Source organism: Salarias fasciatus, chromosome 15, assembly GCF_902148845.1.
Source record: "Salarias fasciatus chromosome 15, fSalaFa1.1, whole genome shotgun sequence".
Lineage (NCBI taxonomy): Eukaryota > Metazoa > Chordata > Actinopteri > Blenniiformes > Blenniidae > Salarias > Salarias fasciatus.
In genome coordinates, this window is record NC_043759.1 from 6,697,026 (window position 1) to 6,831,076 (window position 134,051).

General features: G+C 43.8%; 5 protein-coding genes across 5 annotated transcripts; 2 read left to right on the plus strand and 3 right to left on the minus strand.

The window, feature by feature from the left end:
• Positions 1–27,235: 27,235 nt before the first annotated feature.
• On the minus strand, positions 27,236–30,155 carry insm1a (insulinoma-associated 1a). Its single transcript, XM_030109842.1, has one exon. The coding sequence runs from the start codon at positions 29,790–29,792 to the stop codon at positions 28,419–28,421; it is 1,374 nt and encodes a 457-aa protein (XP_029965702.1). The 5' UTR covers positions 29,793–30,155; the 3' UTR covers positions 27,236–28,418.
• A 4,041-nt stretch (positions 30,156–34,196) lies between these two features.
• cfap61 (cilia and flagella associated protein 61) lies at positions 34,197–81,683 on the minus strand. Its single transcript, XM_030110789.1, has 24 exons — positions 81,533–81,683; positions 80,630–80,780; positions 80,430–80,506; positions 80,163–80,230; positions 79,952–80,072; positions 79,542–79,668; positions 77,483–77,614; positions 77,012–77,094; positions 76,407–76,446; positions 75,677–75,807; positions 75,397–75,520; positions 73,008–73,085; positions 72,239–72,445; positions 70,965–71,093; positions 54,365–54,492; positions 45,961–46,053; positions 44,460–44,628; positions 44,139–44,316; positions 40,590–40,882; positions 39,213–39,540; positions 38,356–38,436; positions 38,073–38,286; positions 34,496–34,589; positions 34,197–34,370 (listed from the first exon to the last, which is right to left on the minus strand). The coding sequence occupies exons 1-24, from the start codon at positions 81,673–81,675 to the stop codon at positions 34,197–34,199; spliced, it is 3,363 nt and encodes a 1,120-aa protein (XP_029966649.1). The 5' UTR covers positions 81,676–81,683.
• A 1,243-nt stretch (positions 81,684–82,926) lies between these two features.
• crnkl1 (crooked neck pre-mRNA splicing factor 1) lies at positions 82,927–89,500 on the plus strand. Its single transcript, XM_030109839.1, has 14 exons — positions 82,927–83,102; positions 83,627–83,779; positions 83,925–84,016; positions 84,216–84,374; positions 84,505–84,671; positions 85,049–85,227; positions 86,191–86,361; positions 86,473–86,664; positions 87,032–87,091; positions 87,246–87,326; positions 87,635–87,874; positions 87,943–88,044; positions 88,119–88,367; positions 88,657–89,500. Exons 1-14 carry the CDS (start codon positions 83,055–83,057, stop codon positions 89,365–89,367), a joined length of 2,604 nt encoding a protein of 867 aa, XP_029965699.1. The 5' UTR covers positions 82,927–83,054; the 3' UTR covers positions 89,368–89,500.
• On the minus strand, positions 89,492–92,729 carry naa20 (N-alpha-acetyltransferase 20, NatB catalytic subunit). The gene is made up of 6 exons (XM_030109851.1): positions 92,641–92,729; positions 91,982–92,006; positions 91,734–91,824; positions 90,922–91,057; positions 90,578–90,723; positions 89,492–90,263 (listed from the first exon to the last, which is right to left on the minus strand). The coding sequence occupies exons 1-6, from the start codon at positions 92,691–92,693 to the stop codon at positions 90,178–90,180; spliced, it is 537 nt and encodes a 178-aa protein (XP_029965711.1). The 5' UTR covers positions 92,694–92,729; the 3' UTR covers positions 89,492–90,177.
• cd109 (CD109 molecule) lies at positions 92,694–114,661 on the plus strand. The gene is made up of 34 exons (XM_030109830.1): positions 92,694–92,776; positions 93,366–93,561; positions 94,804–94,970; positions 95,088–95,116; positions 95,978–96,220; positions 96,951–97,076; positions 97,865–97,904; positions 97,999–98,080; positions 98,172–98,265; positions 98,390–98,480; positions 99,298–99,404; positions 99,592–99,867; positions 100,617–100,718; positions 100,878–100,940; positions 101,127–101,300; positions 101,811–101,963; positions 102,741–102,830; positions 103,258–103,324; positions 103,409–103,514; positions 104,343–104,460; positions 104,568–104,681; positions 105,754–105,972; positions 106,335–106,476; positions 107,393–107,569; positions 108,345–108,426; positions 108,528–108,756; positions 108,952–109,123; positions 109,649–109,839; positions 112,314–112,469; positions 112,586–112,651; positions 112,762–112,910; positions 113,419–113,575; positions 113,726–113,831; positions 114,207–114,661. Exons 2-34 carry the CDS (start codon positions 93,497–93,499, stop codon positions 114,389–114,391), a joined length of 4,338 nt encoding a protein of 1,445 aa, XP_029965690.1. The 5' UTR covers positions 92,694–92,776; positions 93,366–93,496; the 3' UTR covers positions 114,392–114,661.
• The last annotated feature ends 19,390 nt before the right edge of the window (positions 114,662–134,051 follow it).

The window sequence follows — 134,051 nt, forward strand, 5'->3', positions numbered from 1 at the left end:
CACTATTGTTTGTGACTGTTAAAAACTAAACGAGGAGGGGAAGGAGTTTTTTGGATTAAATTGGAACTTTCTACAGTGTGACCTTTAAGAGGGCGCAGCAGCTTCCAGACACTTTCCTCCGGTCGTCACGGACTCACAGCCGACCTAAAAACCTTGAAAACTGCAACACTTTCCAGGTTTCTTTGCTCTCTGCCACTTGATTTCTCCACCTCCTCCAGCCGCCTCTCCAGAGTTCACTTCCCCTCTGAAACACCACTTTCCTCATGACTTCAGATGCTTTTCCTGAAGGGTCTGCAGGACAGATCTCTGTTCTGATTAAAGACTGAGATTAAGGAAGCCGGTGACCTTTTGTTATCGCGGCCTCGTCCTCCACGCCTCCCCAAATCAATAGGCGGCTCGGTGGGCTCTCACACATCCATCTACTCTCGCAGATCAATCCCCCCACAATCCTCTTCAGGCCTGGGCCGGAGCGCCGGGGGGCTTTTAGGGTGAAATTACGTGGTGGGGACTGCGCTGCCGCCGCAGACGCCGCCGGATCAGAGGAAGTAATATGTCGACTTCAGGGCTTTCTCATCGCTCCAAAATTGCTGCTGGTATTGATGCCACTATTAGCGCTACCCCGGGCGAAGACCGGCGCCATTAGAGCCCGCGGCCGGCGCGGCCCGAGATTGGCGGCGGTAATGGCGCCGCTGTGAGCCTATTAGAGCCCAGTGTGGTTCAACCGCCGCCGCTGCAGGTGAGCCGAGGGGCGGAGAGCCAGCACCGCAAAAAGAATCCACCCCGGGAGCTCCTGGAGGATTTAACGGCCGCTCCCGTCTGTCGGACGGATTTCTGAGAGAATATATTCTGCCTGTAAATCTGCGTAGAACGTGTGTGGTTTAATATAAAGCAGGGGTCTGTTTGAAAAACTGAGTTCAAGTGGTTCAAAAAATATTTTTATTTCACCAAAGAACTGAAAACAGAAGCACAACTTTTTTCTTTCTCTTTCTTGAATAACTAATCAAAACCTTGAAATTATCAATCAGCTAAACCAACAACCCTTTCAGACTGGTGTACCGAGTCCAACTTCTGTTCTTCTTCTATTCTTGCATCGTTGCAGACAAGTGGGAGCATTGATCTAAAAAAAAAAAAAAATAAAATAAAAGATGTTTTTAGGATTTCAGTTTTAGGAAGTTCCACTCTGGGAGTCATTTTCAAGAAGTTCAGTATCTCCCAGGACTGTTGTGTAAAAGAACCCTCTCAATGCAATGAAAGTTAAAAATGCTGCATAAACAGGATCCAAAAAGCAAACGTGTGACACAAGGTGCTCAACATTTGTTCAAGTCAACCATAAGACGGGTATTTCAGATCTGCAGCGTTTAACGTGTTTGAAGGCAGAAAGAAAGGAAAAAAAAAGAGCTCCAAGTGTTGCAGAAGTTCCAGTTCTGACCGAAGCGGAGGGGGTCTGGTCTGATGGATCAGGTTTTGGGTGGTCGGGTTGTGTGCCGGCACCAGGGTGCATTATGGGGGAAATTCAAGCTAAAGGAGACAGAGTGATGATTTGGTCAGTGTTCTGCAGGGAAACCTTCAGTTCTGCATGTGGATGTTATCAAGTACTAATATACTGTAGATATTATCGTGGGAAAAGGATGGATGGATGGATGGATGGATGGAAAAAGTATTCCTCTGGCCTGTTTTCATGCATCCTGACACAAACCAGGATGGCTTGAAAATGAACCAGAACTCTTTTGGCAGTAAAAAGGTGAATAATGCAATATGACACAGGTGGTTCTGTTCACGGCTAATCAGAACAAATCTATTTCTCCAGAGCGGTTGAACAAACTGAAAATATGAGAAGTGGCTGCATCAGCATGTGTTCTGGAGGGACGAAGAGGGTCTGAATTGAATCCTGCAGCTTCGCCTGGATTAAATATCATCCTTCAGTCACTTTAGAAGAGCACAAAGAGTCGATTTAAAGTGGAAAATAGAAAAATAAACCAATCTCTGCTTTGCTGAAAGCAGCGTTTTGATAATCCAAGCATGACTGACTGTCTTTCATCCATGCTTTAAGCCTCGATATGGAGATCTGGAGACATACCTGCAGTATCTGGTGTGCAGTTGTCGGTTTGAGGAGAGGGGGGTGACGGGCACGGTGGCGACTGTCCTCCTCCTCCTCCTCCTCCGTCCCTCTCACGCCTCCTCCTCTCTGCTTTCCCTGCTGCCTGGCTTAAACTAATCCCATTATCAGTGAGGCGGCCTGACGCTGATGTGGCCTGCTAACTGACCAGCTGCTCCGGGTCTGGCCACCTCCAGCTCGCTGCACGAAACGGCGGTCAGCTCAGGTCAGGGACGCAGAAACACCAGTCCGACGCGACACATCTGCAAGAGAGGACCAGTTGGTCTGTTTATTCACGCTGCACATTCAGAACGACAATTTCATTCCTAATGATCCGGGAAAATAGCATAACATGACAGCAATATGAGAGCAAAGCAGAAAGAGACGTTCAGTTTAATGATGCCAAGTATAAAACTTTAACAGAAAAACAGACAACAGATATTTTAAATGACTCAAATAAATGAAAAGTTAATTCATCAAAATAAATGAAAATAAAATAATGTATATATGAGAATTTAAAAAAAAAGAAAAATAATTAAAATCATTTTTTTAACTCACTGTAAATCGATCAATGCAGCTTTTAAACTCATTAAAAGACACAAACTTGTAACTTCTTGCAGAGTTGAAGGTAATTTCTCACAGTGCCTTGGCTCAGGGGCCCGTCAGCGTGCCAGCCCCGCTAGCTAGCTCACTAACCCGGAGAGCAGCATGTGGTGTGGAAGCCCATTGGGGGGGGAAGAAGAAAGAAAGGAAAGAGAAAAGGAGCTGGAGTTCCTCGACGCAGCACAATAACGCCGAGTCACTCGGAGCGCCGCTAATCTCGCTTCCCAAACAAAGCCGAAGGCCCTCGGCGGGTCAGAAGGCAGAAACGGTGACCTGGAGACGCTTGGATGAGTGTTTGGTGAAGGAAAGTCCCTGATGGTCAAACATCTTGTCTTTTTTCTTTGTTTCAGGGCAAAATCAAGTGAAGTTGTTCATGTGCAAAAACAAATTCCCTCCAGCATCACATTCTAAACCGTTTTAAGCATAATTTCAATGCTCGTCACACTTGCGGGGCTGATTTGGTGGTTGTGTATTTTTGGCTCATGGATTTCGTCTCATCATTTGGACGTCCTCGTCTTTCATGCTTCCTGATCCTCTCGTGAAGCTGCTGCAGGAGTTCAGCTTCCAAATCAAACACAGGAGAAAGGTAAAAGCACCACCTCCCCTCTGCCCTCCACTTTAAATCTGATCAGCTGTCCACCGCGGTACTGGCTTTACCACAGCATTCGGTAAAATTCGGACACTGAGGAGTTCAGTCTCTGACTTTGTTCTTCCCAAACCAGACGCGAAACCCGTTTACATGACGACAGCACTTGGATCCCCGGAAAATGCAACCAAGGTCTTGTTTAAACGGGGGAAAATGCACTTTTTAAAAACACTCACTATTGCTGCATTTTTCCAATGTCCATTCATGCGTGCATTCATCTAGATTTTCATCCATTCATCCATCCATTCCAATTTCACTGTACTGTCATCAAAACCTTATATCAACAGCTGTATTAAAAAACAAAACTAAATCTGCTTTATAATTCCATAACTTTTACAGCCTTTTACAGAAAAAACTGTTTTTCAGGACATCTATAAAATCCTGACTTGTAGAGGAATTAAATCTTCACCCTGATTTTCAAACCTTGTATTAAAAAGTGACACAAGCCCCCGTGTTGGTCGCTCTTTTCATTTTCTTCAGTTGCAGTGAGCCGTGCTTTCTTTCCTGGTTTGTCTTTTCTTGCAGCGCTGATGTCTGCTCTAAACCAACACTGATTAATAATTTATGGATCCTCCCATTATGCCACTTTACACAGTTCAAAGGCGCCACATTTGCATCCCAATTTGTTCACTGTGGTATAAAGACACGCTCAGCCTTTTTGCATCAGTATTTCTCTTATAAATGGAATTTGTGACGGTCTGTCCTCACATCAGCGGATAAAGAAGATTAAAGTGTGGGCATCCTGAGTTTTCTCCTCCTCCTCCTCCTCCTCCTCCTCCTCCTCAGGGCTTTGATGTGTCTCCTGATCTTTCTGAAGAAGGCAGACAAGATATATTTTTTTAAAGACAGACTTCACTCCATCACTGAAGGCAAACAAAATGCAAGAGGGTTTCATAATTCATTCCTTAACATTGATTGTACTTTGCTTTAATTATTTGGAAATGTAGAATTTCTGTCAGGGAACATTTTTGAGATCTATCATGAGTCCGTCTTAAAAAGGCAAAATGCCTTTTATAGGTTTCAAACCTCTGCTGGAACGTTTGATGAAGATCAAAATAACTTAAATTATAGGTGAAAACAAAAAAGGCGATAATGATACTAAACATTTTCTTTGAAAAAAGTGCCTTTTGACTTATTTATTTATTTCAGGAAAATTTTTCATTAACAGTTAGTTAAGTATGTAATTACTTTCCCCGTAAATGTTTAACTCATACTGCTATTTTTATTTTTTTTTTAAAAGTTTTCAAGTGAAAAATGCACAACTGTTGTAGTGTTTTGGGTTTCTGCTTAAAAAACAGCTTCAGCTGGAACCCAACTTTCTCAAAATGTTTAACAAGGTGGAACTTTTTGAAAACACACAGAGTTCCAATTTTAACTTGAAATGTTGCCGTGGAAACAGTTATTAATCAAGTTATTAACAAGTATTGCATGATAACAAGTGCCACTCAATTTACTGGTTATGAGTACAGCGAGTTGTTGGTACAGGGATAATGAAGTGCTCAGTCAGGAAACAAGAGTTCACTGAAACAGTAACTGTCGAGACAATAGCTTTTGGCTAAAGCTGAAGACATTGAGTGACAGCAGCTCTGCAGATGTTCAACTCACATCACGAATGAAAAATGTTTTTTTAAAAAAAGCTGAGTTACTCTGAGTTACTATTTCTATCCGAGTAATCATTTCCAAAGCAACAAGTTGCTCATGAAATAATTACTCCCCCCGTATTTATGAAAGCTGACAACTGTTAACCTTTGAAACAGTGAAAAGAGAAAGTTTAATGGAGCATGTGTGAATACATGGACGTTTAGGCTTCTATTTAATGGTAAAGCTCCTGAGCTTATTGTTTTTTATCAAGAGATGCATCCATACTAAGCTTCCGTTTCCTCTAATCTTGCTACTTTAGGTTGAAATAATAAGGAAAATAACATTATATCACATTTAAAAAAAAAAAATCTATTTCCTTCTGAAAGTGTTACCTAAAACCACCAAAATGTTCTCCTTGGTGAATCGATGATGACAGTTTCCTGCAGCAGGTGACAGGCAGCAAAGCAAAGAAGATGAAACTTTTTTTTTTTTTTTTTTTTTTTTTTTACCCCAAAAATAAGAAAATCAACAACAAAAGCAACAGGAGGTAAGTGTGGGGACGCAGCATTAACCTGCGGCTGAAAGGAGGCCGAGCTGCATTAAATGTCACTGCATACATCTGCTTTCTGCCACAAATGACTATTGATTGTGAGCCTGACACTTTGGGCCCAGAATGCTTTTATTTACAGGTTTTCAGGCTGTTTTTTGTTTTTTTTTTGTTTTTTGTAGTACGACAGCGCTTCGTGGCCAAACAAAAGCCCGTGCTGGCTGCGGCTCAGTTTTTGTTGAATCCCTCCACATCCCCAGTATCCGGGCAGATATGTACAGTCTCCCTGCCCGTCTCATTTCAATTGGCCTCCATCTGTTTTGTCTATCCATGAAAAGGTCTATTATGATCCTCTGCTCTTTGTACAAATGGACTGCTAAGCGGATGGGGACCCCCACCCCACCCCGCCCCCCCTCCGGCGCCCCCTCCCTTCCCTGAAACGTTAGATTCCAAGGAGCCCGCACCGCCGCCGCTTTAATTACCCAGCGCCCGTCGGAGGGATCTTTAATTTTAACGAGTTTTAAAATGCTCCGTCTTCAGATTCGCCGCGGAGAAAGAAGCGGAGGGGCTGGAAAGGGGAGGGCGAGCGGGCTCTTTATTAACCCTACAGTGACTAGCTAATGTGATTGAAGTGGAACCACCTGGCGGGGGGAACTGTATAGTCAGCTGCCACTGAAGGCCGGCGAATGGGGAGGACCAGGTGCTGCGCTCCAGCCTCTTAATTGTTGCCATGTAATAGCTTGCTTCAGTGCACAGTGCGGCTTGGGGCTAGGATTAAAAAAAAAAAAAAAAAAAGCTGTTGCTGCTAGCAAGCACACACAAGTCCATTTTCTTCAGTATCCCCCCCCCCCGAACCCTCTCCACTTAACCCCCCCTCAATGCAAGACAGACATACGGACAGACAGTCCTTCGGTTGCAATGAAAGAGAAAAGGATGAAAGCAGGGCAGAAGGGGCTGTTTCCATTCGGCCATGAGGCCGGAGGAGGCTATCTGAGGTGAGCAGCCACGGCGTCCCGGGGCTTCAGGGGGGCATCTATCTGCTGCCGGACGACGGCGAGGCTTTAAAAAAAAAAAAAAAGCTGCAGAATATCCACCGCGGAGTTAAATCTGACTCCTGAGAGGCGGCGGCGGACCAAAGCCGTGAGCCAAGAAATCTGTCGAGCACCAGGAAGCTTCTGTTGGAACGCAAAACTGCTGGTGGCGGAGTGAAATCCTCCGAACGTCCACAACCTGTGGTCCAGCGCCACGCAGATTCCAGGGCGGCGATGGGATTGGACTGCTCAGGGACAGTCCACGTTTCGCACATGTTAAAGTCACCATAATAACATTCTCTACAGAATATAAAAGCGGATTTAGAAACGGCTTTGTTGGCATAAATGTTTGTTTGTGTTCAGTGTAATGTTGTGGAAAATCGGAGATCACAGAGGACGTCCGGAGACTTTCTTAGAGACAATCATGAGGACTTCAAGTAAAAAGACTTGGAGCCACTCACAGTCATAATCATATTTACTTTGAAATATCTGAAAATTTAGGTTGATGAACCTCAATACTAAAGGATTGTCCTTTGAATCTTATATATACGTATATTTGTTGGATTTATCTTAGATTTATAGGTATATATTTTCATTGCTGTTGGTTGATTGATAAATTTGTTGGTTGTTTCATTACCTCACTGGATGGTTATTGGTTGGTTCGTTGATTGATCAGTCTGTCCATTGATCAGTTGGTTGGTTGTTTCATTCTTATTTGTTGGTTGGTTGATTAGTAGGTGAGTCGGTCAGATGGTTGGTCTGTTGGTTGGTGTATTGATTTCCTGGTTCATTCATTGGTTGGTCAGTTGGTTCATTTACTGGTTGGTTGTTTGATTTGCGCAAGACCTGGATCTTAATCTGGATCCAACAAGTCTTCATAACAGGGCTTCGCTTTAAGGTAGTTACCCCAAATAGCAACCAAAATAATTGATTCATTAGAAGTTTGAAAGATGGACGGCAAACAGTTAAAAAGAAAACTTTTAAAAGACAAAGACAACAATCTGTCAATCTGATGGTTTCTTTTAGTCAAACTCACGGCCTGCGGGCCGAATCTGGTCTGGTCTGGTCTGGCAAGAACTTCAAAAGCATATAATTGTGTTAAATTACTGCCGTATCTTAACACTAGATTACCATCTTCTTGATTTTCTAACAGGCGAAACAGACCAACAAACTTTATGCGGATGAAATAAAGTTTATTGAAAGACGAAGAAGGACAAAATCTGGTTATAAAGAAGGAGAAACACTGGGTATGACTAGTTTAAGTGTCGAAGTAATGCGGGTCATGATGGCATTTTGGAAAAAAACACAGAGCTTGATTTAAACAGACATTGAGGATATCTGTGTTTCAAAAAAAGAGATTTTCTCACATTTTTATATAAACAGTCAAGAAGGTAACTGCAGAGGCATTACGCAAAGGAATTCTGTGTTATTTAAAAGTCACAACCTTTGACAATAATGAAGTTTTCTTGATGTAAATAGCAGCTCTGCTTTAAGAAGCTCTGGAAATTTAACTAAGTTGCTCCATAACAATATTTTGTTGATCAAAACTCTTAGAATCAATCCTATGTGTTTAGTTTATGAGTGCATGATAGAATATTCTGCTGTATGTACGGTTATATTCTCTGTGTGTGTGTGTGTGTGTGTGTGTGTGTGTGTGTGTGTGTGTGTGTGTGTGTGTGTGTGTGTGTGACACGCTGCAGATGAAACATAATCTCTCTGAGTGCGGCGGCGGCCGCAGATGGAGCTGATGCAGCGAGGAGGATCAGCGGGAAGAGGCTGAGTGCTGCTGCGTTCAGGGACCTCGGGCCTCCCCCGCTGCGCCGGCTGCCAGGTAACCGTCCACAGGGCCCAACCGGCCCGATCTGCTCCGGAGGCCCCCGGGGGCCGCCGGGAGCCGGCAGGCAGCAGGAGCCCGGCTGGGATTTCAGCAGCAGGATTATTGCACTCAGAGACGACAGGATAACATCATCGTGGAGATGTGTTTTGTTTTCAAGAGCAAAGCAGAAACTGAGATGCAGAACCAGACTCAGCGGTGGAGACTTTCTCCAGAACCAGGTTTAAAAGCACTGAGCGTGTCAGCAGGTGTTGAAGAGATTTCAGCAGTGTTAAAGTGCTTCCTCCCGTCACATTCTGAAAGATGAGGGCTGCCATGTGAAGGTGCTCCACCTCCATCAGCTGCAGTAAGAGCTTCGGGCTCTCGACGGAGGAGAAACTCCTCAAATAGAGTTCTGGACACATAAAAGGTTCTTTCGGCCCCATTCATACAACATTTTTAGAGAGTTTTAGCCTGGACTGCATATAAAATAAGCAAAAACTGTATTTTCCACATATAAAACCTTTCTTTCTTCAGTAGTGATGGACGTGTCAGCCTGACCTCTGAACATGAGACCAAAACGAAGTATTTTCGAGACGAAGTCTGAGCGTGTTCAGAAAGTTGCGTTTTCAGTGGCTCGGAGCGCCGCTGGAAGCGGGATGCTGTTATCTTCAGAGCTCTTTCAGAGACATTCGCCGTTGGTTGAAGTGCTCTCCCAGGCACTTCTGTCATGTTGTGCAGAGCATAATAAGGAATTAATTTGCTCTCCTGCTGCATCCTGGTACGACACACATGACAGCATTTAATCAGAGAGTGTAAGAGGAAGGGGAAAGGAAACAAAGCACAGTAGCCGTAAAAGAAATTGAACTTGCAATCGTCTGGTTCGACCCGAGCGTCGTCTGTGTGTGTGTTTGCTAATGGATGAGTTGGATATTTGTAGTTTTAAGCCTGCATCATCCTGCTGGTACTCAGCTGCCTCGAAGGAGAATGTCTCCATGTAATCTCTCAGTTTAGTTTTAGAATTGTCCAGAAAAAACAGTTTTCCCCAAATGGTAAAAGAAATATTTTTAAAAATCAAAATTTTGTCCTTTTTCTTCCAGTGATGATCGAGTCTGTGACTGGAAAGCATTAAATTCACCATCACATTCTGACCCAAAACTTCACACTTTTACTCAAAAATCTATTTATATGGCAAAAATTAGTCTAAAATAAAGGTTAAAACCATTCACAAACAATTTTAAAACCATTCTCAAACTATTGTAAAACCAACCCAAACTGGTGGAAAACTAGTCTAAAATGACTAAACAAGTTAAGTTGCAAGAGAATTGAATTCAACATATCTAGAATAAATATTCCAGGTACATTTTCACAGATTTGCATGAAAGTCCCAAACTGGATTGAGTCTCACACTTGTCCACGGTTCATTTACAGCTGGTTGTGATTGGCTCAGAGGACTCAAGAGGCCAACCACCACAACACACACAGTCCAAAACTAACTGAAAACAACTAAAACCAGTACAAAACTACATCAATAGAAGTCTGATACTATGCCAGACTCCAAACAATTCAGAATCAGTGTAAAAACAGCCCAAAGTGGAACTAAAGCACATCCAAAACAAGAAGAAGTAGACAATTAGTCTGGATACACGCTGGAAACAGCCTAAAACTGGAGTGAAGTGAATCCCACACTGGAGTGAAAACAGCTCAAAATCCCATTAAACTGAAACCATCGAGCTGCTTCTGCAGGACAGTTTCTGGTTGGTGTAAAGTGATCGCTGCAGAGGCAGGTGTGTCTCTAAATCCCCACCTCGTCACCAAACATCTCCTCTGCCAAACCCGACTGAAGTAAAGTGACTCCAGAAGAGTGCAAGAGGATGAAGGAAAAAAAAAAAAAAAACGACACAGAGCAGAGTAGCGGACATGAAACCAAACTTCAGATCCTCTTGTACGACCACCGTGTTGCTGTTTACCAGCGGATGAGGGGAATATTTGCAGCTCTAATGCCGGTTGAGCCCGCTTCATCCTGCCGGTGCTCAGCTGCCGTGGAGGGGAATGTATCTGTAAAACGTCTCGGGGAGCCGTCTCTCCATTTGACGGCCCTCTGGGAGAACAAAGGCTCAGCGCTAATGCAGCCCAGATCAACCGCCTGCTTTTCTATTGAGCAAGGTGCCAAGATGCGCAGGCTTTTAATGCCGCGGCGTCCGACTCCGGGCCGCGAGGGACCCGCCTTCAAAGCCTAATGCAAAGTGAGTCATCCTCCACTCGTCTCATGATCAGTCCTCCTTTAATTTGCCTCCCTTTGGTTAATCGTTCGCCATTTTGTTTTACCCGTCTGAGCCTGTTGTCAAGAATCAAGAAAAGGCTGGTTTCTGGCGATCGGGAGGACGACCTAAAAGCACAGCAGCCCGGAAAAATGTGATACGACGCGGGGGCCGTGCAGCCATCTGTGACCCCCGCACCTCGCCAAACGTCGACAGCTAGCAGGTCCCATATGGCCGGCTGCGATCTGCCGGGTGTCACCCTCTTGTTGCTATTTTGTTGTTGTTATTTATTTACAGGCGCGGTCAGATGAGACGGCGGAGGCGAGGGCTTTGCTGCCGGTGCCAGAAGCAGCCAGGAGAGTCGCTCTGCCTTGCTTTTTCTTTTTTTTTGGGGGGGGGATGGCTTGGCAGCGCCGCGGCGTCCAGCAGAGAGCTGGTACAGCCAGAGGACAGAGGGAGAGCGAGGACCGGGCCATCTGGGGGACAGACATGGTAGACGTCCCCCCAGCTTGTCTGTTTCTGTCTCAGCCGCTGCCAAAAAGACACGGCATTGAGATTCAGCTCAACCGGACTCACGCACGGTCACAGGTTTACTAGAACCAACTCGTCACGGAAAAGTCGTCACAGGCCTCAAATGGACAAAGAAATCCAGAAAGTTGGAGACTTTCTTCATTCTTCTTAAGTTTAAACCATTCTGATTAAAATTTGCTGTCAAACCAGTCCAAAGGCCCCCTCACACCAGAGCAAATCAACTACAAAACTTGTGCAAATTCAATCTAAAATCAGTCCAAAGCTCATTTGTAACATTCCCAAAGTTGTTCTGTATTCAGAACAAAAGTTGATCAAAAGCTTGTCAAAAATTACCTCGGATCTTTTCTGAATTTATAATTGCAGCGAGAGTAAAACTGAAAATCATGGCCAGGCCATTCCAAATGTACAAAAACAAGAAAACCCCTGGAAACCAGGCCCAAAACCAGCCTCAAATGAGACAGATGTTCCACTGGTTGAACAACCCTCAAAGAACCGTTCGTCATCTTAATACAACATTTGAGATTGGGAAGAATATTTGGTTCTTGATCAGAAACCTTCCACGCATTGCTGAAGGGAGATGAGGGATCGTACCTGCAGCCTTCTGATTGACACATGCCGTTCAGGATTACTGCCGCTGCTACATGCGGATACTTGGAACGGACGTGAACGTCATCAGAAGGCGATAAAGTTGCTTGTGTTTCTCATTTAAAGCCGAAGACAGGTTGACTGTGTCAACGCGAGGGAAAACAACACGTGAAACCTCGCACGAGGCCGAGGGTAACTTCAGCAGAGCAGAATGCTGATGTAGAGCGCCAGAATGTCCCAGAGGTTCAATTACTCGCCGCCACAGGTCCTCTCCGCCTTCATTAGCCGCCTGCTGGAACAGGCGCTCCCCCAGCGGCCCGGCGAGGCCTCGCTCCGCTCGCCGCTCCCTGACGATCACACCCCGACCTGTCGGAGACGCCGGAGGAGCGGAGCGGCGGTGTGCCGTTATGTGGTTGGTTAATGCGGCGTGGAGGGCCGCCTCGCCGGCACGCGCCGTTCCCGCTGCTCCCACCTGAGCCGGGAGGTTGGCGTGCCCGGACAGGGCGGAGGCTGGTCGGCGCTCGGCGGAGAGGAGGGGGTCACGCAGACCTCCGAGGGGGAAAACGTAGCGTCACATATTCAGCTAAAAATCACCAAACTGGACTGGAAATATTTCTGGCGCACATCTTTTGGTGAATCTGCCACATTTTCTGTTATTCGTGAGTTTTGTTGAAGCTGGAAAAAATGCGTTGAGCTGCAGATCCGCTGTCACGTTGTGGTTCGCTACAGAATCAAGCAAAGCAACTATTTGGTTTTTTGTTTAAACCAAAAGTTGCTGTATCCTTCTGTCTCATTATTCAAAACTGCTACCTGATTTTCATCACTATTAACATCACCAATTGTTGATATCTCTGCTTATTATGTTCATTAGGCCTAAACCGCTCACGCTTTCCACCAAAACCCAAATTCTCTTTTAAAAAATCCAAAACAAATGAGTTAAATGAATTTTTCACTCATTAGTTTTCAGAAAATGCCGAAGTAGGCGCAGCATGAGAGGCACAAACAAAACTAAATTCCCCTGTTGCACCACGGCGGAGCATCTTCCCTGGGAAACAGTGACAATCACATTTAGCAGCAATCAAACCTCATCTCTGTTACTGCGCCGTCTTAATTTCCTAAACCCTGGATGCGGGTGAAAATTTAATCTCCTCACTTATTTGGGTAATGGATTTAGAAATTAGATTACGGCGTATCTCAGAGCCGAGCCATCTGGGAGCAGAGTGATGCTCGCGGCTTTCGGGGCTTCGCTTCCTTCACCGCTACGGAGGTCGAGGAGAGGACGGAGGGGGAGAGAATTCCTGGATACATGGAGGAAGCTTGACCACAGCACTGCTCTCTTATGGTTGTTTTTATTGAGAGATAATATTCTGACCCAGTTGCCCACAACGTTCCTAGAGGAACCGCAGCCACGCTGTAGACACGATCGTCTGTCGGAGCGTTGACGTCCAGGTGTGATGATCTGGTGTCAGGAGGCAGAAGCGGGACTGTTTGCCTCCACGCCGCACCGCAGCGAGCCCCCTGCCGTCGGCCTCATATTTACAGGCCAATTATCTCTCTGAGGGAGGGTGCGCCCGACCGCAGGCCTCTCCAGCGCGCTACAGGAAGGTCAGCGCCGCCGGCTAATTAAGCTAGCGTCGCCGGAGAGTGGCAGTCGAGTGCGACCCGCCTGCTTTTTCGCCCATCAGAGGAATGTCTGGCTGCTCGACTTCAAGGACGTCTCCGCAGAGACCGTTTCCTCCAGCGTACTCGGTTCCCTCTTCAAACCCCCCCCGACTCCCCATCCCCCGAGGAATCTTCTCCTTCTGATTCTTTCTACTCATGTTGAAAGTGTGCTGGAAGGAGAGCGGGGGCAACTCAAGGTCAGAGGAAGACGCTGCGCTCCCGCCCCACGAGCTGCTGGGAGATAATGACCTGTCAAGAGGCGGGACAGTGTGCGTCCCCGCATCATCTTTGAGGTGAGGGACTTCTCGTCATGGTCTGCCATCGCGGTAATCCCCTCGCCTGCAGCTCCATTAGGCAATGGAACAAGTTGTCCGACTGCGGGGCCGGAGGGGGTTAATCCGGCCTCAGCTGCCACCGTCCCAGCCTTTTCAAACCTCTGTCAGTTTATGGGGACTTCAGACGGCCTCTTCTGCCTGACCCTTATTGATCGGGGTCCGCACCGAGCCCCCCCACCCACATGCTGCCTGCGCCGAGCGCGAGCCCTGCAGCCACCGCAGCACCGGGGTGCCGTAATGTTTCAATTACTGATGCCAGTCATTGTTCGGGCTGACAGCAGAGGCCCTTTTGAACAGCGGGACTCCTTTTTTCAGGGGGCAAAACTCACCAGTGAAGCATTGTATCTCAGGGTATTGAACCGACGCCCATTGATTTTATTTTAAATAATCAAAGATTGTTTGCGTGCAGCTACATTCTGCATCTAAATGACAAGAAAGCCAGCAGCTGAATTGAACAATTCAGTGACAAATTGACAGAATATGTGACAAGAAACTGATAAAGTCTTCTGGGGAGGTCTCTTTCTTCTCTTTCTTCTCTTTCTTCTCTTTCTTGATAATTAAAGCTGACATATTCTGAAATTTTTCAACATTCAAAACTAAAAAATAAAGTCCAACACTACATCAGATCTCTACATATTTTCACTCAAAATTGCATCTGGAGATGCAGATCTAGTTGTAGTGACAAAAAAAAAAAAGTCTTCGTTTCGCTCATTGTCCAGTGTGTTCCTGATTGGTTGATCATTCAGGCAGCGCTCTGCGATCAGTTCACAGGTGAAATTCATCTCCCTCAGTGAAGCTGAGGAAGTTTCCACTGGAAAACAACACAACCAATCAAAATTCCTGCAACATCCTTTGTCACCCAACTAAGCCCGTTTGCATTAAATAAAAAAAGTACAACAAAATTTGAAGCTCCTCGTTAAATAATGTTGAAATATCAGCATAAAGGTGTGAACCTTCATCCCACCTCAGCGTCAACACTGATCCACAGCAAGATTATCAAGTGGCTCCATGACCAAGTGGTTTAAAGGTGTAATACAAGATTTTCTATTTGCTTTGAGTTCCGGGTGGATCACCTAAATAACTGGTGGGTTTGTCAATCATTCTGACGAGCTGCTTTCGTCAAGCCGTTGTGTGCTCGCTCCCAATAACATTCTACGTATTGCGCATGCGCATTCAGAGTCTTCATGTAGCCGGTGAGCTTCCGTTTCAGCTAGTACTTACCGATGGCGAGTCTGACATAATGAAACTGTAACTGTTTCGGAAAATAAGCTTCATGAGCGAGGCCGATCGCAGAAACTGCAAACAGAGCCGTGCACGCCCGGAGAAGACGAGGACGCGCTCGCACGCTTCCGCCATTATAGGCGTTTCCTGGGAGAAGCAGCAGAGCCGGGCGGATGGTCTGGCGCATGCGCATTTTTCAAAAAGTCAGTAACAGACGTTTGGCTTCGTCTTTTCAAGAAAATCCTGTATTACACCTTTAAGATACGGATCGTATTCTGGATCCAGGATCCAGAGAAACCCTGATTCATCAGGCTGATTGAAGGGATTTCATTCTGGATACCAAGGTCCCATTTACATGGCGTTTTCAAATAAAAGTGGAAAACTTTTGTTGCGTTTTGGATGCCCACTTCCATGAATGCAACTTTCTGAGAAGAGCCCTCGAGGTGCAACTTTTTGAAAACACACTACTTCAACTCAAACTCTAAGGAAACAGGTCAAAATGCAACTTTTTGAGAATGCTCAAGCTCCATTTCTGTGTATACGGCAAAAACACTGCTGCTAATTGTTCTGCACATGCTCAGTAGACAGACAGTAAGAACAACGTTTTCCTCCAAAGTGTCTTGACTCCCAGTCCAGATCCTGCTGGTCCTGGTTCCAGTCCAGATCCTGCTGGTCCTGGTTCCAGTCCAGATTCTCTGTTTTCAGGCGTCTCTGCTGTTTCCATGTGAACGGTCATTGTTTTTTGAAGCGCTGCTGTGTAAATGTGAAACTTTTCACATGGAATTCATAGAGCGTTACGTCACAGCTCCATTCACACACATCTGAGCTTCGCTCTTCTTTGTGCAGAGGTCAAAGGTTCGACGTCTCGCTCAAGGTGGCTTCAGATGAGCAGGCCGGTGCTTTGTGGATTCAGAAAAGCTCCTCGAGGTCGTTACTGGAACTGCTCCTCCAGCTGCTCTCTCCACGCCAACGTGACTCGAATGCCTCGCGATGCGTTCAGTGCCTCCGCTCTCTTTCCGATTGCCTCCATAACCGACAGTGAGTCATTTCTGTGAACCGTGAAGAGCTTCATTCCTCCGGATCCAAAGTGAATCACTGCAGCTATTCAGGAAAATTATTTTGCGGCGCCGTTGTTATTTTTACAAAACAGATGGTCCAGAGATGGAAACTGAAGGATGTTGTTTAATTACAAAGCTCTTAGGATGAATCAGAACGTGAAAGCATCCTCCCATAATGTGCTTTCAGTTTAATGCCAGCAATCATTCTGTTTGGAGTGGGTGTCAATTTTCTGAAAATGGCTCTTTGTAACGTTCGTCATTTAGGCTTTCATTATAATTGCGATGAAATGCTGTATGTTGTGGGGAAAATGTGGGATTTTTCCGACGAGCGTCGAGTTCCTGCGGCAGGTGAGTCGGCTGTGTCACGACTCCGGAGTGTTCGGCGGATTGAATGTGGAGGAACGCATTCACAAACAGAACAAAACCAGAGACTCTCTGGTAACGATGATATTAAACATTTTATGGGACATTTTCTGTGGGTCAAAAACACCACAAACAACTGATGAGTCAAACACAGCCCACCTCTCCTTCCATCAAAGCTCCTTTTACAGTCAGCTCCACCAAAACTTAACTAGTCGGCAGGCGAAATGTGTTTTCTTACCTAAAAAGTGACAAAGTTGTTGTCAGGTGTCACAGAAGTCAGAATCTTATTTTCAACTGAAAACAAATTGTTTTTTGCTTTTTCGTTTCAGAAATGTTTTGTGTTTACACGGCAATGTTTTGAAAGTGACGCTGAAATTCTGAAAACCATGTCGTTTCTTGTAATGCCACCAGTAGGGTTGTTTTTGTAAAGAAAACACACACAAGCACTGAGGAACATTACCAAAGGTCTGTTTTTGTTCATCTAGAGAGCGAATGTTTTCAAACATTCTGTTACGGGACGTTGAAGCATCTTTCTATGTAAATTTCCACGTTAGTGAGCTGAAAAGCAGAAACTCGCATGAAGATCTCAATCTGATAAATATGATGAGTTGAGTGTGTCTTTGTTGCACTTTAATGAGACAAAACTTGATTTCTGCTCCCCTGTTGGCAGTTCTGATGACAACATTCTGCTTTCAGCGTGAACAGACCTTTCAGACCCCCCCCCCCCTCCCCCCGTGGCTCAGGTGTTTGTCTGCGCGGCCTCGTCGAGGTTTCTTTCAGAGATTCGTCATGCCTCGGCTGGGCTGCTGCGCCGGCATGTGCCAGCTCGCAGAGGAGGGTCGCTCCGGCTCGCCAGACGGCCGCTCGGCTCCGACAGGCTGCCGCTGTCAGCCAGGGGCCCCGGAGTCTCCGCCGGCCCTGGCAACCGGCCCCTGACACCCCCCACCACCCCCAAAAACCCAAGAACAAGAATAGACTGCACCTAAAAACGCCAGTGATCTCAGGCCTCCTCCGTCCTGAGTGCTGGACGCCCTGGCCAAAGGAAAATATTCAATACAATATACCAGTACAAAACTAGAGATATTGTTTCATAAGGAGAATCTCAACCCTTTACCAGGCACTCAAAGGATAAAAAGAAAGACTGAATGACTCGAAGGGTAACAGAAGGACATTCAATAATGTCCAATCATTAGCTTTTAGCATTACTGAAACAGCTGTGTTTCCAGTAAACTTCACCTCTGTTTCCATTTCACTGAACTTCTGTTTAACACTCGATTGATCCTGAAGTAATTCAGCAACATGAACAATGTGATTATCATTAGCATTGTTCATTAGCATAACATTAGCATCAGCAGACAACTGAATCAGCTAAAGTTGTCATTTTAACTGTTGCTGAAGGAGTGAGGACGCGTTCTTCTGTAATTCGCTAAAAGCTGACGTCCAGATTTAAAGAGCATCTTCCTCCCTCTGACAGGGGTGACTTAATTTTAAATAAATATGTGAGCTGCCTTTTTTCCACTGATTCCTTATGAAGAAAGTTTCTCATGCTGCAGATTTCTGGTTAAACTCGGCTCATCACTTCAATCGCCACTCATTCATTTATTCATCTTTTGGTAGGAATTGATTGACAGTTGCGCAGATTGGCAGCACTGGAAGGTAATTTGCATAATTTACATAATTAAGCCTTTGCTTCCTGCAGCGGTGAGGAGAGGAGCCACCGTGACCTCTGGTGACCTTTCATCAGCTGCTCGGGGACTCGAAGACGTTCGCAGCCAAAAAGCTCGACCAGGACGCCTGACAGTGTCCTCAGCAACAGAGATGAACCACAAGCTGCTTTATTTTCTGTTAATCCCTCTTTTGTTGGGAAACATTGAGCCAATATTCACACTGTCTGGTGGCAGCGAACATCAAGGACGATACGAGGACACAAAAGTAAAAGAACTGTTTTCTTTCGTGGGTGTGAAATTTCACACAGATTGACGTTTTTTTTTTTTAAAGAGAGATTGTCTGGGATCTGCTTTTAAATCAAAACTGTTCAATGCAAAATTTAAGTAATCATCCCCAAATGAACTTTTCGTGTCTCATGAAACATGGTGGAGCCTCTTCGACATCACTTAACAGACCCGTCTTTCTAAAAGACTAAAACTTTTCAGTCCTTCAAACATCTGAAAAGTGAAGCCAAAACTGTTTAAAATCAGTTGGAAAACCTATTCATAATAAAAAAATAAATAAAACAACGTACAACACGTGCCCCAGTTGACACACACACACACAAACAGACCAGAAAGACCTGAATTGGTAGGTAAATTAGTCTCAACATTTAAATAGAAAATGTATCATTTTTGCATTTTCATTTCAGGAAAGTGTTGATTACCAAGTGATGTACTTCTCATGTTGGGCCACTAGTGGGTGCTGCTGTTTCTGTGTCTGTAACGAAACCACGCAAACATCAATATGCTATCAGCCGTGAGGTCGCCATTTGTGACGAAAAATCAATCAATCAATCAAATCAATTTTGGCAACCAAAAATCACACTGAATGCTAATATTAGTCGATATTCGTAAAGTTGAACCATGAATCATGTGATCTTCATGGCCAGGGCTCAGTGTTAACGCTAGTCTGATCATTGTGGACGAGTAAAATCCCTCTTCAGACAAGACAATATGCCGATCAGCTGATCGCGCTGCAGAGGCAGAAGACGGTTTTGACAGCATGAGGAGGAGATTGTAAACAAACAAGTTGGGCACATGTGTTGACCTGTGGGTGGAGGTGATATAGAGGGCGTAGTGGCTGCTGACCGGGTGATCTGGGCAGGTGGTGAATGTGATAAAATACACTAAACATCAAGACACACAGACAAATGATGGCGCATTTATTTCACACAGGACACATAAAGCAGAATTTATATTTGTCGCTACGAAAGTTTAATTTTGGCTCCGAAAAAATGACTAAACTGACACACGTTGGTGAAACGGCCTCTCAGCGTTACAGAGCTGTAAATGCTCACAATGGTGAGTACACAGACATTCGACTATAAAGACGTCAGAGTTGGATTGCTAATAAACTCAGACCAGTAGGAGAACCAGTCTAAACCCTACAGCAGATTCCATCTGGTTCAGTTCCAAAGCCAAACCAGTTCCCTCGGTAAAAAACTGAAAATTGAAGCAGGCACGTTTGTTCAAAATCAAGTGTAAAACCAGAATTAAATTTAAAATCAAATTAAAATCGGAGTCCTATCAGCATTTGCCCTAAAACTTTAAACCTTTTTCAGTCATTCATGAACTACTGGCATTATTTGTTTGTTTTTACTTCATTCTATTGGTCTCTTCAACCACAAGTCACAGAAACGTATGGCTCTCAAGTCAGTTTTGATTCTGTACCAAAAACATCCATGACGTCATAAATGAATTTTAATTTTATTTAAATATCGCAAACCTGAGATCACAACGAATACTTGATCCTGAGCACTGAGGCTTGTAATCATCAGATTATCTCCATGTCAAAACTGAACGTCGCCCTCAGACTGCCTGTTTCTGTTATCCATCACTGTTGGTTCTCACACACACACACACACACACACACACACACACACACACACACACACACACACGTTGGAGCCGGGATGGTGAACAGGAGCTGGATTTAGACCGGACCAGAACTGGGTTTCCAGCGGCGAGGGGCTTCGGCGCGCTCATTGCAAATTCATTCTGAACAGCTTGTTATTATCTTTGGCCTCTGGATGTGTGAATAGATTTACAAGCATTAGGGCCGGGGCATTGTGCGGGGCATGTGTGGAGGAGGTCCTGGCCCCCTTTGTGTTGGCCAGGACCCTCGAATCAGCTGCCCCCACCTCCTCCTCCTCCTCCTCCTCCTCCTCCTCCTCCTCCTCCCTTGGCCCCACCCATTACCTCAGCCACGCCGAACAAAAGCTGACAAACACACTGATGTTTCGAGGGATTTTAGGAATTACAGAACAGAGTGTGCTTTCAACTGCAGCAGATGTAAAAAAAAAAAAAGAAGAAGAAGAAAAAAAAGCTGATCCCCACTTTCCACCGCAAGGTTTTCATTTATTGTGACAGTGTACAGATCATCGACTCTGAAATCCCACAGATACAGGAGAAACCATCCAAGGGAAGGTTTATTTGACAGCTTAATTCATTAACGTTGGATTTAATGGTTTGTTTTGATGTTCTAATGACCCCAAATCAGTGAAAGTACTGAAGCATGTCTAAACATCTCGTCAAAAATTGTCAAATTCAGGCCCCAAAACACCAGATCAAATCCTCATTGATATTCGGCCTTAAAATGCCAAAAAGTAGTTCTAATAACAGACCTGAATACAGTCTTATACCACAGTAAAACTTAACCCAAAACAAGTGAAAATCAAGCCTAAAAACTCACCAAAGCTAGCTTAAAAGAAGCCAGATATCGAGCCGCAAAAGATGTCAAAATCTGGCCAAGACCAAGTTTAAAACCAGTCCACCACCTCTGGAAGAAAAACCCAAACGAAACACGTATTGATCGAAGCCCAAGACAGGCAGAGAGACAGAATCCAAAACAGATTCCTAAAATAAGAGCCGATCCAGAGTGCTCCGAGGGAGCACCGAGGCTCTTAAATGCAACATCAGATATTGATTTGATTAAGTTTGAATGATCTCCCTCATTAAACAAACACTATTGAAGGCATTATTTTCCAGAGCACTCCTTACTTTAATTTGCAATGCGACTGAGACTCCTCTCTGTGTCTGTGCTGATGGGTCGGCTTAATTAGCTTTCCCACTTCGAGAGCCTTTCAAGTCAACAAGGCGATTAAGGTCCTACTGGAGCTCTGCTAATCAGAGGGGAGATGGGTATCAGAGCCAGCTGTATCCTGCCCTGCAAAGCCGATCAGGCCTCATCTGCAGACCCTGACCTTGGAAATGACGTAGGACCGACTGGCTGAACCAAGGAGAGGAAGAAGGGAAAAAAAAGAGCCTTTTCAGTCTGAAGTTTGTTTTCTTTGATGTTTCCAGTCATGAGTGAGCTCGGCTATGAAGAAGCCCTTTAAATGATCACAGCAGTTTGAAGTACGTCAGGATGGAGGGATGAAGAGATGGATGGATCAACAGGTAGAATGAATGAACAGAAATAACTGGAGAAGTCTATGTTTAAATGAATGGAACGACAGATGGAAGATAAGTAATGACTGGCAGGATGGGGAGATGGATGGACGGATGGATGGATGGATTCAATGGTTATTTGGTGGAGGTGAAGACAGATGCCTGGACAGAGTATAGTACGTCTCTCATGAGAGACAAAAAGAAGGATCAGATGTAAATAGATGGTTGGATGGAGTGATCAGTGGATGAAGGACAGAAATGTGATGGAAATGATTTAAACTGAATAATAGTTGAATGAATGAATGAATGAATGGATGGATGGATAGATGACTGATTAGAGGGATAGATGATAATGAATTACGAGATGATGGATGGATGGATGGATGTTAGACGACAGATGATGGATGGATGGACATATCAATGGATGATGGATGATAGATGGTTGCATGATGGATGGATGGATGGATGGATGGATGGATGAAATGGTGGATGGACGGATGGGTGAATGGGTAGATGGATGGATGGATAGATGAATGATAGATGGATGATAGATGGATGGATTGACAGATGGACGGATCATTTGATGGAAGGACGGACAGACGGATGAGTGGATGGATGGAATGATGGATGGATGGACCAATTTACAGATGGACTGATGGATGGATGGTGAATATTGAATGCATGAATTTATACATCAAGGGAAGCAAAGACTGATTCACTGTGTGAAGATTTCTGAACCCTGAATGAAAAGCCGTGCAGTGGATCAACAGAGGCCGTGCAGTGGATCAACAGAGGCCGTGCAGTGGATCAAACTGAGAGTAAAGTTCACATTTTCACCTCGTTACTCAGATATCTCCATCACAAATGAACTCATGGTGAAAACATTAATCTGCAGTGAAAATCTGCCACTCCCGTGTTTTGATGAAGACCTCTCGCCACTTGTTGACTCTGTACGCCTCGCTCTCCTGCCTCTGACACCAACACCTGCCGGCCTGGAAAAAAAAATACCCCCCGGGTTTGTTTGCCTTGCCTCGGCCTACGCAGAGAGGCTGTGTTTACTCTGCTGTGCCTGCTCTTCCTTTCTCCTTTCTCTTCTGGTCTTTGTTTGACAGCGATGAAGATAAGAGGAGGCGCGTGCGGCCGTCAGCGTGGAACAGCGAGAGGTACAAAGGTAAAACGATGGCAGGTGATGTAAGACGGGACTTTGAAAGCCGAAGCAGCTGCAGCAACCTAACGACGACTCTCCCAGAACAGGAGGAATCACTGATTCACTGATTCACTGATTCACTGATTCACTGTCACAGCAACACTAATGAAGTTAGTTCTGGAGAGAACAGCTGGTTTTATAACAAGTCTACAAAGATCCTGAACTGTGGATGGATGGATGGATGGATGATGGGATGGATGGATGGATGGATGGATGGATGGTGGGATGGATGGAGGGATGAATGGATGGATGGATGGATAGATTGGATAGGTAAATGGATGGTAGGATGATGGATGGATGCATGAATGTATAGATGGATGGGTGGATGGATGGATGGATGGATGATGGATGGATGGATGATGGATGGATAGATGGATGGATGGATTGGATGGATGCTGAATGGGTGGGATGGATGGATGGATAGATGATGGATGGATGAATGGATGGATGGATAGATGATGGATGGATGGATGGATGGATGGATGGATGATGGATGGATGGATGGATGGATGGATGGATGGATGGATGGATGATGGATGGATAGGTGGATGGATGGATGGAAGGATGGATGGATGGATGGATGGATGGATGATGGATGGATGGATGATGGATGGATAGATGGATGGATGGATTGGATGGATGCTGAATGGGTGGGATGGATGGATGGATAGATGATGGATGGATGAATGGATGGATGGATGGGTGGACGGATAGATGATGGATGGATGAATGGATGGATGGATAGATGATGGATGGATGGATGGATGGATGGATGGATGGATGGATGGATGATGGATGGATAGGTGGATGGAAGGATGGAAGGATGGATGGAAGGATGGATGGGTGGAAGGATGGATGGATGGATGGATGGATGGATGGATGATGGATGGATAGGTGGATGGAAGGATGGAAGGAAGGATGGATGGAAGGATGGATGGATGGGTTGGCAGACAGACAGATGACACAAGTGGTTATCAAGAACAAGAGATGGACACAGCGAGAGAATGACAGAAAAATGAACTAAAATGTGGAAAGAAGAGAAAGATGGAGATACTGAAGGATGGATTTTACTGAAGGATGGATTCTAATGGAATTATGACCTCAAGAAAGAGAAGATGGATGACGGATGGATGAAGCAACAGGTGTGCAGACGGAGGAATGAACAGACAGACGTGAAGCTGTGAATCAACACAGTGTAAATATAGAAACCGTGAACACAGGCAGTCAGACGCCGACGCGCTTCTGTCTTTTGCATCATAACTGTGTTACTGCAGCTTTTGATCAAAGTAACAGCAACATAAAAATACATGTGCCATTTACCCGGTGTGTGTGCTGGAGGTAAACAATAAACACACTCATCCGTCAGCACACAAACACACAGGGAGTAACATGACCGCCCGTCCGGCCTAACCGCGTTACGGAGCCGTGGACGTCCGATTAAAGCCGACAAATCCAATCACGGCGTGTCGTTTTCGTGTCTCATAACAGGTCATGAAGAAAAACACACGACGGCAGCGAGGGAGAGAACGCTGGCGGCAAATCTGATGCCAAATACGAGACACTAACCGGCAGGATGCGTGATCGGTGTTTAATTTCTACCTGGAGGTGAGAGTCTCTCCAGCGTAGAGGTGGAGGTCGTCTGCAAAGGATAAAGATCATCAAATTCCTGCTCAAACAGGTTTTAGTCCTGACCTTTGGTCATCTTTTCACCAGTGGATTATCATTTGTTTGAGACCGGCTCCTGGATAAACCGGACTCGATGCCCGTTTATGCGACGTATCACGTGAAAACACATCATTCTTGCATTTTTGCTTTAGAAAAGTTTTTATGTTTACAAGGCAACGCTTTGAAAATGCTCTCCGTTTCTACGGAGACAGCAGGAGCACCGAAAAGATGCAGCTTTCATGCTGAGCCACTAGTAGGTGCTGTTGGTTGTTTTTGTATTGAAACTATCAGGGAGGTTCAACCTGCAGATGGCGCTACAGCTCCTGTGTAGCAGGTCCGTGAAAATTTCAGAATGTCACGTGAAAAAACCTTTATGTTCATTTTCATTTTATTTGTGTTCCACACTGATTCAGAAAAAAATGATTGAATCTACAGGATGAAAACAGCTAATTAAGGTAAAACAGTGAAGTCAGCCATCGCTATAAGGAAAAAAACAAAGGAGAAAAAATATGGAAAGAGGGAATAAAAAATTATTAAAAAAGACAAACATTAAAAAATAAAAAGAAAAAAGGAAAAATAGTAAATAAGAAAATAAGAAAAGGAAAAGAAATCAAAAGAAGAACAAAAAAATTTACAACCTTTGGGAAATGTACAGTGGAGATAAAGAGATAAGACGTGGCTAAAATAGCCAAAAATGGCTAAAGTGGGAAAATCCATGAAAAAAAAAAATCTTCACAAATCTCCTCAAAAGCTAAAATATAATCAAACATATCTGAATTATACCAGTGGCACTTCATTTGTTCAACCTTGAAATCTGTATGTTCAGCAGCTTTTTCGCTGTCTGGATGATGGATGGATTAAGCAACAGGTGTTTGGATGGAGAAATGAACAGACGGATGTGTTCATGGAGAGACAGAAAAATATAACCTGTTTTTGCTCTTAAAGTGAAATCTGCTGTTTAGACACGATGGATCAGCGGAGCTGTTTTCAGGCTTCAGTGGAGTCAAATCAGAGTCTGTTTGGAGACGGACGGGCAGCGAACGCAGCAATCAGCGCTGTTTGAATCAGACTCGGCCCTCAGAGACCAGAAACCTTGATGCTGCGTGTGAAAGCACGCCGTTTCCTGGTGGACGGGCAGCCTGACGTTTCCCGGTCGGAGCGGGGTTTGAGCCCCGCGGCTCCGGCAGCTGCTGCTTTCACCGCAGACCTCTGAGCTCTTTATTCCTGTGGAAACGCCGTCCTGGAGCTCCATTATATGAAGTGTGTTATCTGCAGCTCTTATCTGCAGCCTGCTCTCCAGCTGGCTTCCACCTGCCCCGGCCCTGTGTGTGTGTGTGTGTGTGTGTGTGTGTGTGTGTGTGAGAGAGTGTGTGTATATGTGTGTGTACGAGAGAGAGAGACTGAGGGCTAAAGGTGAAATTAAAGGTTTCCATCCAGATGCTGTGAGAAAAATATAAATAAAAACCTTTTTCCGCAAAAAAGAAGATTCCGTGTTTATTTTTTCAAAATAATTCCAAACTGAATCAGTATTTGCATCTTTCATGCATGTTTTCACAGTTTAAAGTTCTTTATGTGTTATTTAAAAAGTGATATAAAAGGTAAAAACAGGCGAGGACAAGACAAAAAGCAAATAAAGGTGCAACTTAGAAGAGATCATCATCTGTACGAGCAAATGAACAGCGATATGTCTTCATCGGTAAATGGGTTTAATTAAAGTTGAAAAGCTTTTTAATTAGTCAAACAATCACATTGTGAATGCAAAGCCATTAAATTAGCTTAAATCTGTTCCAGCTTCAATTATTCAAGTACTTTACTGAAAGAACTTTTCCCATTGTATGAACTGAGCTGTTCTTTAATAATAATCTTTATTCTCTGGATGCTAAAAATCAAAGGTTTTCGTTTTCAAATACAGTATGTAGTAGAGGAAAATAGAGCCTGGTATACTAAAAAAAATATATTCTTTATTTAAACTTTAAAGTCTTCCTCTGTTGTGATGCATAGTGAACATTTTGAAAATGTCTCTATTTTCACAAAGCCAAACGTTTAGTATTGAAAATGAATCTCAACATAAAGTCCAGAAAAACTTGTCTGAAAAAAATTCTGTGTGTTTTCTTAATCTCCCCCTGACAGCATAGCGTTGAGGCTAATGCTAGCTAGCTCGCTTTCATGGCAACATCTCTAACATCTCAGCTCGAGCCTCGGTGTTGTGTTGCGTCGTTACTCTTCAGAAATTTCTTAGAAAATCTAAGTTTTCTGTGGGATTTTTACAGTTTGTTTGGTGGTTTGACCGGATTGGAGCCGCTTGCTGGCCAGTTTTGGCCCAAGGGCCTCATGTTTGACACCCCTGGTTTAGATTATGACTCAAAACTTCGACACAGGTTGAGTCTTTTGGCAGAAAGAGGAGAGGTGGTGAAAAACCTTTTCTTGTAAACACTTTTTCAAAAAATCTTGAGCAGGAATGAAAGGGCAGATGGGATTTCTTTTCCTTCAGAAGGATAAGCTGGTCCAGCCTCTGTACTGAAGAGCATTTCAAAGTGAAGATTCGGTCTAGTTTTTCACCTTTGATTAACCCTGCAGGATTCACAGTGACTCAAAAACTGACATTTTCTTTGACTTTTAACCATATTTAATGCAACTTAGTCTATTTTAAATGCATCACCCTCTGCATCTTCAGCTGTTTTTTTATCATTTCAGTGTAACTCTGAATTATAACCAGACAGTTTTAAGAATGAGAGGAGGTGAAAGTTTAAATATCTGTCTTTAAATGGAGGGGGAGAAGTAAAAAAGATAATCAGAAACACACTTAGTGAAGTACAGATATCTGAAAATCAAGTATAAATGTTTGCGATGAGACTTTTTCTACCACAAAAAGTCACAACATAACAAAAATCCAACAGTTTCAGTTCACAGATGACAACAACTGTTTCTCAGTTTGGTTTTTATTGGTTTTTGGACATTTAGCAAAATACTGCAGAAACATCCAAAGCAGTATAAGAGCTAAGAGTTACAAAGAAAGCAACATCCTTAAAGAAAAATAAATAAATAAAATGAAGAAAAAAAAACATGATTGCATTTGATTTTTAGTCTGGATAGGCTGAGAAAAGTCATTGATTGCTATAAAGAAACGAGCCGTATCCAAATAAATTAAAGAAAATTTGGCTACTTCATGAAAAGACACAGCAACAGATCACGGGTTTGACCACACAGAGCAATAATTTACACAAATAATTTAATAAATACATAAATAATAGACAAAAAAAAAAGATTAGATATACTGTATATCGGTAATACAGAAGGCTTTGTAGAAAACAATAATCATATACCCAGCCAGTGATAAATAAGTGATCAGAAAACAAAACAGAAAAACAATCAGTTGGGTTTAAGGCAGTTTTACAGCAGGAGTTTCTAATCCAAAGGCATTACCGGCTACACTAGTCTTTACTCTTTTGTGTTTTCAGGCGACAGCTACTGATCCACAGATCCACAAGCTATGTTAAAGCTAATCGGAGTGATGAGAAAAGGTCAGCTCAGGCCTGTGAACTCTGTTTCCGTTGGGCCACAGGCACAGGTCGCGCCCTCTCTTAGGTCTAGGAGCTAATAGCACTTGTGCAGAGATGCTAGAAAAATAAATTAACAGTCTAATGCTTTTTTTCCTCATCATTTTGAGTGGCGTCAAAAAGATCCTTCAGACGTTGGGTTATAGGCTGGGGCTCAAGCACGCACGCGCACGCAAACACACTCAGAACCTGCAAGGCACTGACTCCCTGCCAGCTGCACGTGAAGGCTTGACATTTCTGACTTTTTTTCTGTGCTTAAGGAGTTACACTGCAAAACTTTCGACTTTCCTCCCAGTGAAGCACAAGAAATCGACTTTATTTTTTTATGATTTTTTTTTGTGCTTTGATGTGTCAAAAAGTTCTGCAAATGTGAAGAAACCGGATGGATTAATCAAATCAAATGATATTCGACCAATTAGGCGCAACCGCTTTGTAGAAAAGTACTTATTTTCTCTTCTGTTTGTTTGTTTACAGATGCTGATATTTTTGCAGTGCAACACCAGTGTTGTCCCAGAAGCAGTGCTTGACTGTGAATCCTGAATCCCGGTCAGTCCCGGATCAGCAGGCGGGGCGCAGCGGCATCTGCAGCAGGATCACCTGCCGGTTCTCGGACGGGTGGCATTTGTTGATGTGCCTGGTGAGTCCCGGGGAGCTGTAGAACACGGCCGGGCAGTACTTGCACGGGTAGACCTGGGAGGAGTGCAGCAGGCGGATGTGGCGCTCCTGGCTGCCCCTGCTGGTGAAGCTCTCCCCGCAGACGGGGCACAGGTGGCAGGTGGAGGCGCTCAGGTTGAGCGGGGCCGCGCTGTGCGCTGCGCTCTGCGGCGCGCCGTGCGCGCAGCCCGGTGCGTCCTCCTCCTCCTCCTCCGCCGCCGCCGGCTTCGGGGAGCCGTGCTGCGACGCCAGGTGCTTCCTCAGGTACGCCTGGCGCTTAAACCTCTTCCCGCAGTGAGTGCAGTCGTACAGGCCGTCCTCGGACCCGGACTCGGACGGCTCCGGGCTGGGTGTGTCCCTGTCGCTGGAGTCCTTGGACTCGTCGGGCGCAGCTTTGCCCTTGTCGCCGCTGTCCACGTTCTGCGGCTTGGGCTTGTGCCAGCGCCGGTGAGAGGCCAGGTTGGCCGGGCAGCTGAAGACCTTGTCGCACTCGGGACACCTGTACTCGACCCGGACGATCCGGGAGCACTTGTGCTGCGCCAGAGCGAAAGGGTCTGCGTAAGCCTCCCGGCACAGCTGGCACACGAAGTCCCCGCGCGGGACGCGGTCTCCTCCGGCGGTCTGCGGTCTGGCGGGGTTCTGGTCCACGGGCGCTTCTTTGATCTTCAGCCCGAGCACCGGAGACGTGGTGACATCGTCCTCAAAGTGCAGTTTCCGGATCGCTTTGGTTTTCTTGGAGGGCGGCTTGCCTTTGCGCTCAGTGTCTCCGGACGCGCGCTTGGAGCCGCCGGCGGCAGCGGCGACGGCGGCGGCGGCGGCCGGCGGGAGGCTGCCGCTGGATGCGGCGCTGCTGCTGGAGGCGATCTTCAGGTCCACCGGAGCGAAGATGTGGTCCAGAGCGGTGAGACCGGCCGGTGTGGGGAAAGACTCCGCGGACACCGGCGATCCGAGGTTGAAGCGCCTCTCCAAGTAGGAGCGGTCGTGGTCGCGGCTGACGGGGCGGGTGGGGCTGTACAGCGCTTGGTACACCGCCTCCGGGTTCCCGAACTGCATGGGTCTGGCATCCGGCTCTGGAGCCGTGGCCGCCGCCCCGCAGGTGGGCGTCGGCGTCTGTGTGCGCACCGGCACGGAGGAGATGGAGGAAGAGGAGGAGGAGGAGGAGGAGGACCGCGGCGGCGCGTCAGACACCGCTTGCTCCGCATCCTCGTCGTCTGAGCGGACCCGGTACGACACCGGGTTGATTTTCTTGTTCCTTTTCACCAGAAATCCTCTCGGCATGTTTGCGTTTGGACGGAGAGCTGAAGGCACTTTGGACGCTGCTGCTGCGGGGAGAAGGAATCCACTTTCAGCCGCTCGCGGACGCGCACATCTGATGCGTCTTTTTTGGTTGTTGTTGTTGTTGTTGTTTGCTATTGATCCCGTGTTCTCCTCCCGAGGTGCTTTCACCACAACATAGCTGCACTCTTTTTAAGGCGACATGATGACATTGTTCCCGTCCCCCCCTCGTTGCCTCATCCCCGACCAATCAGAAGGAGTCGAGGTCCCCTGTGGATTTGGGGAGTGGGTGTGGGAGGATGGAGAGAGGTTTGGTGGAGGGGAGGGCGGTGGAGGGGAGGATTTGCAGATTGCAAAGCAGATGTACCTGAGGGTTTTTTATTGTATCCCCCCCTCCTCTCACACCCACTCTCTCTCTCCCTGCACACAGACACACACTCACTCTCCCCTCCCTCCCTCCCTCTTGTCTCGACCCGGGCACACGCCAGGAGCCTCCTGCTTTTACGGTCTGATAAGTTTGTATAGAAATCTACACGTGCCTCGGCTTTATGTGTCTCCTTTGGGGTGGTGCGTGGTGGGAGGGGTGAGGGGGGCTCTGGTTTGTCCAAAAGGAGACATCCGGACACATAACGCCCGAAATTAACAACAAGAAGATGAAACTAGGAGTTAAACATCTCTAACACCAATTTGACAATTAAATAAAAAAAAAGTGCAAATCATTTATTATATTTAGAACAAGAAAACACGATACAAACAGAATTCAATGAACTGTTTTCATGAACACACAATATGTGACCTTAATCCATTTTTCCAACTCCGAAAACCGAAATTGGAAGCGTTTTTACGCACGGAACGAGCTGGCGAAATCCGGCCATAACATCACACGAATAACTAAACATCAAACGGACAAAACGTCCATTTGAACGCGCCGCGGCCCTGCAGCATGTGCGCTGGCGTGACAGTTAACTCCGGACATATGAATCCGTCATTTTACGCATACATAATTAATAGCGAGAGGAGGGTTTCCTGCTTTGCATCACAATGGCTGCGCTTGTGCAAGCTGTAGACCCGCCGTGATTGAAAAGGAAATTGCACAGTTGAGGGAGGAAAAAAAAAAGCAGGGAGGGAGGAGATGAGAGGGGGAAAAGAATAAGGAGATGAAGGAAAAGAAAAAAAGCAATCTGGCCCCCAGTTACCGTCGGCGCGTGCTGTGCGTAATCAGTGCGCTCTTTCTGTGTCTCCAAATGGGGCAAACCGAGATTATCAACCGGCTAAAACACGCTCGAACCCAATTCCTGCAGGTCAAATGTGGCCTGTCCGGTGGGGACGTGTGTCCGTCCTCTCACCGCGAGGGATGATGGGATATCTCACACTTCAAGGAAGGCTTTGAAATGTAAGTGTGAAAATGAGCGAGTGGTGGTTTGCGCGCGCGCAGGCGGATGTGGAGATGTTTGGAGAGCAGCAGGTTTCAGTTCATCATTCATTCATGAGAAGAAACGTTTCATCATAAGAGTGGAAGGAAGCCGTGATCAAACACTGATCAGATTTTTAAAAAGTGTTTCTGAAATCATTAAAATAACATAAAAGTTCAAAAACACGTGAAAGATTTTATATTTAGCAGATTACCAGCTTGACTATCCTCTTAAAAGGGTTCATCTAATTTGTATGGAATGTACACCGTATTTCATTAATGTGCTCAAAAATTGCATTGAAAAAATACTGCACTTGTATGACAGTTTATGAATTAAGTCACAACGGAAAATATTCCATTCCCAAAATAGAAATGGACTTTTGCTGCAAATTTTAATGTATAGAAAATAATTACAAAATTTTTCTTCCATTTTCTTGTAGATAGCTTTGAAAAGAACAGAATCCAAATTAGAACTGTTGAATTTCCAGATTTGATCACTTAGAATCAGTGGTCGACTTTGAGTATATGTACATCATGATTACACGGTGTAAACACACACAATGTTCTTTCAAAGGATTTTAAAATGTGTATAACTGTTAGTATTAAAATGCATCATTTTAAAAAGCATTAAATATACAGTACATCACTACAAAGCCAACCTTTGTAAAGGTTTTAACTTTCCATTTTGTTTTTTCTTTTACAATTCATTTATATATATAACCTAAATGAAAAAAGACGTCTCGCCGATTCTCACAGTCCATTTTGTAAAAGATTATTATTCTGATTTTAGAAGATATATACACATATCATGTGTGTGTGTGTGTGTGTGTGTGTGTGTGTGTGTGTGTGTGTGTGTGTGTGTGTGTGTGTGTAATTTAAAAATTAATGGTACCATGAACTCATGTAACAGAAGCTTGGAAGTTATCATGAATTATAAAGAATTTTAAATCCTAAATTCTTGAAGTGTTGGAAGAAAATGTAACTTTGTGGGTGAAAATCAGCAAAAAACTTTTTTTTTTTTTTTTTTTTTTTTGAACCATCAACTTTGATTTGATGTTCATGTACATTTTTTCAGCCCCAAGAAATTTCATAGTAAAAGTCCAGTTTTATTTTCTGTTAACTCCTGAGGAAAGTGCCCCGCTCACTTTGAGATTTGGTTGTAACTTGTTGACCTGGAGTTTGGTTTCGTCAGCGTAAAAACTCACAAATTCAGGATGAGTTTGAGACTCCTTGACCTCTGTAGAAATAGATAATAATGGATAGTATAGAGTGTCAAACATAAGGTCCGTGGGCCAAAACTGGACTGCAAAATGCTCCAATCCGACCCAACAAAACACCAAGAAAATTTCAGGAATTTTAAACAGACTGTTTATCTTTTTAACAAATTTCTTAAGCGTAGTGGAAACAACACGACGCTTCACCAGAAGGTTCGATTTAAACTAGTCATTTTCTGGAGTCACTGTTGAAATCTTGAGAAACGTGAGATTAAAGGTCTCTGGACAGGAGCCTTCTGTGATCCGCCGACATATTTTGACACCAGCACAGTGTGGCAGGGAGCCCGCGGGCCGTGGTGTAAGTGTGGACATATGTTGTTGTGTGTGTGCGGTTATTTTACCCGACAGGCTTCAGCTCGGGCTCATTAGCATACAGCTGTAGAGTGACACCCTCCTCCTCCTCCTCCTCCTCCTTCTCCTCCTCCTCATTCAACCCCCCTCAATGCGAAAAGCCACACGTCCACTTTCATGTGCAGCCTCCGCACGGGGCCGTGTGATTGGTCACGCTGCTGCGGAGTCACTGAGACGGGAGCTCAGACTCCGGCTTACAGTTGGCACATTGTGGAGGGGGCCACGCTGCAGCTGGAGCTGGAAACACACGGAGGATCAACCAGGATGCTGGAATGAAAACTATTTGAAAAGAAAAGAGCTTTGAAAGTATTGATTGCTATATAGCTGTATATGTGGGATACCCTCACATGGATGGACCTTTTTTTCTATAAAAACAGCTCAAACATGCGTCACTGTTGTCTCGTCTGTATCTGTGGCAGAGGCAGCAGATGGCGGGGATTCCCTCCACCTCACTTGTGCGTCCAGCTCATCCCACAGATGCACGATACGGGACTGAAATCTGCAGAGTTTGCAGCCCAACTTAACATCATGAATCAGGGGTGTCAAACATAAAGCCCGCGGGCCAAAACTGACCCGTGAGAGGCTTTAATTCGGCCTGCCAAACCTTGAAAGAAATTGTTAAAATATTTGAAAGAAAATGTTGATTTTTTTTTTTTTTTGATGACTCACGAGATGCAGAAATAAAAAGAGCGGCGCTGCAGTGGTGTGAGCGACAGCAGCCTCCCAACGCCATCAGAGGATGCTGTTGCTTGTTCTTGTTCTCTGTCTATTCATGCACAGCAGCAGCATTTTAGGAAAGTTGTGCTTTCGGCCATCTACATGGAAACAGAGTCATTTTCAAAAAGTTGTGTTTTCCATGGCGATGGGAGTCAGACCATTTTTTGTTTTCAGACACTCGGCGTGCTGCTGTCATGTGAATGGACCCCTAAAATGCAACGAAAGTGTTCCGTTTTCATTTGAAAACATTGAAGGAGAGAAGTATCTCTAAATTTTGAAGTGCTGATTTAATCAGTTTTTTTTTTTAAAAAGAAACAAAGACCATTGTGCTCCAGCTTTATGTTGGAAAAACAAGATGAAACTGTTACAAATGAAGTCAAACACATCACGTTCACTTGCTGCCTCATCTATCTCCTCTGTACCAACAGCTGCTATCAACTATGTTCTTTCACTGGTCTTATTGTTCTGGCCGATGGCCGTCTCCACCTTTCAGTGTTAGTATGACAGAAACATGAGAGTTCACCGAGCATGGGTTAAACTTTATTTCCTCCTTTAGTAACGACTCCACGTCGAGTCTGAATGGACTCTGAGAGATCTGAGTTTCCTGAACATGACAGTCAGAGAGTGAGTCGGTGCTGATGTGGTTCTCAGGCCTCACAGCTCTCCCGGACAGGCGAACATGGGCAGCAGGTTCCGGTTGTAGATCAGGTACTTGACGGCGTTGGTCCTCAGAGCCGCTCGGGTCTCCTGGTCGTCCAGGGCGTCTGGAGGGACGACGTCTGCGGCGCCGTCCTCGGCCGTCAGCTGCAGGGAGACGGCGGTGAAGAACTGAACCGGATGTTAGGGTGAGGTCAGGGTCAGGGCGAACCCGAACCTGAACCCTACACCCGAACCCTACACCCGAACCCTACACTGCTCATGAGAAGGAGAGATCTGAACACGGAGGAACAGACCTGCAGCTTGGTGGAGATGATCTGTTTCAGCTCCTCCTCCAGGTCGGAGAATCTGTCGTGGAAAACGGCCAAACAGCTGCTCTGTGAGAAGAAACTGAGAAAACACACACACACACACACACACACACACACACACACACACACACACACACGGAAATGGGGAAGATGCAACTTTTAGAAAATTCTTCCACTGCATGTAAATGGGGGAAAATGAACTATTCTTCTGCAGGCGCTCAGTCGATGAACAGAATGTGAAGTGTGTATATATGGATGGTGGGAGAGACGAGTTTATTTTGTATTGATTTTAAATGCTGTAATTCAGTTTGTGTTGCTTTTAACTGTATGAAATGTGCTTTATCAGTAAAGATTGAATTGATTTGATACTTAATTGTATGAAACTTGCATCAAAAGTTGATTTATTTTATTTCAATATCATAATCGGTCCACATTTCTCCAGAGCTGTAAAGTCATTTTGAGAAGGAAAACACTCTCTTTAGGAACAACATTAGGAACAACATTGTATTTAGTATATTTGACTGTATCATAAACAAATGGAACTTTTCACCACATCATACAAACATGACAAGTCATGAAAACAGCCTCATGTGCTCAACCTGTAACTCTCTCGGTTGGAAATACTTTTAAACCCACCCAGTCGCCCACACGTGTGTTCCATACAGCACCAGAGAGCAGGTTCTAGTTACGTTCAAACCCTGGAAACTCTGAAGGTTCCAGCGCCGAGCGTGGCGCTCAGCTGTGCCGGCTGAACGCGGCCTCCCCCCCCCCCCCCAGCCGCCGCACGGCTCGATCAATTACTTCAACGGCCCCCGATGCTCGGCCGGCCTCCACAATGACTTTACGAGTCAGCTGAGCGGGCGGCGTGACGACGGGCCGGGGAGGCGGCGGCTTTGTCTGCCTCCCTCCCGGACAGATTGGGGCGCTGCATAAACAGATTAGGAGGTGGAGGGGGTGTGAGGAGGGGGGGACAATGGATGTCCATGTCTGGGGGTCATTTGTGTTGAAACCTCAGAAGCAGGTCACCCGCTGTTTGACACACACACACACACAGACACACACTGCAAAGTCACACCAGCAAACAGGGAGATGACAAAAGACAGTGGAATATCTCTCTCTCTCTCTCTCTCTCTCTCTCTCTCTCTCACCCACTGCCGGTGAGACCTGCTTGATGAGGACTTAATATTTAAGTGCGACTGCTTTGGAGAGCCTGAATTCCCCTAAATCACAGGTAAATGGTAAATGGACTCTGCCTCATACACACTCCAGCGCTGTCAAACCAGCCGAGTCACTCAACATGGGCTTTCCTGCAGACTTGATCATGAAACGGACTCATGGAGTGATTTTTCACAAAGTCAGTCGCATGAACTCCTTCACACGCTCGGACCGATGGCGACGGCCGCCGTGCAAGGCGCCGGACCCCCGTCGTGAACAGTTTGGGGAACCGAACCATCAACCTTCCAACTGGAGCACGACCTGCTCTGCCGGCAGAACCACGGCGGCTCAGTGAGAGGGAAAAACTACTGTTGTTGGAAAAAAGTATCGAAGAAAAGTATTTCGCGAAAAACCTCTCAAAATTTCAGCCGCCGTTCAGCCGCATTTGATCGCACTGGAATTCGCTCAGTTCACCTGTATAATAATATCTGTCTGCAGGAAGCGACACTGCATCTCTCAGACACGCAATATTGCAAATTAAATGTGTGTGCGTGCATGCATGAGTTTAAATATACACAAATATAGCTGTAAAAGTGAATTTTCTCCATTAACAATAAGCTTTATGGTTATAAAATATATATTTTTTCAATTTTCTTCTATCGATACAGTTCCACTACTTAATTACAGTCGTGAATTTGTACATAGACTCGAGTACCTGCTTATTTCCAACACGGATATCCAAAAACTGTGAAACAGCAGCTTCTAAGACATAGAATTATACTGCAAAATAATAGACAGAACTGTGCAACAGGAAGGAGAAAGGAGGAGAGCTCTGCTGAAGATGCTGTGCTTCACAAAACGGGTCATTTCTGGCAGCCGGCTGAAAGTCTGAAGCAGTTTGCTCTGTTTTCCTCTCTGGAGACTGAACGTGTCTCTTTCGAAACTGTTATTGATGCCAGAGACTCGATTTCGTACCTGGGTGCAGCTCGGGAATGTCTGAAAATGACAGGGCGTCGGGATTCTTTCAGTTCTTAAACACAGTGGAGCTGACAACAAGTTCCCTCAAGTTCAGGAAAACATGCGTGGAGAAGAAAATCACAACAAACAAGTCACCCAAGCCGTCCGTCTTCTGAAGAGGCGGCGTGACGACGGATACACCGCTTTCAGGACACACGGTCGCACTGACGTCGTTTTGAAAACGACGTCAGTGCGACCCTGAGTCCTGAAAGCGGTGTATCTTCGGTTGCGCGAGACGCTAAACAAAACGGCCCGCTTTCAGCCCATTGTTTTCCGGCCGTTCAGCCCGGACCCGGGGATCCTCGGCGCCCTGGCGGCGTCACGTTCAGCTGCGTCGGGCACCTGTTCTGCATTAAAAGGCTCTGAAAAAGCCCCACTGTACACCATCTGCCCGACGCAGGCCGAGGCACACGGAGAATGCGGCAGCTGCGAATCTTTACATTTCGCCCGGGATGCGGCGGAGAACAAACAGGGAACAAAAAGGGAGCAAAGGCTTTGATGCAAAGAGAAAAAAACCAGGGGGCGGGGGGGGACGTTTATTGTCAGTGTGTAGAAAAGGTTCTAAATATCTGTCTTACGAATTAAATTGAGAACGTGAGTAAGTCCAAATAATTCTTTGTCTCTGGCTCCAGGATCGGGCGTAAATCAAGGCATGAATCCATCTGAAAAAGAACCAATCAGAGCAGCGAGCTCCTTTCTATACATTCTCCAGTCGAAGGACCGAGGAACACAAACATCTCGCGGGGAGGAGAAGATATTTTTGAAACACAAAGAAAAGGAGCTTCCATGGTCACAGTGAAGCTGGATGACATGAGTCCATACACTCCATTACTGGGTGGGTTGTGAACCTGAAGTAAAGAAAATATCACTGTCTTGCTTTGTAGATAAAGGCTGAAGGCTGCTGCCTTCATCTGACCTTCTATAAGCTCATATGCTACTTTAACCTGAGTGTCATTCACAATACTCGCTGGGCGCATTCAAAGAGCTTCTATAGAAACGAGGTCCAGTTTCTCTTTGAGTCCCGTGTTTTCGTTATTTTATTTTATAGGCAGTAATATGGATTTAAAATCAACTTTTTTAAACATTTTTATAAGGAAAGATTTCTGCATGCGGCAACACTCCGGTTCGTTCGATGTGGTCGCACAGCTGCTGTCTCTCAAACATGAGACGTCACTGTTCATAGAAGAGCTAAAATTAGACCAGCAAACCAAAATCGGTCCATGTCCATCGACTGAGCACGAGCAGAACTGCTGTTTGCTACGCCTGTGGACACTCAAGAGGAAATGAAGGTTTTCTGTTTTCACTTGGAAACGCTGCCTGAGCTCCACTGTGGCCAATAAGACGGCTGTGCTGTCGTCTGATGGATAAAGGCGTGTGCTCTCGGTCTCACCTGTACAGGTCCTGGATCTGGCCCTGCTGGTACCGTCTCAGCAGCTGGCCCAGCAGCGCCTGGTGCTTCCCGTACAGACTCAGGTAGTTGGAGACGGGGATGGGCTTCAGGGAGAAGCAGGTGAGCGTCTCCACCATCCCGTGCTCGTCCAGCTCCAGACGGAAGTAGTTCCCCGCCTCCACTCGTCCGGTCACGATTCCGCCGTCCTGTTTGCACAGATGAAGAAGCGTTTGGTTCATTGCCGTGTTTCCTCTGTGGTTTCTGGAGCTTTCCAAACCTACGTGTTTGACAGGACGGGAGGTCAGGCTGGTCTCCACTGGTTTGGTGACATGCAGGTAGTTAAACCCTCCGGGAAGCTTACCGCCTGCAGAAACAAGTTACACCACAAGTTACTCATCTCGTTTTGTGATGTGGCCAACAAGACGAATAGCTGGAAAAATAGCTAGAAAATTAGCCACTCATCATAATGTGGTGATGTTTTTCTTTAGAAAAAATACTTGATTATCTGGACTCTTTATGAGTTTCAGTGCTGAAACCCAGAAACAACATTACATGCATCCAAACGGCGAGCGGCCGCCCACGCCGTCAATGAACTCGGATAACAGCCGGCGATGTGGCATCTCCGGGCTCCCTGTGCATTGAAATCCTCCTGAAAAGTTCACGTGCGTTTCATCTCGGCGAGAAGGGCGAAGCCGAGTGGCTGTTGTGTTTACGTAACCCGCGGAGTGGCCTTGGGCGGCCGGTGAATGCGCCGCGGCACAATGCGGCATTGTTCCGCCCCGCCGCGGCTCGAGTGTCCGCCACAATAACGTCGGTGGGCGGGCGGGCGGGCGTGTGTGTGTGTGTGAGGAAAAGATTGGAGTGCGTTTCACAACAGTGTAATAAAAATACCTCGGCTGTGTAAATTCTCCCGTATAAAAGCAGACGAAAACATAAACATCAGGCGGAAGGACACAGAAGAAGAGAGCGGTGGACGAACCACGAAAATGTATGGAACTCATCAAACGTCTGCTTTCTGTGAAGGAATTCTGAATTTAAAAAGAAAGAATTTGCTTCAATTGGTCCATTGATGAATCACTTTTACTGACCAGTTTGGATGGATGGCTGTAGTGTGTAGCTACGGTTCAGTAATCTCCGCACCTTGCACGGTGGCCTGCCTGTACTTGGGCACCAGCCGGTCAGTTCCAGGCGGCAGCTCGGCCGGCGGCTCCAGCGTGGGGTCGAAGAGGGGCAGCAGCGAGGCGGCCAGCTCCTGACCCACCTCCTTGGAGTTGAAGTTGGCGTGCGACCACTCCTCTGAGTAGTAGCGCCGGGAGAACTTGGTGAGCGGCCCGGCGCCGTAGACGGCCGAGTCGTTGGTGTGGAAAGCCGAGTCGATCACCAGCCGGCCGTCGAAGACCAGGAAGGACCCGCTGATGCTCCTGAAGATGTCGTAGTCAACTCCTCTGTTGGAGAAGTTGAGGAAAACCTATAGGGAAGGAAAGATGTTTCAGTTTTCCCAGAATCCAATATATTCCTGTTCATCCGAAATCATCCCCTGTTTACAGTATGGGATTTAGACCGTAATCCTTAGTTTGACTCAGTTTAATCCTTAAATTGTCCTTGATCTAACTCTGACCTGAGCTAATCCCAGATTTAATCTCAGATCTGTCACAGGTAGATTTCTTAACCACCCAATTTTTTTGTCAGTATGTTAACGTATCTCGGTATGGCTTCATGATTCTCACTGTTCAAGGATGGTTTCTTCCAGAGAATTCCTGCAAATCTTCCCAAGTTAATGGACCACTTTTTTTTTAAAGAAAAACCTGAGCTGAGAGATCGGTGATGCCTCCATTGAAGCTATCAAACTAGCATTAGCTTCAAAGCCGTGCTGTTAGGGGGAATCTGCAAAAACATGAAGAATGCAGCAGCGATAGGAGAAGGTTTTTTGGACATTTCTCTGTAATTTGCACCACAAGGTTTCATTAAAAATGGCTTTACTTTGAGATGTTTGTCATTTTCTGTATTAATCATTTGGTTTTCAGAAAATATTGACATTGTCATCACGTATGCTCTGCGCCACAGCAAAGAAACATTTTAAGTTCAGATTTAAAGGTTATTATGAAATTATTTTACCAGCAATTTATATCTATCCTTTCTAGTCAAAAACATTGAGAGAATCATTCAGCCTTTACAAACAGTTGGAACATATCTCTTCCCTGAGAATAGTGGCAAAACTAGTTTTTTTTCCCTCCTTTATAACAATGTAAAAATACAAAGACAAACTAAATGGCGAGACTAAATGAACATGTTGTGCCTGAAACAATAGGAAAACCAGAATTGGGAAAAACACCAAAATCATTTTGTGCCTCCAGGAGGGAAATTAACACACAACCAACGGACAGAAAGCAGGAAATGCATTCCCTCTCCTGCAGACACCTTGGCCGGCGACACACCATTGTCTGGAAACATCTTTAAACATCTTTCTCTGTGAGAAAATAAAAAATGAACATGTAAAAATGCGGAACTTCCACTCACGCCGCAGCGCAGGTGGAGAGGCTCTGCGTCGGTGGTGAACGACGCCGACGCGACGCGGTCCGAGGTCCTGCCGTCGTTCATCTGAGCCAGCACGCAGTTGACGTGGACGTGGACGCCGGCGCCTTCCAGGCTCGCCGTCACGGCTCCGTCCACCGCCGAGTCCGCGAGGCAGGAGGCGCCGGGCTCAGGGGGCGGCAGGACGAGATGGACGCGGGACCCACGGACGCCCAGACTCAGCAAAGTCTCCACGGCGGTGTAGACGTCGACGCTGCGCCCGTAGACGATGGCATTTTCTGGAGAGGAGCCAAGTATCGTAGACAGAAAACTGTCAGGAAAATGAAATATGGAAATTCTGCTTGTGTTCATATTATGTGCTGTTCATCATTCCTGAAGGTGTGTCTTTGGAAAAATGTGAGTTTTAGTTCAAACAGTCTTTACAAAATTCAAAACTTTTGATAAAAATATCTGTTATCAGAGAAATATTGCTATATCAAGAAAATTAAGGCACTTAAACTAACAAAAACTTGAAGATAACACTTTTTTTACACCTCATTCTAAAAAAAAAAAAAAATCATTAAAATCCTGAATCAGTTTGTTTTGGAAGTTCTATATTTGTTTTTTCCCTGCATGTTTTATTTTTTGCAATTTTTTAAATGAAACATTTAATAAAAAAAGAAACTGAAAACATACAGCAGTGAATTCATCTGTAACAAGGACAAATTGAAATGAAAGAAATAATCAATACTGGGCAACCAACTTTAAAACTGTGACATTCCCAGTGTGGAGTCAACACTAGAATAGACGATTTGACTTTATTTGGCTAAAAAGATGTCAAATAATTTTCCTCTTTGCAAACCACATATACAGCTGGGGAGCTCACCCCTCAACAGTGTCACCAGTTAAACAGGAATTGAACAGAGTTTCCAACAGTGTGGCTAGATCGCCCTGACATTAAGGCCTTAACGCTTTGAGTGAATACAGAGAACTTGTGCTACATTTCGCAGGTCTGTTTAAATAACGGTGCTCGGAACCACTGAAAATACAACTTTTTGAAAACGGTGCTACTGTGCATGTGCAATGAAGGTGTAGTAAATAGTTCTGCACGTGCTCAGTAGACGGACAATAAGAGCGTTTTCCTCCAGAGTGTCATGACTCCCAGTCCAGATTCTCCTGGACATGGTAGCTTTAGAGTTGAGAGTCACGGTAACGACGATCCAAATCGGTCGTCTGTCCATACAAATGTCTGTTCGCCCACACACAGCGCTGTATTTATGCGCTTGTCAGAAACAAACACTGCAACGCAGCTCAAATGTTTAGAGAACTTTTAGAGGAAAACATTTGCACAAAAGCGTGACGACGACTGCAGAAGGCAATGGTGGCTGTATTTAAGTGTCACACAGCGGGAGTTTTTCTTTCTAAATTATAATAATCCAGACACAAAAGAGAAACCTTCAATTTGGAGAAAATGAGTAGTGACCATGAAACGATGATTTCTCAGACAAGAGAGTGTAAAACAACAAGAAAGAAAGAAAAAAAAAAACCCACCAAGAAATAAGCCAGAGCCTGCAAGGATACACTGCATTCATGCAGCAGACGAATGGTATGAATAAACAATGACTCAGTTTGCTCTGGCTTTCCAAAAAGCCTTGGAAGAGTGGAACGAATCCCTTCACTCCCCGCACCAAACACGAAAGAAATATCAGGGATGGCAGACAAGAATATCAAAATCAAACTTCCAATGTTTATTCTTCAGGTCGGAGAAACCAGACAGACTATACGCCATCTGTACAATGGGAGGGCACCTCTTTACGCCTGTGAATTTTCATGCACATCGCATGACTGGTAGCAGTTCAAGATCTCTGTCCATGGTGCTGAATGAGGGGAAACTCAAGCTGAAGTCAGTCCGTAGGTTAGAAATATGGATTTTATTCATTTTTTTTTAAGCTCTGGCATATTGCATGACACCATCTCTCCTCAGATCCTTGTCTAAGGAAAGAAAACTTTCCAACAAGAAGCCAATTAAGACACTTCAGCAGAAGTATTCCTAATAAATCTTCTATATCCACTTTAACTGGTGTTGGGTCTGTTTTACTGATGTGGATTAGTAAATGTAAGAACACAAACCATCAGAACGGTAAAACTAACTTAATTTATTAGAGTCTAAATCAGGGGTGTCAAACATAAGGCCTGTGGGCCAAAACTGAGCTGAGATATTGGAGATGCTGCCATGGTAGCAAGCTAACTAGCATTAGCCTCAAAGCCATGTGGTCAGGGGGAGTTTTTAAAAACTTGCAGAATCTAACAGTTTTTGCTACATTTCACTGTACTTTTCACCAGAAAGTTTGATTAAAATTGGCTTCATATTAAGGTTGTCATCATTTGGTTCCAATAAGTTTAAATTTTGACTGCAGGAATTAATCAGTTTCCTGATGTTCATTCATTCCTACTTTTTGCTCCCACGTGTTACATTTATGTTATTTGCTTGATTCGTTTAAAGAAGTTGAGCTGAGTCAACTACTACTACTACTACTGCTTGAACAAGCAGACGCCATACTGATTTAAACGATTCAGTACTTATCATAAATAAATCCAAGTCAGAACTGAAACATGCAACCGAAGTGAGAAACACTGCGTTCAAAGTTCCAAACTCCAAATAATGTATAGTAAAAGTCATCACGCTGCAAACAGTCTGACTTTGGGAAACGGGAAATTCCGTTTAACACAGCCTTTATGAATACACTTTTTCTATGTTGTACTTCTGTGATGAAGCAAGCGAGCAGATTGCAATAAAAGAAAACAAAAAGAAAGTGCAATTGTTCAATATGTGTGGATGAGAAGCTGCAAGATGTAAAGGAAACAAGGGACAGAAACAATATATCATGAGGCTGACTTGTTGGCCTCTTTCCACTTTCATTATAATACGAAAACTCAGTTATTATGCCCTGTTTATACAACATTATTTTCAAGTGAAAACTACAAGTGTTTTATGTTTCTTTCAGGTTTTTGATCAAGAAATATATTCTTCACTGCTGAGGCAGAGGCGACACACAATATCAAGAACAGCAGAATTTACATAGGCTTTCCTTTTCCTTGTGCTTTTATAATTAAAATATGGAAATAAACATGGTATCTGCAGAGGTCTGCCACTGCAATTTACATGCATTAATGGCTTTTCTTTATGACTAGGATCGGCTAATTAGCATGTAGGAAAGCTGCACTCCAGACCGCCGCACAATTCCTTCAGAGAGCAGATTAATTTCGCTTAATGACACTGTGTATTTTGCCCGGCTCTGAAAAGCCCGGCACTTAGAAAGTGATATGATAATGGAAAATGGATGGAAGAGGCCGACCTGATTCACAGAGATGAAAGATTTCTCTGCAGCTAATTAGCTGCTAATTATAGCGGGGCACTTCAGTGATGACTGGCTGAGTAATGACACGCTACCACAGATTCATTTCACCAACTTCTGTGTGTGTGTGTGTGTGTGTGTGTGTGTGTGTGTGTGTGTGTGTGTGTGTGTGTGTGTGTGTGTGTGTGTGTTCATTTACCCTCCAGCTCCACAAAGTTGGCAGACAGCCAGCGGCGGGCAGCCACACAGTCATGGAGGTGGTTGAGGGTGAAGAGGTTGGAGGGCGCGGGCGCGGGGTGTCTGCCGCGGGTCGCCGAGGCCGGCGGCTGGCTGTTTGTGATTGGCTGGCTCAGGTCTACTCCAGTGGGACAAGGCGCCTACAGCAAACACACCACGTACCAACAGATCCGGCAAATATTGTAGTCTGCATCTCAAACAGTGGCTCCGATTGTGAACAGTTCAGACCACAGGTGGGCGACTCGCTTTGAAAAATGAGCTCAGACGGATCAGACAGCCTCACCCTGTACTGGAGGCCGGTGCAGAGGATGAGGTGGTCGTACGGCACCTTCTCCCCGCCGGACACCAGGACGTATCTGGACTTTCTCCTGATGGCCACAACCTTCCCGGTCACCACGCGGGCGTGAAGGCGGACAGGCATGAGAGCGAGGTCTCTGCTGCTGTAGGCGTGACTGTGGCGGAGCACAAGAAAACAAAAAACAATATTTAGTTCAATCAGACTCAGACGCTGATGTCGACCTCGTACCAAGCTCTGTCCTCGAAATGTGACCCAGAAAACTGTTTCTGGGACTGTGGCAAACAATGACTGAACAATTAGAATTTTGACCATTCTGAATGTCATGAAACCAATAATATAATGAAATCTCAAATGTTTATTTTACGACCATGATTCAGTGTTAAATGAATAAATATGATGACTTTTCAATCCACTGTCCTCATTTTTCAAGAACAAATTTGAAACGACTTGCTTTAATTTTGGAGAAATGCAGCCCTGTTTATCTTTTATTCCATTACTGGCTGAAGATGTGGCATTTTGGAAAGACTTTTTGACGCTGTTTCAATCATGTTCTGACGTTACCGGCAAAATATTATTACTCAATTGATCAAACATCCTATCATCTCTATTGCATTATTGATTTTATTGCATTGAAAAAAGTCAAAATCATAACATGATTGCAGGTGTCAGATTATTGGTTACATTGTTGGTTGTTTCAGGGTTTTTTCTTCATTGATTCTTGACGTAGAGAACAGAGGAAGTCAAACTGTGACGGTCCTGCTGCTGTCCTCATTGCTTCTGATGTGCTTCAGATCTTCTTGTTCTGATCACGTTTCTGGTTCCTCTGCAGTATTTTCAGTTGACTGGCTGGTTTCTGGGACCAGATCGGAGTCTCATGCGGGCTGTTTTGGCCCAGGGGCCTTATGTTTGACACCCCTGCTGTACACTTTCTCTCCCTTCATCTCTTCTTCCTGGTTTTCCAAACCCTCATGTCCTCTGTGCTCCTTTAGTTTCCCTGATCAGCTTTCACTGTTCTCTCCTGACTCATTCTGTAGATGTGCACATCGTCCACATCGTCATTTTCTCCTCACCAGTTTTTCCTCGCTTGTCCTTCATTCTCTGTTTTCCCCTTTGGGTTTTGATTCAGCCTTGTCAATTATTTGTTTGTTTGTTAATTATTTGTGCGAGACGCCCGTTTCTTTTTTGACTGTTTCGGCATTTTGGGTCTTCTATCCATGGCACAAATACCTCAACCGTGCCCATCTACGGTAATACTGATCACGCTTTTAAAAACCTAATCTGGAACTGATTTTTCTTCAGAACACTCATCATTCACCGCAGAGCTCCACAGCAGACTGGACATATTTGCGACTAAATTGTCTTCCAGTACAACTTAAACTCAGATAATCGGGCATGCTTTAAATACACCTGCAGCGCTGGGCGGATGTGAAATGCCACAACATGAATTTTTTCATTTCCACGCCTGATATGATTTCCATCCGCTCACCTTGTGGACAGAAAGCCGGCGTCCTCGTGGCGGCAGTCGCCGGGGAAACCGTGAGTCGAGACGAGGGTCAGGCTGTTGAACCTCAGGTGAGGGCTGCCAGAGAACAAACAGCAGTGGGGGGAGATTAAGAAAAAAAAAAACTAGCATGAGTGGCTTTTCCGCATAATGCAGCCGACACACACAGCTCACGGGGTAAGAGGAATGTTTTCTGCTCAGAAGGACTTCAATTTCTGCCGCAAGTATTTTCTTTGTCCACAGATGTGTAAAAGTATTTAGAGAAGCCGGGCTGATATCAGACATGAGGATGAAAATAAGGAAGATGGAACCGCCGATTGATATGCACACACACACACACACGCAGCTTTTGCACTCTTTAGATATCAGTGATTGCAAATAAGATTCTTATTGAGAATAATAGAAGCCGAGAAGAGAAATTCTGAGACGCCTCGTGAGATCAAGGACTGGGGACGGGAAGATTTCTGATTGTACATGCCTGAATCAAACTATTAGCAAATTGCTGCATACTTGCTGGACAAGCGGATGTCTTCGGGTTGGTAAAAAAAAAACAAAAAAAAAAAAAAAAACAACTGGAAAATTGTTAAGTGTCGAACAAACTGAGAAAAGCTGTGAGGCGTTCAGAGTCCTGAAGACCAGAGTCCACTGAACATCACACACAGGGCAGTTCACAGTGCTCTACAGGGACATGCATTAAAACAAGGAGATTAGGATTATGAAAAACATTAAAACAAATTGATAAAAAAAAAAGGTATAAAAAGGAGAAGAAAGTAAAAACTTTGAGATAAGGTCATAAAATGAAAACTGACTGTTAATGCCTCTTGCAGGTCTTTATGTCTTTATGTCAGGGAGGTTGGTCAAAACAGAATTATTCTGTAATTTTGAATGGAAATATATTTTAGTCTTGATTTATCAACAGTCTATTTTTCTCCTCTCAGTTGTGTTTGTGATTGTTTCATGCATTTCTTGCAGCATTGCATGTCTTTGCATTGCTTCTTTTTCTGATGAAATTTTGTCTTTATTTAGTCAATTTCAACAGTTTTCTGGTCTTTTGTTTTCCTTTTCAATAGAACTCAGTGCCTCTTGTAGGTTTTTTTGTATTTATGTCATGCATTGTGCTCTAACAGCTCTGTTTTGCTGAATATATATATTTAATGGAATCATAACTTGCATATTTTTCATTGTAGTTTTTGTCTCTTTGAGACTGTTTGCATGCATTTCTTGGAGCATTTCTTTGGGAGAGTCAATCCCTGTCAGCACCATGCAGGTTACTGTAAATCTGTAATTTACTAGCTCTGAAATATCTCATACAATATGTTCATTTACTTCTTCTTGAAAAAGGAGTGAAGTGGCGACAGGAGTTCTTGCAAATAAAAAGTATCCTCTGTTTTTCTTTCAGTGGAGTTGCTTTGTAGTTGAACTTTGCTTTTGGCTGTAATTTTCAGCCAGAAGGCAACAAGGTCGGAGATTTAAGTGTCCGCAGCTGTTCCACAGGAGCAGGAGAGGAGGCTTTCACTTGAGCCCCTTCGCTTTTCTTCTGTGCACAAGTGTGTCGATGAGAGTGAAAGCAACTAGCGGCACAGGTGTTGACAGACCCGAGAACACGTGCAATATGTGCACGTATAGGAGATTTGCCAATAGTTTAGAATGCTCCGACCTTGATTTATGCATACGCGTGACTGAAACTGTTCATTCAGTTGTTTGCATAGATTTTCTTAAAAATTCAAGTTTCTGTATTCTGAAAGTGAAGTTTTGCAACTATTTGATCATAAATTACCAGCTAACGTTTTCAGTCGCGCTCCAGGGAGGTTAGATTCACCACACTTCTGCCGTTCACCCTGACATTTACCTTCAATGGGGCACTCTCCAAAATGCGTCTGAATAATTGGAATATTCTAACTTCAAGTTTCTGAAAATTATTTCTACAGTTTTTTTAACTTCTTAAATTCACATTTCCATTCAATTATACAAACGTATCTTGCAAAGTTGCATAAATCACAGATATATCACCACTTCTTGTTGAAAATGCGGATAAAATGTCTTATAAGATAAAGGACTACCTGGCAGTGGAGATATATTAATAAAGCAAACAAGTTAACCATACTGGTGTTATAGTGATGCAGAAATGACTGAATATGTCATGGTCCTGTTTAGTCCTGTCTGTGCTTGTGGTGTTTCTAACATCTCTGGTTTCAGGCTCTGCAGCTTCCCCTCCTCATGTCTGATTGCTGTTTCCTGCCCTGATGTCGATCACCTGCGCCTGATTATTCATTGCCGCCGCCTGGTGCTCTGGGCTCATGAGGGGTTCCCTGGCCGTGTTCAGGTTTTCGAATCGTCTTGTCTCCTGCTCGTGTCTCTAAGCCATTTCTTCTGTGAGAGTTCCAGTGTGTCCCATCAGTCAGTATCATAGTGGGAGCTTCATGCTGAGCTCCTGCATGGCGGTCTGGGAGTATCTTTTCCCTGCATCCCTGCCCTCTCTGCTGCAACAGATCTGTGCATTCCTTGGTTTGCTTCTCTTTGGATGTTTTTTTGTTTTGTTTGTTTTTTGGACTTTGAGTGATTTTTGGGGTTTTGTGAATGTTTGTCTTCGGTCCTCCTCCATGACTCCTTCCCCCCTCAGCCATGACCAAATACGGTCAAATGCTCAATAAAGGGTTAATTGATTTGATATGAAACTAGAATTTGGCAGCTCAAATCAGTCACCAACAACAATAAAAAAATCCTGGATCCAGACAGTGATCCGGATTATCACCAAAATTTAATGGATTCTCAGTTAGCCCAAGACCCACCTTTCACAAAGTTTCATGAACTTTCCGTCCATAACTTTTTCCGTAGTGTTGCCAACAAACCAACCAACAAACCAACAAACCGAAGTGATTACATAACCTCCTTGGCAGAGATAAAGACAGAGGAATGCTATAACTACTCGTATCATAATTTAAACAGTGACATCTTTACATCCTTCTACAATACTGGATGAACATAAAACAAATGATTCTTCTATATTTGTAAGTGATATTATTGAAAATAGACTGATACATGATGTCCTTATCAAAACACTGATGTTCCTGTGTTTCAGACCTTGTTTACAAGACAAGGCTTCAAGTGAAAATGCATCATTTTTGCGTTTTCATTTCATTAAAGTTTCACGTTCACATGGTGTCAGTTTACACTGAAAGAGTAGAAACATTAAAAAGTTAGCATGTTGGGCCACTACTTGGCGCTGCTGGTTGTTTTTGTGAAGAATTCATTTGTATGGACTGTTAATACTATTATTGATCGGCAACTCTAAAACCACCAAGTCCCAGGAGCATACGGGCTGGAGTCTCGACTCTCTGGAGGCCGCCGTGCTCATTATAAAGCTTCTGTTGTTCTGTTGTTGTTGGACACTGGTTGTTTTGTTGACTTGTATTTTAAATGTGGGCTATGCAGCGCCAGATCTTCAGACGAGCTGCAGACGCTCCTCTCCATAACAACAGCGGGGGAGATTGGGCGGTGCGTTTGTTGCATTTTTCACTGGATTTAAACTGGATTCACAGATAGGTTTTAATACATTACAATAATGAAGCCGTGCTGTTAAATGCTGAATCCACGCTGGAAGCAGCGTCCGGTGGAAGTTCTCCAGCCCGCTGATGCATCTGTGCTTCCTGAGCATGAAAAATCCTCAGCAGCCCTCCTACCGACTCCTGCCAATATGAGCCCATCTCTTGTGATGCAAATGGCCTCCTTTGTTGCGGCCTACAGGACATTACGCGGCCGATAACAGCAGCCCTGGGCTCCTACGCTCGGTGAATGGCGGTGCGTGTACCTCGCAGCATCCGGCCTTATCGCGGCGACACTCTGATCACCTCCTGCTCTCTCCTTATCTCGGCTTCCTGCTAAATTAACGCCCAGCGGCACACACTCGCAGCGCCAGACACCAAAATGCTGGTAAACTGATTATAGCGGGACTGTTGTTGTGTATCAGTGACTGTTTGCACCCCTGGAAAAATACAGTGAGGAGATATACTGTATGTGAACTAACAGAAGAGAGAGGAAAAGCTGCTTGTATTGCAAGAGCTTATTAGGTTTAAAGATAACTGTGATAGCCTACTTTGACTTCTCACTGACTTCCCCATGTGCTTCTTTAATGTCCTAATATTACTGGGAAAAAAAAAAAATCCCCAACATGGACTGTTTGATTGTTGTCTACTTGTATTATAAAGTCAACAAAGAGATGCCACCAAGATTTCCACGTGATTTGTTCTCACTGTTGGAAACTCTGATGACGTTGTGGTGCTTCATTCACTTTTCTGTATGGTACGATGATACTAACTTGTAATTTTAATAAACCAGATACGGGTCACTACGAGACTGGGTTGGTTGTCATGATGAGATTCTGGGTTAGTTTAAAGGTTCAAAGTGTCTCAGTTTTCATGGAAACGTGAATTTGAAACATTTAAACTGGTAAACATTAAAATAATGGGAACAAATATATGAAATAAAGAAAAAATATATATTTTTGAAAGTCTAATGAACCAATTTAGATTTACTTTATTCTACACCCTTCACTTTTTAGGCTCATCAGTGCCAGGGAATTCAAAATTCATTCATCCATCTATCCATCTGTGTCTAAACTGGCCGATGACAGAAAAATGTTGCAGCCAGCCACCAAGAACTAATTGGAATGAAAAGCTTGTTCCTTGGGCTGTGGGGGGAGGGGGGGGGGGGGGGGGGGGGGGTGTAGTTAGAGAGAAGCCATGGGCACGGAGGGAGAACATGCAAACTCCACACACACCTGAGCTCCTCACTCTGAGGAAGGAGTCCTGACCACACTACAACTGATCCAAAAACTGAAAATCAATATGAGGCATTGAACAAGCTCCAACAGCCTGGGGCCCTGTTCCAGGTGAAAAGGTGACGTTTTTGTTATATTTTGAGTGTAGGTTTGCATGACAACGACGCTCAGAGTAATTGAAAATGCAACTTTTTGAAAATCCTCCGACTCCATCACCATGGAAACGGAGGAAAATGCATCTTCTGTGATACGCTAACATGTGTCATGACTCCTGGACTTGGAAGTTTTAGAGTTGACAGTCAAATGTTTGTGTTAATGTTTACAGCACATCGTTGTCTGCGAATGTGTATGGTTTCATTACAAAAGCAAACAACAGTGCCAACTAGTGGCTCTGCATGCTAACTGCATCGTTTTCAGCCTCTCTGTTGTTTTGCTGTAAACAGGCGTCATTCTCAAAAATGTTGTCGTATAAACGCAAAGCTGTTCTGAAACGAAAAAGCAAAAATAATGTTTTCACTTGAAACATCACGTAAACAGGGTCTCATGACTATTAATAGTGCTGTCTGTAGCTCTGGTCATCTTCAAAATGGAAAAAAACTATAACTTTGATCTGATAAATAGATTAAACTTGCAGCTATAATGGCACACAGTTATTCATATCTTTGCTTTGTGTCATCACTGGTTTGATCCCTGATTTTTTTTGACACGGACATCGAATAATAACCACAACAACAACAATCAGACAATGACGGCAGCGGAACTTCGCTGGTAATCTGTGCCAGTTGATGGATTAATGTCGCAGCACAGAAGCGCTGGGGCCCGTTATTGGTGTCTGGCCGCGACCGCATCAGCAGCCCCGGATTTGCCGCGTTATCAGCCGGTGACAGACGGCCGCCGTGACCCTGCAGCCTGACCGCGGCGAGCGGAGGGCCGGGCCTCCGCAGAGCTCTTTATCTGTCTGACCCTCTCCCCGCTCGGTAAACGGGCTGGGAAGGGGGCGGGGGGTGGAGGTTACACTGGCGCTGCTGGGCTGGATTCAATGAGCACAAGGAAATCAGTGTCGGGGTGGATGGGCGAGGGGGAGGGGGGGGCGGACATTTGGGCAGGGCTGATAAGGGGGGCCCCAGCAGGCCGAAACTGACCCATCTTTCACCCTGTGAATGCGCGGCCGCCTCGCCATTAGTTCGGCGGACACTAACTGCCTCATTAGTCAACTCATTAGTGACAGCAAACACAGATCGCTGCTGCAGATCCCTGACAGGGGAAACAGTGGAGTGGCTAATTAAAGGGGGCCGGGGCTGGCCCTGCCGCACGCCAGGCCGCAGACAGCTGCGCGCGCCGCCGCCGTGCCAGCCTCGTCGGCTCCGTGCGCTCCCTCGCCCTCGCCCTCACGGAGCAACAACCCCGGTTGCCTGGCAGCTATCGCCCGGCTCAGAATCAGCAGCCCCGCACCTCTTATTATTCGCCGGAGCAGTTAATCTCACAAAGGCGAGGACGCAGGCGAACGCGCGAGCTGAGCTGTCCGCCCCAGAGTCAAGTGACATTTCCAGGGGCTGGATTCCTGGAGTAAAATTCGATAAAGGAAAAGGGAGAGGAGATTCTGGCGTGCGGCGACTCTCGTCAGGTTGGGGATTACTCAGACACATCAGTGACAGACGTGATCGCTCTGAACAGCTGCCAGATGTGGATTGCAGCTACTGCCCCAGCCCTGCACTCTTCATGGGGGGGGGCTTTCCTTTGCTTCAACCACATGTGGCGTGAATCTGCTGCTCCATTCAGCAGCAGGTCGAGATCACAATGACACTCTGAACTACAGATGCGTGCGATTAAACGAAACGGGAGTGGGTTATACCTCAACGCTTAACCGTCATGCAGTCCATCATCGCTAGTTGGTGCTACAGAGCCAACAGAGAGCAGACCCCCTTCCTGAAACAGAGGCTGAAGTACACTAAAGGTTTCTAACAGTGCAGTGAAAAGACATCTGGTTAGAAAATGGTTTCTTAGTCAAGAAAAGATAAAAAAAACAAACAAAACAAATCCCATTCAACTCCAGTATTTTATAGATACAGGATATAAGGCCTGTTTCACATAATTTGCCCAGAAACGCTGGCATCCAGCTCGGTGTGAGACGATAGCCCAAAACCTGCTTCCACTGGGGTGAAGGCAAAGCTTTCAGGAGGTTAATGGAAGAAGTTGAGTCTCAACACACCGTGCTAAATATTAACTGTAGACTGACTTTGACTTTTTTCAGGCCTTGTTTATGCAACAACTTTTTCAAGTAGAAAAAAAAGCAGGGCCTCTGATAATGCTAATGCTAATAGCGTAACGCCGGGAACGCACTGGACGCGGAAGCGTAGCGGAGGCGCCGCGCGCGCCGCGCGCGTCTCCGCGCCGGCGCTTGGCTGTTCGCACTGGAGGCGCCTGCGCTCTCCGCGCTGGTCACACATCGGCTGCACTCGGCTCGCTCCGTCAGCTCTCGGTTTTCACGTTTGTTCCCTGTTCCCTCTGTCTCGCTCTGCCAGTATGGATGTGTGTGTTCTGGTGACCTGTGGAGAGACTTTTTCTCCTCCTGTCCTCTTTTTTTCTGCATCACGTGAATGTCTGTCGCTGTGTGTGTGTGTGTGTGTGTGTGTGTGTGTGTGTGTGTGTGTGTGTGTGTGTGTGTGTGTGTGTGTGTGTGTGTGTGTGTGTGTTTGGGTGCGTACATGCTTTTGTCTGTTTGTGTGTCCATCTGTCTTGTGATTAGACCCAAGTGACAAATTATAGACGGACGAGCAACACCGTCCGTAACTAATCGTTATTTAATTTGTTATATTTTGAAAATTGACCGGATTCTCTTGCCTTTTCTGTTTCCGACTTCCTGTCTGGTCCGATCTGCTTGATCCAGCTTGACACATGGCGCTCCCGGCGCTCGCGGCTCGCGTGAAAAATAGAACGAAGCGGAGCGGGCGCGCTGCAGAGCGCGAGCCGCGGCGCGCGCGGCGCTCCACTGCGCGTTCGGTGCGGCCGGTTAGATAGGTTAACATGGGAGGCGATCAGAAGCGCAGTGCGCGGCGCTACCGCGCGCGGCGCTTCCGCGTCCAGTGCGTTCGGGCCGTTAGAGCAGTTTTTCAGCTCAGTTTTCACCTACAACAACAAAAAAAAGAATGAATATAATTCTTCTAATATTTTACTGCCAAAAGAAGTGAGATTGCAGTGATATGTTACTTATTACTGAGTGAGAAATCATAATATTTGTAGATTTGAGATGACAAAAAAAAACCCACTCACTCCAGGGTTAACAACAGACTGATGCTTTTACACTAAATGATGCACAGAAAACTCGGACCGAAAGTTTAATTGAAGTGAGTTTCTGTGCAGATTATCGAGCCGCCCTGAGGCGTGCGCTGTGTGTTCTCGATGGGAGCTGGGAGATGATAAGGTGCATACACAACACACAGATGGTGAGAGGTCTGTGTGAGGGGGCTTAATAGGCGCCCGAGCAAATTTTTTGCCCCGGGGCCTCAGGGAAGATAATCCTGCCGAGGTGCTGCAGATTCATACAAATGATGCGGCGTGTACGCCCTGTACTGTACGTCCAGGACGAGGATTACACTGACGCCTTTGACTCACCAGAAACAAAGCGCCTCCAGGAAGGATAAGCCCGTGTCTGAAGCCCCCACCACCACGATGCTGGCATTAACGCTGACCTTTGGCTCCAAAGTTAACTTTCTGCTGATGAGGCTGAGAGCGAACGGCGCCTGAAAGAGCCGGAGAGAGACAACGGTCAGTCACATTCACTGGATTAATGACGACGCTGGAGACAAATCACCTGATGCCATTTCCTGCAAATTAAATCACTCCGCAAATGCATGTACCATTAATTACAAGCCGCGCTAAAAGCACGGTCATTTCTCCTTTTTTTTGGATTTTCACAGCCTGAGACAGGAGCCTCAGCTTTCAGGAGAGATCCTTTATCATCTGTAACGTTCACAGGAGGCCGTAAAGCATCGACAACACCTTCGCTGAGTAACACCTAATGAAAGACACCGGCCGTTTTTAACAGGGTTTTCAGAAAATCAGGACTTGAAAAAAAAAAAATGTCTGAAAGAGGGGATTCAAAATGAGTCTGAGGGCATCTGATTAGAAAAAATACCCCAGTTATTCATCCACCCATTTGTGGTTGATTTAGGCCGCATTTACGCAACATTTTCCAGTGAAAACATAAAATTACTGTTTTGGGTATCCGTTTACACGACAACAGTGTTCAGAGCCACCAAAAACCAGTAAAACATCGCTGTCTCCATGGAAACGAGGGAAAACAGAAGTTTTCAAAAATGCACCAACTCCATTTCTGTGTAGACGACAGAGACCTTCATGTTTCCACACGTTGATGGAGAAAGGGTCAAGCACAGTATCTGCACTGGTTGTCTTTTTCAAAATTTTCAAGTTTTTGATAAACGGGCTTCCTCCAAAAACAAGTGGGTGTGTCCTGCTGTCATCTCCACCCACAATCAGCTGGAATCAGAGTGATATACGGAATTTGTTGCATTCAAACAACATAAATAAGCACGATTGGAGAAATATTTAAAAAACGCCAGCTTCAAAAAGGCGAGACGGAAACACAGGGATCGAATATGTGACCTGACACTTCACGGCAATAATTACCAAAGCATCCCAAAGGCATTAGGAGCTCTAATTTCCCCTCAGTTCCTCCAACGCCGATCGTCTGTGGCCCGCTCACTGAGATCTGACGTGGCTAATGTCTCCTTAATTTTCTATAATTAGGCAGATTGGCCCCACAATGCACCTTGTTGGATGAAAACAGCACTGAGCAAAAATAAGGGGGGAAACCCAAGGGTGGAATTAACCTTTGTGTGATATTCAAATAATTTCCATGAGTGCCTAACATCTGTCACATGCACGGGGAGGCTCCGATGCAGGGTTCAACTATACGGGTAGGAAATAAAGGAGCTTTTAGCTATTTTTCCAAGCATACACACAGCCTATAGTCACAATTTAACATCCCATTACACTCTGATAACCGAATGTACAATTAATGCATTTTCAAGTACCTTCAAAACAACATGCAGGTGATTTCTGGCCATCTCCTCCATATCAGAGAACAAAGAGCCGTAGAAAATAGTAGGTTGCTTTTCAGAAACAGGTGGAGGATTAATAGCATTTAAAACTAAGTGAAAATATTGAAATTATTTAGTATATTGTGAGCTGAAACCTGTAAACATTCAGTGGTTCATTTAGAGATATGAGGTCGATCGGGAAGGATTCAGCCATTAACTGTCTTTTATAAAGGGTAATACTTGATATATCAGATACCCGTCAGCGCTATAAGTTGGGAGCTTTATATACGTCACAAAGTGATGTGCTGCAGGAATCGACTAAACTGAATGAAAGCCTCCTTGTTATTTCAGGAAATAAATGTTGCTAATTCCACATTATCTAAAAGTAAGAAAAATGCAACCATTTTGGGTAAAAAACAAAATTTAGTTGAGTTTGGATGAGCACCCTAAATGTGAGCTGAATTTACAAACTAAACATTTATCCATTGATTTTAACATGTCGGGTCATTCAGGATGAGTTCAGGAAGCAGGACAACTATAAGATTTAATTATTAAATATTGGGGAACAAGGAGGAGTGAATAAGTTTTTCTGCTTCCGATCCCTTTTCCAATATGTTCACTTACATATGTGTGTATGAAATGAGTGTACATGTTGAGATGGGTGTGTGTAAATTGTATATAGATTTTTTTTCTTTGTAAAAATTTGTAAAACTGTTTCTCTTTTTGTGTGCATCTTTATTTTGAATATGTTTAGACATCTCTGGAATGAGTTGATGATAAGGAAAGCTTGGACAAAAAAACAAAAGCAGCATTGCCAACTGTACTGTTTTTGTTATTGTGAATACACCATATTACCAAAAGAGTATTTGCTCACCGATACAAATCAGGTGTTGTAATCATGAGGCCTGGCCACAGGTGTATAAAACCAAGCACCCAGGCATGCAGACTGTTTGACAAACATTTGTGAAGAATGGGCCGCCCTCAGCAGCTCAGTGAATTCCAGCGTGGAACTGCCATAGGAAGCCACCTGTGAAACAAATCCAGTCGTGAAATTTCCTGGCTCCTAAATATTCCACAGTTAACTGTCGGCGTTATAAGAAAATGGAAGAGTTTGGGAACAACAGCAACTCAGCCACGAAGTGGAAGGTCATGTAAACTGACGGAGAGGGGTCAGCGGATGCTGAGGCGCATACTGCAGAGAGGTCGCAGACTTTCTGCACAGTCAAGTGCTGCAGAGCTCCAAACTTCATGTGGCCTTCAGATCAGCCCAAGTACAGTTCGCAGAGAGCTTCGTGGAATGGGTTTCCATGGCAGAGCAGCTGCATCCAAGCCACACATCACCAACTGCAGTACGTTTCGGACTGCATTGTGCCAAGTGTGGAATTTGGTGGAGGAGGAATCTGTGCACCAGTGCACAAAGAAGGTCCATAAAGACATGGATGGCAGAGTCTGGTGTGGATGAACTTGACCGGCCTGCACAGAGTCCTGACCTGAACCCGACAGAACACCTTGGGGATGAATTAGAGCGGGGACTGAGAGCCAGGCCTTCTCGACCAGCATCGGTGTGTGACCTCACCAATGCGCTTTCGGAAGAATGGTCAAAAATTCATATAAACACACTCCTCGACCTTGTGGACAGCCTTCCCAGAAGAGTTGAAGCTGTCGTAGCTGCAAAAGGTGGACCAACATCATATTGAACCCAGTGGGTTATCAATGGGATGGCACTGAAGTTCATATGTGAGTTAAGGCTGGTGAGCAAATATTTTTGGGAATATAGTGTAGATCAGTTTGAATGGCTGCATATATAAAGCATAAAGTTATAGCTACTTTAATAAAGAGGGGAGAAAAAAATAGGTGATATTCAAATAACTTCCATGAGTGTCTAACATCTGTCACATGCACAGAGAGGCTCCGACGCCATGTTCAACTGTACAGGTAGGGAAAAAAAGGAGCTTTTACGTAGCTATTTTTCCAAGCATACACACAGCCCACAGACACAATTTAGCATCCCATTACTCTTTGGTAATTGAATGTACAATTAATGCATTTTCAAGTATTTTCAAAACAACATGCAGGCGGTTTCTGGCCATTTCCTCCATATCAAAGAACAAAGAGTCGTAGAACATAGTAGGTTGCTTTTGAGAAACGAGTGGAGGATCAAAAGCACTTAAAAAGAGGTAAACAATATTCAAATTATTCAGTTTAATGTGAGCTGAAACGACAGAATAAACACCTGTAAACATTCAGTGGTTCATTTAGAGATATGAGGTCGATCGGGAAGAATTCAGACATTAACTGTCTTTTATAAAGGGTAATACTTGATATATCAGATACCCGTCAGCGCTAAGTTGGGTGTTTTATATATGTCACAAAGTGATGTGCTGCAGGAATCAACTAAATCGAATGAAAGCCTCTAATTTATTACAGGAAATAAATGTTGCTAATTCCACATTATGGAAAAGTAAGAAAAATGCAAGCATTTTGGGTAAAAAAATTTTTTTTACCGTAGTTGAGTTTGGATGAGCACCCTAAATGTGAGCTGAATTTACAAACTAAACATTTATCCATTGATTTTAACATGTCGGGTCATTCAGGATGAGTTCAGGAAGCAGGACAACTATAAGATTTAATTATTAAATATTGGGGAAAAAGGAGGAGTGAATAACTTTTTCTGCTTCCGATCCCTTTTCCAATATGTTCACTTACATATGTGTGTATGAAATGAGTGTACATGTTGAGATGGGTGTGTGTAAATTGTATATAGATTTTTTTTACTTTGAAAAAATTTGTAAAAATGTTTCTCTTTTTGTGTGCATCTTTATTTTGAATATGTTTAGACATCTCTGGAATGAGTTGATAATAAGGAAAGCTTGGACAAAAAAAACCAAATGAAGCAGCATTGCCAACTGTACTGTTTTTGTTATTGTGAATACACCATATTACCAAAAGAGTATTTGCTCACCGATACAAATCAGGTGTTGTAATCATGAGGCCTGGCCACAGGTGTATAAAACCAAGCATCCAGGCATGCAGACTTTTTGACAAACATTTGTGAAGAATGGGCCGCCCTCAGCAGCTCAGTGAATTCCAGCGTGGAACTGCCATAGGAAGCCACCTGTGAAGCAAATCCAGTCGTGAAATTTCCTGGCTCCTAAATATTCCACAGTTAACTGTCGGCGTTATAAGAAAATGGAAGAGTTTGGGAACAACAGCAACTCAGCCACGAAGTGGAAGGTCATGTAAATTGACGGAGAGGGGTCAGCGGATGCTGAGGCGCATACTGCAGAGAGGTCGCCGACTTTCTGCACAGTCAAGTGCTGCAGAGCTCCAAACTTCATGTGGCCTTCAGATCAGCCCAAGTACAGTTCGCAGAGAGCTTCGTGGAATGGGTTTCCATGGCAGAGCAGCTGCATCCAAGCCACACATCACCAACTGCAGTACGTTTCAGACTGCATTGTGCCAAGCGCACAAAGAAGGTCCATAAAGACATGGATGGCAGAGTCTGGTGTGGATGAACTTGACCGGCCTGCACAGAGTCCTGACCTGAACCCGACAGAACACCTTGGGGATGAATTAGAGCGGGGACTGAGAGCCAGGCCTTCTCGACCAGCATCGGTGTGTGACCTCACCAATGCGCTTTCGGAAGAATGGTCAAAAATTCATATAAACACACTCCTCGACCTTGTGGACAGCCTTCCCAGAAGAGTTGAAGCTGTAGTAGCTGCAAAAGGTGGACCGACATCATATTGAACCCAGTGGGTTATCAATGGGATGGCACTGAAGTTCATATGTGAGTTAAGGCTGGTGAGCAAATATTTTTGGGAATATAGTGTAAATCAGTTTGAATGGCTGCATATATAAAGCATAAAGTTATAGCTACTTTAATAAAGAGGGGAGAAAAAAATAGGTGATATTCAAATAACTTCCATGAGTGTCTAACATCTGTCACATGCACAGAGAGGCTCCGACGCCATGTTCAACTGTACAGGTAGGGAAAAAAAGGAGCTTTTACGTAGCTATTTTTCCAAGCATACACACAGCCCACAGACACAATTTAGCATCCCATTACTCTTTGGTAATTGAATGTACAATTAATGCATTTTCAAGTATTTTCAAAACAACATGCAGGCGGTTTCTGGCCATTTCCTCCATATCAAAGAACAAAGAGTCGTAGAACATAGTAGGTTGCTTTTGAGAAACGAGTGGAGGATCAAAAGCACTTAAAAAGAGGTAAACAATATTCAAATTATTCAGTTTAATGTGAGCTGAAACGACAGAATAAACACCTGTAAACATTCAGTGGTTCATTTAGAGATATGAGGTCGATCGGGAAGAATTCAGACATTAACTGTCTTTTATAAAGGGTAATACTTGATATATCAGATACCCGTCAGCGCTAAGTTGGGTGTTTTATATATGTCACAAAGTGATGTGCTGCAGGAATCAACTAAATCGAATGAAAGCCTCTAATTTATTACAGGAAATAAATGTTGCTAATTCCACATTATGGAAAAGTAAGAAAAATGCAAGCATTTTGGGTAAAAAAATTTTTTTTACCGTAGTTGAGTTTGGATGAGCACCCTAAATGTGAGCTGAATTTACAAACTAAACATTTATCCATTGATTTTAACATGTCGGGTCATTCAGGATGAGTTCAGGAAGCAGGACAACTATAAGATTTAATTATTAAATATTGGGGAAAAAGGAGGAGTGAATAACTTTTTCTGCTTCCGATCCCTTTTCCAATATGTTCACTTACATATGTGTGTATGAAATGAGTGTACATGTTGAGATGGGTGTGTGTAAATTGTATATAGATTTTTTTTACTTTGAAAAAATTTGTAAAAATGTTTCTCTTTTTGTGTGCATCTTTATTTTGAATATGTTTAGACATCTCTGGAATGAGTTGATAATAAGGAAAGCTTGGACAAAAAAAACCAAATGAAGCAGCATTGCCAACTGTACTGTTTTTGTTATTGTGAATACACCATATTACCAAAAGAGTATTTGCTCACCGATACAAATCAGGTGTTGTAATCATGAGGCCTGGCCACAGGTGTATAAAACCAAGCATCCAGGCATGCAGACTTTTTGACAAACATTTGTGAAGAATGGGCCGCCCTCAGCAGCTCAGTGAATTCCAGCGTGGAACTGCCATAGGAAGCCACCTGTGAAGCAAATCCAGTCGTGAAATTTCCTGGCTCCTAAATATTCCACAGTTAACTGTCGGCGTTATAAGAAAATGGAAGAGTTTGGGAACAACAGCAACTCAGCCACGAAGTGGAAGGTCATGTAAATTGACGGAGAGGGGTCAGCGGATGCTGAGGCGCATACTGCAGAGAGGTCGCCGACTTTCTGCACAGTCAAGTGCTGCAGAGCTCCAAACTTCATGTGGCCTTCAGATCAGCCCAAGTACAGTTCGCAGAGAGCTTCGTGGAATGGGTTTCCATGGCAGAGCAGCTGCATCCAAGCCACACATCACCAACTGCAGTACGTTTCAGACTGCATTGTGCCAAGCGCACAAAGAAGGTCCATAAAGACATGGATGGCAGAGTCTGGTGTGGATGAACTTGACCGGCCTGCACAGAGTCCTGACCTGAACCCGACAGAACACCTTGGGGATGAATTAGAGCGGGGACTGAGAGCCAGGCCTTCTCGACCAGCATCGGTGTGTGACCTCACCAATGCGCTTTCGGAAGAATGGTCAAAAATTCATATAAACACACTCCTCGACCTTGTGGACAGCCTTCCCAGAAGAGTTGAAGCTGTAGTAGCTGCAAAAGGTGGACCGACATCATATTGAACCCAGTGGGTTATCAATGGGATGGCACTGAAGTTCATATGTGAGTTAAGGCTGGTGAGCAAATATTTTTGGGAATATAGTGTAAATCAGTTTGAATGGCTGCATATATAAAGCATAAAGTTATAGCTACTTTAATAAAGAGGGGAGAAAAAAATAGGTGATATTCAAATAACTTCCATGAGTGTCTAACATCTGTCACATGCACAGAGAGGCTCCGACGCCATGTTCAACTGTACAGGTAGGGAAAAAAAGGAGCTTTTACGTAGCTATTTTTCCAAGCATACACACAGCCCACAGACACAATTTAGCATCCCATTACTCTTTGGTAATTGAATGTACAATTAATGCATTTTCAAGTATTTTCAAAACAACATGCAGGCGGTTTCTGGCCATTTCCTCCATATCAAAGAACAAAGAGTCGTAGAACATAGTAGGTGTCTTTTCAGAAACGAGTGGAGGATTAAAAGCACTTAAAAAGAGGTAAACAATATTTAAATTATTCAGTTTAATGTGAGCTGAAACGACAGAATAAACACCTGTAAACATTCAGTGGTTCATTTAGAGATATGAGGTCGATCGGGAAGAATTCAGACATTAACTGTCTTTTATAAAGGGTAATACTTGATATATCAGATACCCGTCAGCGCTAAGTTGGGTGTTTTATATATGTCACAAAGTGATGTGCTGCAGGAATCAACTAAATCGAATGAAAGCCTCTAATTTATTACAGGAAATAAATGTTGCTAATTCCACATTATGGAAAAGTAAGAAAAATGCAAGCATTTTGGGTAAAAAAAATTTTTTTTACCGTAGTTGAGTTTGGATGAGCACCCTAAATGTGAGCTGAATTTACAAACTAAACATTTATCCATTGATTTTAACATGTCGGGTCATTCAGGATGAGTTCAGGAAGCAGGACAACTATAAGATTTAATTATTAAATATTGGGGAACAAGGAGGAGTGAATAACTTTTTCTGCTTCCGATCCCTTTTCCAATATGTTCACTTACATATGTGTGTATGAAATGAGTGTACATGTTGAGATGGGTGTGTGTAAATTGTATATAGATTTTTTTTACTTTGAAAAAATTTGTAAAAATGTTTCTCTTTTTGTGTGCATCTTTATTTTGAATATGTTTAGACATCTCTGGAATGAGTTGATAATAAGGAAAGCTTGGACAAAAAAAACCAAATGAAGCAGCATTGCCAACTGTACTGTTTTTGTTATTGTGAATACACCATATTACCAAAAGAGTATTTGCTCACCGATACAAATCAGGTGTTGTAATCATGAGGCCTGGCCACAGGTGTATAAAACCAAGCATCCAGGCATGCAGACTGTTTGACAAACATTTGTGAAGAATGGGCCGCTCTCAGCAGCTCAGTGAATTCCAGCGTGGAACTGCCATAGGAAGCCACCTGTGAAGCAAATCCAGTCGTGAAATTTCCTGGTTCCTAAATATTCCACAGTTAACTGTCGGCGTTATTATAAGAAAATGGAAGAGTTTGGGAACAACAGCAACTCAGCCACGAAGTGGAAGGTCATGTAAACTGACGGAGAGGGGTCAGCGGATGCTGAGGCGCATACTGCAGAGAGGTCGCCGACTTTCTGCACAGTCAAGTGCTGCAGAGCTCCAAACTTCATGTGGCCTTCAGATCAGCCCAAGTACAGTTCGCAGAGAGCTTCGTGGAATGGGTTTCCATGGCAGAGCAGCTGCATCCAAGCCACACATCACCAACTGCAGTACATTTCGGACTGCATTGTGCCAAGTGTGGAATTTGGTGGAGGAGGAATCTGTGCACCAGTGCACAAAGCAAGGTCCATAAAGACATGGATGGCAGAGTCTGGTGTGGATGAACTTGACCGGCCTGCACAGAGTCCTGACCTGAACCCAATAGAACACCTTTGGGATGAATTAGAGCGGGGACTGAGAGCCAGGCCTTCTCGACCAGCATCAGTGTGTGACCTCACCAATGCGCTTTCGGAAGAATGGTCAAAAATTCATATAAACACACTCCTCGACCTTGTGGACAGCCTTCCCAGAAGAGTTGAAGCTGTAGTAGCTGCATAAGGTGGACCGACATCATATTGAACCCAGTGGGTTATCAATGGGATGGCACTGAAGTTCATATGTGAGTCAAGGCTGGTGAGCAAATATTTTTGGGAATATAGTGTAAATCAGTTTGAATGGCTGCACATGTAAAGCATAAAGTTATAGCTACTTTAATAAAGAGGGGAGAAAAAAATATGTGATATTCAAATAACTTCCATGAGTGTCTAACATCTGTCACGTGCACAGAGAGGCTCCGATGCCATGTTCAACTGTCCAGGTAGGGAAAAAAAGGAGCTTTTACGTAGCTATTTTTCCAAGCATACACACAGCCCACAGACACAATTTAGCATCCCATTACTCTTTGGTAATTGAATGTACAATTAATGCATTTTCAAGTATTTTCAAAACAACATGCAGGCGGTTTCTGGCCATTTCCTCCATATCGAAGAACAAAGAGTCGTAGAACATAGTAGGTTGCTTTTGAGAAACAAGTGGAGGATCAAAAGCACTTAAAAAGAGGTAAACAATATTCAAATTATTCAGTTTAATGTGAGCTGAAACGACAGAATAAACACCTGTAAGCATTCAGTGGTTCATTTAGATATGAGGTCGATCGGGAAGAATTCAGACATTAACTGTCTTTTATAAAGGGTAATACTTGATGTATCAGATACCCGTCAGCGCTAAGTTGGGTGTTTTATATATGTCACACAGTGATGTGCTGCAGGAATCAACTAAATCGAATGAAAGCCTCTAATTTATTACAGGAAATAAATGTTGCTAATTCCACATTATGGAAAAGTAAGAAAAATGCAAGCATTTTGGGTAAAAAAAAAAAAAAAAAATTACCGTAGTTGAGTTTGGATGAGCACCCTAAATGTGAGCTGAATTTACAAACTAAACATTTATCCATTGATTTTAACATGTCGGGTCATTCAGGATGAGTTCAGGAAGCAGGACAACTATAAGATTTAATTATTAAATATTGGGGAACAAGGAGGAGTGAATAAGTTTTTCTGCTTCCGATCCCTTTTCCAATATGTTCACTTACATATGTGTGTATGAAATGAGTGTACATGTTGAGATGGGTGTGTGTAAATTGTATATAGATTTTTTTTACTTTGAAATAATTTGTAAAAATGTTTCTCTTTTTGTGTGCATCTTTATTTTGAATATGTTTAGACATCTCTGGAATGAGTTGATGATAAGGAAAGCTTGGACAAAAAAACAAAAGCAGCATTGCCAACTGTACTGTTTTTGTTATTGTGAATACACCATAGTACCAAAAGAGTATTTGCTCACCGATACAAATCAGGTGTTGTAATCATGAGGCCTGGCCACAGGTGTATAAAACCAAGCACCCAGGCATGCAGACTGTTTGACAAACATTTGTGAAGAATGGGCCGCCCTCAGCAGCTCAGTGAATTCCAGCGTGGAACTGCCATAGGAAGCCACCTGTGAAGCAAATCCAGTCGTGAAATTTCCTGGTTCCTAAATATTCCACAGTTAACTGTCGGCGTTATAAGAAAATGGAAGAGTTTGGGAACAACAGCAACTCAGCCACGAAGTGGAAGGTCATGTAAACTGACGGAGAGGGGTCAGCGGATGCTGAGGCGCATACTGCAGAGAGGTCGCCGACTTTCTGCACAGTCAAGTGCTGCAGAGCTCCAAACTTCATGTGGCCTTCAGATCAGCCCAAGTACAGTTCGCAGAGAGCTTCGTGGAATGGGTTTCCATGGCAGAGCAGCTGCATCCAAGCCACACATCACCAACTGCAGTACGTTTCAGACTGCATTGTGCCAAGCGCACAAAGAAGGTCCATAAAGACATGGATGGCAGAGTCTGGTGTGGATGAACTTGACCGGCCTGCACAGAGTCCTGACCTGAACCCAATAGAACACCTTTGGGATGAATTAGAGCGGGGACTGAGAGCCAGGCCTTCTCGACCAGCATCGGTGTGTGACCTCACCAATGCGCTTTCGGAAGAATGGTCAAAAATTCATAAAAACACACTCCTCGACCTTGAGGACAGCCTTCCCAGAAGAGTTGAAGCTGTAGTAGCTGCATAAGGTGGACCGACATCATATTGAACCCAGTGGGTTATCAATGGGATGGCACTGAAGTTCATATGTGAGTCAAGGCTGGTGAGCAAATATTTTTGGGAATATAGTGTAGATCAGTTTGAATGGCTGCACATGTAAAGCATAAAGTTATAGCTACTTTAATAAAGAGGGGAGAAAAAAATATGTGATATTCAAATAACTTCCATGAGTGTCTAACATCTGTCACATGCACAGAGAGGCTCCGACGCCATGTTCAACTGTCCAGGTAGGGAAAAAAAGGAGCTTTTACGTAGCTATTTTTCCAAGCATACACACAGCCCGCAGACACAATTTAGCATCCCGTTACTCTTTGGTAATTGAATGTACAATTAATGCATTTTCAAGTATTTTCAAAACAACATGCAGGCGGTTTCTGGCCATTTCCTCCATATCAAAGAACAAAGAGTCGTAGAACATAGTAGGTGTCTTTTCAGAAACGAGTGGAGGATTAAAAGCACTTAAAAAGAGGTAAACAATATTCAAATTATTCAGTTTAATGTGAGCTGAAACGACAGAATAAACACCTGTAAGCATTCAGTGGTTCATTTAGATATGAGGTCGATCGGGAAGAATTCAGACATTAACTGTCTTTTATAAAGGGTAATACTTGATATATCAGATACCCGTCAGCGCTAAGTTGGTTGTTTTATATATGTCACAAAGTGATGTGCTGCAGGAATCAACTAAATCGAATGAAAGCCTCTAATTTATTACAGGAATTAAATGTTGCTAATTCCACATTATGTAAAAGTAACAAAAATGCAAGCATTTTGGGTAAAAAAAAAAAAAAATTTAGTTGAGTTTGGATGAGCACCCTAAATGTGAGCTGAATTTACAAACTAAACATTTATCCATTGATTTTAACATGTCGGGTCATTCAGGATGAGTTCAGGAAGCAGGACAACTATAAGATTTAATTATTAAATATTGGGGAACAAGGAGGAGTGAATAACTTTTTCTGCTTCCGATCCCTTTTCCAATATGTTCACTTACATATGTGTGTATGAAATGAGTGTACATGTTGAGATGGGTGTGTGTAAATTGTATATAGATTTTTTTTCTTTGTAAAAATTTGTAAAAATGTTTCTCTTTTTGTGTGCATCTTTATTTTGAATATGTTTAGACATCTCTGGAATGAGTTGATAATAAGGAAAGCTTGGACAAAAAACAAACAAATGAAGCAGCATTGCCAACTGTACTGTTTTTGTTATTGTGAATACACCATATTACCAAAAGAGTATTTGCTCACCGATACAAATCAGGTGTTGTAATCATGAGGCCTGGCCACAGGTGTATAAAACCAAGCATCCAGGCATGCAGACTGTTTGACAAACATTTGTGAAGAATGGGCCGCCCTCAGCAGCTCAGTGAATTCCAGCGTGGAACTGCCATAGGAAGCCACCTGTGAAGCAAATCCAGTCGTGAAATTTCCTGGCTCCTAAATATTCCACAGTTAACTGTCGGCGTTATAAGAAAATGGAAGAGTTTGGGAACAACAGCAACTCAGCCACGAAGTGGAAGGTCATGTAAACTGACGGAGAGGGGTCAGCGGATGCTGAGGCGCATACTGCAGAGAGGTCGCCGACTTTCTGCACAGTCAAGTGCTGCAGAGCTCCAAACTTCATGTGGCCTTCAGATCAGCCCAAGTACAGTTCGCAGAGAGCTTCGTGGAATGGGTTTCCATGGCAGAGCAGCTGCATCCAAGCCACACATCACCAACTGCAGTACGTTTCGGACTGCATTGTGCCAAGTGTGGAATTTGGTGGAGGAGGAATCCGTGCACCAGTGCACAAAGAAGGTCCATAAAGACATGGATGGCAGAGTCTGGTGTGGATGAACTTGACCGGCCTGCACAGAGTCCTGACCTGAACCCAATAGAACACCTTTGGGATGAAATAGAGCGGGGACTGAGAGCCAGGCCTTCTCGACCAGCATCGGTGTGTGACCTCACCAATGCGCTTTCGGAAGAATGGTCAAAAATTCATATAAACACACTCCTCGACCTTGTGGACAGCCTTCCCAGAAGAGTTGAAGCTGTAGTAGCTGCAATAGGTGGACCGACATCATATTGAACCCAGTGGGTTATCAATGGGATGGCACTGAAGTTCATATGTGAGTTAAGGCTGGTGAGCAAATATTTTTGGGAATATAGTGTAAATCAGTTTGAATGGCTACATATATAAAGCATAAAGTCATAGCTACTTTAATAAAGAGGGGAGAAAAATATATATGATATTCAAATAACTTCAATGAGTGTCTAACATCTGTCACATGCACAGAGAGGCTCCGACGCCATGTTCAACTGTACAGGTAGGGAAAAAAACGAGCTTTTACGTAGCTATTTTTCCAAGCATTTTCCAAACACACAGCCCACAGACACAATTTAGCATCCCATTACTCTTTGGTAATTGAATGTACAATTAATGCATTTTCAAGTATTTTCAAAACAACATGCAGGCGGTTTCTGGCCATTTCCTCCATATCAAAGAACAAAGAGCCGTAGAAAATAGTAGGTTTCTTTTCAGAAACGAGTGGAGGATTAAAAGCACTGAAAAAGAGGTAAACAATATTCAAATTATTCAGTTTAATGTGAGCTGAAACGACAGAATAAACACCTGTAAACATTCAGTGGTTCATTTAGACATATGAGGTCGATCAGGAAGAATTCAGACATTAACTGTCTTTTATAAAGGGTAATACTTGATGTATCAGATACCCGTCAGCGCTAAGTTGGGTGTTTTATATATGTCACAAAGTGATGTGCTGCAGGAATCAACTAAATCGAATGAAAGCCTCTAATTTATTTCAGAAAATAAATGTTGCTAATTCCACATTATGTAAAAGTAAGAAAAATGCAAGCATTTTGGGTAAAACTAAAACATTACTTGAGTTTGGACGAACACCCTAAATGTGAGCTGAATTTACAAAATACACACGTTTCCATTCGTTTTAACATATTGTGTCATTCAGGATGGGTTCAGGAAGCAGGACAATTATAAAATTTCAGTCATTTCCAACATGTTCAATTAAATATGTGTGCATGTAATAAGTATACATGTTGAGAGGGACGTGTGTAAATTGTATATAGATTTTCTTCTTTGTAAAATTTTTCCATTTTTTTTTCTCTTTTTGTATGCATGTGTATTTTGAATATGTTTAGACATCTCTGGAATGAGTTGATTATAAGGAAAGATTGGACAATAAAACAAATGAAGCAGCATTGCCAACTGTGCTGTCTTTGTTATTGTAAATAGTTCAATTTGAATGGCTACGTGTATAAAGTATTAAGTAATAGCTACTTTAATAAAGGCGTAAAAAATTTCTAATTAAGGACCAAACTCGCATTTTGATTAAAAAAAAAAATCATTTTTTATCAATGTGTGGAAATCAATTATTCGATCGAGCATTGCGTTTTATTAGTTTTCTTCTGGAGTAAATGACATGCCTGCATGCATGTGAAGTGAATACTGCAGGAATTGGCCAGACGAGGCAATGAGCTGAACAAAGCTGCTGTCTCATCTGCATGTGAGGTGGAGCAGGTGCAGCGGCTCTTATCACTCCAGAGAATCCTCACCTTTCCCCGACACAATGAGCGCAGCTCAGAGTAACACGATCTGCTATTGACGGAGAGGGAACAGGTGCTTTAAATTTGATTAATGGTCCCGAGGCCGGGCTCTTATCTGCCGGACGGCATGGAAATCGTGACTGCGGCGTTACCCGGGAGAAAGAGGGCGGTGGGAGGGCCTCTGGGGTTTGATGGAGTGGAATTAACATGCGATGCCTTGGGTCTTACACGCGGTAAATATTTGAAGAACGGGACGCTGAAATGAATCATGGACGCATTAAGGTTGAGCTCGGAGGGTTTAGGAGCGGGACATGAGTCACGGTCAAAGAGCTGTGATCATCGTCACACAGACGTCTCCATCACTCTTTACTGTTTTTTTTTTTTCTTTTTTTCTTTGTACATTTAAAAAAATAAAAAAAACTGCAGCAGAAAATGAAAATCTGATTGAAAGCAATGAAAGAGGAACATACTGAGTAACTGAAAACACTCAGAATCTCATGGTCAAGCATTTATCATTGAACTTGAGCTGCCTTCCATTAATTTACTCATGTTTATTTTTTATTACAGTAGTTCATAGTCCTTCAAAAAGTCCTTCAAAAAGTAGTGGCATTACTTTATCAGAGGCTGTAAATGAAAGACAGCTACTGTTATCCCCTTTAAACCCTTTCCGGTGCGTTCATTGTGTCTCATATTTGGCTAAAACTGTTTGCTGATGACACGATGCTTTTTGTCGCTCATTCAAACGATTCTCTGGTCAAGGATGCTAATCTGTCTATGCCAGGGATCTCAAACATATTTTACTTCAGAGGCCACAAACAGTCTAATTTCATCCTGAGTGGTCCGGACTATTAAAATAGTGCAACAATAAGCTTTGAACTTACATATTCAATTTTCTCTTTGTTGTGGTGAAGAGTATACACGATGGAAATATCTACATATTCATAAAACCAAACAATTACTATAAAAAATGAAAACAAACGCAACATAAAGCCAATTCTAATGAAACTTTCTCATGCAAAATACAGTGAACTGCGCCCCCCCCCCCCCCCCCAAAAAAAAAAAACCTACTTGTGTTATGCATCTTTTTACAAACTCACCCTGACAGCATGGCTTTGAGGCTAAAGCAGGTTTGTTAGCAACAAGTTAGCATTGTTGATATCTCAGGTCTCAGCGTTGTGTTGTGTCTGCTAGTCTTGAGAAATTTGTTGAAATGGAGAAAAAAAAAAAACTACGAAAATGGGGTTTTCTGTAAATTATTTCAATTTGCTTTGTGGTGTGAACGGCCGGCGCGAAGCTTCTTGGAGGTCAGTTTCGGCCCACGAGCCTTATGTTTGACATCCCTCATCATTTCTCAAAGGGAAACATTGTTTTGTGAATTCAGATGCAGTAAGAGGGAGAGGAACAGCTGAGAATGCTTGTTGCTGAAGGATAAATTCCGTTCCATCATTCTTTGTTTTTCATGATCCTTCAGTCACCTGAGCAGCTGGAGGTGACATTCCAGGCTGTTCCCCTTTGAAACGGCGCCTTCTGGTGGCGACCCGCCTGCCCTGTTGCTGCTGCTGCTTTCACATTGAGGCCCTCAGCTGATCTGCGTTCATTCCCTGGCAGGCTGCCTCCTGACGACCCACCTGGTTGTGCGTGAGCCGCCTGGACGGCGCGTTGATGCCAAGCTCCTCCAGCGGGTAGAGGATCTGGCGTCGCGGGCGGACGGGGACGGCGCAGTCGAGGACAGAGGCCAGATGGTGGATGCAGGAATCCTGAGTGCAGAAGCGAAGAGAGCTCCGATTAAAATAAATAAATAAAGATCAAATCCCCTCTGAGATTAACCGGCATCAGTAACGAGCTCCGGTGAAGAGGTTGGATGATTCCAGCTCTGGGCCGCCGACTCGGGCGGACACCTCGCTCCGTCAGCAGGGCTCAGCAGCTAATCCTCTGGTTCTCTTCTGTCATTATTCTATTTGCACATCATCAGCCCCCAATCTGCTGCTTGTTTGTGGAAGGTAATTAGCAGAGGAAGTGGAGGCCCCTACATGTTGAGGAAATGTCTTGTTGTGGCGTGGAGAGGTGGAGCTGGCAGCGCTGCCCACACCTGCTGCCCCGACCGCCGGGGACAGGAGGCTGCTGAGGGCCGCACTCTGCAAGAAGTGACCTGCTGACGGCTGGAGAGCGATCGCCTGGCCGCAGCCCACAGCTACCTCCATCGAGCGGGATTAAACGTTTTCTTCTTTCCACTCCTTATAGAGCACAATGAAGAAATAGATTTGTTTTCTGTTTGTATTGTTGGATTTAGTTCTACGCAGGGCTTCTGTGTTTGTCATAAATATTTATTTACTAAAAAAATGAATGAATGCAAATTCAAGATAATGGTAAAAACAATGCAACTCGATTTCTTTTGTAAGCGTATGGAAATCAGAGTTGGAGGGCCGGCTCTGCCTGCATCCAGCTGCAGTTTGCACTGTCGGCCCTAAATAATGATTATATGATAACAAACAGCTCAATAAACAGATTTTACAACCTCCTCCTCCCAATAACTGCAGTTTCTTCATGAAAAATAGGAAACTTTCATCGTGTTTGCATGACAACAGTGCTTAGAATCACTAAAACGCCACTTTTTTGAAAATGCTCCACTTCTGTCTCCATGGAAACGGGGGAAAACACTGCTACTGTGCATCCACACCACATGTGTGAGTAGATGGAGATAACACCTGGTTTATTTTTTAATTTTTAATGTGTGAGAAGCGGAAAAAACTGAAATCAGCTCATGTTGGGAAGCGGACGGGCATTTTTTGCAGCGTGTGAAACGAGGCTCATTACACTAATGACGGCGAGTGTCTGAGCAGACATGCACGCTGGCTGGCAGGGGCTGGCAGGGCCGGACCGGAGGTCCCCGTGCACTCACCGCCTGCTGGCCGCCGCCGGGGGGGCGGACTCGGAGGTACAGGCAGGATTTGTGCGCCAGCCGGAGGACCTCCTGAAACAAGTGGCGGGCGAGGTGCTGCAGGGAGGGCTGCAGGGCGAAGTGGAGCATCTGAGCGTGCTCCTCGTAGCCGTAGTGGCTGAAATAGATGAAGTTCTCGATGTTGTAGTGGGCGCGGATGTACTCGATGTCCTGTTCAAAGACAGAGGCACATTTCATCCACAGATGTTTGATAGTTCACATTTTCCTACTTTAACACTCTTGTGTTCAACCCAGCTCCATGTGAAAATTCCTTTTGGGCATGTTTCCAGGATGAAGCCTTTATCTGGCAGTTAATGTGGGCCTGACTATATCCTTCTCCACGCTGTTTTTGGGCCGCAGGCCACATATTTGACACCTGTTTCATTGAAATCCAGTAAATTATGTATCATATCAAAGGGATATCTTGAGCCAAATATGTGAAATAAGAAGGATTATGGTTCATTTTTCAATTTCAAACAGATTTTGAACATATTTAGAGGGCATAAATGTTGGAGAGAAACTTCAAAGTAAAAAAGTACCAAAAACAACTCGGTCTTAAAATACTAAGAGTCGCATGAATTCCATGTAAAAGATGAACATAGGAGCACAAATTTGAAAAAAAAAAAAGAAAAAAAGACAAGAAATCATGGTGGTACTGACACCAAACTGTACACACACACACACACACACACACACACACACACACACACACACACACTGGTAACTTTGATACCTGCTCGTCTCTGATGATGACTGTCCCCACAACCCGCCCGTCCACATGGGCGACGAAGGCCTGCAGAGGCACGGCTTCCTGACATAAACAATAAAAAAAACCCACTAATGACAGTAATAAACATCATGTTAATGTTTTAGTTTGATATGGAATAACAACATTTCAAAGGGCTTCCCAGCAAAATGTAGTGCAGAATCAATAGAGGCTGTAAAATGACGATAAAAAAGAACATTAGTTACCAGTGAAGTGAGGCTTTAATTGGGATGATTTGTCTACTTTATTGCTGTCTGGGAGCAGTCTGGCTGTGGGATTCCTGTTCAGTGTGAGCTCCTGTCCTCTGGGACAACATTCAGGCAGCTCAAGCTTTAAAATTCCTTTGTCCAACAATAATAATAATAAAAAAAAGACTGTTTAAACATGACTTATGTTTTTACAATGGTTGGCGCTGTTAGGGTGTGGTGCAATGGATTAGCTCAGAGTCTTTCTGCATTTGTCCAAAATACGGAACCAAGTGGACTAAAGGTAGTGGGGAAAGCACCGGAAGGGGGAAACTGGAAAAAAACAACAACAAAAAAAAACAGTGAACCTGACTCACATGGCTAAAGTCGCTAAAACTGCCAAAATTGTGACTACAGCAGTTGAGGACGAATTGGCAAAAAGTGCAAAATGGAATAATACAATGTCAGTGTTTCCTCACTGGGATGTTTAAATTTCAGTTTTTTTGGTAAGCATAATATTTTTACAGTGATGGAAACATCCGGTTTGGTAAAAAGTGAGTAAAAATGTCTCTTTCCTGTGTTGTGTGTTGTGAGTGGAGTTCGCAGATGTTGTATTTAGTTAAACAAGGACAAGGAGTTAAAATAGTCAAAACTGGGTCAGAGCATAACCACAAATGACAATTTCCCGGATCCCGGGTGAGGGGAAGGTGCAGATCTTGGAAAATTCACAACATGTAAAACATGTAGGTGCGTCTGCTGCGCTCAGCGGGGGGCCGAATGCACTTTCCTCGTCCTCGCCGGGTCTGGAGCCCCGAGCGCGCACGAAGTGGCTGCATTCTCCAACGAGAAGTAATTATCAGTCTTGGAGCGGCGGCGGTGACAGCTGGGGTGTCAGTCAGAGAGGAGGATTCGTTCGGCTGAATTCTCACCAATCTGTTCCCTGGCATACGTGCGATATTCCTCGTTATATTCCAAGACAATCACCGCGCCGGCTCCAGTCGCACTCCGCCGCCCAAAATAATCACCGTCTCAATTTAAAGTGGAAAAATGAATCCTAACCATGATGTTTTTGGTGGGTTCTACGAGCCAATTCCTGCTCCGACAAATGAAAACGAATAACACTGGAGGCAATTACACTACATCCAGTGTGTGGTGGCACATTGGTACAGTGGTTAGCAGGCCCAGAGTCATGTTTATTGGATAATTGTTGTCTGAATTGGCAGGTTGTGAGAATGTGTGTGTGTGTGTGTGTGTGTGTGTGTGTGTGTGTGTGTGTGTGTGTGTGTGTGTGTGTGTGTGTGTGTGTGTGTGTGTGTGTGTGTGTGTGTGTGTGTGTGGCTGATGGTTAGGTTCTGTGTTGGACTGTCTCAGGTACATCTGGGCTCTCTGTCGTTACAAACCACAGACCTGCATGTTTTGGCTTCAAGGTGATGGAGATACACGGCGAAACACCGATCGATTCTCAGATGTGAGGACGACATTAAAACAGGGGTGTCAAACATATTTTAGTCTGGCTTCCACCTGCAGCCCAATTTCATCTTGAGAGAGTCGGACCAGTAAAAAAGTGCCATATTAACAAACAAATCCAGTTCCTGCGTCTTTTGTTTCTTTCTTTCTTTCTTTCTTTCTTTCTTTCTCAAGTAACTTTGACTCTACAGCTTTAAAAACATCAGCATTTTAAAGCTTTTTCATTATATCCATTTCTTCTCAGGCTCTCATTAAATAAATCACCTTGGCTCACTCAGGGCAGCCATCTTGGAATATGTGCGCCATCACGACGGGGCAAGAGAGCAGAACGACTGGAATTCACTTGAAGTGCAATGAAGGTAGACATGATTGAGGAGTTATTGAAGTCTGCTTTAAAATCTGAATAATTCAGCCACTTTATTGGCCACTGGCCATTTTCAATCAGAATTAGGTGTTTACAAAACCATTTTTAGATTTTTTTTAAATGGATTAAATCAATCAAGCTTTTATTTTAAACATGTATAAAACAAAAAGAAATAAAGAATAAAAGAAAAAGATTGAATCATTCAAACTCCCGTCCTGTTTAAACGATTGTGAACAGGGACAGGCTGAGAGGCTGAATCACGGCCCACAGAGGACCTCAGACGACCTCAGACCTCTACAGCCTGCTGGATGAAGCAGTTTGGAGCCGTGTGTGAACTGACCCGGTCACTGCGGGCTGCGTAGAAGCGGTCCAGGTCCTGCAGCAGGGACTCCTTCAGACTCAAGTCCTTCACCAGAGCAGAGACGGGGGTTCGGTCTGCAGCCACAGCCGGCCTCACCCTCACACTGCAAGCACAATCGGAAATACACAAACACTGATGTGGCCACTAATTAAGAATTGTAAATTAGCGCTGTCTGGGTCCCCCGTGGTTTAGTTTGGAATTACAGGTTCTCTAAATCAGTCACTTTCTGTTCTTCACAGTAAAAGTGGACGGCCGCTACCTGAGTCCTGCCCGGTGGAAGACGTAGAGCTCCCGGTTCGACGGGCTGGCGGGACGCACCCTGACGAAGTGCTGCAGCAGCTGGAGGTCGGAGGACGGAGAGGGAACCGTGATGACGCAGAAGTTCAGGTCCTGTGACAAACAACAACAACAACAACAACAAAGCAAACTGTACAATCATGCTGTATTCTCCACTCAAAGTAGACATTTCCTACCATCCAAAGAGAAGTTTCTGACATATCATGAACTCAGGATGAACTGTTACCAAGCGTCTGGTTTCAAACGTCGTTTTGTCTCTGGTTTGTAGCTGGTTTCAGATTCTGTGTATTTTTGGGCTCTGCTGTGGTATTGTGGCTAATTTGCATGATCTCCCCTGCATGTGTGGCTTTTCTCAGTTTTTCTCAGCTCTGACACAGTGTATCTGTCTACACTTTCACCAATACGTCTTCGGTGCACCGCTCCGTGCTCTTCTTATTTTCTTCTTGATTTCTGTATTTTCCCCACCCCTGTACAGGAACCAGGGTTTGAATCCCTCCATATAAATCTGTCTGTACCTCCATTTTCTCTTATTCTGTCCCCTCAATCCAACCGGAATAGCAGAAAGTCTGCTCCCCTGAGTCTGGTTCTGCAGAAAGTCTCCTCCTATTTAATGTGCATCACAGTTTCCCGACCGCGGGAGAGTGTGTTCGTGTCACGCTCATGGCTGATCTGAATGCAAACGGGACACTCACAGGGAATTGTTGGAAAACATACGGAATGAAGTCCATTGATCTGGAAAAGAGAAGACAAAAAGTGTGAGTGGGGTGGGGGGGGTGAGTGGAAGTATTTGTCTGTGCCAAGTTGGTGATCACAACAACTGGCTGACCAATCTGCTCGCCGCTTCCAGCCCAACTTCTCGCCTTCAGCTCTCTGTCACTTTAAGCGCGGCTCTCATTAATAACGTGCTCACTCTCGGCGGGGAGCGACCCGGCTCCATATTCAGGAACAGCTGGGAGGCAAGGCGGTGGCGAGGGGAGGGGAGGGGGGGGCTCAGCGGGGGCCAAGTAACAGTCACTCTCCCCGCTTTAACACAGTGGATGACTGACAGCGGTCTGGACGGCCGCCATCACTGCTGCTGAGTCACCGCCTCGCAAACGGACCAAAGTCAGGAAAATCTTTCACTCAAACAGGAAAACAGGAGCCTTCCAAGATAAATGAAAACAACCGCTTCCCCAGATCCGTGCACACAGACAGGAAATCCTTCTGTTTTCTCTTCAGTAACTCATAAACTAGTAACTAATCCAGTAAAACAGGCTTTCAGAAAGAAATAGTAAGTATAGAAAGCTTTGCTACTTACCTCATTTCATATCTTTTGTCCATTGCGAAGTGTCGAACGCAGAACGCATCACTTTTCTTTGAAAATGTGTCATCAGACCGAGCCTGACAGAGCAAAGCAGCACATTAGAGTTTAGGTTGTACTGCTTACCTGTTCATATATCACCTGCATAATATCTCACAGTGATCACTCTGATAAAATGTTTGTATTGTTTCATCTGAAATTGATTATTGTAATTACAAATTCTTCAAATGGGGGCTAAATAAATCTTGTGATTAATGGCACAGAAATACACTGATACTGAATCCCACAACGTTTTGAGTGAAAATGCATCATTTTCAGAAAAGTTTTGCGTTTGCACGGCAACGTTTTGAAGACGACGTGTTCAGCAGTCACCTGCTCTGAGGTGGAAGTGTCTTCATCCCTGTCCTGGTCCGGGTCCAGGTCCGGGTCCAGGTCCGGGTCCGGGTCAGGGTCAGGGTCAGGGTCAGCAGCAGGAGCGTCTGCTTGTTCTTCTTTAATTTTGTACAGACCATCAAACTCCTTCAGCTCAAAGTTGTCCTGAAGCCAGTTTGCATCGACGGTGGCAGTGATGCTGATGAAGCCGACCACGACCCCGTTGGTCTGAGGAGGAAACACACCACACGAGTCAGTCATGGACACTTTCTGTGTGTATCGGTTTCCAATTAAAACACAACTTTTGTGTAATGCACCTCAAGACCATGGTGAATAATTCTTCTGCATATGAACAGTAACAACAGCGGCATCCTGCAGACTGACATGACTCCCAGTCCAAACTCTCCTGGAGAGCTGACCTCTGCACACGTGTGTGGTTTCATTCCAAAAACAAGCACCAGCGCCAACTAGTGGCCCACCACGCTCACTACATATTTTTCAGCGTTTGTGCTGTTTCCATGTAAAGGGGCACCATTTTCAAGATGTTGATGTGTAAATGTCAAACTTTAGCAGATGCATTTTCACATGAAATGTTGTGTAAATAAGCCCTGAAATTGTGTTTCTGTATTTATATACATTCGGGCTAGCGATTATTTTTTTTTTAATCACATTGTTAACACGATTAATCTCGCTTTGAATTGCATTTTTTACATCTTTGTTTTGCATTTCATGGCAGTTTTCAGCCCATAACGTAAAGCATTCATCAGTACAATTAGTGCAAAAGTTAAATTTAAAGTCACTTTTGAAGTTTTCAGCAAGGCGACTTCTTACCAGAGAGTCTTCATTGGGAATTAAACACAGAGAAAGAATTTCCTTTTCGACCTCGTTGGCTTTTCTTTCAAAATAAAGACGAAATTAATACAATGTCTATGTTAAAAATATAGTTTTCATCATATATCTATCACACACACTCAAATGTATTTTTACTCAACAAAGAAAAACTTTGAAGTTTAAATTTAAACCTGTTATTAAGACTCTAATTCCCTTGTTCAGCTCACTGAAGATGAAACTGGGCTGTACGTGACCCTTGAACTCAACTGCTACTGTATGCTGCCTAGAAGCTGCTCCACATGCTTGCTGGGCTCTCTTTCTCACCGAGCATCTTTTTCTTTTTTTTTTTTTTTTTTCTTCACTTACCATCCGGTCCTTTGGTTAGAGCAACTGCAGTAGCAGTGATTTCACAACATGGTTTCACACACATGAACTGTTCAGATTCTATCTTACAGGAGCAGAAAATACTTTTACAGGGGGATAAATATTCAAGCAGCACTTTTGGTAGCTTCAGAAATGTTTGGGGCATGTGGCGGCCTGAACGGCGGAGCCCTCTGGGACGATGTTGAATTGTTTGTTTTCGGAGTGCTGAACATAATCAGACAAAAAGCCCAAAATGCTTCAGATGTCTGGACACAATATGTTCAGTGAGAGCATGTCTTGGCCCGGCATCAGCTCGTATCTGCCATATGCCGCCGTGAACACATGTCAGCTTGACTGGTGGGCAGGAGGAGAGGAGGTCTGCCGTCTTCCAGGTCCCGGGGGAGCAGATCCCAACGGGGCTCCTGACAATCAGGCAACGCGTCGTCTGCATGCTGCTTCGGCATTATTTCACCCAAATATTAACACAGAGAGGACGTGATTTGTCTAATCCGGGCCGCACAAAGGAGGACCAACATATGGATTTGTCATTTTCGTGACTTCTGCTGATCACTAATGCTTTGTTTATTGACCTGCAAACACACCAGTCCAGTTTTCTAATTCTGGGCAGTGTTTGCAGGGCGTTATACGTGAAAAGATTCTTACATTTTCATTTAGAAAAGGTTTACACAATGTTGTAAAAATGATTTCTATCTCACTGGATATCAGAGTTCTCCTCCCTTTAGAATTAAATGATGTGATAAATATTCATGGAGTGAAGAAATGAGGATTAAATTTTACACCTGTCTCTGAACTCTGGATTTGAAACAATTTTGGTTTAAAATATACAACAAATTAGTGAAAACTGAGATCATGTAAAATGCCGTGATTTGTAGGAATTCATCAGGCAGAAGGCAAAAGTTCCAAAACTGTGATGAAAAAAGGCCAATTAGTGTGAGCAAACCTCACAAACGGCGGCGTGCTCGTCCTCATTCCGGCTCTGAACGACCTCCTGCAGGACGGAGGTTTGGACAGACGGGAGCTTTGTCTGCTCTTTAAATATCTGTGATATGTCATCAAGATCTTCAATCCTGTAATAAATAAAAGACAAAAGGCATCAGGTTAAAGTAGAGGTTCCCATCCAGGGCTCCAGAATGACAAAAGTCACAAATTACACAAGAAAATCATGAAACCACACTTCCTACAATCTATGCTTTCTTTCACTTTGAGGGATTCTTTTCTATTTGTTTTTTCCTGTAATTTTTTTTTTTCTATAAAATATTTGGAAAATAGATCAGCATCCTTTAGAGGCAAACTGGGGGGCAAGAAGAAAGTACTATAAACAACATTTTACATCATTTCACATGAGCTCACCTGGCTCGGCGGATCCGAAGCCGCGGGCAGTGTTCTCGTCTGTGGGTCATCAACGCCAAGCACTGAGGCCCAGGGTCCGTCAGGCGCTGCATCGGCTTGAATATCACATCCAGTTCTGGCTCTGAACACACAAGACACACGTCTGAGTGTCTGCACGGGTCGTTTGCACATATACGATTCATTTAACACCGAGGTTGAACCTTTTAGTCACCTAAAGGACCGACGTTTGGGCTGACCAGGCAGATGTACTCAAGCTCAGCCACAGTGTTAAAGACAGCCCTGTGAAAAGAAGCATAGCGGTTCTTTGAATACAATTACATTGACCTTCATTCCATGTTTATCTTTGTGATTTCTCTTTTTTTATGTGTGATGGGGTCATGTTATCATTTTTAATCTCCAGATGAGATCTCGCAGCAACCTGAGTAAAGTTTATTACACTTTAAAAGAAAATGGAAGCAATGTTTTTTTTTTCCCGTACCTCATTATCTCTTTGACACTTGCTGAGGCAAAATCTGACTGCGCCACATAGAAGTGGAGGAAAAGTGTGTTCCTGGGCTGCAGAGAGAAGATGGAACAGCTGATTTCTCATTCAAATTTCATATGGTAGTTTTTAAAGATGTCTGTTCTAAAATTAATCATTTTGATTCTTCTCTGTGTGACGGAATGGCTGAAACGCACCGAGCATGTTTCAGCCCCGAAGTGTTTGTGCAGGAACGGTTCCCAGAGAGCCTGATCCACCAGGTCTCCAATGGGGTGATCGAAGAAGGAGGCGTGAGCCAGGATGTCGTCCTTCTCATTGGCCAGAGTCACAGCCAGATTGGCCTTCTCTCTGAAAGAAGAAGAAGAAGAAGCAGGGCGTCTCAGAGACGGTTTCTTTCATAGAAGATTAGCAGACTGTGTAACTGTGGAAGAGACAGAAGGCTGAAGTGAAGGTGGTGGAGATCTGTTCCTCCCAAAACTCTGCTTTTGTGCCTCCATCTCTCAAATCTATTCAGAAACCCAACAACTTCTCTTCCATTTCCATTCTGCCACTTTTCTCAAGGATTATGAAAAAGAAAAAAAAAACAAAAACTGGAACACCTCATTCACTGTCACCTCTCCAACTTATCAGTCTGGTTTCATTCCTGCTGGAAACAGTCCTCAACAAAGTGACCAACAACCTCCTAATTCCGCCTGACGCTGGACTGTTATCCTTCACCCTTCCTCCTAGATCTGAGTCAAGTTTTTGACACCATCTGTCACTCTGTCCTCCCCCAAAGATGAGCTGTTGAACACACCTCTGGATTGGTTCACGTCAAAGTCAGTTGATTCAGTTAAATTCTTTTAGAACCGAGGCATCTCCACTCTCCTCCGGTGTTCCCCAGGGCTCTCTCCTGGGCCTCATCTTCTTCATTATCTATCTCCTCCCCTTTGGCCATGTTTTCCATTAATATAATTTTCAATTTCACTGCCATGTGGATGAAATTCCCACCTCCTCCACTGCTACTCCCACATTCTCAGATATGCTTCTGCTGTAAGATTCTGCCTCCAGCCGGCATCACCACATTAGAAGCTATTAAAAAGCAGACATATATTCCTTACAGAAGACGAATGACATTGACCCGTCCAAAAACGGCCTGAGCTTCGGGGCTGATGAGGCTGTCGATCTTCTGAGCGTCTGCTGACTCGCTTCTCTTCACCATCACAGTTTCCCGTCGGCCACTGGCTGATATGATCGTCTTCATTTTCACTTGGATTAGATACAATGGAGAGACAGAGTTATGTCAGATACTGTATAACAATATATGGTTTGAAGCGGAAATCATCTTGAAATATACATCTTGAGGCTGAACTGTGGGTGAGTATTAATGAAGTGCAGTTTCTGATCACACAGTATGAAAAATGAACAATCTCAAAATAAAATGTAAAGTTTTATCTATTTATTGAGCTCCCTCACCCCTTCTTTTTAGCTTTAAGGCTACATATTGTATCTATTGCCTGTCATGTGACTGCTTTATATTTCTTTATATTTCATTTATTTTATACATATGCCAGGAAGCCTCAAACATATAAGCTAAACAGAGTTAAGTGATACAGAAGTGAATTTTACAGAAGTGAATATAGCAAGAATCTAGCAAGAATTAAGGGTTTTCTGGTTGATTCAGAGGATTCAGAGAAACTTCTTCCAGCATTTACTTTCAGTATGTTGGATTATTGTTACAGTGTGTTTGCAGGACTCAGTCAAATAATCTGTTGTGGACAGCTGCAGAGCCTCCAGAGTGCTCACCAACACAAAGGGAGTAAAGATCATCACACCTGAGCTTCAATCTCTGCACTGCCTGCCTGTATGTCAGAGGACCCACTTCAAAAGCCGACTTCTGGGCTATAATATAAGGCCTTGAAAGGTCTCAGGCCTAAATATATTGAAAATTTACATGCAGAATATGAACCAACCAGAACCCTGAGATCCTCAGGAAGAGGTTTACTAAAAGTTTATTTTGTCTCAACAATTTTTTTTACCCTTATTTATTCTCATTCCTCTTTCCTTTCTTAATCTCTTTGTTTTAATGTTTTTGATCATCTTAATCACGTAAGATTAAAAGTCTTAATCGCCACCAACTAGGCTCGAGTAAAAGAGAAAAGAGTGCAAGCCCTGAAATGTATGCAAGTACAAAAGAGAAAATTCATAAGGTGAGATCTCAAAGAAAATAGACAAGTATTTTATAAACGTGAGGAAGAGCGCAAGCTAACCATTGGGCTGAAGGCTACATTCTATTAAAGTACGTTTTAAAGAAACACAGCAGTTATTACTGACCTCTGACGAATTACTTCCCGCTAACATCTGGCTTTTCGTCCTTATTTGTATACTGAGCGTTCTCTACACTTGCAGCTGTTATCGTCGCCATAACGACACTGACTCTGTTACCATGGTGACACGCAACCACCGGAGGTTACGTGATATCGTCAGGGAGCGAGGCATTGTGGGTACTGTCATGGCGGCGCGCATATCTTGAAAGCAGAACGTTTCTTTAGCATTTAAAAAAAAAACATTCACCGGTCTATTGTTTAAGTGTTTCAAACCTTTTTTTTTTCTTTTTCAACTTTGGTTGAACCTACCGGAATAATGGCGTCTACCGCGGCAGGCAAGCAGCGGATACCGAAAGTGGCGAAGGTAAAAACAAACCCAATACAACGCGGTGGTTTGCGGCTAGGCTAATGCTAACAGTGAGCGCCAGAGATTCACTTTTAGCAAAATATTGAAATTAAACTCAGTAGAGAGTAGTTTTAAGACTGAGATACATAGAGCCCAACTGAAAAGTCAATATAATTCAAAACAACATTTTTTTGAATTGACGTGGTGTTCTGTTCTCAAATAAAAAAAGTTAACACCTTGAGCTCGCCACAGTGAGGTACTGCAGACCTTCATTCTGCAAACACTTCCCCGTCACCAAAGTTCCAGGATGTGTCTTTTTGATTGGTTTGATTGTTGTTCTATGCCTTAACTTGATCGGGATTGTCAAATCGTTTTACTGTCTCGGGATCTCCATCAGTCAACAACTATTCTTCCTTCTGGGGCCCAGAAAGCCGTATATTTGTTAATTCTGTGGTTCCCAGCCTTTCCGTTTTTAAAAAGTAGCCAGTATTAAACCTTCTGAGAAATGGAGAATTTAAAAGGTTATTTTACTTGGTATTCAGGTGAAGAACAAAGCTCCTGCAGAGGTTCAGATCACCGCTGAGCAGCTGCTGAGAGAAGCCAAAGAGAGGGAACTCGAACTTCTCCCACCACCTCCGAAACAGAAGATCACAGACAAGGAGGAGTTGAATGATTACAAACTGAGGAAGAGGAAGGTGAGTGGTAATGATTTCTGTGCATTTTCATTTTAATGATGTGGCTGTGTTCTTCCAGAAATGTTTTGATTGCTTTAATGGGACAGGGTGTGATGTGTTACTGTATGTGTCACTGTAGTGAAGTGTGATTCTCATTTTCTTTCAGGGGTTTGAAGACAACATCAGGAAGAATCGCACTGTCATCAGTAACTGGATTAAATACGCACAATGGGAAGAAAGTCTGCAAGAGGTCCAGAGGTATTTATCTTGATGCAGACATATTTACTCAGTTCAACTGCATCTCTCCCCTCTGTGCAGCTTCACATGAAGTATGCTGTGATTATTGAAATGTTAGACATGATTTTGCTCTAATTTGTTCCTTGAATGAAGTCTTCTGAGCCTGTGACCTTGTGTCCTCACTCGCTCCACCTTGTCCTCTCTTTCTCTCTGCTATAAGGGCTCGCTCTATTTACGAGCGAGCGCTGGACGTCGACCACCGCAACGTCACTCTTTGGCTGAAGTACGCCGAGATGGAGATGAAGAGCCGCCAGGTGAACCACGCCCGCAACATCTGGGACCGAGCCATCACCATCCTCCCACGAGTCAACCAGTTCTGGTACGCATGATTTCACAGTGTGGACCTGGAATGTGTTTCTCTGGTCTGGATTCAAGATGGGAAATTCAATTTCAAATCAGTTGTGTTTCACTGAAATGCAGAGCATATTTTTTCGGCATACATACAACAGGTACAAGTACACCTACATGGAGGAGATGCTGGGCAATGTGGCCGGCTGCAGGCAGGCGTTCGAGCGCTGGATGGAGTGGGAGCCCGAGGAGCAGGCCTGGCACTCCTACATCAACTTCGAGCTCCGCTACAAGGAAGTGGACAAAGCCCGCTCCATTTATGAGCGATATATCCTTTTAGATGGTCTTTCACTCTGTGTGGATAACAGGGTATATACATCTTTGAAAACAAGCAAAACAATAGTCCTGGACTGAAAATCACATGCCAGCATTTATCAACACTTGGGCCCCATTTAAATGACAGCATTTCAAGAGAAAATGCTGATTTATACGTTTTTGTTTTACATCAGTTTCACACCATACTGGTAAAGCTCATTACTTCATGGTGGTGAGATTATGAAGCATCAGAACAGTGTAGAAAAACACTTTTGTTCCCCCTCCACGTCACACTGCTCGCTCATGCTTTATTCAGCTTTGATCAGACACATCAGGGCAGGCCACTCTGGAGATAATGTCTCTTCACGAAGATTCCTTGACTGTTTGCACTCGTCATCGTTCATCCCGAGGTGAAAAACTGGATCAAGTACGCTCGGTTTGAGGAGAAGCACGGCTACATCGCCCACAGCAGGAAGGTGTACGAGCGGGCCGTGGAGTTCTTCGGGGAGGAGTATGTGGATGAGAACCTGTTTGTGGCCTTCGCTCGCTTCGAGGAGACGCAGAAAGAGGCAAGTGAAGTCCAGACTTCAGGACTTTCTTCTCTGATTTCAAATTTTCTGTTAGACATAGGAATGTTTGTTTATTCTATGAAGTGAGCTCTGATTGGATGGTTTCATAATATACTGTCAGTAAGCAGTGTTTTGTTCTTTTTTTTTATGCACAATATGTCAATTATTAATGCTTACTGGTTGCTTCTTGAAAGGATAGTGATTACTTTGTGCTCATCTGTCTCAATAATATGCTGTATTGTGGTGAAACTGTGACAGATGAGCTGAGCTGTCAGTACTGTTGGAGTCAGTTTGACAACTGATTCGAAGTTCCACTGCTGACAGTGGATCAGCTAGAAGAGGCTCAATAATCTGCATGTTAGCATAAAATTACATCAACTGGATGGAGGAAGATGCTCCAAAATCTGCATGTTTTCACTTCTTCAAAGAAACAAATTATTGAGCCAATGACAACATGAAGCAACAGTTGAGATAAACTCCCAACATACAGACAGCGTTCAAAAGGGGAAGCTCACATTTATTTTTTTTGGCAAGTTGAACATGTTTGGTAAATTTACAGTCACAGAATCTGAAGCTAAATATGTGCACTGTGTTAAATAAAACATGCTGTTGTGGGGTTAAAATACCATTTCTTTAGGTAATTTCAAAAAATCATCACAAAATGTACATGTTCACGAGGCTCTACATGGTGAGAGGGAGCTGATCCTTCCTAATAATAACATCCCTGCACAGAAATTTACTGCAATGGAGGCACATACTTGATTTCCATTTAACTGTTAGACTGATGCTGATATCGGTGGCTGGAATATTGATATGATTTTAAATATATATATTGATATGTGTCTAAGCATTTCAGATGATAGCAGCCACTGTGTGTTCAGGCCAATGATAAAATTCCACAGCGTGTTTGTTGCTGCTGAGTTACTCATTCGGGATTATGACACCGGCACCTTTCCTCCACAGTTCGAGCGCGTTCGGGTCATCTATAAGTACGCTCTGGACCGGATCCCTAAACACCAGGCACAGGAGCTCTTCAAGAACTACACCATGTTCGAGAAGAAGTTCGGAGACCGCAGGGGCATCGAGGACGTCATCGTGAGCAAACGCAGGTTCCAGTACGAAGAAGAAGTCAAGGTACGGACGGATAATGGAAAAACTGAGCTCAGACGTACTCCGTCATTTATCTATGAAGGACCACTGTGGGACGTTTGAGTGACATGGTAATAATTTTTCCTGTACCTTCAGGCCAATCCACACAACTACGACGCCTGGTTCGATTACCTCCGCCTGGTGGAGAGCGACGCCGACCCCGAGACGGTGAGGGAGGTGTACGAGCGAGCCATCGCCAACATCCCCCCGATCCAGGAGAAGAGACACTGGAGACGCTACATCTACCTGTGGATCAACTACGCCCTGTACGAGGAGCTGGAGGTCAAGGTGGGCTCGTCCTCTGACCTCCTGCAGCAAACTTCTCCTCCTGCTATTGTCGTTTTGTGCAAATGACTTTTTCCAGCCCTTTGTTGCCCGCTTCCAACTGTTTTGTGATGCACTGCTGGCATCAGATTCAAACTCAGCCGATGTTTTAAACTAGAAAGTCTCAGGAAGTCTGTTATCAATAAGTTTGATTAATGAGGATGTCGTCAGACCATGTTTTAATAACACAATTTTTACAAAACGATTCTGCTCACAGACCTGCCAGTCGGAACTGTTCTTAATTTATTTGAGTATTTAAGCATTGAGCTTCTTTTAACCTCCTTGGGTTTCGCAGTGAACCGACAGTAACGTCTGATTCTTTTTTTCACAGGACACTGAGAGAACGAGGCAGGTGTACCAGGCCTGTCTGGACCTCATCCCTCACAAAAAGGCAGGTTTTCACCACGTTTTCTCTCATCTTCCTAAATCTCTTTCTGTGATGGATCACTGTCTGGCATCAAGTTCAGAAATCATGGATCCCCTGTAGGATCTCGCTCTCATTACCTGATCTGTAATGACAGTTATTGTTTTTATTCTTCTTTTAGTTCACGTTTGCTAAGATTTGGCTGCTCTGCGCTCAGTTCGAGATCCGGCAGAAGAACCTGCAGGGAGCTCGAAAGATCATGGTGAGATTCAGGTTCTTGGGTCGAGATCAGGGGTGCCAAACATAAGGACAGTGGGCCAAATCTGGCCTGCAAGAGAATCCAAGCCGGCCCACCAAACCAACAGGGAAATTGTAAGAAATAGGATATGACATAACACAAGGAAACACAAGGTTTATTAAAACTGGCTTCATGTTGATATTGTGATAATTTTCCATTAAAGTCACATTTTCAAGTCAGACCTTGAAAACGTCAGGGTTGATGAAGAGATCAGTAGTTATTCTGACCTCATCCAGACTTCCTGTCTGCTCACGCTGCTCGTCCCCCTTCAGGGCACGGCCATCGGCAAGTGTCCGAAGAACAAGCTGCTGAAGGGCTACATCGAGCTGGAGCTGCAGCTGCGAGAGTTCGACCGCTGCCGGAAGCTGTACGAGAAGTACCTGGAGTTCACGCCGGAGAACTGCACCACCTGGATCAAGTTCGCCGAGCTGGAGACCATCCTGGGCGACATCGAGCGCGCCCGGGCCATCTTCGAGCTCGCCATCGGGCAGCCCAGGCTCGACATGCCCGAGGTATCCGTCGCCGCCCTGAAGCACCGCCTTCCACTTTTCCCGTGTTTTCATCCTGATGTTCTTCGCAGGTTTTGTGGAAGTCGTACATCGACTTTGAGATCGAGCAGGAGGAGTTCGGAAACACCAGAAATCTTTACAAAAGGCTGCTGCAGCGGACCCAGCACGTCAAGGTGAGGTGGAGTTACCCCGCTGAAGCAAATCAGAGGTGCTGTTGGTCCTCACATGTATTTGTCTGTCTGTCCAGGTTTGGATCAGCTACGCCAAGTTCGAGCTGTCCATCGACGGGCCCGAGCGGCTGCAGAAGTGCCGGCAGATCTACGAGGAGGCCAACAAGGGCATGAGGAGCTGCGAGGAGAAGGAGGAGCGCCTGATGCTGCTGGAGTCCTGGAGGGACTTCGAGAGGGAGTTCGGCTCCGACGCCACCAGAGAGCGCGTGAGGAAGCTGCTGCCGGAGAAGGTGAAGAAGAGGAGGAAGCTCACGGCCGAGGACGGGGTAAGAACCGCCCGCTCTGCTCAGGGTCACAGCTGCTGTGGAGGAAATGGACCTTCATATTGTCCAGTCTTGATCTGAATAATTTTTTGTTGTGAATATGCCAGTTTTAAAGCATCTGTTTGCTCGCAGCCCACCTCCCTCCATAGAGACAAAGATCCTGAATCACTGAAGGATCAACCAGAAATTTATCGCGATCACATGATTGCACCACCTGAAGATGTCAGCATTGCAGCTCTGCTAAGAAAACATTTCCGTGCTCTGACCGCACCTCTTGTCTCTTCCTCCGCAGTCGGACGCAGGCTGGGAGGAATACTACGACTACATCTTCCCCGAGGACGCCGCCAACCAGCCCAACCTCAAGCTGCTGGCCATGGCCAAGATGTGGAAGAGGCAGCAGGTGCAGGAGGACTCTCCCGCCGAGGAGTCGGAGAGAGACCCGGCGGCCGAGGAGACGACTTCAGCGTCGCCCGAGGAGCGTCGTCCTGCGGCGGCGGCGGACGACGAAGAGGAGGGCGGCAGAAGCAATGCGACCGAGGCGGAGCCGGGAAACGCCTACGACGATCGAGACGACGACGACGACAGCAGCAGCAGCGAGAGCAGCAGTGATGAAGAGAAGGAGGAAAAGAAAAAGGAACGCCGCCGCCGCAACAGTGATGAGGAGGAAGAGAAAAAGAAAAAGGAACGTCACAGCAGCGATGACGAAGAGCAGAAGAAGGAACGTCGCAGCAGTGATGAAGAGGAGGAGGAGAAGGAGGAAAAGAAAAAGGAACATCGCCGCAGCAACAGTGATGACGACAAAGAGAAGAAGAAAAAGGAGCGTCGCAGCAGTGATGACGAAGAGCAGAGGAAGAAAAAGGAACGTCGCAGCAGCAGCAGTAGCAGCAGCAGTGACGACGAAGACCAGGAGAAGGAGCGCCAGAGCAGCAGCAGCAGCGAGAGCGGCAGCAGTGATGAAGATGAGAAAGAGAAGAAGCAGCGGAGCAGAGATGATAAAGAATAGATTCCAGATTCAGAGACATCAAATAATCTTTCTACCCCTTTTTTCTGTATTTTTTTAAAGAAACGGCAGCGATCCTGAGCAGTCTTTATTGTGTTTGCTTTGTTACATTACACACACGTCGACTTCCACGCTCTGGTTTTCGTGTTGTTTTTAAGCAAATGTTCATGGAGTAGTTTACAGGTGATCAAACCATTTGTACAGCCAGTGGCTCTCTGAGGAGTGGAGACGCTCTGGGGCCGATGTAGGAACAGAACGACGTGTAGAAGTCTAGCGGGTTTTTTCTGCCCTCAGCGCTGACTCACAGGCTCCTTCTCATTAGACAAGCTCTGAAAATGAGCCTCACTTTGCGCTAAATTGAAATTCGGCTGCATGTGGCATCTGAACTGAAATGGGTTTTCTAGTTTCCTCAATCTTTCACTTTATATAGATTCAAAATAAATAGTTATATATTTGTAAACCTGGTTCTAAGAGGAAACTGAACTAAAAAGAGTTGAACACCTCTGATATTTTATAGCCTTCATATCCAAAGTAGTACTGTGGTTCGTTCAGTCATTTCAAATACAATACAGCACCAAGGCTGAGTAAAGTGAGCCTGTAAATTATACTGAGGGCAAAGAAAACCCAGGAGAGACATTTACTGGTCCTTACAAGATGAATGTAACTTCTCAATATTCATCTATAGAAACGTTTACAGTCATTCTGCTCCTGCTTGAGCTCCACAGTCATCAGTCTGTGCGGCGAGTGAAACTATTTACAGTGCCGCCGATCTCGAGACGGCGGCGTGCCGCAGCAGAGAGCCACGGTCTACTGTTATTCGATGTCCTCTGGTCTGACGGGGTGAGGCAGCGGGATGATGGACTTCTTCTCCGTGTCTCGGGACAGAGCTTTCCTCATGTCTGCAGGAGAACGCAGAGGGAAGAGGGGTTCTCGTTAGTCAGCCCTGCGGCAACAGCGCCCTCTTCTGGTGGAGTTTGATATTAAACTTTCAGTCACTGTTGCACTCTGGGAACAGGTGCAGTAGCAAAGACAGGAAGTTGAAGGAGTCAGGGCATCAGGCCCCGTTTAGACGATGTTTTCAGGTGAAAATGCTCAACTTTCATTGTGTTGCGACATCATGTAAATGAGGTGTCAGAGTTAAGAAGTGTTCCAGCTAGTTTGTGTTTAATCCCCTGTGCATCGTGTGGATTCTGCCCCCAGAGGAGAGTCTGACCGTAAGCGTCTTCGTCGGGCTCCCCGTTGCTGGCCGAGTAATACTCGATGACCGTCCTGTAGACGCTGTAGCCCAGACGCTTGTACATGTTCACCGCCACCTGGTTGGACACGCGCACGAACAGATCCACGAAGAATCCCCCCTTCCTGCGGCACAGAGAGTCACAGTGACGAGAGGTGAGCCGATCACTGGAAACTCACCTGAACGACACTCACATTTTTGTTTTTAGCCATTTGAGCTTCTTAAATAGTTTTAATAATTGTTATTTTTAATGTAATTTGTGGAAACTGAGAAGTAGCAGCGGCAGGGCGGTATTTCAGATTTCCCACAGCGGAGGAACAAACCTCTCTGAGATTTCCTCCAGCATCTCCATGAGTTTGGCGGCGAGGCCGAGGCGTCTGAACTCCGGGGCCACGGACAGAGCGGTGACGTGGCCGTGCCACTCCTCACGGGCCACGGATCCCTCCGCCTTGCCCATGACTGCAACACAGACACGATCGTATGTGCGCTTTTAATTTTACCACAGCACATGTATGTGTGGTCCAGTTGGGACCCTTTAACATGAAATCTCTGTTCAGTTTCAGTTACAGACAGATCGGGAACAGGCCAGTGTCAGACAGCCAAGATAACCACACAACACAAACTTAAAAAGGCACAAAGTAACCACAAACTAACAAGAATGTACAAAATTATCACAGACACACACAAATTATAAATAAAATGTAACCTCATGATTACAAAAATATCCAAATGTAGATGAGAAGAAACAGCACTGCAGGAAAAGCTCCCACAAAATGACTAAAATACCAGAATCATAACAAATGACCATGAGGTCATAGAAAATGCAATAAACAGGCACAAAATGAGAAGATTAGACAGTTCAAGAACCATAAATGGAAGCAAAAAAACTGAGAAGCAACAAGAAACACTCAGAAGGACCAGAGGCAGGGAAAAACACAAGAAAAAGATCAAATACCAACTGAAAACAATCACAGAGTTGTACATAATCACCAAAAGTGACACGAAATGAACAAATACAACCAGAAACGGATTATAAAGTAAGATAAAGACTCAGGTTAACAGAGACACACATGAAACAACCCCCATAAGATTCAGAACATGTTCAGGGAATGTGATGTGAGGGAGCAGGACTCACTGTAGCCCATCAGCTCTCCTCCAGGAGCCTCAGCCACGATGAAGTACTCGGGCCAGTGAGCCAGGTACTGCAGGTAGAATGGGATCCCATACTGCAGTCAGAGGTAAAGGAAAACTACACATTCCTGTTATTAAATCGCACCATTATTGAGATAATACATATGAATATCACTCTGAACAGAGATCATTTACTATTGTAGTAATGTGTGATAATAAACCACATGAGATGTCCGATCAGGTGAAGGATACAGTTTCTGTCAGAGGATCTAGATTTCTGAGGGAAAAAAGAAAAACAAGAGATTAGCAATTTTGAATATTAATTTAAAACAGCCTAACTTTTATAACCACATCGATGAACCACCAGGCATCGTTTGAAGAAACATCTTTAGCCTGAACCTAACTCGAAACTATTTGAACTGGGATTTTGTTTTTTTACTTTACATCATTAATATTTATAGTACTCCAACAAAAAATATGCGGCTTATCTGTTACGACAAATTAATTCATTTTCTGTTTAAATTATGCCATAATTATTAATCTACTACAGCAGTGTAAGCTCGCTCACAAGTTCTCTAAGTGGGCTTATTTTGTTTTAATAGTCGAATTATTTTCACTTTTGAGGAAGCCGATATTTCCAGGAGATACTACTTTAACACATGTTTGAATACCATATTTTGAAACGGTGTCTTTTTCCCGATATGAAAGAAATCACGAAATCACACATTTTTTAGGTTGAGCTCTGTAGAGCTCCTTTCCGTCAAGAATCAACGAGTTAGCCGCATTAGCTTTTAGCCTGCTAACGCTGCAGCGCCTTAAAACACGGCAGACACAGGCCAAATAAACGCCGAACATCCCGGCGATAATGCTAAATGCTGCTCCTTTGGTGAAAGAGGCCAGATTTTACTCACATGTTGTTGAATTTGAACAGATCGTCGCAGGTGAACGGCCGCAGTGTTGTCATCTTGGCTCGGAAGTGGATTGAGAGAAACAATGCAGATAAATGAAGACAGAAAACCAGTATCGCCCCCTGCTGGCCAGATGCAGGTACTGCCTTCAGTTTAAAAATTATTACATGTAGGATGTGCTGATGACATAATCATAATAATGATAACGATCATAACTTTTTGCTTCTTTTTGTGGTTATTAGATACTCTGTCTTTTTCGTCTGCATGTTGTGTTGTTGTTTCTAATGCTTAGTATTACATGTATTTAATGTTGTGGTAACGTCAGTGTTGAGTGTGATGTTGTCTACATTTTGTTTATTTTGTAATAATGACAATACATTTTTATCATTAGTGTATTAAAATGTTTAAAGACAGTTGAAGTTATTAAGTATTATACCAGATTTTAGTTGTTTTTAATTACTTTTTCTGTTTTTTGTTGTCTTCATTTTAATTCTCATGTATTTTGTGGTTGTTTTCAATGCAATTAGGAGTATTTTGCTGTGCTCTTAAGGCTTTTAGTGCATATTTCTGTTATCATTTTGTTTCATTGAGGCAATTTGTCTCATTTAACCTGCAAGAACATGCGTCATATTCTTGATATTGTTTTCATGAGTGTTTTTCCTGAGTCAGAGCAGCAGCAGCCTCCCTGTGGGCTGATCAGGTGACCTGACATGGGTTCATTCCATCAGGGGACTTGGTTAACTGTATCTGAGGAGGAGCAGGTGGGCGTGGAAGCAGTTTACAGGCATGAGGGCAGCGGCTGATCTCACCTGGCTTCATTACGAAGCGAAGCCTCATGCAGAGAGGTTGATCCATCCACATGGAGCGTCTTCAGGTGTGGGGATTTCTCAGCCTCTTCGTCGTCACCGTCGCCCAGAACAGCAGGTAAACACGCAGGCAGAGCTCAGGGAGGACTCACCTGAGTCTGCACTGTGATTAGAAATCTTTACAAAGCTTTTAGACATGTCAATAGTTGAAACTGATTCCAATATCTAGCACAGGATTTCATTCAGTGGTACGATCACCTCTTATCCATGTCGTCCCTCCGTTTCTTCCAACACTGGTCACTTTTTTCCCAGTACTGTATCTCAGGGGAAATGCTAATCTTTCCTCGTTGTGAATTTATTCAACTATTTCTATTCATTCTGAAATGATCAAATTCTAATTGATGAACCATTTCCTGGTTGTTGCCTTTTTGGCTACTTGCCAATAACAGCTGTAATAGATGCCTGTCTTTTTCATTTATTTCAGCTGCTGTACACACCAGCATTTCCTAAATATATAACCTTGAAACTGACACCAGACTGCAAGTTTGATTGCTGCTATAACTTCTTCCCAATAAGATGAAATGATGGGACATTCCTCGAATATATGAAAATGACCAGGTGCCACGTCACCACTACTTTTTTTTTTAAATCTTATTTTATTATTTTTCTTGGACAGAAAAGGTACATTAGATGAGCTGACTTTTCATTTCCAGGAAAGATTTTATTTTAACATTTTAAACATTTATTTTAATACATATTATGTGGAGAAATCTTTCATTCACTGAAGTTAAAAATACCAGATTCAAACACTGATCCTTCCAACAGATCAAGGACTCTTTTAGTTAAAGTCTTCTGGATTATGATTTGATCAAACCTCCACTTTTTGTTTCATCTGTGTGTGTAGTGTTTTATCTGCTACAATAGTCCCATCAGTAAAAATCCATATCATCAATCATATTGATGTGCTATAATTCAGTGTGGTGAATGCATTGATCATTTAATTTAATTCTATTCATGTTTTTACAGTTCTTTTCAAATGAAAAATCAGTTTTGATCCTTTTTTTGCTTATTTATTTAATTTAACATGACTAGATTTTACTAAGTGGACACGTCACGCAAGTAACGAAACATCGAAAGGAACGAAAAGAAATGTTATTTATGCCAGTTTATTAATCATTCGTACACTTTTTAAGATTTTCAAGGCCAGTTTTCTAATTTACATGAGAGGGGCTCATTAGAATTGTTTTTTTGTTGAAGTTGTTGCAATTTATGTTGCCAATTATTTGATTTTGTGAACATCTAGACATCTTAATCATGTATAATCTTCATTGTAACATAGAAAACCTTACATTTTCTTCAGCCTGGACCCTCAGCCCTCCTACCTGCTGCTGGCGCCCAGGCTCCTCCGGCCCGGGGTTCCTACATCGCTGTCGGTCTCCATCCTGACCGGTTCAAAGGTCACTGTGTCCGCTCACATCGTCCACGGCAACCAGACTCTGACCTCCAACTCCACAGAGATCCAAGGAGGTGCAGTTTCCGTTTGTCACCACTCAATTTTTCCATAAAATTTCCCCATTGTTGGATTGAAAAAAGGATTATTTTATCTTACCTGACTGCTCAGAGCTCTGTGTTTCTCCTCTAAAGGCTCGACCGGGCTGCTGGTTCTTCAACCTGTGAGTACGAAACACGCAAAGATCTCTTCCTCTAAACTTTGCCCGTGTCCGAAAACAGATCGAAAGCACCGGATCATCCACTTTACGGTTCTATGAAAATGAAAATATAATTGAGGAGTGATGAGTGATGAGCATTGTAACCTGCTGGAGACGAGGATGTCTCATGTTCTTCCTCCCAGCAACAGCTTTTGTTTATAGCGAGAGGGTCAACGTTGAGCTTTTCTTTGTGGAGTTTTCATGTTCTCCCTCTGCACACAACGGTCGATAATCTGCAAGTATTCCAAAACTCCTTTCACTCTAAATGCATTTTAAGCTCACTACAGGGACATTTTAGCCCCGTTCAGACGACCTTTCAAGTGAAAACACATTGTTTTTGCAAGTTGGATTAAAACTACCAAGACCAGGAGAACAAGGCTGCTCAGAAAACCTCATAGACTTCATGTGAGAGGACCAGAGGGAGGCGCCAACACCAGATCCAATGCATGCAGACTCTCTGAAAATGTAATTTGTATTTTGAAAATCAAACAGAATCAAGGTTTTTCTGGTTGTGGGTTAAAATATGGCGGCAGCATCAAAACGCAGCTCCCTGATTAAAGTTGAAATACTTTATTTTGAATATGCAAAAAGTAAAGAGAGAAGCATAAAAGTTGAAAAAGGTCAATAGGGTGCGGGGAAAGCCTCCTGAATTACAGGAGTGTGACGGCATGTCAAGCAGAGGGCCGATCAGCAGGTGACAAAAAGCTTTGTAAGATTCTAGGGTGAGGCCTCCAGCGTAATGGACCTGTTCAACAACTCGGTAGTCTCAGAATTGACCAACTTTTTGCAAAGAGTTCATTTTTTATTTCCTTTCTTTCTTGTCAGCTTCAGGTTGAAAACAGCGAGTCTTCTGACTGGTCCCCGTTCCGCCTGGAGGTTTACGGCGAAACGGACGGAGTCCAGGTTTTCCGGAACTCCACAGACCTGCGACTGGACCCCAGATGCCTGTCCACCCTCATCCAGACGGACAAGCTGAACTACCTGCCAGGGCAGAAAGTGAAGATCAGAGCCGTGTCCATTGACTTCAGTGGGAGGCCGTTCATCAGCCCCGTGGACATCGTCATCAGAGTGAGTCCGAACGAACAAAAGTTGTGTTTTCAGTGGCTCCGAGTGCCGTCGTCGCGGAAACCATCGTCCAAAACACAATGGAAGATTTTTGATTGTCCTGCGAACGAGACCTGAGGTCCTGTTTAAAGATCGTGTGCTTTTTGTGGGCGATTAGCTAAAAATAACTCCAGAAGTGACGTCGGGCACAAGCAGGAAGATGTTGTGTGGTGTTTACTGCGTTTACACAAGAACCATCTGCCGGAAAGTGTTTGCTTATCGTTTGAGTCAGTCACAACGACGATAACATTTTAAAGATAAAATCCACAGATAAAAGTTGTGGTGGGGCACCTGAAAAGAATTCTTTCACCACAATAACGGCAGCATCTGTGCTAAAAACCAAGCTCTTATCAAAAATTCTTGAAACAGACACAATCACACACAAGGCCAATAGTTTTCGACCTTGTTTATCATGTTGCACATTATTCTGTAATAGTGATTTACTTCATCTTGTAGTTTTCAGATTGTTGCCATGAGGTCTCGTTAAATCACACACACTGGACTGGAGGTTTGCTTCAACGTGTCATTTGGCTCGTTGGGTTTGGCTTAATGAGTCTCTGGTGGCGATCAGAGGAAATACCAAAAGATGTAACCTCAGCTGGATCAGCACAGTCTTACTCACGGGTTTTTCAGTAAACACACTCGTAGACTTCTTCTCATTGTTCCTGTAATTTATCCCGAATCCCTGACCCAGGATCCCAGAGGAAACATGCTCAGACAGTGGCTGGATCTGAGCGGCGTCCTCGGCGTCGTGTCCAAAGAGTTCCAGCTGTCGGAGAACCCTCCTCTGGGTCAGTGGACCATCCTCACCACAGTCAAAGTGAGTCTGACACGTCCTCCCTACTCAAACGAGTGTTTTTGATGGATTAGCTTCTAGGGGAATCTGAATGAACTCTTATTTTTATTTAAAAAAAAACAAACAAAAGAGAGAGATGTCCATTGTTATCTGGCTTGGTTATTATTTTTTTTTAAAGAAAAAAAGAACATACAGAAGAGAAACATGATGTAGAGCTTAACTACAAATTAATTTTATTCATATATTTATAACAGGGGTGTAAAACATAAGGCCTGTGAGCCGAAACCGGGCCGCAAGAGGCTCCATGCCAGCCATACAATTAAAAACCATAGATTCTTTCTGAAAATACGTTTCTCAAGAGCATTGAACACAACGCAGCACTGAGAGGTGATGCTGCCTTCAAAAGCTAGCTAACTAGCATTAGCCTCAAAGCCATGCTGTCAGGCTGAGTTGGTAAAAACACCCATAATGCAACAGCTGTAGGAGAAGATTTTTCATTTTTAGGTATTTTACTGTGTTTTGCACCAGGAGGCTTCACTAAAATTGGCTTTTTGTTGATATTTCAGCCATTTTCAGTTGCAATTTGTGAAAATGTAGACAGCTTAGTTTTTATGTTGTAGTTATTTTGAAAAATTTTGTGAAGAGAATGTACTAATGATAGTGAGAAAACTCTTCTTCACCCTGAAATGACAGTCACTGGAGTTGAGAGCACGTCCTCCTCTGTTTGTCTCCTAAAGTCTTCCCACTGGGGGGAAAAAAGATGTCATGTATTTACTTAAAGCTTGTGTTTATTAGCTGTGTCTGTCACACAGGGAATTTCCACTGTGAAGAATTTCGTTGTGGCTCAGTATGGTACGTGTGATTCCCAAAAAACACTTTTCTTTGTACACAGTTAAGTCACAAATCTGATCTTTTTTGGGGTTTTCTTTTTGCGTGTGTGTTGCAGTGCTGCCAAAGTTTGAGGTAGTGATAAACGTCCCGGATGTCATTTATCAGCAGGATCCTCTGCAGGGCTCCATCACAGCCAAGTGAGACAGTCGCTGCACGAACTTTGTGTAGAAACGATGGTGTGATTATCAGTAAAGCACAATGATTCCTGTTTGTGTCTTTTCCCCTCAGGTACACATATGGAAAACCTGTCCAGGGACGCATGAGTGTAACATTCATTCATCATTTTCTGGGTAATAATGAAGTTAACACTATGGACAAAGAGGTAACTGATTCAAAACTCATGTGTTTTTAAAGCAGGTCGATTCAGGGTTCATTTTAACTCACTACCCAGTCAAAGAGAAGAGTTCTCAGTGACTTTAAACTTTTCTTCATCTTTTTTTTTTCAGATTGACGGCACTGAAGACTTCTCATACATGGTCTCTGATGAGAAAATCACGTCTCTCACAATTGTGGCTAATGTGACTGAACATCTCACGGGTACATATTGTTTGATTTCCTGTCTGTGTTGAGTGCATATAAGTAAACAATTGAAGTGTGTGGAACAAATCTTTGCATGCTGTAAAATGCCTAAAAAAAATCTTAAAAGCAAATTTTAGGAGCCTGTTACAACACCAGTGGACCTTCTGTCGGGATACTAGTTGACCTTCCTTTGACTTTCGCACTAGGGGGCGCTATGTTGGGACACCAGTGGATGCTTTGTTTGGAGTTCTAGTGGACCTTTGGTTTGTGCACCAGTGAAAGTTTTGTTGGGATGCTAGTTGACCTTCTGTTGGTCCATTAGGAGCCTTTTTGGTGGGACGCCTTTGGACCTTTTCTTGGAGAATTAGTGGAAGTTCTGTTGGAGTACTTGTGGAATTTTGTTGAGCCACTCAAGGACATTTTGTTCTGTGTGGTGATATGTCGGTTGTGAACACCATGGCTCTTAAAGTCAGCTCTTGGACTACACAATCGGAGCCAGGTCTGGTTCACAGATGCAAGATTTTTTTCTTGTTCTTTTTTAATTATATCATTGACTCATCACTTGTGACAACACAGGCAGCTCATTCTAAGCCTATCTGTACATTGTTTTTAGTAAGAAATTATATATGTGTATCTCCACCGCAGCAAATTCCTTGTATGGGCAACTGTACTTGGCAATAAAATCTGATTCTGATTCTGAATCTGATTCTAAAACCATTTTCATCATCTGTGAAGGTCACTAGTGGACCCCATGTTGTACTGTCACGTGTGATTTTTGTTCAGTCAGTGCTTGAACTTGATCAGATTTTCTTTGATTGTGCTTGTTTTGTTTCAGGTCTGTCCTATAACAGCACAGCAATGGTTACTTTGGCAAAAACCAAATACAAAGTAACCTTTGACTGTTACCCAAAAATACTGCGACCCTTGGGTTTCACCGCTAGGGTAAGAAAAACAACATTATTTTATAGATTCTGCAGAAACTAATGGTTTTTAGACTGTAGTTACTCTCAAAGCAAAAGTATTGTCTCATACAGCGCATTGTGTCTTGTGAATTTAATATATGGATGTTTTACTCTTGTGTTAAACTTAGAAAGTGAATTCTTTATTGTTTACTTGACTTGTGTTGTAGCTGCATATATCTACATACGATGGTCGACCACTGTCGCCTGAGGACCAGCAGAAAATGGTTCAAGTGTCGGTGACGCAGGAAAAAGCTTCCTGGGTTTTAATGGGGAACTGGAGGGACGACATGCAGCCTCAAAGACTGAATGCTTCAGACTCGATAGAAATGCAGCCCCCGCAAGAAGAGCCCCACCACGAAGAGATGGAATTAGCTGTGCCTCCAGATGGAGTCATACCTCTCAACATCGACATCATGAATCAAACTGACGTACTCAGCATTTATGTGAGTGACAACAGAGAGAACGTCAGATGTGACACTGAAAAGGAATGACACAAAACAATAAGAATATTGTTCTGATTCTTTTGTGAGACTTTATGTTTGTAATTGTCAACTTTCTTTAAAGTTTATTTTACTAGATAAGCTGTCAGTCAGTTGATGTTTTTACAAAAACAAGCCAGAAAATTCAGGTAGTCTGAAAAAATACCACATCCTTATATATTATCGATATCTAAGTTCATAATTTCATGAAGTATCAATTAAAATTGAATAGGCAGCTCTGCAATATTCAGCTATATTGATTTTGGTTTGAAAAGTAAAGAATCTACCAAGGTCATTTTGAATCATTAAAATCTTGTGGGGAAAAAAAAGGACAAAATCACCAAATTACAGGTGTGATTAAGTTGTGTATCGTCTGCATAGAGGGAGAACAAAATAACCTATTTACAGATCATCTGATCCATAGAAGCTGATGACAATATGATCTTTCCCCAATCTCTCTCACTTTTTAATGTTCTTTGAAAAAAAAAGACTGTTTTTTTGTTAAACTCAGTATTAATGCAAAACAGGCCTTACTGCCTATTAAAAAAAGTAATTGTTCAGAAAAAGAACTGATCAAATCAGCAACAGATGCCAATGAGGGTATTCACCCTTATTTAGGAAAAGATACACATTTTTAAAAAATTTATTTATTTATTTTTTTTTTTGTATTTCATGGTAATTATGTACTGTATGTATGAATGTTTTGTTTCCAGGCCTCTTTTGACGACAGCCACAACTATCTACATCTCTACAAAAGCTACATATCCCCCAGCGACAGTTACCTGCAGATTCAGAAGCCTTCCAGCTCTCTCGAGGTGAACTTAAAAAATACTGAGTTTTATATCTGTGTCAGGACTGTAAAAAGGCTGCTCTGTACAGCATGAAATAGATGAACATTTCTACCACCAACAAAATTGAAGTTATGTGTTAATAAAAGTAGTTTTTCTTCTCTCTCTCTTTCTCTCTACCTTCAGGTTGGGTCTCCTTTCATCCTGCATGTTGACAGTAATTTTCCAAAGATGGACATTCACTTTGTGGTAAGAAAGATAAATTAAACTCTAATTTATTACATTACATTGTAGTTTTTTGGATTTTACAGTTGTTTACGATTGTCCTCATACTGCATGGCACATTGAATTACAGAATTACAGATTAGAAAAATTTGCCATGCTGATGCATTATCATACTTTGTAAAACCATTTATCTGTATTTTCTTCATGTAGGTGACATCCAAAGGTCAGGTGGTTCTGGCTGGGAAAAGCTCTGGGGATCTGACTCTGGTCCCAGATGCCTCCTGGGCTCCTGTGGCCTGTATCGTCATCTACTGCGTTAATCCCAGCGGAGAAATCATTAACGATGTGATTCAGCTCCCCGTCAAACAGTTCTTACAAAACCAGGTAATCTGTCACTTCCACCATTTAAATCACTCTTATTTCTAAAAATTATAAAAGCTTATTTTGTGAGTTTACATATTATCATTTTAAATGTCATGTTTATTTCATAATAGAGCAAGTTACTATGTCTAATACAAAAAAAAATTATCCTGATTGATGTGGCAGCTTCATTTTTAATGTTTGTCTGGAAATTTTCAGGAAAAGCTTCTCTCTGATTTTACTTACAATACAGTTTTTGTGATATACTTCTAAACATTTTGTTTTAATTCTGAGTTTGAAAAAGGTGCAGTATAACCCAAATAAAACTAGCTTTGGAGTGAATAATCATGTACTGCAAATGTATGAATTATCACAATGAACCACCAAAAATGTATTAATCACCAAAACGATAACCAGCAGACTTAATAGTCTTCTTTGACTTTCTGCCGGGGGAGAGATGCTGTCGCAGTGGTTTTAGAAGCGGTGTCTGCCACAGCAGTGGACGTTCGTGTCTCATCAGTTTGTTATTGTCAGGTTTCTCTGAACTGGAGCAGCCCGGTGTTGAGTCCAGCTGACGACGTAACGCTGAGGGTCACGGCGGCTGATCCCTTCTCTCTGGTCGGGATTCTGGTGGTTGACAAAGCGGCGCGATTGGGAGGATCACCCAACGATATAACGGAGGAGAGAGTAAGAAAAATCTGAGTTTTTGCTTATTTATGTGTGAAGTATCACACAGTCTAGTGGTTGTAATTTCTATGATAGCACCAATTCGGAGAGCTGAGAGACATAAAGAGAGACTATTTAGTATTGTGGAGGTTTTTCTTTGATACTGTGGCTTTATCACCTTGAAATAACTGTTTTAAAACACTTTGAAATTGATCAAATTGTTGGAGTTATTAAACTATAAAGTTGTGTGTCATCTGCATAGTGGGAGCACAAAATAACAAGTTTATAGATCTTCAATCTGTTATTTAGTTCATTTGTCATGAAGTTGATATTATTAGCTCAGACTGGACATAGTAGCTCATGAAGCAGCTCGCTGTGCCTTTATTTTGACCTTTTTTTTAAGACATTAATGTAAATCTGGGACTCTGCTCACATGTTTTCTTGTTTGTGCAGACGACTGTTGTTCACGTGACGTGCTTTGTCATTTACGAGGGTCCACCCGGCGGTCTGTGAACACAAGTTAACACAACTCCACGGAGTCTTTTCAAGTTTGATATTTTCCAACAGTAACAGCTTCCCAGCTATATACATCTTATGTACTCACGCCCATACATTTCTCACATAATAGTCCCCTCCAGCTACACCCACGAAACCCAATCTACCCCCGCACCCTCGGATCGTCTTAAGAACTGTGACTTTTTCAAATCTCCTCTCGGTTGAACTGGTTTCAGACAATGTGTCCCTATCTATTGTTTGTGGGCTGTAACATTAGTGGCTCCGCTTGTGTTGCTTCCACAGGTGCTGAAAGAGATGGAGGAGTTCAACAATTCTCCATCTGATGAGTACCCGATGATGATGGAAATGGGAGATCCAAACTCAATCTTCGAGGTAGACCCTCCCCCCGAGAGTTGCCTGTCTCCCTTTGTTGGGGTTAGGGTTTATGGATTAAACTCTTAAGAGAACATTTAGAATGGTCTGAAATTGGATTTGGTTCGATACACCTGTAGCTTGGAGGAAAATGAAGCCACTCTTTTTTTTTTTTTCTTTTTTTTTTTACTGCTTTGCACAGGGTCAACATGTTTAGGTTTAGTTAAGGGATTTTGTAAATTTCAACCAGTCTATACTTCACCCTCCACCTTCCTCCCTCGTCATCATTAACATCTTTGGTATTTTCCAGATCTACATGTGCTCTTGTCATTTTTAGACCTGATTTACCTCTTTTGTTATCCTTACATTTCATGCTTTCCTGCATAATCAATGACTTTTGATGAACTCGTCTAAAATATGTTTGTTTGTTTTTTTTTTTAATATTCAGACATGTGATCTTGTGGCGTTGACTGATGCCAAGCTACCTCCAACCAAATATCTGCAAGATGAGTTTCGTAAGTGTCTGAGCCAAAACATGCTGTTTTCGGGTAATGATGACAACGTTATGCTAATGTAATCTGTGTTCTTTGTCTTTACAGCAGGGGAGATTATGTTTCAGTTGGACAAGCCATATGGGCAACAGCCAGAACCACACGAACGCCAGAACTTTCCAGAGACCTGGGTCTGGATGGACGTTGACACTGGGTGAAGGCTTAATTTTATTTTTGGCTGCCAAACCACACACCTTATTCTAACTCTTTATTGTCAACACCAAGAGTTTCCACTGTAAATTTATGCGGAATTAATTTGTTTCCAAAGTAGCAGTGATTAACAACTGCTGCCCTTAATACAGGTGAACTTTGTCACTTAATACAGCCTACAAAGTATTTATTTTTGGATACGTTTTCTAATAGTTTCTTTTACTGTAGTTTAGCTAGGCCTTTGCATATAGCCTATCTGAATTTTAGTGTAGGAAAGGTGACGGTTGGTTGGGCAGTTGGTTGGTCGACTGGTCGGTCAGTCGGTCGGTTGCCTCCTTTGGTCGGTTGGTGGATTGGTTGACTCTTTGGTTGGTCGGTTGGTTGATCGGTAGGTTGGTTGACTGTTTGGTCGATCGATTGGTTGACTGTTCGATCAATCATGCAGTCGGTTGGTTGACTGTCTGGTCAGTCAGTTGGTTGACTGTTCGGCTGGTTGGTTGGTTGGTTGTCTATTCGGTTGGTCGGTGGTGTAGTTGACTATTCGGGCGACTGGCTGGTCGGTCAGCTGGTTGACGATTCAGTCAGTCAGTTGGTTGACAGTTCAGTCTGTCGATTGGTTGACTGTTCAATCTTTCAGTCGGTTGGTTGGTGGATTGTTTGGACGGTGGGTGAGTCGGATGTTTGTTCGCTTGGTTGGTTGACTGTTCGGTCAGTGGGTGAGTTGGTGGGTTGGTTGACTGTTCGATCGGTCTGTTGGTTGATTGCTCAGTCAATTGGTTGTTCTTCCTGTTTTATTGCCACATAGTCTAACTGGTAGTTTGTATTTTGGCAGCGATTCGAGCACAGCTGAGGTTTCTCTGACCGTCCCGGACAGCATCACCAGCTGGGTTGCTTCAGCCTTCGTCATGTCCGACAGACTCGGTCTGGGGGTCGTGCAGCAGCCAGCAGTGGTATTTGTTTTCTATTAAACCCTGAATTACTCATCTTTGATTTGAAGCCGGTTGTCGCGGCTTTGTTCGCTGACTGTTTCACACATGACTCATTGTTTCCTCTGCAGCTCACAGTTTTCCAGGATTTCTTCTTGTCCCTGAACCTCCCGGCCTGCATCGTCCGAGGAGAGGAGCTGGTTCTGGAGATTGTTCTGTATAACTATCTCCAGGAGAACCTGGAGGTCCGTCTGCCACACACACACACACACACACACACACACACACACACACACACACACACACACACACACACACACACACACACACACACACGACGATACAATTTCTTAAAAATCTTGAGTTTGCTTGATTGAATTTGTATCAAGATATTAAATGCATGACAAAAAAAAAAAAAAAAACCTGAAACAATGTAAAACATGCACAGAAAAGATGAAACGGGACAGAAAAGGGAGGCTTGAGCCACACGTTCAGCATTCATGGCTGGTTTTAGGAAGAACAGATGAATTTGACATCACAGAAAGCAGAACTTTCCACATCACAGGGAATCTTTCTACTTTTATAATCTGTTAGTACACGTTAGAGCCGGGATGGGACACTCTGAGATTTCCCAGGCTTGGGGACCTTTTCTGTTTGGACTTGTGAATAGGTTTTCTCAAGGTACTTTGGTTTTCTCACACACTCTTTTTATTATTTTTTTTCCCTGCTTTACCAGCTTTATTGTCAGTTAGCACGTTTGCCTCCCAGCAATAGGATCTCATTTCAAGTGGAGGCTTGACGGCCCCTCTGTGTGGAGTTTGCATGTTCTCCCTGTATGTGCCGGTACTGTCAGTTAATTAGTGATGTTTGAATGTTTTTGTCTCTCTGTTTTATCACCTCCATAGTCCCACGGCCCTGGATTAATGGGTTTAATTCAAGACTTTAACAGCTGAATTTAGTTAGTTCAACACCTGAAGGAGTAAAAGTTAAAGATGACAGAGTCATCTGATGTGTTAGTAGTGGGAATGTAGGCCACAGGGAATAAAAATGATTGTGAAAGTACAGTTTTCTCATTGAAAGAAATGTCTCTGAGGAATATGTTTCAGCAGGTGTTGGATTCCAGGTGGGCTGAATGAGTTTCACAGGTTTCTTCACGGTGTCGGGTTGCTCGGGGACACAATCCTCTCCTCTGTAACCTTTAAGCCCATCAGTTTCATGAAAGACCCCCCCCCCCCCTCCCACTGTCTACACCCTCCCTCATTGTGCACCGGTAAACGTGATCCTGGGTGGGCTGTCCTTTGTCTTTGTCACCATCAGGTAACCGTGATTGTGGCGTGGAGCGACACCTTCGAGTTCGTCTTCCCAGAAAACGAGGGGCTGGCCATGCCCGGCGTCCGCCGGGTGTCCGTGGAGGCCGAGAGCGGGGCGACGGTCCTCGTCCCCGTCAGGCCGCTGGTCCTCGGAGAGATGCTCCTGTCTGTGAAGGCCACGTCGTCCGCGGCGTCGGACCTCGTCCGCAGGACGGTGCTGGTCAAGGTGACGTCAGAAATCCTGAGAATATAGCACTGACTGGCCCAGAGTTTTGCCTTTCTTCTTGGATTTCCTTCACAGGTTTTACTGTAATTCCCAGATCCACTAGTTTAAGGTTTGTTGAGCAGAAGCAGGTTTTCAATGGAAACCAGGGCGGCTTTTGAAGTTCGACTTTCAGCATCTCGCTTAACCAAACATTGAGAGTTTGAAGCAGTCAGGTGGTGTTTATCAGTGCTAGAGCTCCGAAAACAAACACAAATTCCTTTAATGTGACCGAACAGCGTTCGTCTGGATTAACGGCTCGGACTTTCCCAGAAATCTTACTCACCGGGTTTGTTTGTTTTTCCGTTTTTTTGTGTTTTTCTCAGGCCGAAGGACTCGAACAGTCGTTCTCCGCCTCGCTGCTGCTCGAGCTCTCCTTGTCCGAGACGAGCCTCTCCAGAGACGTCCACTTCTCCTTCCCTCCGGATGTTGTGGAGGGCAGCGAGAGGGTTACAGTGACAGCCGTCGGTACGTAAACTTGGAAAAAAAGACAAAACAAAAAACAACCCTGCTTGATACACATTCAGACCACATGAGCTGAAACGGGGAAATAACTCCTACCGAACAATAAGATTTACTGAGTGTCCAGTAAACACAAGCCACACTGCAGCTTTAAAGCCGAACATTTAGTGTTGATTTACTGTCGCTTGTTTAACGCTCCCGCCGTTAGATTTTCCATGCAACGAGCTCAACACGCAGGCCGAGGTCAGCTTTAATGCCCCTTCAGGTGTGGACGCAGAAGAAAATTTTATAACATCGGTGGTAATGAGTGTTTCGGGGGCGTTAAAAAGAGAAGTGTCGATCAGCAGCTGGCCGCGGTTCACGAACCCGGCTTCAAGGTTTCCTGAATGAGAGCTGTGATGACCAGATGGCGGACTGCTGCGGCGCAGCTTTTCACTGTCGGGATGAGACGAGATCACAGGCGAAGAACAAAACATGCAGCTGTAAACTGGATGTGAGTTCAGTTCAACAAGTGTTTCTCAAATTTTCACATGTCTGCGGTGAAGTTTCCAACAAGTGGTCCAAAACTTTGTTCCCAGACCGATAGATATGTTTTAAATGGAGATGAAAGATCATAAAATCAAGAATCAGAGATGACTACATCCACTAAAAAGATTAAGAAAGGTTCAAACTTGCTTAAAGAGAACTGTTAAAATTGTAATAGTAAGACGACTTGTCTCCAATCTATTCATGAAAGTTCATGGATGCAATATAATATATATTATATAATATATATAATCAACTTGATAAACTGTTGTTTTCATTTCAACATGTTTTTTTGGCTTCAGGTAAGTTTTAATTGTGGAAATCTGACTGTTTAGGACAAATAGGCCGCAGATCTCTGGCCTAATGTAGCAAAACTCGTGTTTTCCGTGTGACTAAGGTGACATCCTGGGTCCGTCCATCAACGGTCTGGACTCCCTGATCCAGCTGCCGTACGGCTGCGGAGAGCAGAACATGATCAACTTCGCTCCAAACATCTACGTCCTGCAGTATCTGAGCGCCACCGGCCAGGACAACCCGGACATCAGGGAGCGAGCGGAGGGATTCATGCTCAAGGGTGCGTTCACACTTCATTCATACAGAAACCAGACTCCGAATAAAAACCCAACAGGTCCAAATAAGCTCAATACTGAGCCTCTTGTGTGCATTTCCATGGAAGTTACTGATGTGTAGCAATCAGAGTAATACCACTAATGACCTGTGGGGGCAGTGTCGCACAGTATAGCTTATGTGTGACCAGCAAAAGGAACAAAGAAAACAAAAGAAATGATGAGCTTTCCGAGGAAAGTCTGCGTCTGGGATACAAACGTGTACGACGACACCACGTCTGAGCTTCAGGACAAAGAAGCTTTAAGTGAAACATTCATGGGGATCATTGATCTCCTCTTTCTTAAACTTAAACTCATTTCGGTTCAGGAACCACAGAACAATGTCATCTTGAATAGTGCTGAAATAGCCTACCATCCTAATAAAACTGACCAAAATTCCACATATCCAACCATATTTTGCTAAAAATGTATCACTGGGTTGCTATAAAATATTGTCTATGCCCATGGTGTCAAACTGATGTTGGTTCAGGACTCGCATACAGTATAGTGTCATCTTCTTTGGGCCGGACCGGTTTAATAATCCCATAATAACATCTTAATTTAAACTTTAAAGTTTTCCTTTGTGATGGTACACAGTATAGGTGATCAAAATGTCAATATTCAGCTTGACAAAAATCAAACAATTACCATAGAAAATGACTAAAATTTTAACCTAATGCCAATTTTAATGAAAATTTCTGGTGCAAGATAAAGTATTTTCCCTTGACTCCCTGGTTTCACCAGGTTACGAGCGGGAGCTCTCCTTTCAGAGGCTGGACGGCTCCTTCAGCGCCTTCGGAGAGAGCGACGCCTCTGGAAGCACCTGGTCGGTTACAAAACCATCAAAACTTCAGAAACAGGATGTTTCATCTTATAAATTAAACGGTTTCCAAATGTGTCCCGGGATCTGTGATGTGTCTGCTTCAGGCTGTCGGCCTTCGTGCTGAGGTGTTTCCTGCAGGCGCGGCCCTTCATCGGCATCGACGACCACGTGCTGCGGAGCACGGCCGCCTGGATCGTGGCGCAGCGCGGCGCCGACGGGAGGTTCGAGGAGCCCGGCCGGGTCATCCACACCGAGCTGCAGGGAGGCCTGGACGGGCCCGTGTCTCTCACCGCCTACGTCCTCATCGCCCTGTTGGAGGACGCAGACATCCGGGTGAGACAGAGCCACCGGGATTCAGGATAATGTCTTCAAGTGACAACAGAAAACTCTAGTTGTGTTTTGAGCGTCTGTTTACACTACAATGCTGCCCACAGTCACAAGAGAAAATCTTAAATAATAAAGGGCATGATTGAGGACACATCATGCTAGATTCATTCTGAGCCGTCGTCTCTGTTCCTCGTCTTCCAGGCTCAGTATTCGAGCCACATCTCTGCGGCTCTCACCTTCCTGGAGCTGCGCCTCGCTCTGGGCATCCCCTCCAACTACAGCCTGGGCCTGGTGGCCTACGCCCTGGCCCGGGCGGGAAGCCCCAGCGCCGTGATCGCACTCAGCAATCTGACTGGACGCGCTGAGATGACGGGTAAGGCGGCGGTCGTTGGGATTGTTTGGCCCCCTTTACGCGACAATGTTAAATAAAAAGGGAAACCGCGTCATCTTTGTGTTTTCATATCAGAAAACTTTCGTATTTATACGGTAACATTTTGAAAATTATGTTCGTTTACATAGAAAAATCAGAAATGCTGAAAACTATGTACTTAGCATGTAGCAGCTATAGTGTCTGTGTCAAAACTGTTCACTTTTCACTTGATAACATTGTAAATGAGGCGTTCATTTGACAAATCTTAACATTTCTTTTGAACTATATGTTGCTGTCACTATGATAGCTACACTTAAACATTACTGTATTTTGTGGATAATGTAAGGTTTTCAAACAACTTTGTCACCCAACAACTGATCTTCTTTCAACATTTCAACATTTTCAACATATTTATCTTTTTTTTATTCAATTTTGTGTAATTTATCAGTGTTTTATATATAAAGTATTTTCAGTCTTCAGTCTAAAATGCATGTAACTTCCTGTCGGTCCCTCCTGCCTTCCTCTCAGACGGCGTGCCGATGTGGCCGTCGGGGGACGCCGGCCTGTCGGCGTCGTGGCAGCCCCGCTCTGCAGAGATCGAGCTGGCGTCCTACGTGCTGCTAACGCAGCATCAGCTGGGCTACGTGGCCGAAGGTCTGGCGCTCATGAAGTGGCTGAGCCGGCAGAGGAACCACAGGGGGGGATTTGGAACCACTCAGGTCAGATCTCACGCGTCCAAACAGATTCTTCCCAGAACTGATCAAACAACTAGTCAGACAAGGACGTGGCGACGAGAACAAACAGCGAGACCGACCCGATGATAGCTGGTGTGGAACAAACACATCGACTGGGAAGCAAAATAGACACAGATGGAACGATCAGGGGAGGGACTGTCGAGAAATTAATCAACACAAATAACAACAGGGATCACCAACACAACAGAAGGGGTCGGGGTGATCAATACAATCCAGAGAGTTGAAATCAACGCGATCAGGGATGGAAATGATCTACATCGTTAAGAAGCATCTTTTAACACAATCAGTTGTGGAGCAAATCATCAACAGTTGTTTGCAGGTCTAATGAACATAAATGCCAGAGTCACAGAGGTATGAATAAACACAGTCAGCCCATCGATCAATACAATCACGAGCCGTGCTAATCATCACAAGTAGGGACAAGAATAAGAATAAGCAACAAAACTGGCGTGGCTGTAATCTACATCAACAGAGACTAGTCTGTAAGGAAACTGGGAAAATGTGACTTTTCTGAAACGCTGATAGGTTCTGCACATGCAGATTACCGTCGTAGTAAATCATGTAAGTAGATCTCGAATAAACGTTGTAGGATTCCAGAGAGTTCAGGCTGTTCCCTCTCTGGAATGTGGCTGTGCTTCTCCATCACAGTGTAGAGTTACTACCCCATCATCTGCATACGTGGAGACAGGTTTTTAAAATGCAAAAATCCCGAGTGAACGGATATGATGAAGATAGGCAGTTTAAAGAACGCCTTAGCATTTACAGCGTACGGTTGACGGCAATCGTGATCAAAATATTGCCGTCCGAACACAAGTTTTTGAAGCCAAAACACAAAAACAAGACGTTTTTTTTAGTTGATCAACCCAAAAAAACAGTTAAAAAGGATGATCACAGCACTGCATGGATAAAGGAGGGAAATATGGAATATCGTGGTGACAAAAGCTTCTTTTACTGCTGTCTTTGTTAGCTTTAGCATTAGCTAAGGCAGTTACTATTTCACTAAACTCCTGTTTATTGGAGCAGGAGCATCTCATCAGACCTGAACTGACCCGATAAATGTCTAACTGTTCGTAACGTTCGGCTGTTTCCCCCGTCGCTGCTCCAGACAGATGTCTGCTAACTTTTATTAAAGGCACAAATGAACCTTTTCAGCCAAGCTTTAATAACTTCAATCGTGAACATGATTTAGAGTTCAGCTCAGCTAACTGACAGCTGTTTTCTATAATTTAACATGGAAATAATCACTAAATTGTTCTTCATGTGCGTGTCGTTCCTCTGATGCCATTCCTTCTGTTCCTCGAAACAGTGCAGCATAAACGAAGAGTTCAAAGTTAGCGTGATCGGCAGAAATGCAACAGAAATAAAATAAAGTTTGAACAGACGCCGTAGAGAGACGCGACAGAAGGATCACAGGAAGGGGAAGAAAGACGTGAGACACATTTGTCCTGCGAGAGGCTCGTTTCCTGCCGGTCGTAGTGGATCCTCGTCCCGCTGCGCTGTGGTCGAGTGTCACATCAGAGGAAGCCTGTGGCCGTCTGAGTATGCGGTGACTAAAGGGGGCTTTTTACCCCCCCAAGCGGGGCGGACAGCTGGCGAACAGGAGGAACATCTGAACGCTGTCAGAGACACGGCGCTCAGCTGGGAACGTCACGGCTCAGGCTTTGGCAGAAGCTTCCGCAACAACACGTGCACGGACAGAGTGCTGGCGCACGGCTGTAAGCAGGAAATGAACGACAGAGCAGCAGAATATCTGAGGTCACTTCACGTCAAATTTACAGATTACGGCCACTTCTTTTCATTTTTTTACCATTTGCTTGATGTTTTGATGGGCCGAATTGGAGCCACTTGTGGGCCTTATTTGGTCCACAGACCTTATGTAGGGGTTACCACACACTCACGCACGCTTCACCATGGCATGACTGGACTTACTGTGCGGAGCCTGAAGATCGTTAATGTTGGATGTAAACCAGCTGACAGACGGTTTAATTAAACCACATTAAACCGAGCCTGTAAAATCATCAGGATTTCTTTCAATCGGCTTCTCATTTCCTCACATTCGTCCGTTAAACTGTTAAACACCGCGGAACTGAGTAACCGAAACCAGAGAAGCAGGGCTGATGCCTCCAGAAGTGAGTACAGTAAGAAATCAGCTGCATATTCAGTACATTCAGTCATTTTTTTAGTTTTTCTCGTGGGCTTTGTCATAGAAGAGCAAGTTGTTCCAGAAAACTGCGTCTTGATTCATTTCAAATGAAAGAATTACAGAAAAAAGTGAAGCGTAGCATCACTGTCCGGTAGTTTTTATTCCCCCATTTAAAGGAAGGATCTGATAGAGAGGATCCATCCACTTTCAGGCCAGTTAGTTCCTCACAGGCGAGACAGAAGCCCTGTTTATGTGACACTTCAAGGATGACCCCTGAATGTGGTTTTCCCCTCAGGACACGATCACGGCGCTGCAGGCTCTGTCCACCTTCGCAGTCCTGGGAGGATCCGGCGAGTTGGACGTGACCATCGGGGTGAGGGACGGCGCTTCAGCCGAAGCGGCCTCCTTCCACATCCACCAGGAGAACTACCTGCTCCACCAGAGCCAGCAGGTAGAGGAACCGTGGCCACCAGGGACGAGGCTTCACAGAGGAGCATGTCTACAAATGCATGAATATTTTCTAAATGTAAATCTGCCTACATGAATTATTTTGAAACGTTGTTGCAGATTGAGCCAGAAGACGAGCTGAACCTCCAGGTGACGGCAGAAGGCCGCGGACTCGCCTTGTTTCAGGTAAAACCAGGACCGCCTGCTGGTTCCTGTTTCCCCGTTACCTCAAAATGAGAAACACGTGATGAAGATGATGCTCGACTGATCTGGTCTCGCCTCGTCTCGTCCCTCAGCTGAACGTCTTTTACAACATCAGAAACGATGCGCCGGCGAAGAGGAGGAGGAGGAGGAGAGACGTCGTCGATCACGAGGCGTTTAATGTTCTGCTGGACCTGGAAGACCTGGAAGATCACAACGAGGTGCTGCTGCACGCCTGCACCAGGTGAGACGGATCCATGACCATCTGTTCGAACAATAAAACGTCATCAGCAAAGAAACTGATACAGACTTTTTTTTCTGCTGTGAGTGTGTTTTATTTAGATTTGAAGCAGTCGCCTTTCTGTGTGTTTTAAACTGATGGTAAATGTAAACAGAGGAAGAGCCAGTCATGGAGATATTGTAGAAATCGAATTTATTTTATGAGAATTTCTGTCCATATTTTTATTTTTATTTTGTCATCATGAATTACAGTAATATGTACTTAGCTAAACTTTATTGATATAGACTTTGAAAACAACTACAGCTACATAAATAGATTAAATTATGTATGTATATATATATATATATATATATATATATATATATATATATATATATATATATATATATATATATATATGAATATATATATATATATATGAATATAGAGCAAAAAATTAAGTACAGTAAAAAGAATAAATTGGCAACAGTGAAAACTCCCTGTCCTGCTTGTTCTTGTGTCTGCGCTTCAGTCTGTCTGAGGACGCGGGTCTGAACGTGACGGGGATGGCCATCATGGAGGTGGGTCTGCTCAGCGGCTTCGGCCTGTCGCCGGCCGGACTGCAGACCAGCGACGTGGTGAAGAAGGTGGAGACGGCGGCGGGGAAAGTGGTGCTGTACCTGGACTCGGTGAGCCGCGGCCACACATGCCTGCTCGTCGCTCCGAGTGTGGGTGGAGGCTGGATTTCAAGATGTGTGTGTGTGTGTGTGTGTGTGTGTGTGTGTGTGTGTGTGTGTGTGTGTGTGTGTGTGTGCGTGCGTGTGTGTGTGCGTGCACAGGTGGAAGCCATCGAGGAGGTGTGTGTGACGATTCCTCAGGTGATGGAGTTCAAAGTGGCAAAAGTCCAGGATGCAAATGTTGTGGTCTACGACTATTATGAACCACGTAAGAAGGGGTTTCTATTATTATATTATATTATATTATATTATATTATATTATATTATATTATATTATATTATATTATTATTATAGAATTAGAATTTTTTTTAGAAGTAAGATAAATGTTTTTATTGTGATTTTTAAGAACAATTTTTTAGATTATTATTTTAATAATTCTAATTCAGTAATCATATTTTATTTGTTTATGTTTCTAATGTTCAATATAGGTAGTAATGATTTATACTCAAATGAGTAAATAATTCATTTAGGTTAAAAATAAAAAAGAAACAATGTGACAAAGTTTTTAGTAGACATTTAGACAGACAGGCCCCTCTGTGGTCGACCTCTGACCCCTCCGTGGTTGACCTCTGACCTCTGCAGGGCGGAGGACCTCCAGCCCGTATCGGTCCGACCGGCTGCGTGAGACGCCCACCTGCTCGCTGTGCGGCGACGACTGCAGCCGCTGTCAAGGGAACGACGACGTGCAGCTGAACGCCGCGGCGCCCGGCGGCCTTCACCTCCTGCTGCCCCTCCTCCTCCTCCTCCTCTTCGTCTTCAGCCTCTAGGTTCTGTCTGTCAGGCGAGGCTCGGCCTCGCCGGCGTCAGTCGGCAGCTTCATGAGGAATGTACACTGTTTTCTTACAACCTAATCCGTGTGAGTGGAAACTGTCAAATGAGAATAAAACTAAATCATTTCCTGTTTTTGATGGTTTCTTCTGTCTATTTTCCATTCTGGGGGTCGTATAGAGACTTGACTCTAATCCATGGTTATCAGTCACATGGCTTTGATGTAAAATGAACCGGGTCTACTAGATAGTCCACTCATGAGGACCAACCGTTTTATCAGTACATTTGATTTTTTTTTTTTTTTTTTTTAATGAATAATTTTTTAAGTAAGTGTTGCTTTTCTGGATGAACTTGATGATTGTTTGTTTCTGCACCTTTCCCCCCCAAATCTTTTTAGACTTCTTCTATTTGTGATTTGATTGAATGCAGGAGAATCACATTAAAAAGCCCTCATGTCAAAGTGTTATTTTGTCCCGTGAGTCTCACTGAAGGTTTACATCCGGCTGAAACGGAGGAAACTCCCCCATTTGAGATCAGTGTGAGGCAGAACCTGGACTCAGGACGATTGGAAGGATTTACTTTTGGCACTTTAAGCAGCTGATTTCTGATCAGACGGGACTGAGCGGGTCTCCCTGTAAACCTGCTCACTGCAGCGGCTCGCACGGTAAATCCCGGCGCCGATCGGAGCGGCGGAGTCGTAAAGGTTAACGACGGCGGCCTCTCGCTCGGGGTTGTGGGGGTCAAAGTGGTTTTTTACAGCCTCACATGTTGGGTCTCGTTCGCGCTGACCTCAGCTCCAGCTGGGTTTGTTGTCGCTGTTTGATCTGTGGAGCTTCTTCTGGGAGAAAACGGGCCGACACTCTGGAGCGTCATCTGTTGATTCATGTAGTGGAAATCTAGTGTTACCAGGAAGATGCTCTATGCAACAGGCCGCAGAGATCCGGGATGACTCCGCCCATGAAGGAGACGTAGAGTCACAACGTTTTTTTTTCCATGGCTTGATGCAGGAATCCCCACTTCCTGTGACCGCAATCTATTGTTGTTTATTACATTTGAGCCTTTTAAACTAACCTGTAGCTGTGACATATAGCTGCTACAAGAAATCCTGCCAAGTGCAATTTCATTGAATACAATGACAATAAAGCATCTCACTTATGTCCAGTTCTGATGTTTCTGCTCTCATTTGTCACGGCTTTACATTGTCCAACTGCTTTTGGAAAATGTAAGCAGGAAAAAGGTGGAGATGGGTTACAGACCAAATTCCTATGTGGAAATGAATCGGGTGTGTCAATGCAATCGCCGTGTAACCAGGCTGATCAGATTTTCTTAATACTGCGTCTCAAATATTTGCTGATCTAGATTATTTTGTCACATAAACAGTGAGCACATGGTGAATAAATGAGAAGCATGGAGGCTGCCCGGCAGGAGGGAGATCAGGCACAGTGGTCAGCTGAGGAAGATCACTTGATAAAACGTGTAACTGAACAGTAAAAGAAACTGCAAAAAGAATTAAATTAGGGAGCAAATGTGATCTGGACATGAAGACTCGCAGGCGGAAAGCAGCCGCTGTCACTTGCACTGGTTCATATTGACAGAAATGAGTAATTTGTTGCGAAACAGTTTAAGGAAAAATGCATCAATCAGCTGAACTGACCGGTAACAAAACCACAATTTTAACAACTTGAAGGGATCCCATCTCAATATTTGTGTGACTCACCCATCCTCAAAGGTGTCAACCAACCTCAAACACGTGTTTCTGGACTGTATTTAACCAAATCATCCTGACAGGACCTTTGCAGACACAGAGGTCAGACTGTCGCCCCTTCCAGGAAATCCAGTAAAGTTTGAACATTTGGGTTTGTGAGAGACAGAAACTGTGGATCAGAGATGAGATCTGCCCTGTCGGATCCTCCAGATCATCCCTCAAAGCCTGAGACGGCGTTTCGCCTCCCCTCTGAGTTTAAACCCGACCAACCCCCACTCCTCATCTGTCCCATGCACGCCGGGTCTGCAGGCCACACGGACACCGAGCAGAGAGCGAAGGATGAGTCAGACGCACATCTGGATTCTGTCGGAGAGGTTGTTTCTGCCGGACGAGAATCCGACGAGCAGCTCTCAGTCTGGCTGCAGGGCGGGAAGCCTCGTCTGCTGACGGACTGCACCGTGGGAATATTTCATTAAGCTGTTGCAGTGCATCGTATCACACAGAGTTAGTGACTTAACGGCTTCTTTGGAGTTTTTCCAATTTTTGCTGGGTGGGTTGGCCGGATTGGAGCCTCAAGCGGCCTGGTTTTGTCCCATGGGCCTTATGTTTAAAACCCCTGTTTTAGCCAGATAAGAACTGTGAGGGAAGACATTGAATGGTGTAAAAATTACACCGTAAAAAGAGATTACCTGCATGATTTCAGTGAACTGATTTCCAACAGCTCCTCCATTGCATCAGTAAATCGGAGTTCAGAGGACAGAATGACGGCTTTGTTACATGAAGCAATCAAAACCACACAAAGCTCAACATCAGCAGGAAGTGGCGTTGGATTTATAACCAGCGAAAATGAAGGGAATGCCCCTCTGTATGCGTAAAACAGAGCAAAACAATATAAAGACTTGCAATTTGCTAAATTTGCAAAGTATCTGAAATCAGTGAATTGTCTCCAGAAAATAGATTGAAACACAGTTTTGAAATGAGTGATGTGACAGTAGGTGGCAGCAGACCTGCCAGAAATGATATTTCACTGTGTCTGATGTTCTGTTCTGTCCCTTAAAACCCGATTCTTTAACGTGGCTTAATGCAGAGTGAATAAATAAACGATGAACACCGAAGCAGTATAAAAAATGGATTTATAGATAAAGGTTTAAGTGAATGATCAAAACCCTGAAATCCTGAACAAGAGGAAAGTGAAGCACCTGGAGATATCATGCAGGCTCCGAGGTATATCGTCAATGTGAGGAAAGATAACGAAAAGATGCCTTCAAACTAAAACATTTTTGTACTTTACAGTTCATATCTGAGGACTGCCACAAGTCTTAGGGTCATCTACACTTCCATGTGTTGTGATTTTTTTAAAGTGATGGCAACCGGAAGAGTCTAACAGACATGTTTCTGTAAGAATAAAGAAATTCAGAGCTTATCTGCTAACAGAAAATGAGAAGCAGCACCACTGCATGATGGTGCCTCCACCATGCTGACCTACAAACAGAAACCATGAGCTGCATTATCAGTGTTTATTTAAAATTAAAAAAAAGCAGCTTTCTGAGCAGCTCAGCTGTTTTTCTGTTCCCAGCTCCATCAGTAGGTGGCAGGCTTGCCTTACATATGATGTATTAAAAAACCCACGTCCAACCCCCAACCTGGTTTGAACTCCTCCAAATCAGCAACTTTCCATGACACAAAGGTGAAGCCGGGAAGCTTTTATGGAGGCTTTCACATGAGCTGCGTCAGTGGAGGCTGCGGGAGCGTCGAGCCGCGCCGGCTGCCACCGGTAATGGGATTCAGATGGACCTGGACCGGGACCTGGACCGGGACCGGGACCGGGACCTGGACTGGCCCGCCGCAGACTAATGAGGGAAATAAGGAATCAGTGGAGGTTTCACACAGGCCTGCAGATGAGATGCCGGTTGTATATTTTGCCCAGTGTCTGTCCAAGGCTCCCAGAGAAAGAGAAGGAGAGATGTAGGAGTCGCATTCAGACGTCCTCAGCGGACTAAACCCATTCTTAAAGAAAACTATTATATAAATTTAGAATTTCAGAGTGATAATCTGATTTCAGGCCACCACACCCCCACACACCCCCACACACCTCCGTGTGTGTCTTCAAGAAAAACCGCCCTCATATAAAATGCTAATTGTTGCTATTGTTGTTTTTTTCAGCCTGATTTTCAAATTGAATGCAGATTAAACCAAGAAGGCACAAAGGTGCACCAATATATCTGGATCACTTTATGGATCTTGTCACTGTCTTATGGATTGAGGCCCCATTTACACAATATTTAAAGTGGCAATGCTGATAATTTGACTAAAACATCTTGACAATATTGAATTTTCATTCTCCATTTCAGAAAATGCCTCCAGACAGAAATGCAGCAGCTGCGCATGATGGTTCCTCCACCATGCTTTTGAGACTGTAAGATGAGTTTTTCTGCCAGAGCTTCAGTTGGTGGCATATAAACTAAATTCTCAGTGCTACTAATGTGGTTTAATCTGTCCGGAGGACATGATCTCAGAAAAGAAATGATACTTTACAAACATGGTGCAAATAGTCTGAAGTTAAGGCTCTTCTTGAAATGTTTTTAAATGCTGAGAAAGCACTGTTTTATTGCTCCAGAGCTTCTGACTTTAAAAAAAATGAGATTAAGTTAATTTCTTTTTTCACTTCACTAAAGACGTACTGATTTTATGTGTTAATTTGAGATTTCTGGTTTCAGGTTTCTGATTGCTGTTTCCCCCCTGATGTGTTTCACCTGAGCCTGAGTGTGTGATTGTCGTCAGCTGGCGGTGGCGGTGGTATGTATTGTGTGTCTTCTGGTTGTTGGCTTGTGTGTCAGTAGGTCTCCAGTGTTACAGTCTGTGTTCTGCATGTTTGAACTGTCTCTTCTTTGTCTCCTGTGGACTTTGTTGTATTTTAGCCATTTGGATTATTCTTGTCAGAATAAAAACGAGCTTCTGTTCCTCCTCTGAGTCAAACGCAGTAAAATGTTGGTCGAAGTGTCCATTTCCACCAACATGCAGAAGCAGATCCCTTCAAAACAAAAAAATCAAACAGCACTTGTAAGTTCACTGCATTTTTAAAAAGTGCGATATGTTCGACCGGAGAGATATTATCTCACAAAATCATTTTGCATGCCATGATTTTTTTTTCTTTGTCTAGAAAATGAAAACATAGTAGCATGTAGGTTGTTTCATGAAAAATGAAAACTGATGAAGCCAGTTGGACATCATTAACCCAGAGACTGTAAACTCAGCTGGTCTGAGGAGACAAAGCAGCTCAGCGGTACAATCACTCACATGATCTGCTGCCCTTTAACTCTGCTGAAGTGTTTTTTTTTTTTCTTTTCGAGATTATTTGAGTCATCTTTATTGAAACATCTGTTTAGTCTGCAGAGAAACTAGTTGCCAGCAACATCTGCAAACTCCATAAGAGTTTTTCAGTCATAACCACAGCCTTGTTAGGAAGGAGCGTGAGAGTGAAAAGCTTTGGTGAAACATGGTAAACAAACTAATTTCAGAAACAAGAACCCAGAGATGAAACACTATCGAGCGTTGCTGAATGTTTTTTTGGGAAAAGTACGAATTTAACCACAAGCGCTTCCATGAATACAGCGATTTGTCTGCTCTGCACGTGCAGTTCAACACATCAAGCCATCAGACGGGCTGAAAATGTGTCGATAACTTCCAGCGAGGCGTAAAGAGCCAAAGTTTAGTGGCTGAGCAGGCAGCTCTTCTGCAGCAGCAGGGCTAATTACCAAGGTTTCCTTCGTGTAAACCAATATGAATCAACGGCTGCGTGAAGTTAAAAGAATAAAAAGAATCTTGGCTGACCTTTAAACTCTCCGAGTCGAAACGGACACAAAGTTATTCGTCGTGATTTCAGGCAGAAACAGACGTGAACATCAGGGGTGGTTCAGTGAGCTGCAGCTCAGAAACCACTGGAAGCAGAGTCGATGATGATTTATGAGGTGAAGTTACTGGATCGGAAACGATTGCTTTGCATTGACTTGACTTTTCCTCTTGCAAGAGAAGGAATTTATTCCCAGGCTGCAGTGACGACAGACGGTTGAACCCTGAATTCAGTCATCAGATCGGATCTTGACCTTCACAATGATGAGAGGGTGAAAGTCATAAAAATGCTGGATGGATGGACAAATGAAGAAAAGTATGCTTGTCATTTTGCATCTCTGCAGAAAAGTTGATAATGAACCATTACAGTCAGTCATGTGGCCCTTCGGGACCTTTTGGGACCTTTCAGGATCTTTCAGGACCTTTCAGGACCTCCGATCTGGGGGTGTTAGCTCAGTGTGAAATCTAATGAGAGGGATTTGAGTCTTTTCCCTCTTGGGTGCGCACGGTATCTCGGTTTGGACCCGCACTGCGGCTCAGGACCGTTTTTCCCTCCGTGTGCAAAGACGAGAGTCAGACTTTGAGGTTTTACATGGAAACAAATGTTCGACTTGAGAAGCGCTGACGGATGAGACACAGAAATTCATAAAGTTGCCAAAACCCAACATCTGTCATCGTGGCAGAGCGCGAACGGTGCGAGTCAAGGTCCAGACCGAGGACGGGGGATACTTTAACTCCACTTCTGCCCCTCCAATTTCACCCAGAATACTTCCCGAAAATGTGAAAGGGGTTTAAAAACCAGCTGCTCACACACGACAACATTTGTCTATCATTGAGGGAATTATTTTAAGTTCTCCCTCAGGGTTAGGGTTAGCAGACCACACTAAAAACAGCAATAGATGACAACATGCTGATTCTGGTCATATCGGTTTCAGCTGCCTGGTCATGCATTGTGGTTGTTTTTAAAATTATTTTCGAATATGCTGTTCTTCAACAACCTTTAGCATGCCGCTTTCTAGTGCTTTTCAACTTTTTCTCCCCCACAGATTGCCTCTAAGACAGGCTGCAGATTCCATGATTTACCAAGTTTCAGTACGATACACTAAAGCCACACAGACCACTCCCAGAACACAGAACGCAATTTTCCAGGTCTGCTGTAATTTCTACAACACGACTTATTGTGGTTTAGGCAGTAGGCTAACGTTCAGGGACGCCTCCCCCTGTAACCTGTGCTGGCCTGCTTGCAGATCCCAGGACAGGAGGCAGTTTTTAGCGATGCACCGACCCCGATACCGTTTGCATGTGGAGTTCAAATTAGACTCAATGACATTAAATAAGAAATTGTATCGGTACTCTGTATCAGCAACAAGTTAACGTAGATTAAATATATTTGACATCTCGGTGTATATATCTAAACATGAGCTGCTGCCTTCTGTTACTTTTATTTATGTCTCTATGCCTAAATGGATTTTGCTATTGGAACTTTTTTGTATATTTCTATGCTTATTTGTGTATTTGTGAATATTAATATACATTCATTGTTACTTCTGTCCTAAAACCCCACAAAAACATTCTCAGTAAGCACGATATATGTGTAAATGAAGATTTTTCTGACTCTGAAGAATGCAGAATGAGTGTAAACCCGCTACATTGTGCATTAAAAAAATTATGGGTTGCTTAAGTGAATGTGGTAGGGATATTTGAAATGACACACACTCCTTGGAAACATCCCCTATGACTATTTAAAACCAAATTCCAGCAAAAATTTCACTTCAACACACCAGTGTCTATTGGAGTTTTAAATATGAATGACATTTTTAACAAAAACAACCTGCCAGACTTTGATGAAGTCATGTATGAGACATTTCTGCATTTCAAGAATCACACGCCAAAATCTGGGATGAAAAGTGAAAGCATCTTTAAGCAAGCTCCTCTCTTCAAACAGGACAAAGAGGGATTACATCAGAGTGAGCTCCAGCCTTGTTTATGACGTTATTTCAGCGCACATTATGTCTTCTCTTCGTCAAAAGCCTCAGTGGCGTCCAGACGACGGAAACTGCTGGAGAGCCCCGGTCAGAGCCAGATTCCTATTAACAGAAGAGCTGGCGTTTATGTTCAGCCTGAGCCCAGCGTGAGTCTCAATATATTCAGCTGCCATAGACTTACTAAATCACCAATTAGGAGTAATGAGAAGCAGGCGGCGGTGCTTATTTTTCACCGTCACGTGTCTCCAGCGTGCATGTGAGTGTGAAAAACGGATGGAAAAAGTGAACGCCGCTGGTATTCTGCTTTATCTGACACAGTTCAGTGTCATCGGACATCCCGAGAGGGGGAAAAAAAAAAAGCTAAAGTTCTGAGAAGTGAAGACAGAACCAGGACCCATAAATACACAAGGTTTGGCCAAGCTGACTCAATATTTGCTCCTTGTTTCCCAGAACTACTGTTAAAAGATAAACGCTCCCATTTATCTGGAGTGCCTCGTGCAGCTGTTTGCCCAGAGAGGCGACTTAAAGCCAAGTGAAACTGTATAGCTCCTGTGATGAAAGGCAATGAATCAAATCCGACCGTAATCCCATCACGTTGAAAGAACATGTCCAAACAGAGTGGAAAAGAATTGAATAAAGTAGAGGTCAGTGTTTGGTCCGTCAGTAGTCCTGATTTTAGGTAAAGACGAGGACCGAGTGTTTCAGGGGTGGTTCATTTTTTACTACGTAGCTTAGCGATGGCAGATACAGTCTTTAGGTATGAGACACTTGAGGGTTGTTGGTACGATGCTATGAACTTATTTTCATTTTTTCATTGTGCTTGGTCGGTCAGTTGGGCAGTTGGATGATTGGTGAGTGGGTGGATGGGTGGATTGGTTGGTTGCTTGTTGGGTTTGGTGGGTCGGTGGGTTAAGGTCAGTTGGCTGGCTGGTCGGTTGGGCAGTCGATAGGCTGGTTGGTTGATTGGTTCATCGGTTGATCTGTCAGTCGTTGATTGTTTGACTGGTTGATTGGTGAGAGGGTGGGTGGATGAACTGGTTGCTTTGCTTGGTTATATGGTTAACTGCATAACTTCAAATTTTGTTGATGGATTTGACTAAAAATTGCCATAACAGATAATATGATGAGGAAGAAGCAATGTAATGTTGGGCAGGAACTGGATAACATTGCCACCAGGAGGAGGTATTTGGTCTGTGAGGGCCTTTTTTGGTTGTTTATCTTTTTTTCCAATCAAAATGCCATTAAAACCACCATTCATCCATTCATCTATTAAATCCTCTTTAATCAAGTCCCACATGGCCTGAGTATATTTCACCTGAATAAAGATGAATGCAGTGTGTGGCACAGATAGAGAGATGGACAGTACCTTCATGCAATTTCAAGTTAAACCTTAACTTATTAAGTATGTCTCGGGATTGTTGAGAGAAGGGAGAAGGGAGAAAGAACCTACAAATCTCAACAGAAAGTTGCGCAAATTGTAGAACTGGTATTTACTTGCTCTTGTTAATACAGTTCTGAACCCACTCCAAGAGTGACAAAGTGGTTGTGGGGAACATAAGTTCTAAATGTCTTGATCGTGACATTTTCCCAGTTGGCCAAAATCACTCAGAATGTGTTGGAACTGTGCCAAAAGAATTAATTTGAAGGTCTAACTTATTGGCATTGAGAAAACAAAGCAGAAAACCAAAAATGCTAGCTTGGGAGTAGTGCCACCGCCATTATGCTGGGATTTCCCTTTAGAAAATGTAACTGGCAATCGGCAGTACAGGATCAGTCTTCTGTCTTTGCTTTTATGCTGGTAAGGATTTAATTGTTTAGAAGTGGCTCATCAGGTCCTGTCTCTTCTGTCCAGCCCCCAGAGGCTCTGCTGGTTCCCTGGACATGGGGTCTTACTCAAACTTGCGTAGCCTGCACGATATCAGACCTGTCGTGAGATTTGATCTTTCCATACGCTCACGTCCATATTGATAAATGTCGATTCTGGCGTGGAAAATGGCCGTACGCCCAGATTTCTGCCATGCATTCGTTTGATAATTGAAGGCCATTGTGTTCTCAAGTTGTCCATTCATCTGTCTGGATCATGTGGACACATACATTTTCTCTTAAGTTTATTTCATCAATTCCCAGACATTAATTCAATGTATTTGTAAATTTCGGGACCAGAGGCCATAAGGTGAAGCAAATCTTCATGTAATCATCTCCACATTTACCACAAAAGTTTGCTTGTACTCCAGATGAACTCCGGGATAACAGAAGTCAGGTCTAAATTAAAGACACAAGTAGTAAGACCAGTTGACACTGACCTTTTAAAAGTGCTAATTGAAACAGCAAAGAGCACAGGTGGCACCAATAAGCAAACATTTGTTGGTATTTATGTTAGTCAAGAGCAACAGAGGAGAAGGAACATCTGTGTCTTAGTTAATGCATTACCTTTTGAACTGTCCCTTCATTACTCATGTCGTCCACGTATCATGTTTAGTCGCTCAGTTACCAGTGGAACATTACAGCTGGTTCATGTCCTTCTTGCATGACAACTCTTCTAATGAAGACGCATCGTTTTTGTGTTTTCATTTCAGAAAAGTTTCATGTTTAGACAAACGTTTTGAAAACCATGTCCATTTACACAGAAAAGGCATTAGCACTGACAGTAACGCCAGGCCATTAGCAGGTGCTGGTGGTTGGGTTTTTCTCTTCAAAAGCATTTGGCCGGCCTGATGATTCAGGATGTCATTCTTGGGTAGATTAAATGCCAAATGCTAACTTTCAAACTCATCAAGCTGATGGAACTTTTAAGGTTTTTTTTTTTTAACCCTTATATCTGCTTTAAAGTGCACGTCGAGTTCAAATGGGCCTGAACCTTCAGACTTGGCTGTTCTGCTGATGATGTTCGGTAAGGTAATCCCTCATATGGGCAACAGGAGCTCTCTCAGGTCCATCTGAGGTTAAAGATGAGACAAGCAGACGGGCGCACCTCGTATTTATGGGAGTTTTGCGATGATTTGTGACGTCTTTGGAGACAGCCTCGTGAACATCCATCAGTTGCCTACTTTGACTGTAGATTATCGTGTGTTAGAAAATCCTCAAAGACAGAAGACTGGACGGCGCGGTTTTCCGAGGAGGATGCACAACTTGCCACGTGTGGCTGCCGCAGGATGCTAAATTCAACAGAATTATGTTGTCTGAAGAATTTACGTTTGATGACTTTTTCCTTTTTTTTTTTTCTTTTTTGCAAACATCTGAGCTCCATGTGGAAGCTGAAGTCTGCAGAGGTAGACCCTGGAAATACCACAGGATCTACCTCAGTGCAGGAAGAGTAAACTGACCTCCTGGGAGCGGCGAACATTTAGATCAGAGGGGATTTCACAGCTGCGCCGAGTCACAGAGCCGACTTCTGGACCAAACCACAAACAGCTGAAGAGGATGTTTGCTGGTTTGAAGTATTGTGGACCCAGTTTACACCACAGTGTTTTCAAGGTGAATAAAGCTGAACTTTCATTGTGTTTTGGGCGTCCCTTGACACGGTGCTCAGAGTCACTGTCCCTGTTCACACGGATATTTCGCTCATTCCAATTGGAAGCAGTCATATGAATAGGACTTATACATGAACGCTGAGTAAAGCAATCCATGTTCAATCAGTGTACATGAGGACACAGCTGAAACTGATTACACAGTTTGTGTAACATCCCCGCCCACCACCTGCAAAGCTCTCAGAGAAGAAGAGGTGCGCTAGTGTCGGCTCCTGTTCCGGCTTCCTGCTCACCTGCAGAAATGGATCCACGCCGTGCTTCGTTGGGCATTGTGGTTGTTGCTTTTATTTGTGGCTCTACTGTCTCAGCAGTTATTCATCCTGAAGTAGTTTGTACAGTTTCTTCATTCAGCTTTGGTTTTGCTAATGCCAACATCGGCTTCCTGTTTTGTTACTCGTACAGCACGATCGGCTGATTTCAGTCGTTTATATGAGGCGTCAAGCTGATTACCACTGGGTGTAGACGACCTCTGACAATCCCATATGGCTGAATCTGACCAGCTGAGGTGTTTACAGGAGACATTTACCTTCGATTGACTTCACAATCCCAGGTCAGGTTTTTGGACCCGTGTAAACGGGGCTACTGTGAAAACTCAATTTTTTGAAAACGGATCCCAATGTGGAACTTTGTCTCTATGAAAACATAACTTTTCTCAATCGCTGCATTCACACCACAGCCGTAGTAAATCGTTTTACTCTATCCATATGAATGTTATTGTTCCCCCATTGTTAATGTTTATAGCGTATTGTTCTCTGCGTGCATGTGTGTGGTTTCATTACAGAATCAGCTCCCACTCTGAGCCAAACGTGACACCTTAAAATCTACAACATGGAAGTGTTGGTTGAGTTAATGAGTTCATGATCAGCGTGGAGGTGGATTTCTGCCCGAGGGAGGCATGTTCTTCCTGCTGCACACCAAGTTTCTGGGAAACTTCTCATTCTCGTGTTGATGAAAATGGACATGTTCTCTAGAATTTGGCTTCTCTGTAATGCTTTGGAAAATCAGAGATCGGTGCGGGGGTTGGTCATCGACGAAAGGTTGGGAAGCGCAACAACGGAGCGTGTGTGGGACCCTGGGCGGACTCGTCTGCCAGTCACCACAAAACCTGTTCCAGCTGTGAGCAGATGTTCTGGGTGACTGGGACAATTATCCTCAGAGATATGCATTAAAAAAAAACCTGTTGGTCACCTCTTTGTTGTGCAGGATAAAAGAAAAATTCAGCAGTTAGGCAGTCGTAGGAGACACCGATCTGTTCGGAGGGGTCAGGTTTATGAACCTAATTAGGTTCATTTCATCTTTATTGTAATGAGAAGCAAAAAAAGGAAATTAAAACCGAAGTGGATGTGGAAATGAAACAGTGGTTTTCACATCTGGCTCATGCAGTTTCCACAATTCCATTGAGTTTATGACCCTGATCTTATGAAGTAGGATGAAGAATTAATGTGACAAGAAATAACTTTTTTTTTTTCTTTTGTTTCTGCCCTGGTCAACGTCCTAATTTCCCACAGTGCTCAAGTTCAACCTTTACCGAGTAACATGAACCATGTTTCATTGATTAGGAGCCGTGACTCACAGCTGACCACCTCCAAATACAAAGGTTGATGGTTCGATCCCCCATGCAGGCCCCTCCACGTCCCAGAATGCCTTCCGGTAAGACACTGAGCGCCAAGCCACACATTCGCCGCGACAGAGACGAACAGTAAAGGAACTGTTAACAGCCCAGAGAGCCGTCGGCCTCGTTTACAGGAAGAAATTCCAGTGAAAACAAAAACTTGTGTTGTGTTTTGAGGGTCCGTTTGCACGAGGGGTTGCTCAAACTGAGGATTTTTTTTTTTTTTTAATCTGATTGAATTTTTTTCAATTACTAAGATCTGACTGTCCCATTTACATGCACACTGAATAACAGGATTAGACCGATGATAAGGTTTATATGCATCAAGTAAATCATCTTATCCAACCAGCGGCTCAGTCCCAGAATGCTTTGTATTGTGCCGATTAGTCAAGCAGATTAATCCACAGTCCAATCCACATAATCCAACACAACACACATAACACAATCCAATTAATCCACAGAGTCCAAAGCTTCGACAGCAGAAAGTAATCTGATGTGCCGTCTCCATGGATTTTGATCAGATCGTAAACAGAGTTAAACCACCTCCACAGATATCAGTCAGACAGGATCAGTCTAATCAGATAGAAGTGTTTACATGACAGGAGTATAATCTGATCTCTCATGGTCCTTTTAACCGCAGCTGATGTGGAATATAGAAAACCCCAGAGACGGAGAGCAGGTTGTACCGTGTCCTTCTCTGTGGTGGTTTCAGGAAGTGGACTGGATCAAAGCACATGACTCAGACAGACTCGCTTCAGGCCGTTTATTTCTGGTCGGGACAAGCAGCATTCTGACACAGAATATCAGTCCAAACGGCCAATAATCCAAACTCCGGTCCAACGGCGAGAACAAGTCAGAACGAAGACTAACCAGACGTGACAATGGAGAAACTACAAAGTGAGGGTAGAAGTCCCTTTCGGGAGCCGACGGAGACACGAGAGACAAGACTGTGTGGACCAACCAGGGAGACTCAGCACAGAGGAGGACAGGCAGGCAGAGTCACGGGGGAACCAGAACTCTTTCCTCTGACCATCGGACGTTCACTCCGACCCAACGAGGAACCCAGAAGACTTTCATTGACCACAGTGTCTTGAATCCAGACATCAACATTTGCCCCAACTGAAACTCTCTGGACAAGTCATTTGAATGACTTTTCCCTTTAAACCTTTTTAAAGTGAACTCAGGTGATGATCTCCTGTCTCAACAATGTCCCACTGATAGTTATTCAATATATTTTGACTGTTCTTACAAACTCCTTTGTAAGTTTCCTCTGGTTGCTGGTCATCCTTTCTTATTTTTATTTTCATTACAGTAATGTTTATTTATGGGTATTTTTCATACGAGTCCCCCTGGGCTTCTTTCCTCTCCTTCACAGTCAGATTTTATTACTCACAAATTCTGAGTTATTTTCCCATATTCCCGTTCCTGACGCAGAGGCATTGCGGAGGTGATTCATGGCAACGCATTGCAATGGCATTTAATAAATATTTGTATTGGTACTCAGTGTGAGCAAGAAGCTAAAGGTTCGTATTCATATTTTAAAAACGGTGCATCACTCTTCTCCTGTGATCGGCTGCATCATTTGGAAAACATCTTTCCTTCCCGTCTCTGTCGATCTGCGCTGACGGAGGAATCCTGCGTCTGCGCGTCTCGCCGGTGGTTGCATGTGCTCGCCGCAGAGCCAGCTGTTTACACACACTGCGTGACCTGGAACGACCCGCAGGGGGAACTCAGAAAATCAAAAGAATGGTTTCAAAACGGCGAAGCCTTCAGATGTGGCGCGTTGTTGCTCAGTCTTGAGTTTGCTGCGCGGGACTCTGGGTTTAGCATTAGAGGTTAACCTCAGGGAGAGAAGCTGGATTGCTTTCTCTCCTGTCATCAGCAGACGTTCCCCCTAACAGCAGCTAATAACACCAGTCGGTCCTCGGCGGCGGCGGCGAGCTGCAGTGAGTGATGGCTCTGAACTGTGTGCACTCCTTCAAAACACGGGGTGTCATTTCAAACCGCGGAGCCGCGATGGCTATCGGGCGGCGGCGACCGCCATTAACCTCAGAATGTGTAATTTCATGTGGCATGTTCAGAAAAAGACGTACGGCTACCTGGAAAATACTGCCAATAATAAATCAGCTTGAGTTCGAGAGTGAGCGTTTTGATCATATGTGTTCAAACAACTCAATCTCCAGACGCCTACAACAGAAAACCAGCTTGAATTCAGAACAACAAGTAAATATTGTACAAAACATCAAACAAAACTATTTACATTACAGAATAGCACGGCGGATTAGATGGAGTGAGTTCAGTGGTAACGTTACCAGGAAAACATGGTGAAATAATCAATCTTCTATGTGCACACTTGCATTAATATAAATTTAGAGCTTGTATTACAAATGCACGAGTTAATACAAAAACTTAAACAACACAAATGATGAGGTTTTGCATGGAAAGTACTGTGAAATAATAACCCTTCCAATGTGAACAATGAAATTGAAATCAATTGAGTGCATGTATTATTATTGCATGTGTCGATACAAGCAAGTCTGTCGACTCCTATTATAATAAAAACAGCTTGCGTTCATCCTACAGTGTAAACGGAATAAAGTTGGAACCATAAATCAACTTGTAAACTAATAAATCTGCCAGTCGAAGAGCTGGAGTTGAACTCAAATGAACTGAGCGCATTTTTTTTTTTGGCCTCGCATGTTTCCATAAAACAAGTCTGATCAAAGAAAAAAGGCAGTTTACATTAAAGGACAGGGTGGAAAAGTGTTTCATCAACCTCTAGGGCTCTGAAAGTGTAGTTCCATGTAGCGAGTGCAGTCTTTCTTTAAAAATTCTGTTAGATCCTAAATCCACAGGATCAATAGATGAAGCGAGAGCATGCGTCACTGCATGTGTCTGTAAAACATTCAAGAAAACTCTTCTGCTTTAAACAATGTTTTCAAGAGAAAATTGAACATTTTCGTTGCTTTTTGACAGTCTGTGACAACGACACTCAGAGTCTCTGAAGACGCAACTTTTTAAAAACACCACTACTGTACATGCGCACCATGGCTATAGTAAAGAATTCTTCTGCATATCCTCAGTAGATTGACAATTGCAACGATGTTTTCTCCATATGGATGTCTGTTCACTCCTATTGTTGTTGTTTATAGCGTCTTGTTCTCTGTGTGGTTTCTTCCTGCAACCGTAACTTGGATGAAGTGTGTGTAAATACAGTTTGCATTCATCCTGAACATACAACTGTGCCACATTAGCTCCACTCAAATCCTCTGCAAGATGCTGGAACGCTCCACATTTTGATTCAGCTATAGAGCAAGTGTGTTTCTTTCTTTCTTTCTTTCTTTCTTTTTTTGTTTTAGCTACAAGTTTCCGTGAAATAATCCTGCAGCTCCTGCCAAGCTCCAGAGATGATCTCATGTATCTGCCTGCTAGAAGGATTAAAAGTGGTCTTGTGGAGCAGCAGCAGTAGCTACGACTCAGATGTTAACCCGCCGCACATGTAAAAGTAATCATGGTCCGATCACAGAGCTGTCTTCAGCGTGTGGACAGTGAGTTTCACCGACTGGATGTGAAGTCAGACATTTCATTAGAAGATGTGACTGAGAAGCTCTCGGCAGGTTTTCAACATCAGTCGTTGACTTAGACTCTGTTTACATTGATAACATTCACATGAGAATGCATCGTTTTTGCACTTTCTTTTCAGGAAAGTTTCACGGAGACATGGCTGCATTTTGAAAATGACGCCTGTTTAAGTAGAAAACTGCAGAAATGCTGCATTTTAGAAAAATAGCGGTTTCCACGGATGCCTCGAAGTCAGAGGGTTTACAAAAAGTTCTATTTTCAGTTTCAGCACCAATTTCATGTAAGCTGATGCCTGAAATGCAACAAAAGTTTTATTTTCACAGGAAAACATTGTCATCTAATCTACATGGAGGAAGCGTGTTCGGTTGCATGATGGTGTTGATCTATTCCTTTTCAAAACGCTTCAAAACTGAACAAATATATGAATTTAGTGCTGTTAAACAAGCTCAAACCAAAAATGAACAAAAATAAATTATGGACAATGTTTGGCAGGTGTGAAATATTCAGTAATAACATGATTAGTAATGATTGTTTGCAGATGATGTTCATGTCTTTTGTGCATCATGAACTGATCTTCCAAATCAGTGACACCAGCTGTCACTGAGCGCCACATATGTCCAAAGTTCAAACTGACATTGTGTTTTTTATTATTTTTTTTTTGGTCTTGGGCTTTCAAAAGATTAATTTTCTAAGTTCTCCATTTTAAATTGGAAGCTTAAAATGATCTTATTTTGCATTTCAAGGCCATTTTAAACCCATAATATAAAGCAAATAGTAATAACAATAAAAGACATCTGTAATGGAGTGGTATTTTTCAGAAACCTGTGAAATAACGACGAGGCGTGTCGCCTGAAAACTGTCGTACATCCCAATTATGGGCTGTTAGCAACATGTCGTACACCCTCGGCTCTGTGATCAGCGCTCTGACGTAAAACATGTTCACACACACATACACAGAAAAACGACTCTCCTGACTCCGCTGATCTCCATTGCCAGCTCCGTTTTTTTTTTTTTATTGACGTTGGGGCTTTCCAATGGCCCGGGGTGCTGGAATATTTTCCAGCGCAGCTACATAAGTGCTCACTTAAAGAAAAAAAAAAAAGAGACACAAGAAAAACAACACTATGCAGGTGTTAAATTTACAGTCAAGCTAATCCTGAGTCGATAAGCCTCTTCTCTGCGGCTCAGCTGCAGGGAAAAGCTCTGCTCCTTATTAATAATCGTTGTATCGCATTACCGAATTTACAGTTTCATACCTTGGAATTATTGCATTCTTTTTAAAGTACTATAATTACTAATGAGCAACAGTAATGGATGGGGGGAAAGGCACATTCCCAGAATCCATTTCTGCCGTGATCACAGAGTCTCGCTGTCATTGTTTTCCCTTCAGAGCACTTTATTTAAAAAAACAACGAATTAAAGATGCCAGTTTGAGTTTATGTGCTGCGCCTTTTGACGAGGGAGTTCATCATAAAACCAATTAAGGGCTCGGTTGGAGCATGAAAACAGATCATGTACACACTTTTGGGATGAGATCCAGTCCCCAATATTTCACCGGGAGACTTTCTTTGCAGCTCTTGTTGGCTCAGCAGTCCTCCTCCTCCTCCTCCTCCTCCTGCAGCTGTGAGACGATGCCACTCAAATCCCACACTTCCACTCAGGAAGGCACCCGGGTGTAATATGCATGATCAAGTCCTGCATAATGACTATTAGTTACACGCGTTACGGTGTCCGCAAGCCGTCAAACTCCCAGGCACGTTGTGAAAACTGTTGATTCACGAGCAGTTTTTTAAAAGGCACCACCCTGAAATCAGCCACACAAAAATCACCGCTTATATGCACCCGAGTGGATTTACAGGACACCGGAGACACGAGTGTGTGAGAGCTGGCTCAAAACATCCATTTGGAGTTGCATCACCTGCAGACTGAACTATTAATGCTGAGACTGTCCAATAATCCGTCCATCTTCTATTCCCCGTTCTCCCGTTTACAGTCGTGAGGTGCTGGAAACAGTCACACACACTCATATTCAATTAACCTCAAACTGCCTGTTCTTGGAAATCCAACATGCAAACTCCACGCAGAAAAGCCACCAAACCTGACCAGGACTCGACTTTTGTTTTCTGACCGACGTCATGGGTGTGATGATAAAACATCTGCCGGATCCAGACGGACGGTGACGCCTGTGAAACGCATCAGTCCCAGCAGGAAGCCGATGCTCGTCGTCCGGCCGGCTGCTCAGTCACGATCTGCTCACCAGCAGAGTTACAGAGCAGCATGGCCTCAAACCGCAGGTGGTCCTGAAGATCGGAGGCTTCCGCTGACCCCAATTTCTCCTCAGAGAAAAACCCATAAATTTCAGCCAATGGCTAATCTTGCACTGAAATATCTACGGTGGATTTCTGCAGGATCTCATGTGAAGATGCTATAAAACACACAGGCGAACGTGTTCGGGCTCCAGCTCTCAGGGGTAGCTTGAAGGATCGGGGCGAAAATACACACCTTTTGATTTGTGGGGAACTTCAGCTGCATCCCGGCACAGTCCTGACAAGCAGCGAATGTCAGGAATGACAAAAATAGTGTTACGTAAACATAGTCGTCATATTTCTGGTGATTTCATGGACCCGTACCTGCGGGGCGTCCGAGCTCTCTGCAGGGCAAAGTGTAGCTGTCAGAACGACAGGGAAGATATTCCTATTACACCCTGGAAAACAGTGAATGGGCTCAGCTGATGTGGCACATTTTGGTTGAACGCACTCAGGAGGGCTGCCAGGCAAACTGTAAGGTGTGTGTGAGGTGTGGGATCTTCCCTCCATCTCTTGGAAAGACTGGAAACATTTAAATTTTATTGAAAGATGGTGTCTGCGGATCTGCATACACCACATTTGGGGCTCTGTTTCCACGACAATGGTTCCAGAGCACAACTTTTCCAAAACACTCGGTACGGCAGAAAACGCAAATTTTCTGAAATGCTGCTCCTACGCATTCGCAAATGCTTCTGCATAGTAGTTCTTCATTAGATGGACAATGACAACAATGATTCTCCTGAACTTTGTAGTTTTAGAGGTGACGGTCACCATAATAGCAATCGAACTTTGTCGTCTGTCCCTACGAATGTCTGTGTTATGTACAACCAACAGCGGCAACAAGTGGCCCTGCATGCTGGCTGCATCATTTTGGTTTAGTCCAGAACTGCTGGATCTTTTGCTGCTGGATCTTTAGTCCATTACCGCTGGAGCTGCCCACAGACAGAGGCGAGTTCAGTTCTTTTATGTGTATCTTTAAGAGTTATGAATCATGTAAATCAAAAACTATTCCAGTTTCATTCATTCATTTTCTGCCGCTGCTCCCTTTCGGGGTCGCGGGTGGCTGGAGCCGATCCCAGCTGCTGTGGGCGAA

Bases quoted from the DNA above. Each gene is read 5' to 3' on its own strand.
- insm1a (XM_030109842.1), bottom strand. From the start codon at position 29,792: ATGCCGAGAGGATTTCTGGTGAAAAGGAACAAGAAAATCAACCCGGTG.
- cfap61 (XM_030110789.1), bottom strand. From the start codon at position 81,675: ATGAAGACGATCATATCAGCCAGTGGCCGACGGGAAACTGTGATGGTG. The intron at 44,317-44,459 runs GTGAGGCTGTCT...TGTTTGCTGTAG, and splicing joins GCACCGGCCTCCAGTACAGG to GCGCCTTGTCCCACTGGAGT. The intron at 38,287-38,355 runs ACGTAGGTTTGG...TTCTTCATCTGT, and splicing joins GACCTCCCGTCCTGTCAAAC to GCAAACAGGACGGCGGAATC.
- crnkl1 (XM_030109839.1), top strand. From the start codon at position 83,055: ATGGCGTCTACCGCGGCAGGCAAGCAGCGGATACCGAAAGTGGCGAAG. The intron at 87,327-87,634 runs GTGAGATTCAGG...GTCCCCCTTCAG, and splicing joins AGGGAGCTCGAAAGATCATG to GGCACGGCCATCGGCAAGTG. The intron at 88,368-88,656 runs GTAAGAACCGCC...CTTCCTCCGCAG, and splicing joins AGCTCACGGCCGAGGACGGG to TCGGACGCAGGCTGGGAGGA.
- naa20 (XM_030109851.1), bottom strand. From the start codon at position 92,693: ATGACAACACTGCGGCCGTTCACCTGCGACGATCTGTTCAAATTCAAC. The intron at 92,007-92,640 runs GTGAGTAAAATC...TTTTTCCCTCAG, and splicing joins CTGTTCAAATTCAACAACAT to AAATCTAGATCCTCTGACAG. The intron at 91,825-91,981 runs GTATCCTTCACC...CTCTGACTGCAG, and splicing joins TAGATCCTCTGACAGAAACT to TATGGGATCCCATTCTACCT.
- cd109 (XM_030109830.1), top strand. From the start codon at position 93,497: ATGGAGCGTCTTCAGGTGTGGGGATTTCTCAGCCTCTTCGTCGTCACC. The intron at 103,515-104,342 runs GTGAAGGCTTAA...GTATTTTGGCAG, and splicing joins TGGATGGACGTTGACACTGG to CGATTCGAGCACAGCTGAGG. The intron at 107,570-108,344 runs GTGCGTTCACAC...TGGTTTCACCAG, and splicing joins GGAGGGATTCATGCTCAAGG to GTTACGAGCGGGAGCTCTCC.